The 112,288-nt window shown below is 40.1% G+C and overlaps 2 protein-coding genes and 1 pseudogene across 6 annotated transcripts; all 3 read right to left on the reverse strand.

Moving 5' to 3' along the window:
* Positions 1-26,792: 26,792 nt before the first annotated feature.
* On the reverse strand, positions 26,793-45,360 carry PRKAB2 (protein kinase AMP-activated non-catalytic subunit beta 2). 4 transcript variants are annotated; one of them, XM_043576013.1, is made up of 9 exons: positions 45,263-45,351; positions 44,706-44,886; positions 40,696-40,862; positions 39,760-39,853; positions 39,407-39,527; positions 34,634-34,767; positions 33,658-33,726; positions 32,487-32,523; positions 26,793-31,345 (listed from the first exon to the last, which is right to left on the reverse strand). In XM_043576013.1, exons 2-9 carry the CDS (start codon positions 44,859-44,861, stop codon positions 31,326-31,328), a joined length of 798 nt encoding a protein of 265 aa, XP_043431948.1. In that variant the 5' UTR covers positions 44,862-44,886; positions 45,263-45,351; the 3' UTR covers positions 26,793-31,325. The 4 variants fall into 4 exon arrangements, with proteins under 4 accessions (XP_043431948.1, XP_043431949.1, XP_043431947.1 ...); XM_043576014.1 differs by lacking the exon at positions 45,263-45,351 and adding an exon at positions 45,154-45,250; XM_043576012.1 differs by lacking the exon at positions 32,487-32,523 and having other exon boundaries at positions 45,263-45,360.
* Positions 45,361-55,632: 10,272 nt separating this feature from the next.
* Positions 55,633-56,677, reverse strand: LOC122481044 (annotated as a pseudogene).
* A 1,502-nt stretch (positions 56,678-58,179) lies between these two features.
* On the reverse strand, positions 58,180-93,245 carry FMO5 (flavin containing dimethylaniline monoxygenase 5). Of its 2 annotated transcripts, none has more exons than XM_043576017.1 (9): positions 93,148-93,245; positions 92,494-92,666; positions 76,937-77,125; positions 75,289-75,451; positions 74,100-74,242; positions 71,035-71,234; positions 65,173-65,525; positions 63,317-63,389; positions 58,180-60,666 (listed from the first exon to the last, which is right to left on the reverse strand). In XM_043576017.1, the coding sequence occupies exons 2-9, from the start codon at positions 92,626-92,628 to the stop codon at positions 60,321-60,323; spliced, it is 1,602 nt and encodes a 533-aa protein (XP_043431952.1). In that variant the 5' UTR covers positions 92,629-92,666; positions 93,148-93,245; the 3' UTR covers positions 58,180-60,320. The 2 variants fall into 2 exon arrangements, with proteins under 2 accessions (XP_043431952.1, XP_043431951.1); XM_043576016.1 differs by lacking the exon at positions 93,148-93,245 and adding an exon at positions 92,909-93,041.
* Positions 93,246-112,288: the final 19,043 nt, after the last annotated feature.

Below are 112,288 nucleotides of genomic sequence, written 5' to 3' on the forward strand. Positions count from 1 at the left end.
CGACTGCTTCTCGGCTCAGGACACTTTAGGGTCTTTGCCGGACACCCCGAGCAGTGGAGCGTCCCCAGCCAGCGCTCTAGGTCTGGGCAGCGTGGGCCTTCAGCCGGCTCGAGACCATCCCGGGGCTGGGGCGACTCCAAAGCAAAGAACCTGGGGTCCGGCGCAGCTCACGGCTGGCTGATCAAATCCCGCCAAGTTGAACCTGGAGCACGGGTTCTCTATGGCGCGGGCGGGGGAAAGCCATGGGTCGTCGTATCGCCCCCGTGTGGCCACAGAGCTTCACGCCGGGCCGGAAGCTGCAGGGGCCGGAGATGCCAGAAAATTCACAGAACGAGGCTACTCAGGACCTCGAAAATAAAAAGTCCGACAAACCACCGACTAAAATAGATGTATAGAGAAGAAAACAGGTATGCTTCTCTCTCCTGGCTACAAGCGGGTTTAAAAAAAAACAAAAACCACTTAGTGTTTAGGACCGGATAGTCCTCCCAGTTGGAACCCGGGGATCATTGCCAGGCAAAAGACTGAATCATAGAACCCCCAGCCTTCCGCAGCCAGCCCTCCACTTTTTAAATTTCCTGTGGCCCAGAGACTCGGCCAAAGCCCTCCTGCCACCATCTTTGCGCGACCTAACATCTGAGAACCCGGACATTCATCACCCTTGAGCGAGGGAGGGGAGGGTGGACGCTTTGTGTGAGAAAAGAGAAAAAAGGTTTCACCCCTTAGACTGAATGAAGTATGCTAGTCAGATTCAGTGGGGGAATTATAAATGAGCCAGAACTGTAGTGTGTATCCTGTTACCAGTAGTTATTCTTGGGGAAATTAGTGTGGAGGAGACGAATTGAATTTTTCCCCTGTGCATTCTTTTATCATGTCACTTAAAGATAATATATCAATGTGTTCCTTCGGTTTAAAAAAGAAAGGATGAAAATAAGAAAAAATGAAAGAAAGAAGCCTCAGATGCCCATGCAGAGGCAGTGTAATTGGGGAGGGAGAAATGAGAGCCTCTTTGGGGAGAGAACTCTGGTGCAGAGTTCTTAGAAGATCCCAAGGGATAAAGCTGGAGCCTCACCCAAGCCAGTTGGGGCAGAGGGCCTTAGACTGAGCAGCATTACCTATAGGCGTGTTGTCTGGGCTTTATCACCACCCTCTTACTTTCCTCTAAATGGTTCGCAAACCCACCTTCCCCCCCTAAGGCTTGTCTGTGTTTCTAAACATAATTTTCCAGGAATGTAAACTCCTTGTCTGATTTGAGGTTGGGAGAATCAAAGGACAAAGTGAGCCTGGAATATTTTGTGCTCAAAGATTAGTCGAGACAAGTCAAAAGAAGCCACCTTGAGGAGCTCCCCTGTCAAATTGAAGACCGTCACAAACTTAGAACAGCAAAAGGAATAATGACTATAATGGATTATAACATATTGAATAAGAAAGGAATCCATACAATATGCATGCAGTAATCACAGAGTATAATCCGTGTAGAATACTTGAAAGATGGAGGAAGGAAGGCTGTACTTTATAGAATAGCAGCTAGTAAATGTGAAAGTAATAATGAGGTTGTTTCCATTAGAGAGTCCAGGCTTATGAGAAATGTTTAACTTTTTTATCTTTTGGGGAGGATCAAAGCTAAATAGGATGACCCTGTTCTTTTGTGTTTACCTCGGGTTTTAGATGTGTTTATATTCTTGACTGAGGAGCATGGTGTAAGTTTTTATTCATAATGGTAAAAAGGCAAAATGTCAGTTGTACCTCACTTCCTCCCTGTAGACAAATTTTCCACCGTAAGTCATGGTTTCATTCTCCTGAGTGCTTAGAAATTTTCTGATTCCATACAATTGTTTTACATTTTTATCTTATTTGACAAGTTTTGTTTGCCTAGCTGTGAAAAAAAATGTTAACCAATGCTCAGAAACATTCTTATTAATATGTAGTAATATATAGTTAATATAACAAGATACTAGTTGTAAGTAAGCCTGGGAGTTAACTTCTTTCTGGAAGCTTTATAAAACCTCCGGGGTTGTAATTTATTTTTAGGGGTACACAAAGTCTTTTATTTTCTTAGCTTTAAGGAGATAAAGATTAATAATTATCCAAACCACGCCCACCAAGATTTACCTGCTACACCTAAAACTGTATGGTCCTCTTTCCAAGAGAGCCCCCTATTTGTCAGGGTTGCTGGCCTGTAGGAAGGGACGCCTTTCAGTATGTGTAAGTCTGGGATTCCATAAGCTATCCACCAGGTAAGAGGCCATTTTCCTGAGAGGACTTCATAGGCATCATTTCTATAGGTGAAGCATGGCTCTTATTCTGTAGAGTGGGGCTGCACACCAAATTTAACAAGATTTGTGGTAAGATCAAGGTTACAATATTATATATTTAATTATGTTCTGGTAGGAAGAGTAAAGATTCTAATTGAATATTTATAAGTAACTACAAGATCATGAAAGTAAAGGAACTTAATAAAGGCACTTCCCAGTATGTTTAACCCTTGTTACCTTATGCTGAGTAGTTTTATAGGCCATTCAATCTGTATTATTTTATGTAGAATCATTCTTAAACTTTTTTGGTGATGAATTCATTTATAATCTGTAGTGAGATTTCCACAGAATGTTTTTTCACTAATGCGAAGATTTAGTTGATGCAAAATGCCATTTAAACAATGTTTCATTCCAGTTTGTGTACATAGACTGTTAAATTGAGGAGGCAGGGTATAATAAAAATAAAAGGGGTTTTCTCATGTGGACACTAAAAAGAGAATATTAACGGCGATTTGACAGTTGTTTCGGTCCATTTGTGTTTTGTTGATTTGGGGGTACATAATCTACTTCTGCAAAGTCATCTGCTTCTGGGTAAGAGTTCTGAAAATCCTTGCAGGAATCTTACTACAAGTTGTAGTCACTTGTACAGCCTGACAAATGTCCACCTGAGGCACTGTGTTAACTTACACTGGGAAGTTGTACCCATGAGTCTGTTTCCTGTACTATTAATAGTTAAGAATACTAGATACAGTCTATTACTGAGGCTCTTGATGTTTCTTTCAGAAGTCTCAATTTCTGATTCATAGTTTGTAGAAAGGCATTGTGTAAGGAAAAGCAGAATCACTGTATAGGATAAGAGTAAAAGGCTCTGGATAATTCTCCATCATAACCAACAATCTCAGCATGGCCAAGAAACACACATAAAACAAATGGATGTGATCAGTGATTACCCTGAGACTTGTACCAGTTAAGCCATTATGTGTACGTCATCCTTGCTAACATAGGGAGTTTGAAAGCATTCATCCTTGGGGTCATACAGATAAAATGGCATTAAATCATTCATTCATTCCTTCTCTCTCTCTCACTCTCCCCCTCCCTTTTACCACCCCCCCCCCCACACACAACTGCCTCATTCACAGAGCATTAGGCAGTTAGTAAGTTATAGGCCAATAAACTCAACTAATTAGTTGTGAAATCTAATGTGCACTAGCTTTTGAAACCTTAAGAATGAGTGATCCACAATGTTTCCAACATGTCTTCCACTGGTTAAGGAGAGTAGAGTTGACCTTTGAACTGCATGGGTCTATGTATGTGTAATTTTTTCTGATACATGCAGTAAAGTACTATAAATGTATTTTCTCTTCCTTATGAGTTACTTAATACCATTTTATTTTCTCTAGCTTATTTTATTGTAAGAATATAGTATATAATACATTTAACATACAAAATATGTGTTGACTATTGATGTTACTGGTACGGCTTTCTTGCCAATAGTCGGCTTTTAGAGGTTAAGTTTTGGGGAGTCAAAGGTTATACACAGATTTTTGACTGTGTGTGTGGAGTCAGTGTTCCTAACCCCCTAGTTGTTCAAGGATCAGCTGTATTTGATTTCCTCCTTATTTCAGCCTTCAAACTAATAAACTCTGTTATTTGACTAGCTGACCAATGAACATATTTCAAGTCGTCTTTTTCCATTTTTATGCTTGCTTTGGGATCAGAAGGAACATGATTTGCATACACTTAAGCCCAGACAAAGCTTTCATGTTTCTGTTGAACAGTTTCAATTCCTGTGCAAAATACTCTCCCAAAAGGTCAAGATTTTTGACTCTGCCTTGGTTATATTTAACTTCAGCATCCTATTGACAGCATCCCTGGATCTGACAAGGTAAATGTGTGGATTTGTCACCATGAGCTCCTGTGAACAAAAGGCTTCTCTGCATAGTTGTGGTCACTGACATACAGTTCTGCAAATTCAGGCCATGCTCCTTGGTTCCCAACACACTGCTATACCTACTCATTCGTGGTAATCTTCAACAGCTTCTATATTTCTCCTAGGGCTTTAAAAATTTTTTTTTGTTATTAGTTTTCTTTATTTTTGAGAGGCAGAGAGAGACAGAGTGTGGTGGGGGAGGGGGAGGGCAGAGAGAGAGGGAGACACAGAATCTGAAGCAGGCTCCAGGCTCTGAGCTATCAGCACAGAGCCTGATGCAGGGCTTGAACTCACGAACCGTCAGATCATGACCTGAGCCGAAGTAGGTCACTCAAGAGACTGAGGCACCCGGGCGCCCCTCTCCTAGGTTTTTTTGAATGTCAATTTTACGTTTTCTTACAGTAGTTGAAACTTCTCATAAAATTGGGTTACATGGCTATAGTATAGCATTGTTATGTCTTTCCATGGCTTCAGATTTCACTTGTCTCTGTGACTTTCAGGACATTTCCAGGAAAATTCAACACCTGAAGGGCCAAACAATGCCAAGCCATACTGACCATAGCCTCGGGCTGCTATCATCTGACCTGTTCACACATTATCCAAACATCATCCCCAAGCTTAGAAGCATAGTCATGAATTAACTCTTCAAATTCTACCATTTGATCACTATTTCAAGATTTTTCTTCTTTCCTTTTTCTCATTTTACTCACATTTCTTCCCAAGCGACATTGTAAAGCTCTGAGACCTTTGCGGTTTTTCCAGAATCTAGAGGCAGCCAGGGGGGAGGATGAGGCAACTCATTTGTTTTTCAGTGCCAGGGACCAGATATTGAAAATTTAACAATTATGAAGATGACTTTTTGTTGGTACACAGCACTGGAGGTGCTCTAACCTCTACTTCTGTGCTCTGTTGTCTCACTGCCTGGCATGAATGGTTTAAACTTCATCAAACCACAGGATAATTCTGGGTTAAAAGAAACTTAGAGGTCATTTACTTACTATCCTCATTTTATAGCTGAGAAAATTGAGGTAAAGTGACTGATCCAACTTGCACAATGTCTATGGCAGAAATAATGCTAGAACCCTGGACTCTCAGTGCACAAAGCTGACATTGCTTTCCCCTGTAGCATGTGTTTTCTCTGGAGAGTTAAAAAAATTATAATTTTATGATCATTTTTTTTTCATGTCATAATTCCTAATGCTAGTCCTTTTATCCTGAATCATCACAAAATGGCTTGCCTGGCTTAAGCTCCTAACAAACTTAGGTGGGTGATACTTTGGGCAAGCCAAATGTAGCTTTGTTCTCACATTCAAACCTACAATTGAACCATATCAAGATATTATGATGGATTCTTTTCTCTATTTCCCAGAGTTACTGACCTGAAATGCCCATTTGTTTAATTTTTCCCATGGCCTTGACACTCTCTGATAATGCAAAAAATAGAACCTTCCCAATGCACAGCCTTCCCTGTCAAGGAGCTGTCATTGAACTTTTCTTTTCTATAGTCTGTGTCATGAAAGTAGTGAGGTTTTGTTAAACATAAAATTATAATAGTGAATATCCTTTCTCAAACAATACGTGTGCCTCTTTTTCTCCCTCCTCCAGCCCCTTGTTATTTCAACAGCTGTCGTTTCTTCTTTCTTATTAAGAAACCTTGTACTAGTTATTCTCTTCCCCATTCCCATGTTTCAAAGTATTTTTCCTTGATGTCAAGGAAGGGGCTGAGCCATCCACTGGTCATCTAAGAGGTGATTCTTCAGATTTTCAACTACCTATTTACTTTGCTTCTTCAGTGATTGTGTTAAGAGTGACCCAGGAAATTGTGGGGAAAGGGGGGATTCCTGTGCTTTATCCCTATGCCCTGAGATTCTTAACAAGTTCTCTGTGTGATCTTGGTGTAAGTGATTCCTATGTCTGCAACCAGTGCACAAAGGATTGGAGAACGAGGAATTCACATTAATTGAGTGACTTAGACATTGAGGTTACTCTCCCTCTCTCTCTTTCTGTCTCTCACACACATAATCATCCAAATGTGTAATGTTATATTCTCCATTTTGTAAAATGAGATAATGAGGCTTGAAAAGATTAAAGACATTATCTACTATTCCATATTTAGGTTAAAAATTTTTTTTTAATGTTTATTATTCATTTTTGAGAGAGAGAGAGAGAGACAGAGTGCGAGTGGGGAAGGGGCAAAGAGAGAGGGAGACGCAGAATCTGAAGCAGGCTCCAGGCTCCCAGCTGTCAGCAGCACAGAGCCCAAGGTGGGGCTCGAACCCACGAACCGCGAGATCATGATCTGAGCCAAAGTCGGACGCTCAGCCGAGTCACCCAGGCGCCCCTCCGTATTTAGTTAAGTGGTGGATCTGGTATTCAAATCCAATAATGTCTTTTCCCAATCCATGGTTTTATTGCTTTACTCCAGCTTCAGTAAAGGATTGGGTGAAGAATACACTTAGAACTAAGGAATATTGGTAAAAATTAGTTGTTTAATAATGTAAATAATGACTTTATTTATTCAACAAATATTTATTGACTATGTGGCAGGGGGACAAGACAAGTCCTGCTCACGTGAAGATTATCTCTAACAGCCAAACATTATACATATAATTACTAAAAACATTATAATTGCGATGAGTGTTAATTATTACTTAATGTATTCCTTGGTTCAATATCATCAGCTAAGGATTGAAAGTTCACCGAGCATAAAAAGTAGACCTATAGAGACCATGAGAATATATTGTTCCCGGGCAAGAATCTTCTGATTTATTTGTCTTAAAAGTGAGAAAACACTGTTTATTCTGCAGGCCCCTGACATTCTAATATGAGGTTGTGTGGCACCGCGTGAAGAGCACTGACTAGGGAGTCTCGAAGCTCCTGGATTTATAAAGGTAGCTCTCCCACCAACCACCTGTGGGAGCTCTAGCAAGTTCATCTTTGTTAACCTTTGCAAGTCTCAGTTTCTTCATCTATAAAATTAGGTTATTATCCTTAATTTTTCCAGGTTTCCAGGTTTCTTATAGAGGAACGGCTCCACCATGGTACCCTGGAGACCTTATATGTTTTCACATAGTCACATAGGCACAGGCTTGAATCAGTCCTGGTAGAATATCTTTTCATCCACTAGAGCATGAGAGGATGGGAGGCTTGTGAGAAGTTGCCCTGAAGATTTCACTCACCTCTCTATTTCTCCTTATAAGCTGTCATGCGATAGGCTATCAATACCTACCAAGTTTTGGTGAGATATGATGCTTTGCCTGCCCCTTCCCCACCTCAAGGTATGGCTGAGACCATAAAATCATTCAGCTGCAGTCCAGAACTGGCTCCTTAGCAATGGGTGTTCTGCAGCTCACACTGTGGTTATCAGCCGCCCCCCCCCCCTTTTATTGGTGTTGTATGTTTTGGTATATAGGACAGTGGCCCAGGAGGATGGCACATTTGGCTACTCTCTGTTTCACTGTCTATGAAAGTAATAAAGTGAAGCTAAAAGTGGCTCATTGTATTTTTCCCAGACAAATCAGGCAGGCCTTGGCCTTATCTTGTATACTAGACAGTTCCTTCCTGCTCCGGTGTTCTCTGTGTTTATGATGAACTGAGGTGTGTGTTAAAGGGGTCATTAGGAACTGCAACCAAGACCAGGTGATAGTCCCTGGTATGTGTGTTTGCTGAATAAACTTTGTGCTTAGCCTATGCCCTGAGAACACATAGATAAGAGAGAGTAGTTCGAAGAGTGTCTACAGGTTTAGAGAATGAGAACAGCATTCAGAAGGGTATGCTGATGGTGTCTTGATAGCCAAAGGGAATGAGAATGAAGTTCAGGCTAGCATCAGAAAGCTTGAGGGGAAACTGAGGAGTGCCTACAACAACATCCAACACCTTAAGGAAGAGCCTGGGCTGAGCAGTGAGGACTGGAAGAGTAACTCACCTGACAGTGAACTTGTGTACCTGGCCAAGAAGAGCTACAGGTGGACCCAGGGTTCTATACTGCTGGGCATAATCAACTCCGAGGGGAGGAGGATATAACTATTAGGCTCTGCTGCACATCCCAGCGCTTGACCTTAGAGCCGCCTTCACAGTGATGCCCACTACATAACTGTTGGATTAACAGGAATGAAATGCTTGAAGTGTTAGAGAATTTTATCTTAATGGCTCTCTTAGGAGGGGCTAAGGAAAAAGGACCATTGCACGTAAATAAATAGGAATAATTATATTTTTCTGTACTTTCAGTTTACAAAGGTTTTTATACACGTCATATCATGAATACTTAATTGAGTAACTAATTTTCCTGACACCATTCTAGGCACTGGAGGCATAGAGGTCAGCCGCCTTCTCTTTGAAGACTTTAAATTGGTAGGGAGTAAGTACTCAAAAACAGATGGTTTTGTCAGAATGTGGCAACTGTCCTAACCTTTGGATATTATAGCAGCATAGAGGAGGGGCATGTAGTTCAGGACAAGAACATCTCTTGCTAATGAAAAGGTAAAACAGTGAGAATTTTCAACGACAATCTAATTCTTATCAGAGCTCACCACAGGAGAATGTCCCAGAGAATGGATGGTATAAGGCAGGGTCTTCCCTAAAGAAAGATCTTTGCTGCATCTTTAGAGAGTGCCTAGAATCCCTCAGAGGATTCATGGAATAAGAATGCAAGTAGCTAAAAGACATCCAAATTGGAAAGGAAGAAGTAAAATTACCTCTGTTCACAGATGACGTGATCTTATATGTAGAAAATTCTATAAAGATTTTACACACAAAAAATCTGTTAGAACTAATAAATGAATTCAGCAAAGTAGCGGGATATAAGATCGATGTACAAAAATCATTTGTATTTCTATACCCTAACAATGAACAATTGAAAAAGGAAATTGGGATAACATTTCCATTTGCTTCAGAAAGAATAAAATACTTAGGAATTAACCAAGGAGGTAAAAAACTTGTACAATGAAAACCACAAAACACTGCTGAAAGAAATTAAAGAAGACATAAACAAATGAAAAGACAGCCTATGTTCATGGATTGGAAGATTTAATATTGCTAAGATGTCCACCCTGCTCAAAATGATCTACAGATCCAATGCAATCCCTGTCAAAATCCCAACAACGTTTTTTGCAAAAATAGAAAAACCCATCCTTAAATTCATATGCAATCTCAAGAGACCCCAATTAGCCAAAACAGTATTGAAAAAGAACAAAGCTGGAAGACTCCACACATTTTGTGCTTTCAAAACTTCTCACAAAGCTATAGTAGTCAAATACAGTGTGGTACTGACATAAAGACAGATAGATATATAGAGTAGTGGAATAGAATAGATAGCCCAGAAATAAACTCTCACATATATCATCAAATGATTTTCACTAAGGGTGCCAAGACCATTCAGTGGGTGAAAGGACAGTTTTTTCAACAAATGGTTCTAGGAAACATGGATATTCACCTGCAATAGAATGAAGTTGGACCCTTATTTAACACCATATAAAAAAGGTAGTTCAAAATGGATCAGAGACCTAAATGTAAGATGTAAAACTACAAACCTCTTAGGGGGAAAGCTTCATGATATTGGATTTGGCAGTGATTTCTTGACTATGACACTAAAGGCACAGGCAACAAAAGAAAAAAATAGATAAATTAGACTCCATCAACATGAAAAACTTTGTGAATCAAAGGACTTTATATCATAAACGTAAAAAAAAAGTGAAAAAAGTAGGAAGTATTTGTAAATCATATATCTAATAAGATTAGATATCCAAAAGATTAGAGAATTCCTAAAACTTGATAACAAAAAACAATCCATTTAAAAAATGGACTCAGGGGTTGAATAGACATTTCTCCGAAGAAGATATACAAATGGCCAATGAGCACATGAAAAGATGCTCAACATGACTAATCATTAGGGAAATACAAATCAAAACCACAATGAGACACCACTTCACACCCATTAGACTGGCTGTTATAAAAAAATTTAAACCACCAAAACAGAAAACCACGAGAAAATGACAAGTATTGATGAAGATGTGGAAACATTGGAACCTTTGTGCGCTATTGATGGGAATCTAAAACAGTGTAGTCACTATGAAAAATACTATGGAAGTTCCTCAAAAATAAAAATAGAATTACCAGGGGCGCCTGGGTGGCTCTGTTGGTTAAGGGTCTGGCTTTCGGCTCAAGTCATGATCTCATGATTCAGGATTTCAAGCCCCGTATCTGGCTCTGTGCTGACAGCTCAGAGCCTGGAGCCTGCTTCAGATTCTGTGTCTCCCTCTCTCTCTGCCCCTCCCTTGCTCATGCTCTGTCTCTCTCTCTCAAAAATAAAATTAACATTAAAAAAAATTTTTTTTAAATAGAATTACCGTATAATCCAGCAATTCCACTTCTGGGTATATACCCAAAAGAATTAAAAGCAGGGACACAAACAGATACTTGTACATCCATGTTTAGAGCAACAATATTCACAGTAGCCAAATGATGAAAGCAGCCCCAGTGTCCATTGATGGGTGAGTGGTTAAACAAATGTGGTGTTTACATACAATGGAACGTTGTTCAGCTTTAAAAAGGAAGGAAAGGATGACACATACTACAATGTGTGTGCATATTGAAGGCGTTATGCTAAGTGAAATAAGCTGATCACAAAAGGACGAATACTGTATGATTCCTTTTGTACTTAGAGTACTGAAATTCATAGAGACAGAGAATAGAATGGTGGTTGCAGGGGATTGGTGGTTAGGGAAGGGGGAAATGAAGCATTGTTTAATGGGAACAGAGCTTCAGTTTTGCAAGGTGAAAAAAGTTATGGAGGTGGATGGGGTGATGATTGCATTCAATGAATTCATAAATGAATGAATGGCATGAATGCCATTGAACTGCATCCTTAAAATTGTCAAAATAGTCAGTTTTATGTATAATCGAGTGATTTAAAAAGAGGGGGAAAGCGAGTTACACCTTTTGAAACAAAACAAAAGAAAAACCAGTGTTATCCCAGCTCTTGAGGAGCCCTTTTTCCTTGGAGCCATTATTTGCCAAACGGCATGAAGAGTGCTGTTACAGCAACATGGATAAAAAATGCAGAGTGTGAAAGGAGAAGTGCCCAGGGACCCTACTGATCTCCTAATCTCCATACCTGCTTCTTCTAATAGCTGAATGATTTGTCTCAAGCCAGTGACTGGGTCTCAGGAGGATTTCAGCCTCTGTAGATTCCCCCAGCACTTGAGCTCCTGGCTGGCTCAGTGTAGACAAGATTGACAAGATCTTCAGAAGCTGCTGATAATAAAACTAATGTACCTGTCCTAGCCCATCAGTTGAAGGGAAAAAGGCATATTTAGTGAGTCATGTAATTTGAGCATTCCCACAGTGATGAGTGATAATGTATCTCCTTTCTGAGAAGCTGCTTTCCAGATTTCATTCTCATATTCCCAATATCAAGTAATTGCAGTCTTCACCATTTTCCTAAGATAGATCTGTTTTCAGTTAAAAAAAAAAATAAGCCTAGAGTCACCTGAGTGGCTCAATTGGTTAAGCTGCCTACTCTTGATTTCAGCTCAAGTCGTGATCTCACGTTATGTGAGATAGAGCCCCACGTAGGGCTCGCGCTGACAGCATGGAGCCTGCTTAGGACTCTCTCTCTCTCTCTCTCTCTCTCTCTCTCTCCCCCCCTCCTTTCTCTGCCCCTCCCCCACTTGTGCACATGCGCTCTGTCTTGCTCTCTCTCTTTTTCTCTCTCAAAATAAGAAAACTTAAAAAAACCCTGAGTTTGTATGCAACAACGTGGATGGAACTAGTATAACGCTAAGCAAAATAAGTTAGAGAAAGACAAGTACAATATGATCTCACTAATATGTGGAATTTAAGAAATGAAACAGGGGCGCTTGGGTGGCTCAGTCGGTTAAGCGGTTGACTTCGGCTCAGGTCATGATTTCGCGGTCCGTGAGTTCGAGCCCCGTGGCAGGCTCTGTGCTGACAGCTCAGAGCCTGGAGCCTGCTGACAGCTCAGAGCCTGGAGCCTGTTTCAGATTCTGTGTCTCCCTCTCTCTGACCCTCCCCTGTTCATGCTCTGTCTCTCTCTGTCTCAAAAATAAATAAACGTTAAAAAAAAAATTAAAAAAAAAAAGAAATGAAACAAAAGAGCAAAGGAAAAAAAAAAAGACAAACCAAGAAACAGACTCTTAATTGTCAACAACAAACTGATGGTTACCAGAAGGGAGAGGGGTGGGGGGATGAGGGAAATAGGGGATAAGGATTAAAGAGTACACTTACTGATGAGGGAGCATAAGGCAAACTGATGGGCTGCAAACACCCCCGCCTCCAGGTGGGGGTGGGACATGTGTGATACTCCTGGGCACTCCTGGCTGCCCAAGAACAAAGGAACGGGGGAAAAGAAATGGTTAACTGATAGAGATCATAGTCCTGCAGGACCTAAGTCTCCATCACCCCTCCATAGAGATGGAAACAAAGGCAGAAGGAAATGACAGATAGAACTAAATTTCCTTATATCCTGCAGTCCACTGACAAATACTTGAGGCCAGCAGAGTAAGTTTCTCCAGGAACTCCCTGCTGTCTTAATGCTAATGCTTTGCTAGAGGGAAAACAACCCTAGCTTGACAATAGCCAGGCCTCCACTATCCTGTGAGTCCTTAGCATATGAAAATCTCACTGGAAACTTTCCCTGGACTTTACCTGCCCGCCACCTCCCCGCAACTCTATAGTATATAACAGGTCTCTCCTCATGGTCCCGGGCAGTTCTTCCTGCCCACGGGTCCTGCTTTAATAAAACCACCTCTTTTGCACCAAAGATGTCTTCAAGAATTCTTTCTTGGCCGTCGGCTCTGGATCCCGCTAACCCTGTCATCCCCCAAAACCTCATCACTTACCAGGATGAAAAATAAAAATAAAATGAAAAAAAAAAAGAATACAAGTTAAACAAGTGTTTAAAAGGCCTGAGATACAAAGGAATAAAGTACTGTAGGGTAGAAGTGGAGTCAAAATCCAAGGATACTGATTTCTACTACAGACGCTCAACCGCCTTCTAAGGAACGTGATAAACTCATCACCCGTCTTTCTGTTCTTCTATGTACTGCGTTTGATTCTGCAAACATAACATTTCTGATGGTCTAGATGTCTTAGGACTCTACCTTAGAACTCATTTCAGGCATTTACTGAGATCCAGTGGGTAAAGTACTGTTCTGGTTACATCGGGGGACACAGAGGTGACCTTATACAATGCATGACTTAAGGGATCTTAAAAGTGTTGTCAACTGTATTTGAGAACAGCAATGTCAGGCAGAGACCAGCTTATCCTGCTGGAGGGAAAATAAGATATCTGGAGAAAATTATCTCTTCTCTCACAAAAGTCAATCTAACATTCTCTGGGTCTGACACTCTCCTGTTTCTCATATGGATCAGGGTTTGTGCTTCTGAGCTTGCGAATGTTGCTGGGAAAATAAAATACTCTATAATAGCTTCTCTGTCTCTTCCTGAGCATGTATATGAAGTTATTTTCATATAGAATAGCCTTCAAACTAAACACAAATCCTTATGTTCTCAAGGACAGGGTTTTTGCTTAGCTAGTCTGCCAATCTTAATATTTTACTTGAAGATTTTAGTTCATTGAAATTTAATGTAATTACTATTATAGGTGGGTTTATATCTACCACGTTACTACTTGGTTTCTATGTATACCATCTATTTCTCCTCCTTCTTTGCTTTCTTTTGGATTAGACAAATATTTTATGTTATCACATTGTTCTATTAACCTGCTAACAATTACGATTCTTTAAGAGCTTACCTTAGAAATATCAACATGTATCCTTGATTTATTACATTTTTATACAAATGATCACTTTCACAGTACTGCTACAATCTTAGAAAACTGTAACTCCCTATACCCACTTCTACCTTTTGCATTGTTGTTGACAAGCTATTGTTGTAAAGTCCTGAAGTCATTAAACTTTTTATATCCATGTATCGACCTTTTCCAATATTCTTCATTCCATTCTGCATTGCTGTGTTTTCAACTAGGATTTCATCTTTTCATTCTTTCATAAAAATTGCTTAAATTTTTTTTTTAACATTTATTCATTTTTTGAGAGACAGAGAGAGACAGAGCATGAGCAGGAAAGGGGCAGAGAGAAGGAGACACAGAATCAGAAGCAGGCTCCAAGCTCTGAGCTGTCAGCACAGAGCCCTACGCGGGGCTCCAACTCACGAACTGTGAGATCATGACCTGAGACGAAGCTGGACACTCAACCAACTGAGCCACCCAGGCGCCCCCATAAAAATTACTTTTTATATATTTGTAACATCCTCTGCTGGTGTTGAATTTCCTTGATTTCTATTGGTCTAAAAACATTTATTTCACCATCTTTTTTTTACTTTTTAAGTTTTTTTCGGCTTTACTGAGGTATAATTGACATGTAATTAACTACATATACTTAAAGTACACACTTGATGTTTTGATGTATGTATATATGTGTGTGGAAACATCACCATAATCAAGATTGTGAACATAACTATCTTCGCCCAAGTTTCCTCTTGCTCTTTTGTAACCTCACCCTCTCTCCTGTCTCTACCATTCACACCTCCTTCCCCAGGTAGTCACCGGATCTGATTTCTGGATCATATGGTATATGCTCTTTTTCTGTCTGGCTTCTTTTGCTTAGCATAACATTGTTGAGTGTTAACCATGTTATTATGTTGTGATGGTTAATTTTATGTGTCAACTTGACCGAGCTAAGTAAGGGATGCCCAAATAGCTGGTAAAACATTATTTTTGTGCATGTCTGTGAGGGTGTTTATTAGCATTTAATTCGGTAGACTGAGTAGACATCTGCCCTCAACAGTGTGAGTGAGAATCATCCAATCTTGTAATGGTCCAAATGGATCAAAAAGGGCAAAAAGAAGGGAGAATTCACTCTGTTTTCTTGGTCTAGGATGTCTGTCTTTTCCTGTCCTTGAGCATTGGAGCTTCTGGTTCTTGGGCATTTGGACTTGGACTGAATTATATAACCGGCTTTCCTGGCTGGCTCTCCATTATCCAGAGGGCAGATTATGGTACTTCTTGGCCTCCATAATTACATGAGCCAAATCCCATTTTGTATATATGTGTGTGTCATAAACACACATATATTTATATTTCCTATTGGTTCTGTTTTTCTGGAGAATCCTCATTAATACTTGTATGTGTCAGAAGTTGTTTGTTTTTATTGCTGACTAGTATTTAATTGTATGGATACACCACAATTTTTAATCCATTTATTTGTTGGGGACATTTTTTGTTTCCCGTTTGTAGCTTTTACCAAAAAAGTTGCTCTGAATAAGTTTTTGTGTGAACATATGCTTTCAATTATTTGCTTTCCATGAATGGAATAGTTCATATAATAGAATATTATATTCTTATTTGTATTTTCCTATTATATGGAATAGCTCATATAATAGTTGAAATTTTAAAGAAATTACCAAACTGTTTTCCAAAGTATCTATACATTTTACATTCCCACTAGCAGTGTATAAGAGTTCTAGTTGCTTGACACCCTCTTCAATACTTGATGTGGTTAAGTTTTTAAAACTTCAGCCATTCTAGTGGGCATGTACTGGCGTGTCATTATCCATTTTCTTAATGACTAGTGATATTTTAGCATCTTTCCACATGCTTATTTCCCATTAGTATACTTTCTTTGGTGAAGCATTTGTTCAAATCTGTTGCCCTTTTTGTTTGTGTTACTTGTATTCTTATTATTTAGTTGCAAGAGCTCTTTATATGCTCTCTATATAAGAACTTTGTCAAATACATGTTTCGCAAATATTTTTTCCTAGTCTGTGACTTGTATTTTATTTTCATAAAAATATCCTTGTAAGGGGCGCCTGGGTGACTCAGTCAGTTAAGTATCTGACTCTTGGTGTCTGCTTAGGTCATGATCTCATTGTTCATGAGTTTGAGCCCCATGTCTCAAAATAAATAAATAAACATTTAAAAAAATATATCCTCTCAAGAGAAAAAGGTTTTAATTTTGTGAAATCTAACTTATTGACTTTTTTTCCTTTATGGTTTGTGTTTTTTAATGTCTTATTTAAGATATCTTTACCAAACCCAAAGTCATTAAGTTTTCTCCTCTGTATTTTTCTAGAAATATTGTAGTTTTAGCATAATTAAGTCTATGAAAAACTCTTGAGTTAATTTTTGTAATGTGAAGGGTTTTGGGGGGATTTGGTTTATTTAAATGTTCATTTATTTACTTTGAGAGAGACAGAGGAAAGAGTGTGAGTGGGGGAAGGGCAGAGAGAGAGGGAGAGAGAGAATCCTAAGCTGGCTCTGCTCTGTCAGCACAGAGCCCTACATGGGACTTGATCTCACGAACCGTGAGATCATAACCTGAGCTGAAATGAACAGTTGGACTCTTAACTGACTGAGCCACCCAGGTGCCCCTGAGGGGCTTGATTTTGCTTGTTTTTGTTTCATTTTGTTTTCCATATGGCTGCCTAATTGTTTCAGTACCATTTGTTGAATAAATTCTCCTTTTCCCCAATTAATTACCTTGGCACCTTTGTTGAAAAGCAACTGATGGTGGATGTGTGGGTCCATTTCTGAATAAATAGAATTATTCTATTTATCTATTTGTTTATTTTTAGACCAATACCACACTGTTTTCATAACTGAAGCTTAAGTCTTGAAATCAGGTAGTGTTAGTCTTCCAACTTTGTTCTTTTTCAAAGTTGATTCAGCCATTCTAGGTCCGTTGCATTTCCATATAAGCTTTAGAATCAGTTTATCAATTTCTCCAAAAGCCTGCTGTGTTTTTAAAAAATGATTAGAAACCCACTTTAAATATAAAGGCATAGGGGCGCCTGGGTGGCGCAGTCGGTTAAGCGTCCGACTTCAGCCAGGTCACGATCTCGCGGTCTGTGAGTTCGAGCCCCGCGTCGGGCTCTGGGCTGATGGCTCAGAGCCTGGAGCCTGTTTCCGACTCTGTGTCTCCCTCTCTCTCTGCCCCTCCCCCGTTCATGCTCTGTCTCTCTCTGTCCCAAAAATAAATAAACGTTGAAAAAAATATATAAAGGCATATATGATTAAAGGTGTAAGAAGCATCAGGGAGATGCAAATAAGAACCACAGTGAGATATCACCGTATACCTGTCAGAATGGCTAAAATAAAAACCATAAATAACAAATGTTGATAAGGATGTGGAGAAAAAGGAACACTCAGGTGAATATAAATTGGTACAATCACTGTGGAAAACAGTATGGAGTCTCCCCCAAAAAATTAAAAATAGAAATACCCTATGATACAATAATTAATTCCACTACTGGGTATTTACCTAAATAAAATGAAGACACCAATTCAAAACGATATATACACCCCTATGTTTGTTGCAGCATTATTCACAATAGCCAAGATATAGAAGCAACCTAAATATCTGTAGATATACATGAATGGATAAAGAATATGTGATGATGATGATGATGATGATGATGTGTGTGTGTGTGTGTAATGGAATACTTATGCAGTCATAAAAAAGGATGAGATCTTTCCATTTATGGCAACATGGATGGACCTAGGAGGTATTATGTTAAGTGAAATAAATCAGACATAGAGATACAAATACCATATAATTTCACTCTTATGTAGAATCTAAGAAATGAAACAAATGGGGGCACCTGTGTGGCTCAGTTGGTTAAGCGTCCGACTTTGGACCAGGTCATGATCCCATGGTTCATGGGTTCGAGCCCTGAATCTGGCTCTGTGCTGAGAGCTCAGAGCCTGGAGCCTGCTTCCAATTCTGTGTCTCCCTCTCTCTCTCTGCTCATTGCCTGCTCACACTGTCTCTCTCTCTCTCTTTCTCAAAAATAAATAAACATTAAAAAAATTTAGAAATGAATAAACAAGTGAATAAACAAAAAGCGGGATCAGACCTATAAATGTAGAGAACAAACTGATAGTTTCCAGAGGGAAGGGGTGGGGATGGGCAAAATGGGTGAAGGGGAGTAGAAGATACAGGCTTCTAGTTATGGAATGAATAAATCATGAGAATAAAAGGTACAGCATAGGGTATATAGTCCATGACATGGCCATAGTGTTGCATGGTAATAGATGGTAGTTACACTTGTGGTGAACATAGCATAAGGTATAGAGACGTTGAATCACTATGTAGTACATCTGAAACTGATGTCACATTGTTTCTCAGCTATATCCCCCCCCTCCAAAAATGAAAAAAAAAAGTATAAGGATGGAAAAAGATAAACTATGCTAACATTACTAAAAAGAAAGCTAGAGTGGCTATATTAAAATCTGACAAAGTAGATTTCAGACCAAAAAATATTACCAGGATTAAAGAGAGTCATTTAAAATTGGCAAGGGGGGGGGGCGCCTGGGTGGCTCCGTCGGTTAAGCGTCCGACTTCAGCTCAGGTCACGATCTCGCGGTCCGTGAGTTCGAGCCCCACGTCGGGCTCTGGGCTGACAGCTCAAAGCCTGGAGCCTGCTTCGGATTCTGTGTCCCCCTCTCTCTCTGTCCCTCCCCCTGCTCGTACTCTTTCTCTCTTTCTCTTAAAAATAAATAAAACATTTAAAAAATTTAAAAAAAGAAGAATAAAATTGGCAATGGGGTCAATTTATTAAGAGCCCATAAAGTTTATTTGAAATGTTTAGGCACTGAATGATAGAGCTTCAAAATACACAAAATTAAGTTGATAGAACTGCACAAAGAGATAGACAAATCTATAGCCATCATCAGAGATTTCCACAGCCCTCCCTCTGTAACTGGTAGAACAAGCAGACAGAGTATCAGTAGGGATAGAGAAGACTTGCACAAAACTATCAACTGAAATTCCTAATTGACATTTATAGAATATTCCACCCAAAAGAGCAAAGAACATATTATTTTATTTTATTTTATAAAGTTTATTTATTCATTTATTTAGGGAGAGAGAGAGAGTGCACAAGCAGGGGAGGGGCAGAGAGAGAGGGAAGAGAGAATCCCAAGCAGGCTACACACTGTCAGCGCTGAGCCTGATGCGGGGCTCAAACTCACCAACTGTGAGATCATGACCTGAGATGAAACCAAGAGCCAGAGGCTTAACCGACTGAGCCACCCAGGTGTCCAGAGAACATATTCTTTTAACGTACACATGGAACATTTACCAAGTTCAACCATATTTGGGGCCATGAAACAAGTCTCATTAAATCTAAAAGGATTCAATTCATACAAAGTACATTTTATCAAAGTAAATAAATAAAAATATGTCTTATCACTACAATCGACTTAAATTAGAAATCGATAACAGAAGACATATGACACATGGCAAATTCTCAAATATTTAGAAACTAATAAACAGCACTTTTAAGTATTCCATGGATCAAAGAAAAATTAGATGGAAAAGTAGAACTTTTTTGAAGTGAACGAAAATGAAAACATAAAATATAAAAGTTTGTGAAATGCAGTATTGTTTTCACTGGATATATGATTCTGGGTTGACAGTTCCTTTCCTTTAGCCCTTGAAAAATGTTGTGCTGCTTCCTCTGGACTCCATGGTTTTGATGAGAAGTCTTTTGTCATTCCAATTGTTTTCTTTCTCTAGGTAAGGTGTCATTTCTTTCACTGGTTTCAAGTGGTTTTTGATTTTTTTGTTTTTTGTTTTTTGTTTCCCTTTGGTGTTCAGAAGTTTGGTTATGATGAGTTTCGTGTATTTATTTGGATTTATCCTGTTTAGGGTTTGATCACATTCTGGAAGCTGCAGATTTATGTCTTTGGGAAGTTTTCAGTCTCTACTCCTCTGAGTACTTTTTATTTTTATTTTTATTTTTATTTTTTTTAATTTTTTTTTCAACGTTTATTTATCCTTGGGACAGAGAGAGACAGAGCATGAACAGGGGAGGGGCAGAGAGAGAGGGAGACACAGAATCGGAAACAGGCTCCAGGCTCCAAGCCATCAGCCCAGAGCCTGACGCGGGGCCCGAACTCACGGACCGTGAGATCGTGACCTGGCTGAAGTCGGACGCCCAACCGACTGCGCCACCCAGGCGCCCCCTCTGAGTACTTTTTAAACCCCACACACTTCTTTCCTGGGACTCCGATGATGGGCATGTTAAAATTTTTTTTGTTATAGACTCACAGTTCTCTGAGGCTGAATTCATTTCATTTTGGTTTATTTTCTCCCTGTTGTTCATTCTAAGTTCTGTTGTTCTATTTCCATTTCATTCTTTTGTTTCTTCTGTTCTGCTATTGAGTTAATCTACTGAGATTTTATCTTATTGTATTTCTCAGTTATAAAGTTTCCATTTGTTTCTTCGTTATATCTTTTATTCTTTACTGAGATTTTCTATTTCTTTGATGAGACTTTCTCCTTCATTTGTTTTGAGTGTGTTAGTAGTTGCTCTTTGAAGCATGTTTACGATGACTTTAAAACCCTCGTCAGGTAACTCTGACATCTGCGTCATTTTGTTATCGTGTACTAGTTGTCTTTTCTCATTAAGTTGAACTCTTCCTCATCTTGATATGATAGCTGATTTTTTATTGAAATCTGGACAGTTTGGGCATTATATCATGAGACTCTGGATCTTACTTAAATCTATTTTCACTAGCTTCCTCTGACAGTATTGACATGAGGGTGTTGGTGGGTAGATGTTCAGGTTCCCCACTCAGCCTTACTGATGCCCAAGAAGGGTGCTTGTTAATTTGGCAGGGATGGGAGTTCTACTCCACACTAGGTCCCCCTGATGTCCTCCACCCCAGGCTGGGAGGGGTAGGAGTGTCTCCTTACTGTTCTCTGCATGGCCTCTGTGTCTTTCTGGGCTGCCCCTTTGCTGGCCTAGAGAGATCAGGGAACTCATCACTGTCTCATTCCTTGCATCCTGAGGTCCCTAGTCAGTCTGCCTTTTCTACCTCTCAGTGTCTTCTTTTTTTTTTTTTTTTTTTTTTTTTTTAATTTTTTTTTTTCTCAACTTTTTAAATTTATTTTTGGGACAGAGAGAGACAGAGCATGAACGGGGGAGGGGCAGAGAGAGAGGGAGACACAGAATCGGAAACAGGCTCCAGGCTCTGAGCCATCAGCCCAGAGCCCGACGCGGGGCTCGAACTCACAGACCGCGAGATCGTGACCTGGCTGAAGTCGGACGCTTAACTGACTGCGCCACCCAGGCGCCCCTCTCAGTGTCTTCTTATGTTTGTTTTATATATAATGTCCAGGGCTTTGGTTGTTCCTAGGGGGAGGAATAGGAAACAGTATGTCTTAGCTGTCTGCCCAGAAGCAGAAGTCACTCTTTCTGCTTTTTAGTATAAGAAAAAGTCCTTATTTCACCTTCATTTTTTGAAACATATTTTCACTGGGTAAGTAGTTCAAGGTAGCAGGGTTTGTTTTTTTCCCCCCCCCTTCTTCTTTTTGGTACTTTAAAAATGTTTCCCCACTGTGTTCTAACTTCCATTATTTCTAATAACAAATCTGCTGCATCCTTATCTTTGTTGCTGTCTTCATAACATCCCCTCCCCCCCTCCCACAAGGTTCTTTTACACTTTTCTCTTTATAACAGGTTTTGAAAGATGTGGTTACTATTTGCCTTAGTTTAGTGTTTTGGGTTTTGTTGTTGTTTCTCGTGCTTGGGTTTACTGAGCTGTTCAGATCTGTACCTTTATGGTTTTCATCAAATTTGGGGAAAATTTGCCACATTTCTTCAAATATTTGTTCTGTTCCTCTTCCTGTTACCTCTTTTGGGTACTCTTAAGTTATTATGTCACTTGAAGTTTTTCCACAATTCACTGATGTATTATTCATTGTTATAAGTCTTTCTTCATCCTGTTTTATCTTGTGTAGTTTCTCTTTCTAGGTCTTCAAGTTTGATCTTTCTTTTGCGGTGTCTAATCTAATGCTTATTCCACCCAATGTGTTTTTTCTCTCACAATTTGTGGTTTTCATCTCTAAAGTTCAATATCATATCGGATATGTTCTCTACTTAAAATGTTTAGTCTTTTCTCTGCGTTTTTGAACATGTGGAATAAAGTTATAATAATTGTTCCAGTGTTCATTGTCTGCTATTTCTAACCTCTTGTGTAATTCTGAGTCAATTTGAGTTGATTTTTTTTCTCATTATGGTTTTGTCTTGTTTGGTACAGGTTGTTTTTTTTGTTTGTTTGTTTTTTGTTTTTTGTTTTTTGTTTTTTGTAAATACTCTTTAGCTTTGTTCTGGGATACAGCTAAATTACTTGGGAACAATTTGATCCTATGGCTCTTGCATTTGCGATGTTAGGTGAGACCATCACAGTGTTGTATTAGTTTCCTATTGATGCTGTGATGAATTACAACAAACTTAGCATCTTAAAACATCACAAATTTATTAGTTTACATTCTGTAGCCCAAAATGGACCTCACTGGCCTAAAATAAAGATGTCTCCATGGTTTTGTTTTGTTTTTTCTTTTTTTGTTTTATGGAGGCTCCATGGGAGAATCCATTTACTTGTCTTTTCTAACTCCAGAGGCTACCCACATTCTTTAGCTACAGTCTTATTTTTTCCATCTTCAAAACCAGCAACAGTAGGTCAAGTCCTTTTCACATTGCATCACTCTGACCTCCCTCTTGCACTTACTAGATTGGGTCCCTCCACCTTAATAACCCAGAGTTAATCCCCCATCTCAAGGTCAATTGATTAGCAACCTTAATTCCATCTGCAATCTTAGTTCCCCTCTGGCATGTATAATCCAACATACTTATAGATTCCAGGAATTATGACATAGACATCTTTGGAGGGCCATTATTCTGCCTACCACAAACATTTTGTTTGGGGCTAATTGTTCCCCACAACTAAAGCAAGCTCTTCTGAATACTGTACTCATTATTCCTCAGATTATGAGGTTTACCAGTCTGGCAGGAACAGGGGCTATTTCTGGCCCCGTGTGAGGTCTGGGCACTGTTCTTTTTATTCTGTCTGGTGGTTCTTTATCTAGACTCAGCAAGTTTCCTTTCTCACATGCGTTGGTCAGTATGTTGCTGAAGACCCAAGGGAACCTTCTGCTGATTTAGCTCTATCTGTGTGTAGCCCTCTCCTTAGTACTCTATGCTGTGCTTCTAGCAATGTTGAATTCTGAAGACTCTTAGCTCTGTGTCCTCAACTCAGGCAGTTCACCCCACTGGAAATTTTCAAGAAAGTCAGCTTAGGCAGTTAAAGGGCTTACTTCATTTGTTTCACATATTTCAGGGATCACTGTTCTTCAAACCATTGTTTCATATATTCTGTCTGGCTTGTTAGTTGTGCACCTGGGTGGCTTAGTCTGTTAAGCATCAAGAGTTTGGCTCAGGTCATGATCTTGTGGTTTGTGGATTCGAGCCCCGCATGGGGCGCTGTGCTGACAGCTCAGAGCCTGGAGTCTGCTTTGGATTCTGTGTCTCCCTCTCTCTCTCTGTCCCTCCCCTGCTCATGTTCTTTCTCTTTCTCTCTCTCAGAAAATAAAGACAAAAAAAAAAAAATAATCTAGTCCCTTTTATTTCATTTTGACCAGAAACAAGTCTCCTGGTAATTTTTGATTGGATATCAAACATTGTGACTGTTTACCTCGCTGAGTGCTGCTTGTTTTTTTTTTTTTTTTTAATTCTTTTAGGCATTCTTGAATTTTGTTTTTGTAAGCAGTTCTCTGGAAACCATTTATTTTTAATTAAAAATTAAAAAGAGGGGCGCCTGGGTGGCTCAGTCGGTTGGGCGTCCGACTTCAGCTCAGGTCATGATCTCACGGTCCATGAGTTCAAGCCCCGTGTCGGGCTCTGTGCTGTCAGTTCGGAGCCTGGAGCCTGCTTCGGATTCTGTGTCTCCCTCTCTCTCTGCCCCTCCCCCACTCACGCTCTGTCTCTATCAAAAAATGAATAAACATTAAAAAAATTTTTTTAAATTTAATTTTTCAAGAATTTTTGATATAGTTCTTTCGTGTCCTACCCCACACCACTCAATACTTGACAAATGTCTTGGGACCATGTTCTTCAGTCAAGCCCACTTGCCATAGTTTATCACCTCAGCACCATGGGACTTTGGGAGATTTCACTCTTTTATAAGCCTTTTGTCTTCACTTTTTTTTTTTTTAATGTTTATTTATTTTTGAGAGAGACAGAGACAGAACACACGTGGGAGAGGAACAGAGAGAGAGGGAGACACAGAATCTGAAGTAGGCTCCAGGCTCCAAGTTGTCAGCACAGTCTCGGTCATGGGGCTTGAACTCACGAATCGCGAGATCATGACCTGACGTTGGGTGCTTACCCGACTGAGCCCCCCAGGTGCCCCTATGCTAGCTCTTAAGCGTCCCATGCAGTTCAGCCTCAGTAAGTGTCCTTTGGGGAAAACCAGACACACGGCTGAAGCCCTTCAAGTTTTCAAGTCAATCCCTTTATGGCCACATGCCACTAAGAGCTTGGTTGGTTTTACTTTACCAACCAACTTCAGGTGCCCTCTGCCCAGGTAAAGCTAGGTCCTCAGCCCATGCCCAGAATCAGCAAATGGCTATAGAGAATAAGAGAACAAGTGATCTCAATTCACCTTGGACAGTTCTACCTTGTTTCATGAACTTGAGTTCATCTAGACCTAGTTGCTACTACAGTTCTCTAATAGCTAAAAGTTGCGAGCTCAGATTGGCTCCTTGTCTGGTAGATTCCCGGGATTGTCAAATTCTTCTACTCTGCCCCCACATATCCTAACTCTAGGTCACTCTCCTAGATGACCTTCTGAACCAGATCTGCTAATTGGGGGAGAAAAAGAAACACCATCTTCAGGGTGGCAGAATATTTCCATTTGTGGATAAAACAGAAGACCCCAAACATCCAAGATGTCCTCAGCCTGACCCCCAGAGATATTTTTCTGAGATCCAATTGGGTGTGCAACACCTCTCCCACTACCCAGTCCCAAAACCTAACTTCTACTTATGACCCAGAACTACTATAATCTCTAACAAAGAGAACTGAAAACAAGAACTGAGTTCTGAAAACAAGAACTAAGTTACAGTACAGGTCATAGTTTTGAGGAATTAGTTGGCCTGGGGTAAAGACTTCTCCCATGATCCAGGGGTGCTCTGTATTCTTGCCTGATGTTCTTATCATAAGCTATCACTAGCAGGTGCACTTTGGAAGCTATAGTGAAAAGAACACTAGTTCAGAAGAAGTTGAGAAGTTTGTGAAAACCTACTTTTGGTTATAAATACCATATAGTGTATGGACTTTAGGTCTTCTGACCTCTGACACAGAGCCCTGCCCTCCTCCCTAGAAGTCAGTGAAAAAGAGAACATTCATAAGACAGGAGTGTCCTTCAGTGCACAACTGAATGCCTGAGGATTTCTAACTGGTGGGAGAGAATGGGGAAATTCATCTTCAGCCGGTGTAAGTGCCCTGGATTCAAAGAATGGGTTTGGGAAAGGGGGGAGGGACTCACCTATGTGCGGCTGGATGACCACTGGCCACACAAGCCACGGGTGTAGGGGAGAGATTCATGATGTCTTTGAACAACCTGTGTTATGAGTAACTGTCGGTGCAGAGGAGGGGGGTGGGTATCGAAGGGATCCAACAAGACCCTTAGCCAAGTGAACCAGAGAAATGCTTTAGGAAGCACACACCGATGCAAGTCTGGGCCTTGATAGAATTCTGGTGCCATGCTGTTTTAGTGGCCAGAGGGCATGATGTTTAGGAGAGCATGCTGTCAGAGGCTGAGTCCACATCACATCTGACACTGTACCTTACCTGCAGGTAGTCTTGTGACCTGCTGTGGGGGGGCTGAGGTTGACTTTTGTTGTGTTGCCGCAATCCCGTCTTCATCACCTGCCCCACTTCACCCCTTCACATTCACTTCTGTCATCACCTCCCCTACTCTTCTCACCTTCCGGTCCCTCCCAGTGGCACTCTCTTCTCTCCCTCAAGGAAGTGTAACTCACTTTAGATGCTTTGGAGTGGCGTGTATAAGGGAGTCTGACTGTGTTGTTTCAAAGTCCAGGGGTCAGCTTTGTAAGAATTCTGTGAAATAAGGGATGGAAGACAAAAATTATCCTGCTACCACCATGACCCCGAACAAAGCCACTTGAGGAGAGTGATTTGCTGTCAGAATGAAGCACATAATCTGCTTCCATAGAAGTATCTAACAGTAAGAATAAGTAGAGAGGATCCTCATCCTTGGATGTGCATTAGACTCCTCTGGTAATGTGGTAATTTACTCACCTGGTAAAGTAAATCAAGACAAAGCCCACATTTGAATCCTAGAGGGATTACAGATACCTGGATTCCATACCAGAGATTTCTATTTAAATGGGGATGGAGGTAGTGGATGGGGCACCAATATTTTTATAGAATCTGCATAGGTGATAAATGTACAGACAGGGGTGAAAACCCATGGTCTAGGGTCTCAGCAAACCCAACGCAAGACAATAGCTAACTATGCAGTTTTAGAGTGCTGCATTTCAAACCACTGAGTCTGCATTCCTCTAGTTAATGACAGCATAGCCTGGAACGAAAAGAGGAAAAGTGGCAGATGGATGGATGACATCACTTCTGTCCTACACCTACACCTTCTCTCTTTATTCAAATGTGTTTGTGTGGCAGTTCACATTCTTTAGGTTCTGAGACTACTGAGGCAGATAGATTTTGATAAGATAATCAGTGACCAGCGAAAAACTCAAATATTATTGCTGTGTAATATTTTTTATTCAACAGTTTTATGGGAAAAAATGTCACATTTCTGTTACATCACATAATTTTCAGACATGTCAAAGTCCAATGACAAATTACATTTGGAGAAAAGCTTTAAAATCCATTCTCATATGCCATTCCTTTGTGGAATACAGCTCTGTACTTCAGCACTAAAGGTTACAAAAAGCACCATTTAAAGGAGGACTTGCTTATTTAATTCCCTTCCAAATTATAGTCTTATTCCCCCTTTATGACAGAGCTGCACTCATTCAAAATGCTTCAGTGAAATAACAACCAGCATCCTCCCATTTACCAAAATTCAAACAAGTCTCACATATGGGCCCAGTGTGGAGATTAGGACTAATGGACATCAGTGAGCTTTGGCTGTTCTAAAACCACAAGCTAGGTAAGGTAAGTGTTCTGTAAGTGGGAACAGAAAAGATGATCAAATACATAATACTTACGGTAGGTAGATACCCCTTGACCATTTAACCTGACTACAAAATCCACAGAGCGTTTGGTATTTCACAGCAATCTTACTGCAAAAGCACTGTGCTACACCCAATTAATTCAACTCCAAATAAGGATGGAACTAATACATTAATTTTTAATGAAATTTAATCACTTCAAAGCACAATCGAGAAAAGTAAATCAAGACAAAGCCCACATTTGAATCCTAGAGGGATTCCACTGCTAAGAATTGGATTTCATAAGTAATAGACTCTTAAGGTTTCTCTTTCTTTCCCTCTTTTCCTCCCTCCCTTCCTTCTTATAATTTAAAAAAATGAATTTGGCCCTTTTACTCCAAAAGTTTGGGTTCACTGAAGAAATGATAGGCCTTCTACCTTCTGCTGTGATGGGCACCTAGGGAGAGACAAATGCCTAGATCCGGAGTTGTGAAAGACCCTAACCCCACCCCTCCCAGGTGCTCTATCCCATACGTAGCTGGAGCGAGCTAGCAGTCCCTGGTAGAAGACAGCAAGGCCTTGGTTTTAAGGATGAGTCAGAATAATGTGTGAACAAATTGTGTATCTGCTCGTAGGCCTGTGCCCCAAATCACTAGAACGTGAGGACTTAGAAATCTCTGAGATAGAATATTTTTCAAACACATACAACATAGACTATTGCATATCATTTTTAGTTGAGGTCAAAATTTTAAAAGCCCTATTTCCCCAATTAGAAGCAGGGGATTCTATCATTATTATGTCTCCTTCATTTATACTCAGATTAATATAAGCCCAGCCTGGAGGTAATACTTCTTTCCAAACTTCATTTTAGCAGCACGCATGTAGTATTGACACTTTGAAAAGGCTTTTTTCAGATCCATTAGGTCTACAAGAGACAAGAAATAATTGGAGGCCGAGGTTTGTACAATCCTCTCAGAATCTTCTCTTGGATTCTTCTTTTACAGGGTTTCTCTACCATGTAAGCATTGTTTTTAAAAAAGCCAACACTGTAGAGGCCAGGTATGCCCCTAGGGGGTGTTACTTGCAGTGACCACATCCCATTCATTTCTAAGCTTAATGCAAGCTAATAACCATGACCATACCAGCAAGAGGACTAACATTTGTTTTAGGTACTGTTTGACCTGAGACTCTGGTAAAAGTCAGCTTGAAGGTAAAGCAGAATTCAGAAAAAAGGGTAGAGAACAGAACAAGAGACGAAGGGATGTTTTATATAGTAGGTTCTGTTCAGTGAGATCCAAGGATTCCAGTATGTCAGGTCTCATGTAATTAACAACAAAAAGGCTACTTTTAGTTCTGAGTTATGGAAGCCTTTAGTTTCCTAGTATCCTCCTTAGCTCAGTCACTCTTCCTTTTCCTCACAACCCCCAAACCACGATGCAGTTCTTAAAGGGTGAGCCCTCCTAAAGAGTGATTTTCTAACTCTTCTAACTTTGACTCTGTGAAACTCCTATAGGTTAAAAAGAAAAAAAAAAGCTAAAAATATGGGTTTTTTTTGCCTTTATTCATTTTCAAAATCTGCCAAGCTCTCTCTTGCAGAAAATAAACTATCCCTTTAACCAACATAAAAGAATGAGTGGGGTGTACTCTGGGCTACCTTCCTCCTTTCCTCTCTACCTTCTAGAACAGTTTCTTGGAGACAGACTGTGTGTGACAGGCTTCTCAGAGCCAGAGGTGTATGAGCAGTGCAGAGAAGGGACAGTGCTGAAGGGGGCATCGCCCAGCTCTCCTTGCCTGTCCTCTTCCATACCAGCTGGTGGGCTGTCATGTCACATTTGGCCAAGAGATTACCTCAGAACTTGGGAAACTGACAGTCTACATTTCCAGATCGGGAAGATCTCAAGGCCACCAGCACCAAAACCTAGCGTCACTGGAGTCAGAAGCCTCTGGCTTGAAATCAAAATTAAAGGGATCTCTTTTCCTGCCCCGCTCTACTGATACACCTGTGTAGAGTAAAAATTTTAATACACGAACACATAGGCAATCACATTTCAATACCGTTGACAAGAAAAAGGAGTGTAACAAAATCCTCCATTTAACAACCAGGATTTTGAATCCTCCTATGTGGCCCACTTATTTAATGGGTATTGGAAAAAACAGTACTCTAACTGAAGACAACGTAGATCCTGAGAGCAGGATTTGGCCTGGATTTTTTAAATGACACACCACTCAACAAGTGGTTGGGACCATAAAAGGTTTCCCACACAAGCCTTTTGCTGCAGAAGGCAGCCTTGAGTGGCTAAAGCGGTATTTACTCTCGGCAAGTAACCACCAAAGCACTTAACAATTTACATTCCCAGCAAAACCACCACCCCGATGCCCTACTGCCGCCCTCCCAGGATCTAACAGGTCTACATAACCCGAAGACAACTGTGTCATCAGCTTTGAATAGGAAAGACAGGAGGTAGCTAAACTGACCTATGGGTGTGCCCTTTCAGTGCGGCTGGACACATCTTAACAGTGAAGGTGTCTCTCAAGCAACAAGTTTGGCCTCCTTCAGAGTTGAATGTTTAACTTGCATTTATCTATAATGGAAGAGCCACAGATATTTGGGGAAAAAAAGTTTTATCTTTGAGCAACATTTCAAGAGTGGAATGAGTAGCTACTTTTCATTCCACAAATGAAAGTCACTGACCTCACTTCATCATCAAACACTTTTAAAAAAGAGAAAGACAAAGTGATTTTCCATTAGCACTTGGTACAGGGAAGCAATACTATTCACGGTGAGAACACCAGGGCTACTTTCCTGCTTCTTGGCGTCATGGATCTTAAAGGTAAAAGAAATTTTTAGGTGCACCCAGTGAACCTGAATCTGTATCTAGAACAGTGTTTAGTGTAATGATGTGCATGGGGTTGGTCACATTAATGTAAGACTGTAGAGGACTAGACTACTACTTTCTTGTTGAAGAAAATCTTGGGAACCATTTATCAAGGGCCTAAAATTCTCCTATGTAGTCTCTTAAGAACAATGAAAAGGCATTTTTTAATTAAAGAAAAATGCAGGCACATAAAAAATCTCCCAAGGATGAAAGACATTAAAGAATTCCCTGGTTCCACTCCCATCTTCAAAGGTGTCTGCTCTGTGAAAGAAAATATGGAAGCAGGGCCAGGCCAGGTGGGAAAACCGACGGGAACGTGCCAAGACAGCCTAAGCCGTGGCACTAAACTAACACAAGAAAGTAGACCTTCCGCGTTCCGCCTTCCTTACAACGCTGAGACCTATTTTCTTTAGTAGAAGTTAAAACAAGTGGTAACAAAGTGGCCTGGGCCTGTGCTGGGCTAAAAAAGGAGACTTTCTGGCAGCCCTAGTCTCTGAGGTGGGTCAGGTCTTACGTAGCCTTTGAAAGGGGTCACCTGCCAGTGAGTTTTGTTGTTAGGGAAGGGTCAGGTATAGGATCAGAAGGAGGTTATCAAAGCAAGAATGTGAAATGAGAAGAGAAAGGGTTCCTGTGGGGCATCTGGTTATCATAAAAAGCACAGACTGTGCCACACACTCTAGGAATACAGAGAACCCATGCAAGGAAAGCTGCCCCTGCCAAGGAGGCAGCTGGAAGTAGGGCAGAAGTCTGGCACAAGCCCATTCTTTGGAGAGCCAAGGTAGCAGTGACAGAATCTCTACCCAACAAGGATCCTGAGAGTTGGCTCTTCGTTCATTTTAGGAAACAAACTTCCTGTAACGGTCCTTCCTGCGGCTCCCCCAAACAGGTCTTGGGGAGTCCCCATAGGCAGAGAGAACACATCTAGCTAGGAGGCTTCCATTAACCTTCCTCTCATATATGTATATGTATATATATATAATTTTTTTTTCTTAAAATAAATTCCATGAACTCATAAAGCTCTCATCTGCAATCAGATGCAAAAGCAGAGCATCCTACTCAAAGGCTCTGAAACACACACATCAGCCTCAAAGCAAGTTAGCCTTCCAGTCTCCAGTGAAGACTGGTCCAGTCCAGAAAGGCAAGGGAGATGCTTCTCTTGAATCCCGGAGGCAGGAAGGGATCCCTTCAGATGGGCTTGTACAGCAGAGTAGTGACATACTTCTTCTTGTAGCGATGGGTTGCGCTAAGGACCATCACACTGTCCTGCAAGGGGAAGAAACATGCACCTAATTCATTAGTTTAGGCAACAGGCGGCTCTTCCCAGCCATCAGTGTTTCAGTCACTCACTTTTAACAGATAGTTGGAAATTATAGAAATAGGCTGGTTTTGGAGTCCGTTCAACTTAAGTTCCAATCCTGACTCCTCCTGTAACTCTGTTTGTGGCCTTGAGTAATCTACTTGATGCCTCTAAGCCTTTTCCCTCACTATTACAAAGGATAACACCTACCATTAAGGTGGCACTGATGATTATATGAGAATATCTAGCACGGTACCTGACACATAATAGGTGCTGAAGAAATATTAGTCTCCTACCTCACTCCTTTCCCTACCTCAGATTTGAATATTGGGCTTAATTAAAACTTGCATGGAAAAAGAAAAAAGAAAAAATATTTTGACATTCAGTTTTAGAAGAAAGTCTAAAATGCACTGAGAAGAAAGGGCAGTGATCCCCAACCCTGACCTTTCCAAGCCCCAAAGCAGGTCTAATTTCCATTTAATACCAGGAATGAACTTAAAAAGTTCATTCTAATCAAGAGGAAAACTCAGGAATCCCTCTCTCTGAACAAAGTGGACCCCAAAATCTTCTTTGGAAAGATATTCAATCCAGTGGCTCCAAACAGCCTAAACAATCTGACAGAACCAAGAATGAATGGGTCAAGGTCAAGCAGAACTACAGTAATCAAGACACTGACCTGAGTCAGAATCAATAAGAAGAGTAAGAGGTACTCTTTCCCCGGCTGTGTTGCAGCCTCAGGGCATGCCACAGGAGGAGAGGGCAGGCCTGTGAGCATCAATTGAGAGCCAAACAGCAGTTACAGGAGGCAAAATTCAGTCTAATCCCAGTGCATCTTCCTATTTTCCCGTATGCTGTAGTATCTACAATGAATACTTCTCAGATTAACATTCTGTGACCAGAGTGTGCTGATCACAGCCTAAATATGACAGAAGCGAGGCAGGTTAAAAAAATAAAATAAAATAAACCAAAACTCCGCTCCAGGAAGGGTCTGGTAAAAATAAGGAGCAGGTGACAGAAAGACCTACTTGGAAAGACCTGGTGCAGTGACCACTAGAAAAGAACATGGAATGAGGACGGGAGGACCTCAGTCCTCTCGCCGGTACTTACTGGCAATATGACCTTCTCTGAGCCTTAGTTTCTTTATCTATAAAACAGGGGTTAAAAATAATACTTACCTCACAAGGTTATTATAAAATTTAAATTCAATAATATATATATTTGAAAAGTATCACATAATCTGTTAAAGATAGCTGTATCAGTGATTTCCTTAATCTGGCTGCACATCTAGGAAATAAAAGCAGCTTAAAAAACAATTACCGGGGCTCTATCCTAGACATACTTATTCAGAATCTTTGGGGATGCAGGCTTTGAATCTGTATTTTTACAAACTTCCCCAGGTAATTCTGACAATGAGCCTAGTTTGGTAACTACAGAGCTACCTAAAACTTTACTCCAGTAGCCAAACCACAAAGATGTGATGGGACTGAATGGATAATTTTCAACCCAGACTCTGAGGCAGCAGAAAAACTAAGGAGAACGCTAAGAGTTGGAGGTGACAGAGCAAATCTGGTCACATTTCCCCTTTACCTAGTGTAGAGGAGAGATGCAATCAGTGGGTATATGTGACTGAAGCACCCGACAGCAGCTCCTATTCACCTTTAGAAAGCAAAAGGCTTAGTCATATTTGAGCATTCTCCAAACTGGAAAGATAAACTTGCTTTGTCTGCAATGAAATCCTAGTGCTATGAACTCTAATTTAATTAAGTAGGTGGTACAAAGGTTATAGCTATCCAAAAAGAAACCAGGAAGGAAAAAGGTTCATTAAGTCACAGGGCAATTCAGCTAGCCAGAACGTAGGATAGGGACTAAGATTTAAAATAAACAACCAGGGGCGCCTGGGTGGCGCAGTCGGTTAAGCGTCCGACTTCAGCCAGGTCACGATCTCGCGGTCCGTGAGTTCGAGCCCCGCGTCAGGCTCTGGGCTGATGGCTCAGAGCCTGGAGCCTGCTTCTGATTCTGTGTCTCCCTCTCTCTCTGCCCCTCCCCCGTTCATGCTCTGTCTCTCTCTGTCCCCAAGATAAATAAACGTTGAAAAAAAAAAAAAATTTAAAATAAACAACCAAACAAAAAAATCCATCTACTAGTTAAGAAACTTCTCCTACAATTTGACCATTACGGCCAGCTTTAGCTTCAGTGAGGTAGCAGGGCAAATTACCACTGGAGAACATGTGTTACCCCTTCCCTCTCATTTTGGGGAAGAGCCAGGCCCACTACTCACCTTAATGGATAATGCATAGAGATGGTTCAGCATAACATGGTTGGGCTCGGGAAGCAAGGCTGGGTCACACTAAGAAAGAAAAAAATCACTAAATGGGATTAAATGCACAGTTTTAAACCAGTTTACTCTTCCTCAGAGCTCTTTGGAAACTTCTGAGGGGCGGCTGGGTGGCTCAGTCGGTTTAGCGTCTGACTTTGGCTCAGGTCATGATCTCACGGTTCGTGAGTTCTGGCCTCATGTAGGGCTCTGTGCTGACCACTCAGAGCCTGGGGCCTGCTTTGGATTCTGTGTCTCCCCCTCTCTCTGCCCCTTCCCTGCTCATGCTTTCTCTCTCTCTCAAAAATAAATAAACATGAAAAAAATTAAAAAAAAAACTGTTGAGAAACTCTAAACTAGACTGTATATTTCTTTTAAATGATACTATATATCAATCATTTGTTCTCATTACAGAGAATTAGGAAAATTCTGAGTCCAGGGCAAACCCTAAGCCTTAGCATCTATTGATAAATGCATCCCTTAATAAGAGTGAAAACAAAAATCTTGCCCACAACACGTACAGAAGATTTGTGTTAGGAGACAAAAAACCTTAGTGGGAATCAAGTGAACTGACTAGAGGTATCAAGTATACGGGGAAAAAACGCAAACCCAAACCCCTTATACTCCTTTTGTATACTCCCAAATGATAAATATGCCTTATCTTCTGTTGGAATAGAAGTCCCAGTTTCTGGGACTTCTAACAATCTATGGTTCTGGGTCTAATTTATTACGATCAGAAGGTAACTATGAATTTTGATATCAATAGCTGGAAAAGTAACAATTCAGCCCTGGAAAAAAGGATCTGTAATGCTATTGATATACACATGATTTATATTCTCAACACAGCTTTGTAATAATCCTGACCTCTACGATTACTAACTTTGGATCAGATGGTTCTAGTAACCCCCAGATGCCCCAGCAATCCTTTCAGGATACTCACAGATATATTAGTGTCCTTGTTAAGAATAACTTGAAGAAGGTGAGGAGGTAGGATGGGTGGGGATTTGAATCTCTCCTCGGATCGAAACACGTACATTTCTTGACCATAAGGCCCTGGGGGAGAGCTGGAAAGGTCTGGAAGATATTTACCCAAATATAAGGGAAAATTGCAGAACTAGTAAAAGTGCGTGAAAAAAACTGTCAATACATGGCAGCTAATATTAAATATGGTAGAAATCATAGATCATAAACTTATAAGCTGCTGGCTCTACAACTGTAAGGCAAAGAGTCTGAGTCATCCTGAACATGAAATTCCTCAACATGGCAACATGATGGGGAGGACAGAAGAGGGGATGAGGAGTCAAAGTTGTAGGTTCAGAGAAAAGCTACTCTATTTATCAGTTGTATGACCTGGGACAAATCCTCCTACTACAGTCAGTTTCTTCATTCATCAAATGAAAGTAATATCTCTACCCTATTTCACAATGTCTTTATAGCAATCAAATGAGATAACAGATGTTTCAAATGAGAAACAGATTGTTTGTGAACTGTCAAACAATGTGAAAAAAATTAAGATTTCTTTTCTTTTTTTTTTTTTTTTAACACCCAAGCAACAGACAACAAGGATATACACTCTTAAGATTGCTAATGCTACAATGATTGCAACAGTGAGGACAAGATTACTAACACTGAAGTAGTTGTTAGGGAAATGTAAACCAAAAGCAGAATTAGATACCACTTAACACTCATTAAGATGGCTATGATAAAAAAGACACAATAATAATTGTTGGTGGGGCGCCTGGGTGGCTCAGTCTGTTAACTTCGGCTCAGGTCATGATCTCACGGTTCGTGAGTTCAAGCCCTGCACTGGGCTCTGTGCTGACAGCTCGGAGCCTGGAGCCTGCCTTGGATCCTGTGTGTGTGTGTCTCTCTCTGCCCCTCCCCAGCTTGTGCTCTCTTTCTCTCTCACTCTCAAAACTAAATAAACATTAAAAAAAATTAAAAAAAATTTTTTTTTCAACATTTATTTATTTTTGGGACAGAGAGACAGAGCATGAACGGGGGAGGGGCAGAGAGAGAGGGAGACACAGAATCGGAAACAGGCTCCAGGCTCTGAGCCATCAGCCCAGAGCCCGACGCGGGGCTCGAACTCACAGACTGTGAGATCGTGACCTGGCTGAAGTCGGACGCTTAACCGACTGCGCCACCCAGGCGCCCCTAAAAAAAAATTTTTAAATAATTATTGGTGAGGATGTGGAGAAATTGGAATCTTTGTACCATCCCGTTGCCGGAGGGAATAGTACAATAGCTTTGCAGAACAGGTGGCAAATTCCTTCAAAAGTTAAATGTAAAGTTATCCGATGGCCCAGCAATTACACTCTTAGGAAATGAAAACATGTTCACACAAAAACTTGAGCACAATGTCCAGAACAGCATTGTTTATAATTGACAAAAAGTGGAAATGATCCAAATGTCCATCAGCTAACAGGTAAACAGAATGATGTATCTATACAATGGAATTTTATTCAGTCACAAAAAGGAGTGAAGTATTGGAGCGCCTGGGCAGCTCAGCTGGTTAAGCATCCAACTCTTGATTTTGGCTCAGGTCATGATCCCAGGATTCGAGAGTTCAAGCCCTGCCTGCTTGGGATTCCCTCTCTCCCCTTCTCCCATTCTCTCTCTCTCAAAAATAAACTTAAAAAAAAAAAAGTTCTGATACATATTAAAACATGGATGAACGCTGAAAACCTGCTAAGTGAAAGAAGCCAAACATCAAAGACCACGTATTGTGTGATCCCGTTTATATGAAAGGTCCAGAGTAGGCAAATCCATACAGGCACAAAGGAGATCAGGAAACTGGAAACTGGGCTAAAGGAGGAAGAGAGAATATCAAAAGTATGCCAGTCCTCTTTCTGTATAATAATGGGTATATGTTCACTGGCTGCTTTGCCAGAATCCTCTAATGCAAAAGTGGAGGGCTGCAAGCAGTCTCATCATTTAATTCAGTATTACTAAACTCTGTTGGTCACTGCCTAACCAACCAGTAAAGAAAAATGTCCAACTTTATGTTCTGAGCTTATATAATAAAAACAATATTTGTATGATTTTCATAGACAATTATGATACCATTGATTGGTCTCTTAGAAGCTACATAAGCCACCCTTGTGCCCTGATATTCTAATATACTGCACTTACGGAAAAAGGTTGAAGGACCTGTCCATGAATTCAAAGCCAGTGAGTAGCAGGGGCAGGCTCTGAACTCACAAGGGAAAACTGCACTCACTGGGAACACAGTGCACCGTTCTTTAGACCGGTACAGCCTTTGTTGTAATGTAATAAAATGGTAACCGTGAGTGTGCTGAGCACATCACTCTTCTGATGCTATAGTCAATGTGATGAAATCCATGGAAAAAGTAGTATTAGGAGAAACAAAGAGATACAGGTCTTTTCCTCTACCAAGGAATTTTTTTAATTTTTTAAATGTTTGTTTATTTTTGAAGGAGAGAGTGAGAGAGAGAGCATGAGTGGGGGAGGGGCAGAGAGAGAGGGAGACACAGAATCTGAAGCAGGCTCCAGGCTCTGAGCTGTCAGCACAGACCCTGACGTGGGGCTCAAACTCAGAGTGTGAGATCATGAACTGAGCCGAAGTCAGACGCCCAACCGACTGAGCCACCCAGGTGCCCCTAAGGAATTTTTTTTTTTTAACCCAAAACTTATAATGCAGTTAATATACACACAAAAGAACTGTGTGGTTTTTGTAACCCTCTCCCCTTTACCCCCGCCTGAAGACTGCCATTCTTGGAGGACCCTATAAAACTGCCAGCTAAGCCATCAAACCGGCAGGATTAAGCTAATGCATCTAAACAAGGCAAACCAGACACAACTAGCCTCAGCTGGGTGATACTGCCAAAGGGTCAATGAAAACTTGAAATATTACTAGAAATAGGCTTTTATTTCATTATTTATTTTTTTCTGGAAAAAAAAAATTTTTTTTTAATCTTTATTTATTTTGAGAGAGAGACAGAGTATGAGCAGGGGAGGAGCAGAGAGAGGGAGGCACAGAATCCGAAGCAGTCTCCAGGACCTGAGCTGTCAGCATAGAGCCCAACTCGGGGCTCGAACCTGACCTGAGCTGAAGTCGGACGCTCAACTGACTGAGCCACCCAGGCGCCCCCAATATTGATTTTTTTCAAAGCCCATGCGAAAGTCTGTGAGCGAGGGAAAAGCAGAGGGAGAGGGAGAGGGAATCTGAAACGGGCTCCATGCTCAGTGTGGGTCCCAGTGAGGGGCTCGATCTTATGATCATGAAATCATGACCTGAGCCAAAATCAAGAGTCAGACACTTAACTTAGCCATGCACTTACTTAACCATGCACTTAGCTACCCATGTGTCCCTAGAAATAGCTTTTTAAACTATAGGCCTATGAAAGAAAGGATAAAACAGAAAATAGAGTACATTGCATGTAACAAAGGCACACATTCTGCTATGAGACTTGTGTTACAGGTGTGTATGTGTGAGCGAGTGAGCAAGAGAGAGAGAGAGAAGGAGGCGGAGAGAGAGAGAAAGAGAGAAAGAGAGAGAGGGAGGGAGGGAGGGAGGGAGGGAGAGAATTGGGTTACAATGTAAAACAAATGTCTTGCTGTAGATCCTCATTAAAAAATTTGAAATGAGGGCGCCTGGGTGGCTCAGTCAGTAAGTATCCAACTTTGGCTCAGGTCATGATCTCACGCCTCGTGAATTTGAGCCCTGCACTGGGCTCAGAGCCTGGAGCCTGCTTCAGATTAGGGGTCTTCTTCTCTCTTTGCCCCTCCCCTGCTCATGCACACGCGCTCTCTCTCTCAAAAAGTAAACTAACATTAAACATTAAAAAAAAAAGTTTGAAATGAAATTCACTAGACTGAGGTTTTTCTTGTCTCAGAGGAGACCTAAATGTTTACAGGACAAACATGTATATAGACAAAAATATATATATTAACAAATTTTACATATATACATATATAAAACATATATACGATTCATATATATGTTGTGTGTATGCATATATACACATATATACATGTGTATATGTATATATACATATGTATACACACATATATACATATATACGTAAATATATATACATATATACATACATAAATATATATACATATATACATATGTATATATACATATACATACATAAATATATATACATATATACATATGTATATATACATATATATACATAAATATATATACATATATACATATATATTTACGTATACATGTATATATACATATATATTTACGCATACACACACATATACTCATCTAGGACCAAAATGGACAAATGGCTTATGCTCAAAGGTTGCCCAAAAATTTATACAAATTATATATATATATATATAAAACATATATATGATTCAGAAGATTCTTGAGGATAAAAAAAAAAAAAAAGATTCCTAAGGAGAAAAGGAAAAAACAAACAAGGGGTGCTTGGTTGGCTCAGCTTGTTGAGCATCTGATTTTTGCTTTTTGGCTCGGGTCATGATCTCACAGTTCGTGGATCAAGCCCCACATCGGGCTCTGCACTGACAGCAAAAAGCCTGCTTGGAACTCACTCTCTCTCTCTCTCTCTCTCTCTCTCTCTCTCTCTCTCCCCCTCCCCCATTCATTCTCTCTCTCTCTCTCAAAATAAATAAACATTAAAGCAAAAGAACGAAAACTACCCTTGGGAAGGAACATGCGTTATAAGAAGAACACATCAAGAAAGAGCAAATACTACGAACTTACCTCGACAAGATGTCTCTGAGCTTTCCATTGAATCTAGCTTTAAAGCATCAAACACCTCAAAGTCAGATTTCTTGACATGGATCAAATTGTTAATCGTGCCAAGCTGACTGGTAACCACAGGCTGAAACAATGGATGGAAACAATTCATAAACCCGGTTTCAAATTCATCTCTTCCATCTAATTCTCCTATTTTAAAAATGATCACACTCAGCACTTCCATCTTTAATCGAGAGAGAAATCCTCCAGTGTAGGAGCCCATCAATCCTGACAGCAATGACATTTGACACCAAGGGGAATAATAGCCAAAAGGACACAGTTAAGTTAACGGTTACCCTTGGAAATCAAGGCCTTACCTCTGACGGATCATGAACCCATTGTCCATCCACAAAAAACTTGTACTGGTGCTCTCCCTCAGGGAGGTCTAAGATGGCAACAAAGTCATTATGGCTACAGAAGAAAACAGAAAGTTAAGCAGGCCAAGTTCCTATTAGAAGACAGAATGTTAATGTAAAAACCATGAGACTTTCACAACATCATACCAATGGTCTCCCACATTCCTAAGCAATTGTCCCCCGGAATAGAAAATAATTTATAGACCCATTCTCCTTTTCTGTATTATCACCTTGAAGACTTATTTACCAGCCCCTCCCAATAACTTTAGTTCTTAACTAATATCTGGAAAAGAAAGATAGAGATGTTAATCCCCAAAATGGTTTGCCTTAGCACAACTGATATGCTTCAGTAGGAACAGACCCCTCACAAGTATAAAGAAGATAGCAGGTAGCCTCAGGATACAGAAGTGCCTCAGGTACCCTTTCCACATTTTGGTGAGCATTTTCTGAAAAATGATCTACATGTAAAGGGCCATTCTGATCACCAAATAATTCATTACTGCTCTGCAAGCAACAACTCACATTAGTAACTAGATGTCATGTTGTATTTTGTTTTGATGCAGAAGTCAGAACAAGTGGACTCAGCCAATTACAAATGACTTCCCACAAGCATAGATAGGATTTGTGTTAACAGTCCTAAAGAATGTACCCACAAAGCTGTTACACTAAGTTCCTCTGAGGCAGTGATATTCTAATGGGTAAAATATCTCTGACTCACTACAAGGCTTAAAAAAAAAATGTCACAAATGTAGTCATTGGTCACAGAAAATGTTCTAGAGAGAGTCCCTAGCAGGTGGAGAGGAGCAGTACAGCCAGGTCTCTCTCCTGAGAAAGGAAATCAGGTCTCTGGTTTCCTTTGTAGACTCATGTAGACTCAACCAAGACACTTGTCTTCACCTCTTAATCAGTGGAATCTTGGTGCTCCAATTGTTGAAGGACCCAGAGATGAAGACCTCCTTGCCTCCTTCAGACCAGCGGATAACAGTGGGCCGGGCCTGCTGTGTATGCTTTACGGAGTCCTCCAAATCTTGTTGCCATGATACAAATTCTTTGTCCCCAGGGAGCTGTAAGAAGGATTAGGTCATCCCTAAATTGTGACCCAGGAATTCTTAAAAGGCCACTTTCACCCCTAGCTTACAGAGGGGCGCTAGGTTTCTACTAAGGATCAGTAAGCCTTGAAATTGGCAACTAAATCACATTTTGAATAAACTATAGACAACTCATCGAGGACCAAAATAGTCACATGGCTTATGCTCAAGGGTTGCCCAAATCACAGCCTAACTTTATAGGCTGCATACATCACCCACCCTTTCAGAGCCTTAGGATCTCCCTTTAAAAAAAAAAAAAGAAAGGGGGATTGGGGCACCTGGGTGGCTCAGTCAGTTAAGCATCCGGCTCCAGCTCAGCTCATGATCTCATGATTCGTGAGTTCGAGCCCCACATCTGGCTCTGTGCTGACAGCTCAGAGCCTGGAGCCTACTTCCAATTCTGTGTCTCCCTCTCTGTCCCTCCCCCATTCACGCTCTCTCTCTCTCTCTCTCTCAAAAATAAATAAACATTAAAAAAATTAAAAAAAAAAAGATGGGGGGAAGCTTACTGGCTGCTACCAGATTAACTCACAGGCAGGCAATTATGACATGCTTCTGAGTGCCTCTTAAGAGAAAAAATATGAAAAAAAAGTATGCTTCTATAAAAAGCAATAAAGTTAGCCATGTATTTTTCACATGTAAATAGGAACAGTTTTTCAATGATCAGTTGTAATGGAAGTTAGAAATACTGAAATTCATAAATAATTCACAAACTTCATTTTAGCAAACAGGTTACAAAAAGGACACTAAAAATATAAAAAATCATCATCATTGGTTTCTTAAATTTTGGGAAGTGTTATGAAATCTTAACTTGCTCACTTCTGCCAAGTTTATACTAATTATTTCAGGAGTAGGGATGAAAATTCTGGACTCTCAAGGAGTAACCCAACTGGTTAAAGTAACCCAGCTTCCTTTAACAAAAGTGGTTCTAATATCAAATGAGGTCTGTAGGATTCTAAAAACAAATGTCTCCTTACTTAGTTTCTTTTCATTACCATCCTTTAGAACAAGAGTTGGCAGATTATGGCCAGTGAGCCAGATGCTTTTATAAATAAGCTTTTATTGGAAAATAGCCACACACATTCATTTATATATTATCTACAGCTGCTTTCACGCTGTAGTAGCAGTATTGAATGTTGTGACAAAACCTATATGGCCACAAAGTCTAAAATATTTACTGTCTGGTCCCTTGCAGAAAAAGTTTGCTGATCCCCACTTTAGACCGGCTTTAAATGACTTTGTTAAATAGGTAAACAGGACTGTACTGTATCAAGTCAAAACATTTAGCAAATAAAATAATGTGGGTTAAAAAAAAGGATTAACTTATTCATTTGGGCTTTACTTTCAAAATGGCTAAAGTAGTCTACCTTTGCATATTGTCTCTCAATATTCCTCAAAACTACACTATGAGACACCAGTAGCAGCATAAACTGAAGTAAATTGAGAAACAGAATTGAAGGGACTTTCATATTACATAAGTGACTTAAGTGAAAACCTTGATCTCCATATTCTGAAAGCAATGCACTCTTGCCTAACTGACTGCATTAAAATCACAGAAGTTTTTACACATGCCTAAGAGTAACTCTCAGATTCTGATTTAGATACAGGGCCTAGGAATCTATTTTTAAAAAGGCTCACAGAGAATAATAACAATACTGTGATTAAGTTAAAATAAAGAATAAAACCTCATCTTTAGAGATACATCCTAAAATATTTACAGACAAAATAATATTTGCTAGGATGTCTGGAATTTGCTTCAAATAAATTGGGGGGGGGGGAGTGGATTGGGGTATAGATGATATAAATTTGTTCACAATTTGATCATGATTTAAACTGGGTGATGGGTATACAAGAGTTCATTACACTGTTCTCCCTACTTTGAAATGTGGAAAATGTTTCCAATTTTCCATATAGTGTTTAAACAAATCTCAAGTGATTCTAATGTGCAAATAGGATTGAGAACTACTGAACTGGTCCACCGAGAAGACTGGCATTTGAAGGAATGCAGGCCCCACTGCCACTGTTCCTATGAGTTACTTTCATGATTTAGTATTTTCAGTTTAGAGTTTGAAAGCTACAAACTATTAATATGTCTAGCTTTGGAAGAAAGCCCTCCCACATATGACATGACATTTCTGAGGCAGGCCTGAGTGCAGCTGACTAGCAGAAAGACCATTTACTCCAAGTTAAATAGTCAGCAAGATCATCAGGAAAAGAGGCAAAACAATGAGAATTATAGTTTGAAAATGTTTAAGTGAAACACTGAAGGAAGAAGTAAAGAGACTAGCTTGAGAACTATACAATTTTAGATGTAGAAGAGACCTGAGGAATTATCTGAACCGATTTTCTTATTCACAAATGGCAAGACTGAGGTAAAGGGACAGAATGACCCCAAAAAGGTTCCGTTTCAGATGGAGGAACCTGGCTTTTAATCAGGACACCGGTTACTGCAGTCACAGTTTGACAAACACACTCACTGTACTTAAGTCCTGAGTCATCGATGTAGGAAAGGGTAAAATTACGAGATGGACCACCTTGAAAAAGCTTTGAAGAAGTAAATTCAAGTGACTGGGTAGACAGCTCATGTGTTGAGGAAGTCCTGGAGTGGGAAAAGGAAGAAAGGAATGGAGAAGAAACACCAAGAAGTGGTCCTTTTAATCAACTTGACTTCTTTTTCTGTGGTTATGTTCTCAATTGGGATTCAAGAAAATAAACAGAATCCAAATTTCACGTGCCACCGACTGGGCAAATCATTCTTTACTCTGTAAAACTCCAGTTTGGTGAAAGGTTTGTAGTGATAAAGACAAAAAAAAAAAAAAAATCAAACACACCCCAATCTCCCCAATCCCTCCATTTTTCTACTTCACCCCACTCAGACCGTCTGGAGGAATTATTGTTTATCATGCTGACAGCTCTCAATGTGACTAGGAACATTCGGTTGGTAATCACATTGCTGTCAGCTCCATCTATCTCTACCGGTGAACACAAGTTGCCACTTTTCTCAAAGTCCTTGGATTTGAGTTCAAGGTCCCGGGGACAGCTGTGGGCTGTCTGTTTTCAGCGATGGTATCGTTATGAACTACTAACAGGAAGTGGAGAAATCCTGGAATCATCTGCTCTCCCACTTGAGGAGCAGCTGGGTGTGAAAGAAACACCACCTGAACTACCACAACTATAAAGTATGAGATGAACACTGAGCAGTCAACCAAAGAAGGTCCTTTATTGATCCCCAAGATTAGGAGATTGTATCAAATAAGCAAGTGGTTGCATGGCTCACAGCCATGCAAAGGGCAAGAGGATCAGAAATGCTGAGTTCTTAAAGCCAATACTACACTGTATGTTAACTAACTTGAATTTAAATAAATAAAAAAAAGAAGTGCTGAGTTCTTAGAAGGGCAAAATGATACTGATACATATAAGTTGTCAGGAAAAATAAAGTCACTTACCCACCTCCGGGCAAATTTGAGACACTGCTGCCTATGGTCAGCAACTCAGGCAACTTACAACCTATAAGTTCATCAATACTCTAAAAGAGGGCACCTGCCTGTTAGGAAAACCAGATATTGGGGGTGGGGGTGTCTACAGTCCCCATCGTAATCATGGCCAACAGATTAGTCGAAAAACAAAAACTCCGCCTCTATTCTATTTTGAGGCAGCACCGCAGGAGTAGTTACCATCCAACATCTCCGTGCCCGAAAAATCCCTTTAATTCAGAAAACCGTAAGCTAGGTCAGCGTGCTAAGAAAGAACCAAGAGAGGAGGAGCGCTGACACCCAGCCCGCTGCGGCAGCGCCCGCTGGGGGCGTGGGGAACGCTCACCTTGGAGTCCGGCAGGCTGAAGACGCTGGGATCGTCGGTACTCCCCACCATGATTTTGTGCTCCTTACCCGGCGCATGGCCGCCGGCGCCCTCGGAGCGTGCAGCCTTGGCGCCGTGGCGCTCCCCAGCCACCCGGTCGCTGGTGGTGTTTCCCATGGCTGCAGCTCGAGTCCGGGGCCACCTGCCGTGGGGAACAACACCGGACTAGGAACACCCCGGCGGCCGCGTCAGGGACGCCCCTGGCTCCGCCCCTGCGCCTGGGGACTCGGGCAAGGGAATCCCCGCCCCAGGGAAGCCAAGCCCGGGGACCCCTCCTTCCCCAGCCTCCAGGGGCGCCCGGAACCCCCCCACTCCAAACCCTCTGGATGCCTGCTGCTCAGGAAACCCACTTTGGGGAACTCCCCGCATCCCCGCGCGCACTGCCCAGGCGCGCCCCCACCCCAATCACCTCCCGCGATGCTCTCCCTCCTCCCCTAGCCACCAGTGCGATGGTTGTTCTGCGGATAAGGCCACCAATAAAGTTATTGAAATTGAAGCCGCGCCCCGGGCTAGCGAACCTGATTTCCTCCTAAAATGGCTACAAGGCCAGTGGCGCGAGGCCCGCCCCGCGCGTTCCCTGCGGCCGCGCGGCGACGGCACCGGGAGCTCGCCGGCCTCTCTAGCCGCCAGCGCCTCGGTGGTGGGCAGTCTCCTGCGCCAGGCGGGGGCGCCAGCTCCGCAGTTAGCCTCGCGCCGGGGCTGGGATGTCCGGTCGGGGGGCCCTGGACCAGGAATCATTGTCGCGGTCAGCCCCCGGGCTTTCCTTTATGGGCGCGGTCTCCAGGTGACACTTAGAACCGCCTCGCTGGGCTCGGGTGTTCTGTACCCGGAGAAGCGGCGCTGCTGTCTTCCCGGCCGCCTGACACAGCTTCAGGTTCGCCAAAACGTTTTCTGGGCAGGGTTTTTAGGATAGGCCCGAAGAGGTGGGTTCCGATGGGGAATTAAAAACCAGACTTCCTACTGGAGTCAGAAGGAAGTAGCGGCAATCGCTTGAGGTTCAAACTAACTGATGTGGGGAGCAGTCAGCCTCGACTGAGGCCCAGGGAATAACGGGTGATTAGGAGATAAACCTTGACAAATTAGTGAAACGTTAGTCTGAAGAGGCGGAGAAAGCTATTCTAAGCTAAGAGACAGCATATACAGTGAGCAACCCCGGAAGAAATAAAATTTGAGAAAGAGCAACAACAAAAACAAGGAACACGGAAGGCAGAAAAGGACAAAGATTGTTCTAGGATTGGGACAGATCTAGGTTTTTACTGATAATTAATGGAACTTCTATGGTATTTACTAATTCTTACCTTGTATAATTATGTGCATGCCTAATTCCCTACGAGAAACCCTTATCACTTAGTATGTGTGAACCCAGCCCAGCAACATTGGCATCACCTGGGCACTTGTTACAGGTGTAGAATCTGAGCCCTTAACTACACAATCAGAATCTGCCTTTTGGGGCGCCTGGGTGGCTCAGTCGGTTAAGCATCCGACTTCGGCTCAGGTCATGATCTCACAGTCTGTGGGTTCGAGCCCCGCATCAGGCTCTGTGCTGACAACTCAGAGCCTGGAGCTGCTTCTGATTCTGTGTCTCCCTCTCTCTCTGCCCGTCCCCTGCTCATGCTCTGTCTCTCTCTGTCGCAAAAATAAATAAGAACATTAAAAAAAATTAAAAAAAAAGAATCTGCCTTTTAACAAGATCCTCAGGGGAATGTGTATACATACTGGAGTGTAAGAAGCACTGCTTTGACAGCTGGCAGAGAGCAAATCTGGATGATTCCTCTTCATATTCTGCACGCACCTTGTACAGAGTAAGCTTTTAATACACATTTACCCAATGAGGGATACATGAATACTGTTTACTACATTTCTAACAAGATAATACCACTTAAACAACCAGTGATGGGGAATCCAAGTTGTACAAAGCCACCCTTTATTTTCTTTTTGAAATTTTTAATGTTTATTTATTTGGGGGGGGGAGGGGCAGAGAGGGAGGGAGACACGGAATCCGAAGCAGGCTTGAGGCTCTGAGCTGTCAGCAGAGCGGGACTGGGGACTGGAACTCACAAACTGCAAGATCATGACCAGAGCTGAGGTTAGAGGCTTAATGGGCTGAGCCACCCAGGTGCCCCAAGACCACCCTTTCTGAATGAGTAGCTCTGTTTGTTGAAAAGTTTATTTTAAATTGAAAACCCATCCACTTAAGTTCAACAAATCCACTTCTCTTCCTTTTATGTTTCCTCTGCCTCTAATGAACTCAGTTATTCTCTGGCTTTTAACCGAAGACAGTTTGCAGAAAAAAAGGTACATTTTTACAGCAACCTTTTGCTCATCCCTCCAAAATCTTGACTTCCTGGCTGTCTCCTCTTTGGTCCCTATCATTTCCCTCCCTGCCAGTTCATTTTATTCTTTCCATGGGATGTGAAGCAAGGCCCTTGAAGGAGTAATACATTCAACCTTAACTTGTGCACGATTCAGCTCTCTAACCCCAGGGTGGTTTCTCTATGCCAAATAATATGTCCCTGGTGTGTATTACTTTACAACAGTCAAATCAGCATAGGAGAAGGAAACCAAGTGTTATACTGGACAAGCGAAACTTATTAAGAAATAAACTTGTAAAACTAAATAGAAGTGATTTTTGGGTTTTCTCCTTTGGGGAATTAGTCCATGACACTGTTCTGCTCTAGTAGCATTTATAAATCAGGCGATGGTTAACATTAAGTCAACTCTGCATATTGCATATTTAGACACAGGATGGAATTGACACCATAGGAAGGATTAACTGCTTCTTTCTAGTCCCAAGTTTGTTTTCGTAGACTCGTGAATGACTAGGTAAAGAAACAAGATCTCTTAACCAATACGAGTATAATTTCTCCATTTAATTTTATTGTTGGTGTCCCAATGTTCTCTCTTTCTTTACAGAGGGAAGGAAAAGGAGGTAATAGGTAAAGTAGTTGGTGGGGGTTTGCTGGATGTTACTGTGTCTCAGACATCATTGCCACTGATCTCTTCAGATCAGCCATTCTGCCTGATAAACAGAGGAAAATAACAGCCTGGGACACCTCATAGCACAGTAAACTTTTATGTGCACTGCTAAAGGTGTCCTTCCTCTGAGAGGTGAGGACTTGGGAATGGGAGAAGAGTGTACTGATTTTACAGAACTTGATGGCAGGTTAGATGGAGCATCTGGAGGTTTATATCCCCATCTCCCCTCCCATTTGTGATCAGGGAGGGGTAGGACATGTCATCTTGGTGATTTCCATTTCAAAAAACAGCCTGATGTTTAAAAACATTTTTTAATGTTTATTTTTTTTTGAGAGAGAGATAGAGCACAAGCAGGGGAGGGGCAGAGAGAGAGGGAGACACAGAATCTGAAGCAGGCTCCAGGCTCTGAGCTGTCAGCACAGAGCCTGACGTGGGGCTCGAACCCACAAACCGTGAGATCATGACCTGAGCTGAAGTCTGGCGCTTAACCGACTGAGCCACCCAGGTGCCCCAACAGCCTGATTGATAGTTTTTATAAAGTTAAACATTCACTTAACAGTAGTTTAGTAATCCCACTCCTAAGTATTTATCCAGGTGAAATAAAGATAAGTTCACACAAAAGCCTGTATACAAATGTTTACTTGTACAAATATGTGTTGCTTTATTCTATTTATCCCCAAATGGAAACAACACAAATATCCTTCATCTGGTGAGTCAATAAACAAAATGTGGCAGAACTGTAAATGGAAAACTACTCAGCAATAAAAAGGATTAAACTCCATACACACATGGATGAATTGCACATGTGTTATGGAGTGTGAAAGAAGTCAGACTCCATTTACATGACATTCTGGAAAAAGCAGAGGATCAGAAACAGAACCCTGCCTTCTAGGAGTTGAAGATGGGAGAAGGGGTTGAGTACAAAGGAGCACAAAGGAATTTTAGGGGATAGAGAACAGTTCTAAATCCTGATTGTAGTGGTTGTGTGCATCTGCCAAAGCACAGTATGGTACACTTAAAAGGGTGAGTGTTATGGTATGAAAGTTATACCTCAATAAAAAATAAAAAAGTTTTTAAGTGTTTATTTTGGAGAGAGAGAGAGAGCAAGCTGGGAAGGGGCAGAGAGAAAGGACGACAGAGGATCCGAAGCTGGCTCCCTGCTGATACAGCCTGATGTGGGGCTCCAACTCAGAAACCTTAAGATCATGACCTGAGCCGAAGTTGGATGCTTAACGGACTGAGCCACCCAGGTGCCCCCAAAAACAAAAATTTAATACTATTTTAAAAATCGGCTTTAGCAAGAGGAAAGATACAAGTTTACACACATAAGAGAATACTCAATCATTGTGGAAATCAATTATTTTTAAAAACAAATACCATTGGTTTTTTTTTTTTTTTTAATTTTTTTTTTCAACGTTTATTTATTTTTGGGACAGAGAGAGACAGAGCATGAATGGGGGAGGGGCAGAGAGAGAGGGAGACACAGAATCGGAAACAGGCTCCAGGCTCTGAGCCGTCAGCCCAGAGCCTGACGCGGGGCTCGAACTCCCGGACCTCGAGATCGTGACCTGGCTGAAGTCGGACGCTTAACCGACTGCGCCACCCAGGCGCCCCAAATACCATTGGTTTTATTTAAAAAAAGTTTCCAGCTTTATTGAGGTATAATTGACAAGATTATATATACTTAAAGTGTCCAACATGACTTGGTATATATAAACACCGTGGAATGATTATCACAATCAAGTTAATTAACACACCCATTGATCCACAGTTAACTTTGTGTGTATGTGGTGATACTGCTTAGGATTTACAATTTTAGCAAATTTCCTAATAGTTATTATTTACTATAGACACTATGCTGTGCATTAGATATTCTTACTCATAACTGAAAGTTTATACCCTTATAGCAACATCTCACCCTTTTTTCCACCAATTAGTCCCTGGCAACTACTATTCTATCCCTGTTTCCCTGAGTTTGACTTTTTTGTTTTTGTTTTGTTTTTTTTTTAGATTCTGTGTAGAAGTGAGATCCTGTGGTATTCGTCTTTCTCTGTTTGACTTATTTCCTTTCTCTGACATTTCACTTAGCATAATGCCCTTAAGGTCTATCCATGATGTTGTAAATGGCAAGATTTTCTTTTTTCTCATGGCTGAATAATTTTCCACTTTATATAACACATTTTTTTTATCCCTTCATCCGTGAACACTTAGGTTGCTTCCGTATCTTGGCAATTGTAAATAACGCTGCAACAAATACGGGAGTGCAGGTACCTATTTAAGATCCTGGTTTCATTTCCTTTGGATATATACCCAGAAGTGGGATTGCTGGATCATATTGATGAGGGAGCCAAAAGCAATCTGAGGGCAAAGCACGAGCTAACACCCACAACCCCACCTGCCCACCTCCCTACTCCTGTGGTAGGACATGTGTGACATTCCTCAGGCACTCCTGGCTGCCCAAGAACAAAGGAAAGAAAACAAATGGTTAACTGATAGAGATCACAGTCATGCAGGACATGAGTCTTCATAAGTTTACAAATGTTTTAGTAAATTACCAGAGAAAGGAAATTTATCAATAGCTTAATCTCCAGTGGTGGCTGCCTGCAAGTCTGTAACCCAACCTTGACCTGGTTTAAGAAAACCTGAGGAACAGGGTTCTGTATGGTTTTGCTCCACTTGGGACTGGGGGCATGGGAGCTGATGCCCTTTTCCTCGTTTCCCAAGAGGGATCCTCCTTCCTTATCAAATTTAGATCGGCGTTGATTTGCCCAGTGTTTTCCTTTTCTACATCTGGGACTATATTGGGTAACTTACTGGTTTGTCCCCTGTTCGTTGGTGACGGTCCTTTTGCATGTGCCCTGGTTTTCCACATTTAAAGCAGGCATGAGAGGCTGGAGACGGCCTCATAATAGCTGCAAAAATTTGTGTGCTATGTGTCTCAGTTCCCACATTTTGGCACGCCCTAATGAATTCAGGGATACCTTTGGCTTGACTACGTATGCCAGAGAGAGCGGCCTGCCAGTCTGCATTAGCATTTTCATAGGCCAATTGCTGCAATAAAACTTGAGCAGTTTCTTCATTATCTATGTACCTGGAAATACTCTGTTGTAACCTATTCACGAAATCAACCTAAGGCTCAGTGGCTCCCTGCCATATGGTGGCAAAGAAACCTGTTTTTGTTTTTATGTCAGGGACTTGGGACCAGGCAGCAATTGCAATAGTAGAGCACTGTTGGAATAACCTATGATCGGCTTGGGCGTGATATAATGGCCTGGAGCATTTCCACTCCTATCAGAATACCTAAATCTTGATTATGAATTGCCTGTGTTGTGCAACCCACTTGATATTCTAAAGTCCATACAGCTGCCAAGTGGCTTTTGCACCACCTCCCGGTTCTACTATACTAGCCAAGGTTTTACTCAAAGACATACAAGGTGATAATTCATGGAAAGGACTTTATGAACTGATAACTTGGGGAAGGGGGTAGGCATGTGTTCTCCCATTAGGATCACGCTGGGCACCTGCCCGTCTGATTAAACCATACCATGAGTTGGAAGGATCAGCCCCTCAACCCTCCTCTCAGATGGCCAGAAAGCAGTGTAACACGTTCCCTATAATCTCCTTTACCAGGACATAGCTATTTGATTTCCCACATGTCCTGAGAATTGTTTGTTGGTATGCCAACGTTGGAATTGGTGACCAGAACCCTAAGGACCTTTGCATATATTTTAGTTGGATTGTTTTCTTGCTGTTAAATTGTCTGAATTCCTTATATATTTTGGATATTAATCCCTTATCAGATAGATTAGATATATCATTCAATATCAGATAAATATTTTCTCCTACTCCAAAGGTCACCTTTTCATATTGTTGATGGCTTCCTTTGCTGTGCAGAAACTTTATAGTTTGATGTAGTTCCTCTTGTTTATTTTTGCTTTTATTACCTTTGCTGTTGGTGTCCAGTCCAAAAAATATCACCAAGACCAAAGTCAGGGAGTCTACCCTCTATGTTTTCTTTGAGGAGTTTTATAGTTTCAGGTCTTAATTCAAATCTTTAATCCACTTTGAGTTAGTTTTTGTGAGTGGCATAAGGTTATAAGGTAGAGGTTTTTTGTTTTTGTTTTTGTTTTGTTTTTTGTATGTGGATATTCCGTTTTCCCAGTACCACTTATTAAAGAGACTCTCTCAGAATTTTGTGTTCTTTGTGCCCTTGTCAAAGATTAGTTGACTGTATATAGGTGGGTTTATTTCTGGACTCTATTCTCTTCCTTTTTTTTTTTTAATTAAAAATTTTTTCAATGTTTTTATTTATTTTTGAGAGAGAGCATAAGCCAGGGAGAGGCAGAGAGAGAGAGAGAGAGAGGGAGAGAGAGAGAGAGAGAGAATGAGAAGGGTGAGGGGCAGAGAGAGAGGGAAACATAGAATCCAAAGCAGGCTCCAGGCTCTGAGCTGTCAGCACAGAGCCTGATGCAGGGCTCTAACTCATGAACTGCAAGGTTATGACCTGAGCTGAAGTGGGAAGCCCAACCAACTGAGTCACCCAGGTGGCCCTATACTCTCTTCCTTTGATCTGTGTATCTATTTTTATATATGTACCATACTATTTTGATTATAGTAGTTTGAAATCAGGAATATACCTCCAGTTCTGTTCACCTTTCTCAAGATTCCTTTGCCTATTTGGGGTCTTTTGTGGTTTCTTATTTTTTATTTTAAAATAATTTTATTCTGCCCGGAAATGGTGGTGATGTTCTTACATTCTGTCCACCCAAAGGAAGAGGAACGAAATTAAAGGGTCCAGAATTTTCCTCACCATATTGTCATAATTCTTTCTTTCAGATTCCAAAGAATTTGCATATGAATTATATCATGTGATCTCAAAACTGCCCCATGAGGGTAAGCTGAATGAATAATTATATCTCATTTTATAAACAAGGCTCAGGTTAAATATTTAGCCAGTATTTCCAAAAATGATATGTGTACCTCATTCATTTTTTAGAACTTGACAAGGGCCTAGTACTAAGTGCCCCCTGCTCTTCAGTTGCTCACAACCTTGACATCTTCAAGGGAGTGACCATGACTCCAGCTAGGTATGACCCCAAACCTGGCACTTAAAGACACATAAATGTCTATAGTGATACTTATGACTAAACACTTGCTGAGAATTTCCTTTTCCAAAAGTATAAACTTAGATTATTTGAAGAATTAGTGTTTCGATTAGCATCTTAATTAATAAGCATATATATATACAGACACACACATACACACATGTATATAGTATCACCACATGAGTACTGATTTGGTACAAAGAGACTGCTAACTGTAAACTGTTTGACTTAGGATAAGTATCTTTATCTTTCTAGTTATAAATTTTCTCATCTGTACGATGAGAGGACTGTGCATGTCCATCTCTAAATCCTGGATTAGATTTGAAGACATCAATATGAATTCACGTTTACCTTACTAATAGATACAGATGGACAAATACAGAAATAATTATGAATATGTGTGTATTCATGTGTTAGTATATGCACATGTATTTCCAAGTTCTGGCCTCTGAAGGGCCTAGAAAAAACATCCCAGTAGTAATGAGCACACCTAGCACCTAGTTTTTGGGTTCTAATATAATTCTCGAATAAGAGGAACCAGGACTCTTGGGAGAAATGGCCCCTCCCTTGCTCATGCTCTGTCTCTCACTGTCTCTCAAAAATAACTAAATGTTAAAAAAAATTTTTTTTTAAGTGTCAAGGTACTGAAAGACATTTCAAAATGTTAAGCATCCTTAAGCTCCTCAATCACTTTTTAATGAAAGTATTATTTATTATTTTATTTTTATGTATGTGTGTATTGAGGTATATTCACAATTTTATTTAATCCTTTAAAAAATTTCTATTTTAAAAAATACGTTGAATTTATTCATTCAATTAATTAATTACTAATTTACTGAGGTCTTACTGTATTTTAAGCAGCCCTGGGAACATACAGAGTAATTACAAAGTCTCTTCCTCCAAAGAATTAGTAGTTCAAGGAGGAAACAGGGGAAAGAACCAATTGATATTACATAGGTGCCAAAAATATTCACCAAATAAAATGAAGCAACATACCGGGTACGATAAGGGCGCAAAAGGTCACCTGTTTCAAATTGGAGATCAGTGAGAGATTCCTGGAAGATAACAGATGAAGTGAATCTTGAGGGTAAAAGAAGTGCTAGCCATTAGGGCAAGTGGAGAATTTACCAAGAGGAGGGTACAGCAAAAGAATGTTTAGAGAAGCATGGAAAAACACAGCACTTCGGAAAATTCCAAGTAAGCAGTATGGAGGATGTTTATATCCTATTGTATATTATATTGCCATTGACAAAAGTAACAGGGCACAGACTCAGTAATAAGCAAAATCATCTCATTTATGAATGTACTTACCATTAATATACCATAAATCTTGCTAGTGGAGACTATTAGCTCAATCTGCTCAGCTACAGGAAAGAACTTATCTAAGTGATTTCAAGAGGTCTCTTTTGACCTTATTTCACTGTTTTCTCCTCTCTACAATTGTAGTCTATATTTATTCAGCAAAGAAAACAAAATTGCTAAAGTAAGTTATATTTAAAAAATTTTTTTTAACGTTTATTTATTTTTGAGACAGAGAGAGACAGAGCATGAATGGGGGAGGGTCAGAGAGAGGGAGACACAGAATCGGAAACAGGCTCCAGGCTCCGAGCTGTCAGCACAGAGCCCGACGCGGGGCTGGGCTCGAACTCACGGACCGTGAGATCATGACCTGAGCCGAAGTTGGCCGCTCAACCAACTGAGCCACCCAGGCGCCCCGCTAAAGTAAGTTATATTATGCTTTATTAGAACAACTTAATATATAATTAAGGGAAAACATAGTAATTTAAATGAATGATACTATCCAATATTCTTCCTCTCTCTGAGAAAGTTTCACTACAATGTGGCTCTGGGTCAAGCCCTGAACCAAAAAAAAAATGTATTTCTTTATTTTTTTAATAATTTTTAAACTTTAGAATCATTTTAGATTTAAGAAAAGTTGCAAAAATAGTAGAGTTCCTATATACCCCACAGCCAATTTCCTTTATTGTTAACATCTCCCATTACTATGGTATATTTGTCACAACTAATAAACCAATAATGGTACATTCTTATTAACCAAAATCCATACTTTATTAATATTTTTTTAGTTTTTTTGAAAATGTACTAAAATTTAATAATTCATAAAAGCTGTAATTTAATCTGATGGTAAAATACCAAAAGCAATATTAGAGTTGATTTATTATATATTTTAGCTTTGAAAACCATAGAAATCAGTTATCCCAGTTTTTTTCCTATAAAAGACTCATTTTTGCAAAGGATTATGCACAATTTTAATTAGAATATCATGACAAGGGTATTTCATAATTTAATTTTGAGAAAGAGACCGACCACGAGTGGGAGGAGGGGCAGAGAGAGAGAGGGAGACATAGAATCCAAAGCAGGCTGAGCTGTCAGCACAGAGCCCTATATGTGGCGCTCGAACTCACAAACTGTAAGATGATGACCTGAGCTGAAATCGAATGCTTAACGGACTGAGCCACCCAGGTGCCCCCATAATTTTTTAAATACAAAATGAAGCCAGTGACTCAAAAAGTTATCTGGTGCAATGGGTTTGAGGGGAAATTTCATAATATGTATCATTACAGATATGAAGTATAATGGTTCAACTTTTTTAGTGCTGGACAGGGAAGAATCATGATAAAGAGGTCAATATGAAATCATTTGATTACAGTAATACTATCTAACATTTGAAATGCATCCATGCTCTTTTTTTGTAATCATATTAGAGTCAAGTATATTTATTTTCACATCTGTTATAACTGCTATTACAAAGGAGACGTACTATTATTTTCCAAGTGATAATACAGAGAGCAATTTTTTTTTCTCCAGGGAAATTGTGCAAGCCGATACAAGATTTAAACTCTTCACCTAATATATAAAACAGGAGAAGCCTCTTCAGATTTAATTTCTGAAGTCTGGAATGCTCGTATTTCCCAGTTAGGCCACAGTTCATTCCTGTAATCTGGCCCAGAGCTGCTGCTTACTGTGGGTCTAAAGCGGCAGACAGGATTTCTTTTTGGGCTTCTTCTTTTCTACTGGTGTTTTTCTTTTTTCTTTAAAAAAAAATTTTTTTTTGATGTTTATTTTTTAGAGAAAGAGACAGAGAGAGACAGAGTGTGAGTTGGGGAGGGGCAGAGAGCGAGAGGGAGACACAGAATCCGAAGCAGGCTCCAGACTCCCAGCTGTCAGCACAGAGCCCGAAGCGGGGCTCGAACTCACAAGCTGTGAGATCATGACCTGAGCAGAAGTCAGACACTTAGCTGACTGGGCCACCCAGGCGCCTCTCCCCGCTGGTGTTTTTCTATTTGTCTGACCAGGTCATAAAAGATCTTATTAATGTTGATCTTTAACTTTGTAGTAGATTCTAAAAAGGCATGGTCATACCACCATCTTCCTAACCCTTTTTTCCTTTTTTTTTTTTTTTTTTTTTTTAACCATCTTGCTAAATTCTGACCCTGTTCTTTGCCAACTACTTGCTCATCTTCCAGGTCACATTATTGCCAGCTAAAATCATTGGACATCTTCTGCGTCCTTAACCCATACAATCAGTTCCTTCAGGTCCTATAAGTCATTAAACACGGACTGAGCTGTAATAGGATATGCTAGTGCAAACCCTTGGCTGTTGTTCATACACAAATCCCTCATTGCTATAAATTCCTCTGTCCTGCTGTGTCCAGGATTTCAAGCATACGCTGTTGGCAATCTACTTTAGCTTGCTTTCTGAAGAATTCTGGACAAATCTTCTATTGTTGGGTCATATTTTTCAACAAAAATTCTGGGAACAAACTGAACTGTGAGATCAGATTTCCCATGCCTCCTGAACCAAGGACCACTAGCTTATACTCACACATGACCTGGTCTGTTTGAATCCTGACAATCTACTCAATGCCACTGAAGTTACAGTGACACACACACTGTTATACACAGAGTAAACACCTTCTGATCCAGTCATCCCACTTCTGGGAATCTATCCCCCACTTGGGTCTGGGCCTCCTCCTCCCTCCCCTACACAGTGGCTGTGCTCTGGCTCTGCTCAGGCTCTGGGTGGTGGTGGTGCTGGCAGTGGTACCTCCAGAACACACTCACATGCCTAATATTTCTGTAATTTTTACTTGGTGTCCTTTTTATGTTCCAGGATCCTATCCAATGTTCTTATATGCAAATGATACAATGGGAAAGGGATATAATCTTTCAACATTATTACAAACGCAAAGGATGGTAAAGTGATGAATATTAGTACACATTCATCAGCAACGAGGGCTTTGTATCATGAGTTGTTTTTAGATACATTACATTTATTTATTTTTTATTTAAAAAAATTTTTTTTCAACATTTATTTATTTTTGGGACAGAGAGAGACAGAGCATGAACAGGGGAGGGGCAGAGAGAGAGGGAGGCACAGAATCGGAAACAGGCTCCAAGCCATCAGCCCAGAGCCTGACGCGGGGCTCGAACTCACAGACTGCGAGATCGTGACCTGGGTGAAGTCGGACGCTTAACCGACTGCGCCACCCAGGCGCCCCTAGATACATTACATTTAGATGTCAGGTCTCTTTAGGCTCCTCTGTACTATGACAATTTCTCAGACTTTCCTTGTTTTTGATGATCTTGATAGTTTCAACATGGTTAGCTATTTTGTAAGATATTCCTGAACTTGGGTTTGTCTGACGTTTCCTTATGATTAGACAGTGCTATCATTTTTGGGGAGGAAGACCACATGGATAAAGTACCCTTGTCATCACATATTAAGGCTGCATGACTATCAACATGACTCACTGGTTATGTTCATTTTGATCATGCACCTGAGGCAGTGTTTGTCAGATCTCTCCACTGTAATGTTATTTTTTCCCCCTTTCCATACTGTTCTCTTTGGAAGGAATATACTCTCTGTAGCCTATACTTAAGGAGTGGGGAGTTATGCCCCATTTCCTTGTTATAATCCAATATTAGGTCATCTGTTTTGTGGCTCAGATTGTTCTACCTTTGGCCATTGAGACCACTTTAGGTTGGCTTCTGTATCCCTTTGACATACCCCCATCAGTTTGTTTTTTGAGCACTTTCTTACTTTCTTGGCATAATAAGACTCTGTGTGTGTGTGTGTGTGTGTGTGTGTGTGTGTAATATGATGGGAAAGTGATATAATGGGAAAGTGATATAACCTTTCAACATAATTACAAAAGCAAAGCATGGTAAAGTGATGAATATTAGTACACATTCATCAGCAGTGAGGGCTTTGTATCTGGAGTTGTTTTTAGTTTGGTTTCCTATTCATATCTTACTTTTAGCTTGGTTTACAAGTTAACCAATGATTTTTTCTGTAACCTTGCATATTATAAATATAATGAGAGAGTCAATGAAGTTATAATTACATACTTTTATTTAAAGAGGAAATTGGGGTACTTATTGCTGATAACTGGTAATTACATTACTAAAGGGCTGTTCATTCAATAAGCTTACATGTTAAAAAAGGCAAATTTATATGTTAAAAGAAGGAAATGAAAAAGAAGTAAGCAACCTTTACTTTTGGACTAGAATAATCTGCAGATTGTAAGATATTGAGTCCGTTTTTAAAAGATGATAAATCACCAGTATCACAAGTTTTAGGGAAGGAAAAAGACCTAAGAAGTAATACCATTTCTTTGTTCTCTAATTTTCAAAAGGCATTTCTACCTGTAAATTAGGCCAATAGTTAAACAGCAAATAGTTAAATGAGCAAATAGTTAAATGATTAGGAGCAAGTTGTAGTTCTTACATTTCTGGTTCTCTTATGTGCATTTACATTGGGAAATAATAATTTCTAATGTTTCTTTAGCTGTTCAGATTTGTCCTTTGGTTATATGACAGGCAGCAATGTGAAAATGTATTGCATGACAGCTTATTTATGAATACAAACCTGGCTGGTACATCTAGTCCCATTGTTGATGAAATTTGGTGTGCCCACTAGCTAACGCTTGTTTAACTCTGTGAGACAAGAACAGAATAGAGCTTCTACAAATGAGAAAACAGGATCAACAGCAGTCCTGGGACATAAACGGGAGTCTCTGCTTTTCATTTGCTGTTTTTCAGAACTACATTGTATGCCATTAAGAGAACTGTTTTTTTTTTCAAGTTTTTTTTTTAATGTTTGTTTTATTTTTGAGAGACACAGAGACAGAATGCGAGTGGGTTAGGGCAGAGAGAGAGGGAGACACAGAAGCAGAAGCAGGCTCCAGGCTCTGAGCTGTCAGCACAGAGCCTGATGCGGGGCTCAAACTCACGAGCTGTGAGATCATGACCTGAGCCGAAGTCAGACACTCAACCGACTGAGCCACCCAGGCACCCCTAAGAGAACTGTTTTAAGCAGACTGCCCCTGTATTTAGTTAGTATCAATCATGTTTTAATACATAAATAACCTCTTTGAATATTGACTACTTAGACTCTGTGTGTGTGAGGGAGTGGAGAGGAGAAAGTAGGAGTGAGGGGAGACAAATGACATTTGTAGGCCATACCACAAAAGTTGGCAGCTATGGATCATATTTTCTAAGGCAAAGTCTTGTTGGATCCTAATATGGGAACTAAGAGATCAAAAGAAGATCAGACAGCTAACTTAAAATCCCAAGTTTTTCAGCCAAGTCAAATCTATTCACAGATGCTGGATTATTAGGATGACCCCTGAGCATAGAAAGTTGAAGGTAGTTTCTTCATTGAGAAAATAAAGACAGATTGCTTAGCGGAAAAGAGTAAAAAGGACGAGGGATCAGACACACTAGTGAATCACTAGTGAAATAAAATGTTTTAAGTGTTTATTTATCTTATCTTAGATGAATATAAGACCATTAATTCTCTGATCTCTCAGGAAACCTACATTTAGTTACAGTATTAAAAACAAAAGATTGAGCTATTTTTTTCCTTAGAGAGAGAGAGGGAGAGAGCAAGAGCACACTCAACAGAGGGGCACAGGGAGAGAGAGATCTTAAACAGGTTTCACGCTCAGCATGGAGCCTGACACTGGGCTAGATCTTACAACCCTGGGTTCATGACCTGAGCTGAAATCAAGAGTTGGGCACTGAACCGACCGAGCCACCCAGGTGCTCCAAGATTGAACTTCTAATAGAATATCAAATCCTATCAGAAGCAGAGTTCCATGCAGTCACCCAGTATACAGATATTGACTTCTCCCCACCATAACATTGACAACATTTATTAAGCACATACCACATGTCAAGAAGTCTGCTAAGGACTTACAAAGATGACTGAAAGGATACTTGAGCTCATAGTCCAGGGGTTATTGAAAGGAAAAAGTGGTGGGTCACAAGAGAACGGGAGGGAAATCAATATGAATGAAAAGCTAGAGTCTCACTGTAGGGAAAAGAGGGAAGAAGATTAATGCTTTGGCAAGAGAAAAGTAGATTCCTGAACAATGTGAAGCCGAGAGCTGTTCAATCTCATCAGATTCTGAAGGCATCTCTAGATGCAGCTTTCCAAAGAAAACTGGGGCAATGACAAATGGGACAGCTAAAAGTAGGTCACAATTATAGCAAAGAAAACAACAGCCAGCATACACTTGGCCATTGTTATTGTTGAAGTCGTGGAATTAGTGTGTTCGATAACTCTTGTCATCAGTGGCTTCCTGATACGATCTTCTGTGGTGAGGATAGCTTTTCGGGCTCCATCCCATTTTCCAGGGCCTTGTAGACGATACTGGATTGGAGTGCAGGGTCCCCAGATGATCTGTATTGCCAATTTGGGGTCAGTGAAGGCCAGAGACAGCAGACTGGGCCTGACACCCACCAGATCAGCCAGCTCTTCCATGGTATCTATATAGTCTCCCTGAATGGTATGGCGTTGGCTCTCCACATACCTGAAGCAGAGAAGACAGAAGCCATGGCCTGTCAATAATTCAGTCAATTAATCAGTGCTTTCTGATTGCCTGTTATTGGCTCTGTATTTGGCTAGGAGCTGTAGAAAACAAAGAAGAAAGGAAAGACATTGTCTTTACCCTTAAGGACCTTATAATCTACTGGAAGATAGAAGATAGATACACATAAAGCACAAGAGAATATAAGATTTTTGGTATATTGTGTGGTTTTAGATTGCTAAATAGAAATGTTAGAAGAGGGTAGTTAAAATAGAGCAGTATGTCCTTGAAAGATGTGGAAGACATATCTGCTAGCAAACAGCAAAGTGTTACAAGTCAGGGGAGCAGCAGAGTGAAGGAATAAAGCAGGAATGAGTGTGGAATATGAGCATAGAATATCTGTGGGTGCTACCTACAGTAGAAGAGGCATGTTGTGGAAAACAGAGATGGATAGAGAGAGGCAAATATAGCAGATTCAGAGAAGACTCTGATGTTATGAGAAAACTCACCACAAAAATTCTCAAATTTGGGATCCTCAATTGTTTTATGAGGCAGTGGTAGTGGGGTCCACAGAGCAGGACTTCCCCGGGCCAGTGCTAATTTGGAATCCTGAAAGGAGTGGGGGGATGACTTATCCCACAAGAGGTAGTGGCCGTCCAAACAGAGCCAGGTGGAGGCATTACACCAAGTGCAGATTTGAAGAGCTAGAACTTTTTAGAGGGAAAATGTGGTAACAGATACTTGTGGCAGGAGTGGGATTTAGAGAGCTCACTGGTAACTTTTCTTCCTATAATGAAAATAAAACAAAGAAGAGTAGGACAGAAAGGAAGGAAGAGAAAAACCAAGTCAAACTAATTGAGATTAGATGGGATTGCTTGAGGAATCCAAAAGCAGGGACAGGAAAAAAATGATAGAAAATAAATTTGAGGTAGAATTAGTGAGATAGAATTTCAGAGGAACTGACAGATGATCAAATAGCAATTTCCTGAAATGGGACTAGTTTCAAAGAGAAGTGAAGACAGGAAAGAATTTGAGAGCTTCCCCTTATGGATGTTATGTTGGCTGAAGGGTCTGTAGGCATACATTTATCCTTCAGTGGTGGGTCAAGAGCTGAGTATTCATAAAGGTTTATCAAAAGGGATTCACTTGTACCAGCCTTGTAGGGTTGTTGGGAGGATTAAATGAAGCCATGCATATAAAACACGTAGTGTGCGTACACAGTTGACCCTCGATAAAGGTTAAATTGTATCTTTGGGGACTGCTCACAGTCAAAAGGTAGTTAGACAAAAATAAGTCAGGGGAAAGAGAGGCGGGAAGTTGAAATAGGATATTTACTGCCAGAAAAGCAAGGAAAGAAAGCACTCCAAGAAGGAAGAGACATTTACAAGCACCAAACTCACCAGTGAGAAGAAAAATGGAATTGGTCATAGATGACCATCAAGAGAACAGTTGCAGAAGGATAGAAGTTACAATACAGGAGGCTTAGGAGGAAGAAAAGAATGAGAATTTAGAGCATATAATGTAGAATATTTATTGTAGAAATCTGGCAGTGAAAGGAGAAAAACAGCAGAATACCTGGAAAGGATATCAGGGTTAATTAAAAACTTTCTCCTCTTCCCAGACAGGGGAGAGTTATGCTAGTAAAATCAATGAAAGAAAACCACCTCTTTGGGTCTGGAATGATTATACCCCTAACTTTTGCACAAAAATTTAGGAACTTACCATCAACTTCCACTTTGTCCAAATAAAAATCACCTAGTGTATAAACTCAAGTTCCGAAATGCAGATTGCTAAATTACCATGTTGACCCAAGCACTAAGCAACTAGCTGATGTTACCACCTTCCCAAATCACAAAGACTGTTCACACCATGAGCTGCTGTGACCTGAGGGTGCTGTTACATGATGACAGCTGACAAAGTAGCCTATGCTGGTTTGTTTTTTTGTTTTTCTTTAAGGAGTCTCTATGCCCAGTGTGGGGCTTGAACTCATGACCCAGAGATCAAGAGTCTGATATTCTACCAACTGAGCCAGCCCCGTGCTCACCTGTGCTGATTTGTAGATATACCTACAGGTTTGTGACTGGGCCATATCTTCTTCCCATTAAATCATTGACCCTCTTCCTTTGTCTGGCAGCTCCACTAGCATTTCAAGTAATCCTGCCAAAATTAATATACCTGATTTTCCCTCCATGTGCTTTTTCCTATCTTTCTTTCAGGTTCTAATCATAGGATTTTAAATGCCTTTCTGTTCTTTTCCATGCATATTCAAACCATTTGGTGCTATTTCCCCATTTTATTGTCACACAAACTATCATTTCCCTTCCCTTCAAAATATAATCTAAATCCTGGACCACCTGGATGGTTCAGTCAGTTAAGCATCTGACTTCGGCTCAGGTCATGATTTCACAGTTCGTGAGTTTGAGCCCCACATCAGGCTCTGTGCTGACAGCTCGGAGCCTGGAGCCTGTTTCAGATTGTGTCTCCCTCTCTCTCTGTCCCTCCCCCACTCGTGCTCTGTCTCTCAAAAATTAATAAACATTAAAAAAATAAAAAAAATAGAATCTAAATCCTTAAAATAACACGGGGAAGATAAACATAGTCCAATGTTGCTCTAATTAAGAACTAAGAAGGAAATTACCACACACTCTCTTACCTTTTTGCCATTTGCTCTTGAGCCTTAGCTATCTCTGCTTTCATTTTGCTTTGTGAGGGCAATGTCTTTAGCCCTAAAGAGAAAAATCAAAATTTTAAGTGTAAGATTACCTCACTGACAACAATAATCCTATTAACAATTACTATGCCATGGAGAGTTCAAAGAAATACAAAATAATTTTTTGTACTCGAGTAGGTTACAATTCACTGGATCACCTTCCTCTATCACCACCACAATATGATGCCATTAAGGACGGTAACTTACTCTATTCTACTATCTCTTTGGGAGAGATTTCTCTGATTCTGTCTTCCAATCAATATCTTCCTCCTCCATCTTCCAATTGGGAAATGAAATATGGACATAAGGAAATGATAAATGGCCCCAAACGTATGTGAAAAATAAAGAGCAAAATAAAGGGCAGGGTACATTTGTACTCTTAGTAACAAACAGGCTTTACCACAGAGAGAAGGAAGTAAAAATGAACTCTTGATCCCATTTTATGACTAAAGTCCTATGAAAGATAAGGCTTTCCTCTTCTGTTTGGATTTTTCACAATTTCAGAGGCAGCCCATTTCATCTTGAAATGACAACAGCTGACAAAAAACAGTTGGTGTGGTTGTTTTTAATTTTACACTGATTTTGCACAACCCTCAAAGTTTCAGTCCTTGGTTCTGGTCAACCCTTTGAAGTGATACTGAGCAAATCAAATCCTTCTGCCACGGGACATTCTTTTTTTTTTTTAATGTTTATTTTGAGAGAGAGGGAGAGAGAGAGCATGGGGTGGTGCAGAGAGAGAGAGAGAGAGAGAGAGAGAGAGAGAGAAAATCCCTCTGTGCTGATAGCACAGAGCCCGATGCAGGGCTCGAACCCACAAACTATGAGATCATGACCTGAGCTGAAACCAAGAGTTGGATGCTTAACCTACTGAGCCACCCAGCTGCCCCTGGCAGGGGACATTCTTGAAATATTTGAAGGGAACTCTTCTATCTCCTCTGAATCTTATCTTCTGTAGGTAAACCTCTCCAGCTCCTTCAGTTGTACTTCAAATGGTAGGTACATTTTCAAATCCCTGAACCATTCTTGTCTCTCTCCTTTTCATGCACTCCAGTTTCACTTGTAAAATATGTCTTTGGGTATGGGCTGACCAGTTTAGAGAAGAACAGTTGTAAATTCTAGGATATTACAGTTCTTTAATGATGCTAGATATAATTAGGCCGTTTAGAAGCCATATCATTCTCCTGATTCATGTTGAGCCTACTATCCCAAATCCTAAAGTTTTTTCTCATGTTCTCCTAGCCAAAACCGAAATAGGGGATGTTAAAGGGGGAAAGTAAGAATTTGAGAGGTTGAATCTTATACATTCTGGACTAGTCTTTAACCAGGTCTTAATTTTTGGCTGAAATCAATCACACCATTTCTATATTTGCTTTTTCTCTATAATGACTTTTGCTTCACAAATATATATATATTATATATATTTTGTATATATATATAATATATATAATATATATATATCAGTTGTCTAAAATATAGATGAGTGGATTCTAGTCTGGAGTGCACATTGGAATCAACTGAGGAACACTTTCTTAGCGATCTATGTCTGGCCTACCCCAGACTTTTAAAATAAACATCACGAGGCAAAGCATGCCTATTTGGGGCAAGATTTTCCAGGAGATTCCAATATATGTCTATGGTTATAAATTATTACTTTATATTCATTCAAGAATAATTTTTGAGCACTAATTTTATGCCAGGCACTATTACAGTCATACATACTTTCTACCTATTTAAAAGCAAGAACATAAACATAATTAAACATACCATTAAGTAATTAGTCAACTTGTCTGGTCACTTACCTTTAAATACTTGAGTGACCCAGCGTCCTTGGAGCTCTGAAATCGGCATAATGGCACCCAAAGGCTGGATCAAGCCTATGATTGCAAGAGTTGGCTTTTCCAGGTTAGGAGGGAAGATATTTTTATATAGGGATATCTTGTTTTTGACTACTTGAACAGAATCTTCAAGAAAAGGAAAGGCAAAAGTATAGCCTGTGGCAAAGATAACAGCATCAATGTCATCCTCCCTGGAGCCATCTTCAAATAGGGCGGCTGTCTCTGTGAACTCCTTCACATTTCCTTTCACCTTCACCAAGCCAGAAATTATACGATTTGGCAGTTCATCATTCACCGTTGGATGCTGACTCAGAGCTCTGTGAGTGGTGATACAGATCAAAAGGAGAAATGAGAGTGAGATAGAATGTTAGTAACATGTAAGTAAAATTCTACTTTGATGGAAGTAGTTAAACAATATGTCAATGGTCTCTCTCTTGGTCTATCCATGAAATGTGGGAAAGGTCTAACATATACCAGCTTGGAACAGATCTGGATCTCAGAGCAGAAGTTGGGCCCTAGATGGCACTGAAAGAGAAGACGTTGGAGAAGTAAAAGAAAAATGGTCTTATTTGAAGAGTGTATCTATGGTTTCTCAAGGAATAGTAATATTTTCAGTGATATGAAATGGCCACAGGCCTATAGTTTCTATCCATATATCAATAGGTCTATAAGACTGGACTATCAGCGTTCTTTTGAGTCTCTTTTCCACTTTCAAACCACCACGAGCTAGAATTGGACCATCATTTTGCAAGCTGTATAATAAATTACATGTATTTAGCAATTTGTAAATGGATTCTATATACACTCATTTATTTGAGTCTTACATAAACTCAGTGAAAGACCCAGCACAGGTGTCATTATCTAGGTTATAGAGATGAGGAAATTGAGGCCTAAAGAAGTTAAGTGACTTGCCCAAGGTTACATACAGTCTAGGATTTGAAATTTTATATCAAAATGTTTTTTTTTTAATGAATTCTCTTGGGATCCCCTGGGCCTGCCTGTTAAGTAATATTTCCTAGAAATAGCATTTATCTTTCTCTCCAAACTTATTCCTTTTCACAAATAGTACCACAATCCACATAGTTTTCCAAGCCACAAAACTGTGAGTTTTCTATCTGTTCACATGGGCTTTCCCTTTCTCCTCTTAATATCCTCAGAATAGTTTTATCTATTCTCTGTGTTACCTGGACTGTTACAAGGGCCTCCTTCTCCATTCCCCTTCAGTTATCTTCTACATCATTTTCGGAGTAGTTGTTCCAAAATGTATTTATTATTAGGTTACTCACTTGTTTAAAATCTTCCAATGGCTCTGGACTGTCTTCGCTTCAAAAGTTTTATTTAGCAGAGGATACACAGGTTTTAATGTACCTGTTCAGTGAGGCTGGAGAGGTACTCAATCACTCTTTGATCTTTGCCATTTTATTATAGTCCAGCCAAACCAGGCTACGTGCAAGTCCAAGAGCAAGATGTATTTTTCATTATTCTAAGACCTTGTACTTAGAATGCTACTTCCTTACCCTATTTGCTTGACTATCTCTTATTGTTCTAAAACCCCAATTCATTTTGTAATCACTGAAGTCGTGGATGCTACAGTTTCCATAATTGGGTGAAATAAATGAGTGAAAAGTTGTTGAAGAACATAGTCTTAAACTATCACCCGACTGATTAATTTCAACCTTGTAGGTGCCACTTTATTCAAGGGATCAAATCTAACATCATTAATACGGGATAAACTGATGTCATGTGGCTCCTGATGTGATCTACCAAGAAGGCAAAACCTGTAAATATTTGTAGCAAAAATATTTCACCTGAATATAGTAAAGGTAGAACAACTATGCAAGTCCGAATTTTGAGATTTTTTTATAAAACAAGTGGCTCGATTCTTTTAAAAAAATCTATGTCAAAAAATGGTGAATTATTTTAATTGAAGAGATTAAAGAGATATGACAATAAAATGCAATGGGTAATGGGAATGCAAGCTGGTGCAGCTACTCTGGAAAACAGTATGGAGGTTCCTCAAAAAAGTAAAAATGGAACTACAACCCAGCAATTGCACTATTAGGCCTTTATCCACGGGATAGAGGTGTGCTGTTTTGAAGGGACACATGCACCCCCATGTTTATAGCAGCACTATCAACAATAGCCAAAGTATGGAAAGAGCCCAAATGTCCATCGACGGATGAATGGATAAAGAAGATGTGGTATATATATATACAATGGAGTATTACTCGGCAATCAAAAAGAACGAAATCTTGCCATTTGCAACTATGTGGATGGAACTGGACGGTTTTATGCTAAGTGGAATTAGTCAGAGAAAGACAAAAATCATATGACTTCACACATATAAGGACTTTAAGACACAGAACAGATGAACACAAGGAAAGGGAAGCAAAAATAATATAAAAACAGGGAGGGGGCAAAACATAAGAGATTCTTAAACATGGAGAACAAACCGGGTTACTGGAGGGGCTGTGGGGGGGGATAAATGGGTAAGGGACACTAAGGAATCTACTCCTGAAATTATTGTTGCACTATATGCTAACTAATTTGGATGTAAATTTTAAAAAACAAAATTAAAAAAATAACCCCACACTTACATGATCAATTAATCTGTAACAAAGGAGGCAAGAATCTGAAATGGGGAAGAGACAGTCTCTTCAACAAATGGTACTGGGAAATTTGGACAACTACATGCAAAAGAATGAAACTGCACCACTTTCTTATATCATAAACATAAATAAACTTAAAGACCTAAATGTGAGACCTGAAACCATAAATGTCATAGTAGAAAACATGGACAGTAATCTCTTTGACAGTCTTAGCAACATTTTTCTAGATAGGTTTCACAGGCAAGGAAACAAAAGCAAAAATAAAGTTTTGGGACTACACCAAAATAAGAAACTTTTGCGCAGTGAAAGAAATCATCAACAAAATTAAAAAGCAACCTACTGAATGGGAAGATATACTCATAAATGACATATCCAATAAAAGAATAAAATCTAAAATATGGAAAGGACGTCTATGACTCAACATTAAAACAAAAACAAAAAAATTTTAATTAAAATTAAATTAAAAATTATTTAAAAAGGCAGGAACCTGAAACAATTGTTTTACACAATGTATAAGCAGGAAGAATTTCAGGAGCAGCATGGTATGATCAATTGCTATTTAAAATATAATTTGATGTTTAATGTTTTATTTTAATATAATTTAATGTTATAATTTATTTTAATGTTAATATAATGTTGCACAAATATATATGCAATGCTGTATATTTAGACATGAATGGGGTTGGGGAGGAGCCTGGGAATCTAATGTCAACGTGTGGGGTGTAATAAATAAATAAAACTTGAAAGTTAAAAAAAAAATGCAGTGGGGTAATACCTGAAAGGATCCTGGATTTAAAAATAAAAGAGCTATAAATAGTATTATTGGGACAATTTAAGAAATTTGAATGTGATACATTAGATAATAGTATTTTATTAATGCTGAACTTCCCATGTGATCATTGTATTATGTTTATGTAGGAGAATGCCCTATTTCTTAGGCAATATATGCTAAAGAATGTACGGTAAAGTGTGTTAGAGTGGCTGTAACGTACTCTCAAATGGTTCAGGAAAGAATATGTAGTATTCATCTATGGATGGATGGATGGATGTGATATAATCAGATGGATAGATGGGATTTACCTATCTTCAGAGAAAGGGAGAGAGAGAAAGCAAATATAGCAAACTAACAGGTGAATCTAAGTGAAAGGTGTACGGGTGCTCATTGTACTTACTATTTTGTAGGAAGTAAATCTGAGCATTTAAAAGGATAAAAAATTGGAGGGAATATATCAAACTCAACACCCAAAAAACAAATAATCCAGTGAAGAAATGGGCAAAAGACATGAATAGACGCTTCTTCAAAGAAGACATCCAGATGGCCAACCGACACATGAAAAAATGCTCAACATCACTTATCATGAGGGAAATACAAATAAAAACTATGAGATACCACCTCACACCTGTCAGAATGGCTAGCATTAACAACTCAGGCAACAACAGATGTTGGCGAGGATGCAGAGAAAGAGGATCTCTTTTGCACTGCTGGTGGGAATGCAAACTGGTGCAGCCACTCTGGAAAACAGTATGGAGGTTCCTCAAAAAGCTAAAAATAGAACTACCCTAAGACCCAGAAATTGCACTACAAGGTATTTATCCAAAGGATATGGGTATGCTGTTTCAAAGGGACACATGCACCCCAATATTTGTAGCAGCACTATCAACAATAGCCAAAGTATGGAAAGAGCCCAAATGTCCATTGATGGATGAATGGCTAAAGAAGATGTGGTATATATATACAATGGAGTATTACTTGGCAATCAAAAAGAATGAAATCTTGCCATTTGCAACTACGTGGATGGAACTAGAGGGTATTATGCTAAGTAAAATTAGTCAGAGAAAGACAAATATCATATGACTTCACTCATATGAGGACTTTAAGATACAAAACAGATGAACATGAGGGAAGGGAAGCAAAAATAATATAAAAACAGGGAGGGGGACAAAACATAAGAGACTCTTAAATATGGAGAACAGAGGGTTACTGGAGGGGTGGTGGGAGGGGTTGTGGGAGGGGAATGGGTTAAATGGGTGAGGGGCTTAAGGAATCTACTCCTGAAATCATTGTTGCACTATATGCTAACTAACTTGGATAAAAATTTAAAAAAATAAATTAAAAAAATTGGAGGGAATAAAGCATTCAAAATCAGCTTCTAGAAATGCTTTCATAGTCTACCTCCTTGACTGTGTGGACTCCCATCCTTCATACCCCCATAGCACTCCATGCATTCATCATATTCTATTGTCTGTCTCCTCCTTAGAGTATTTAAGGTAAAATCCATTTTTAGAGTCTGACATTTATTGTGTGACCTCAGACAAATTAGTTTCTCTAAGTGTCAATTTTTATAACTGCAAAATGGAAATGGAAAATAGTACTAACCTTTAGGGTTGTAATGAGGATTAAATGAGATAATGTATTTAACTCCAGTCTAGCACTGTGCTTGTCTTATATTAAGTCCTCAAAAATAAAGTGTTGTTATTTGTATTAGCATTACTAACAGGTCTTTAGTCTCTGTGTTCTCATGCCCAGTATAATGCTTGGCTCATTACGTGTGTTCAGTATTTGTTGGATAAATGAATGAACACTGCCCTCTGCTCCCATTTTGTTGTTTTTACTGGGCATCATGTAAAAAGAACTTGTGGGGTGCCTGGGTGGCTCAGTGGGTTAAGCATCCACCTTCAGCTCAAGTCATGATCTCATGGTTCGTGAGTTCATGCCCTGCATTTGGCTCTGTGCTGACAGTTCAGAGCCTGGCACCTGCTTTGGATTCTGGGTCTCCCTCTCTCTCTGCCACTCCCCTGCGCGCTCTCTCTCTCTCTCTCTCTCTCAAAAATAAAATAAAACCTTAAAAAAATTAAAAAGAAGTTGTATCTGAGGAAATAATAAAATGGTTAAGGTCAAGGAGAGTCATAGCTTGAAGATTACAGATGAGTAGATCTTGGACTCCTATGAGGGCAAAATAGAAATCTGATCTCAGATCTGTGGATTTTCTTTCTTTTTCTTTTTCTTCTTTTTAGGAATCTTTGCACTCAACATGGGCCTCAAACGCACAACCCTGAAATTAAGAGTTGCATGCTCTTCCAACTGAGCCAGCCAGGTGCTCCACAGATCTGTGGGTTTTCTTAATGTATGGGTAGGGGTAGTTCTGTTAACCTGTGCCAACAGTCCTTGTTCTTGTGCCTTGGCTATTATTGCCCCACCCCCATCCTGGTAACATACCTGTGTTTAGGCTTTAGGCCAAACATTTCATGGTCAAACCTTTGGTTCATCTTTTTCTCCAAAAAATTGTTTGCTAATGATTGACCATAGATCTTCAAAAGAAAATGTTTAAATCGAGAAGAGACTAACACATCAAGGGGATATCCATAGTCTGCTACACGATTCAGGATCCAAGACCCTCTCCTGGTGCTGAGGAAAACCTGGGGCATGGAAAAAAAAATGGTTTGCTTTTGCCATGCTCTGGCTCATAATCCTTTGATAGCACCTGCTCTCTTCAAGATTAAGTCAGACTCATTCATCTCTCTTTTTAGTCCCTGCACGATCTTTGTTTTATTCTCTGCAGTTTTCCTTCTCAAACACTATGTGTACAATTAGATTAGGGCATTTACTAAGAATGTGTCTTGCTCTGAACCACCACTGCATTTCTGCTTAATGGCATTATGCCTCCTTGAAAAGTCGCCTATCCTCTTAATTCTCCAAAGTCTATTTATTGTTAAGATCCAGATCAAGTCTTCCTCCTCCATAAGACACTACTGACCATTCTGGCTGACAATTTTCTCTCCATCCTCTGAGCTACTCTAGCACTTACCACCTGTCCAACTCTTTTAAAATTATGGAGCAGTTGAGCTGAAAGCAATTGCACATCATTTAATCCAAAACCTTCAGCCTTTTTTGCCTTTGACATTGTTAGCACTATTACCAACACAAAACAAAACACCCCCAAAAACCCCAAAACAAACCCACACCTGTTATTTATCATTTATATCCATATTAAACTTTTTACACTCATTTCTGTCTCTCCAAATGTGTTTCCTCCACGGTGGGGGGTCTAGCATACACATCTTCTAGTCTCCCCAACACATCATCCTCATTGTTTCCATTTATTGAGAATTATGACCTGTAAGTGATTGTGCCAGGGCCTTTATCTATATTTTATTTAATCAATACAACAGTCCCTTGAGGTAGTTCTTCTTATCCTCATTTTATGCATGAGAAGATGAATAACTTGCCTGAGATCATACAGCTAGTAAATGGAAGGGCTGAATATCCAACTCAGGTCTGAGTCACCCCAAATCCTGTGCTGCTGAAGAATTGTTTCACTGACTGCTTAAAGGACAAACTGTAGATCGCTAGTCAAACAACAGGAAGCTGATAAAGTATTGATATTCAGTTACTTGGCAAAAGTACCTCCTTCTCTACAAGACTTTCTGGGGATGTAATTACCTGCTTTATGGTCTTTTGTCTAAGCTCTTCCATAAAACGGTGACCTGTCTACAGAGGGATGATAATGTACTTTACACATACCTTCTCACTGATGGTAACCGCATGGGCTCTCATTATTGAGCACTTTGACATATCATAGTCTAAAGAGTATGCATGGTCCTAGGAATCACACAGCTTTATGTGCAGTCTGTATAACTTTTGTTATAAAAGTATATGAGTCCTATAAATGCTCAGAGTCTCAATTAAAAAGCTCCCTACATACAAAATTGTGACAATAATACATCGCAAGGCTGTTGTCAGAATTAGTGTTTTTGCAAAGGGTGTGGCATATGGTAAACATTCAATAAATGCTTAATGGTTATCATCATACTTCTTATTTCAGTTTTCTATCTATACCTTGTTTTAACACCATATTTATAAGAAAAAATGGATTTATAAGAAAAAATGTGAGGAAAGTTGTTTTATAAGAAACAGATATGTTCTCTTCACAAAAGCATTATACCACAAGAATTATTATACCAAAACTTCCTTGATATACTGAAACTTACAGATCCACTTAAATTTTTTGATTTACAAACAAATTCTAATAAATACAATTTAATACATAAAGCAAAAAGTTAGAACCTGGCAAGTGAGTGTCTTTGGCTTGCTTTGTGGGATGTCGGCACTGCCCCTGCCACGCAGACATGGTTTTTGCTGTGCATTGTCCCGGCCATTCTCAGACACAGCCACCTTATCTCCACCCGCTCTAGATGCTTTGTTCTTTGGCAATCTACAGTTCCTCAGTGCATGGAAGTCTCAGCGCCCTTATAACTGACCATTCAACGTGTTTGGATCCCTACCATATACCTTGCACAATCTTTCATCATTACACCTACACACATTTTTACCCTTTTTTTAATACCAATTTCCTGATAAAGCTTGTTGAATTGATGCATGGAATAACATATGAAATTACTTTTGTGGTGATGGATGGGGATAATACTGAGAAGTGTTATTGAATGGAGTTTCTGAGTAAAGGTCATTTAACAAAGTTGCAGCATTAAACTTCTATTGAAAAATAGTAATTTAAAACATATTTGTGGAGAAACACAGCTTAATTAAAGTTACTAGAAAACAACCAGACATTCCCCTATTGCCAATAAAGTTATGATTCAATAAAGACACGAATAACAAAATGTAACAACGACACATCTTTTTCTAGGAATTTACAATGAAGGCACTCTCTTCCTAGTTCAAAATCTATGATAAAAAACAAAAAAGACCTCTAGGACATAGAAATTGCTTTAGGGTGAATGTCCTTCTATTACTGAACTGTATGCAGAGGCTGAGGCGAACTTGCATGTACCGCAGTGTGGATGCTTTCCATACTGATATCCACGTTATCTTCGGAAAGATTAGACTGCTTCTTTTTTTCCATTTGGGGAGAGAAGAGGAAAATTCCCCCACCATCCTATGAGCACAAAGCCTTCAGCTAAACCAGTGTGCTTTCCTTCACGTAAGACTGTGGCACTTCTGCTGTCCTAAACAAGAGCCACACTCTGAAGGCTGCATTCGACCAAACTCCCCAAGGAACTGCATGGTCTTTAAAGTCAGAAGCACATTCAGAAGAGAGAGCTGATTGGGATCACTGGGATTCTTTAGTGTGAGGTCAACTGAATGATGGGAATCTAACAGGGAATGTTGGCTCCTTCATATCATCAACATAGTGTTGCCAACTGAGGTCACAGAGCCAAGCCCTGTGTTTGCTGCTATATGGGCTATATGAAGAGGTATTTATACTCTATGTTGGGTCCACATACAGCTTCTTTGGTGAAGCAAAGTAATTTACTGATTCAAACCTGCTTGGCTGTGTGGGAAATTTCCACAGCCAGATCCCCTCCAGAATTTCCAATGCCAATTACAATGACTCTCTTTCCAGTGAAACTCTCTGGATTCTTATAGTCCCGGCTGTGGAAGTACTGTCCTTTGAACTTCTCAATTCCTGCAAGGGAAGGGAAAAGAATTATCCGATGAGGTTTATCTGCTATCATTTGTCAAATCATTCATTCTGTTAGCGGTGTGTAGAGTTTAAGCACACATTTCCATATAGTCTCCCTTTACACAGCTGCACTCTTGCCTTCTGAATATATTTGCCTATTTTCTTTTCTCACAGTCTCAGAGCAGAATCTTGTGATTTCCTTATCATGAATAGTCGGCTTAACTCAGGATCTGTTTATATTTTGGACTTGTGGACTCCCAAATCCAAACTCCTTCAGAAAATCTCTATTATCTTTTGTCTTTTCATCCTCTTTAAATACCTACTTTTGGGGTGCCTGGGTGGCTCAGTTGGTTAAGCCAACTGACTTGATTTCCCTCAGGTCATAATCTCACGGTTTGCAGATCAAGCCCTGAGTCAGGCTGCTCCATGCCGAGGGTGAGGAACCTGCTTGGGGTTCTCTCTCTCCCTCTCCCTCTCCCTCTGCCTCTCCCCTGTTCCTGTGTGCACACACACATGCTCGTGTGCATTCTCTCTCTCTCTTTCTGTCTCAAAAGAAATAAACTTAAAATTAAATTAAATACTTCCATTTCAATTGGAGTTTATATGTTTTCATATACTCTAGAATATAATAAATAGAGTGCTTTGTTTTTTTCAAAATGAAAATCCAGGTCAAAGACTATAATTAACTTCTTTCTTGAAGTTTTAATTTCTTCCTTAGAAACTCAATATTCATTTGTTTCCTCAATTGCTGAAAAATCCTTCAACCTTCAAGTTCATGTTCTTTCTTTTGATCCTTAGAAAAACTAAGGTTGTTGTGAAACCAAAGATAGAGCCTTCTAATTTTTCTCTAGTCCCTGAAAATAATGTTATTTCTGCCTCCCAAATGGCAATAATCAAAGTCACCCCAACATCTTTCAGGGGAACATGTAGAATTATTATAAGCCCTTTTTTCATCCCAAGGTAGGAATCACTTAGACCACCATTTTCCCATTCCTCAGAGATCAATCACGGGCATGGCACACAGGCTTCCCTCCTTGTAGACTACTCACCAGGGAAGCTTTCCAAGGGTAAGTGAGCATTGGTGTGATGGCCGGTGCAAACCATGACTCCATCAAAGACATTTACCTCCTTTTCCCCTTCAGATTCTGTAACTACCTCCCATTGGCCTGAAGTGGAGAAATCAGGCTGCTTCTTCACACTGCACACAGTGGTCTGAAAGAAAAGTGATAGCTACGGGAGACTGTAACCATAGCCTGTACAGTGGACATCTTCCCTGACATGTCTCTCTTTGCAGGGTATTAACACATATGATATCACATATGATATCACATAATACAGCTAATGCAGGAATATTTAATTTTCATATTTCACAAATAAGAACTTTTTTGTTTGGGGCTGGGGTCAGAGTGAGAAAACTCCCATGAGGCAGGCTAAATAAAATGGCAGGATAATGTCGCACTCTCCCCTGCTTCTAGAAAAGTGCAAATTACTAGTTCTCTTAGACCAGTACCTGAGATGTCATGCGACACTCGAATAGAACTTCGGCTTCTCCAGTGCTTCTGAGACACCCCATGCATTAAGTGCCTATTCCTCCCCTGACCTCCAGACAAGTCCTATTTGAAAGTTGTTGAGGGGTGCCTGGGTAGCTCTGGGGCACCTGGGTGGCTCAGTCAGTTAAGTGTCTGATTTCTGTGCAGGTCATGATCTTGCGGTTCGTGAGTTCGAGCCCTGCGTCAGGCTCTGTGCTGACAGCTCAGAGCCTGGAGCCTGCTTCAGATTCTGTGTCTCCCTCTGTCTCTGCCCCTCCCCTGCTCATGCTCAGTCTCTCTCTGTCTCAAAAATAAATAAAACACTAAAAAAAAATTAAAAAAAAAAGTTGTTGAGAGAGTAGATCCAAATAGTTCTCATCACAGGGGGAAACAAAAAGGTAGAAGATTTAGGCTTTTTGCCAGTTGTCAGAAATATCTGTGTTGTTGTTGTTTTGTTTTGTTTTTTATGGGCATGGTTAAAGATGACAGAAAAATCATGGAAGACTTAACAGTAAGGAACCATTGGAGTGATCTAGTACAACCATCTTGTTTTACAAACAAGAAAATTTTTACAAACAAGAGACATCAAAGTTTAGGAACTTACTTGCCTGAGGTCACAAGTTGATTAGTGGTAGAGCAAAGACTAGGACTCAAATTTTCATTCCCCATTTCAGTGTTCTTTCTTCTACACCAGAGTTAACTTCTTGGCTTCCTCAATAAGTTCCCAATAACTGCTTCACTGGGTTGTTGTGATCACATAAAACTAATGCATTGGCAAGTACTTCAGAAAGTATAAAAGGCTAAGCAGTAGCAGGTAAGTTGTGGCAGACTGAGAAGGTTTTAAGTTCCCATATCTGTCAGTTCCCCTCTCTAACTGGGAAAACATTTCCTCTCATTTGTTTTATTGCAATTAAATAGTATAAAATGAAGGAATGGAACCATTCTGGCAGGTGGCTTCCAAGATCTGAAGCCCAAAATATACAGAAAAAGGACCTTTCCATGGATATATTTCAGGCACAGAGAAGACATAAGAATAGAGTTGTTGTCTGGATAGGATAGATATATGGGCATATTAAGCCAGTCTTTACTTGTAAACACTGGTAAATGAAACCACACTATTCATTTATTTGACAACTTCAAACACAAAGACACTCACAAAATCTCCTACCTTCAATCGAATATATTTTAGAAGATCAAATTCTTTGGCATACATCCTGAAATACTCCAGGACCTGGGAGTTGTGCATGAAGTTAGGATAATCATCTGGGATGGGATAGTCACTGAAGCACATCATCTCCTTAGAAGTGTTGATGATCACTGATTTGTAAATGCTGGCCCTTCCTTCTTCAGGATTTTCCTACAGTAAATAAGCATTCATAGCAACTTGAGAATTAACTTTATGGTTTATAAACAGTCACTAAACATTTGAAAAAGTTTTCTGAAAGAAATGGCAATGAAAAAGTTATACAGACACACACATCCCTTCACATCGCCAGGTATTTGTGCCCTTGGGTAGTCTCTTCCCCTTGAATCTGAGTGGTCTCTATTACTTGCTTTTGACCAACAGCATGAAGTTGGAATGATACCCAATAGCTTCCAAGACAGTCCTAAGGAGTCTTGCAGCTTTTGCCCTCTGTCTCTTAGAAAGCTTGATCTGGCAGGAGTCAGCAGTTATGTAAGAAGTCCAACTACCTTAAGCCACCATTCTGTGAGTAAGCCCAGGTCAGCCACATGAAGAGAATGTTTGGGAAACAGAGATATGCAGCTAGCCCTTGGAAATTCCATTTATCCCAGCTGAAGTTCTAAATATGTGAGTGAAGAGACCATAGCAGAAAACGAATTTGGAGACATCTGAACTATAATTTTCTTTAAAAAAATTTTTTTAGGGGCGCCTGGGTGGCGCAGTCGGTTAAGCGTCCGACTTCAGCCAGGTCACGATCTCGCGGTCCGTGAGTTCGAGCCCCGCGTCGGGCTCTGGGCTGATGGCTCAGAGCCTGGAGCCTGCTTCCGATTCTGTGTCTCCCTCTCTCTCTGCCCCTCCCCCGTTCATGCTGTCTCTCTCTGTCTTAAAAATAAATAAACGTTGAAAAAAAAAATTAAAAAAAAAATTTTTTTAATGTTTATTTATATTTGAGAGAGACAGAGAGAGAGAAAGAGAAAGAATGTGAGCAGGGGAGAAGCAGAGAGAGACGGAGACAGAACCTGAAGCAGGTTCCAGGCTCTAAGCTGTCAGCACAGAGCCTGACGTGGGGCTTGGACCCATGAGCCATAAGATCATGACCTGAGTTGAAGTCGCACACTTAACCAACTGAGCCACCCAGATGCCCCTAAACTATAATTTTCAAATCTGTGTAGGAACACTGAAAATGGCCTATGATACAATTTTTAGTTAAAAAGGTAACATTACAAAATTAAATTCATATTCTCACCACCAAATGCATAAAACTATGTATGCATAGGGCAATTGTATACCTATGTCTACCCACATTTATATAATTATACATTGTATAAGTTCTCTCCTGTTAGGTAGTTCTCTCTGAATATATTTCACTTATTTATTTATTTTTAATTTTTTTAATGTTTATTAATTTTTGATACAGAGACAGCACAAGCAGGGGAGGGGCAGAGAGAGAGGGAGACACAGAATCGGAAGCAGGCTCCAGGCTCTGCTGTCAGCACAGACAGGGCTGTGCTGCCCAGCACGACGCAGGGCTCTAACTCATTGACCGCGAGCTCATGACCTGAGCTGAAGTCAGACACTCAAATGACTGAGCCCCCCAGTGCCCCTATTTCATTTATTTTTAAGTCAGTATAGCCTGAAAATAGGAAAAACAAGTTGATTTATGAAGGAGGTAGTATTTTTTTCTTCTGTTTTTGTGAAATGTTGTTTATATAACACCCGTACATGACTTAAAAAAAAAAAAAAGCCTTCAGCAAACTAAGAAAAGGGAAAATTTCCTCAATTTGATAAAAACAACTGACAAAACACCTACAGCTAACTTCATAACTTAATAGTGAGAAAATGGACAATTTCCCTCTACAATTGGGAACAAGGCAAAGATGTCCTCTCTCACCACTCATGTTCAACACTATACTAGAAATCCTAGTTGGTGCAATAAGACAGGAAAAGGAAATAGTGGCTGTACCAGATTGCATTCCCACTAACAATGCAAGAAGGTTCCCCTTTGTCCACATCTTCACCAGCACCTGTTGTTTCTTGTGTTGTTGATTTTAGCCATTCTGACAAGTGTGACGTGATATCTCGTGTAGTCTTCATTTGTGTTTCTCTGATTATAAGTGATGTTGAGCATCTTTTCATGTGTCTGTTGGCTATCTGTATGTCTTCCTTGGAAAATGTCTATTCATGTCTTTTGTCCATTTTGAAATTGGATTGTTTTTTGGATGTTGAATTTTATAAATTCTTTATATATTTTGGATACTAGCCCTTTATCAGATATGTCATCTGCAGATATCTTCTTCCATTCTGAAGGTTGCCTTTTAGTTTTCTTGATTGTTTCCTTTGCTGTGCAGAAGCTTTTTATTTTCATGAGGTCCCCAGAGTTTATTTTTGCTTTTGTTTCCCTTGCCTTAGAAGACATATCTAGAAAGAAGTTTCTATGGCTGATGTCAAAGAGGTTACTGCTCATGTTCTCCTCTAGGATTTTTATGGTTTTATGTCTCACATTTAGGTCTTTAATTCATTTTGAATTTTTTTCTTTAAAAAAATTTTTCTTAAACATTTATTCATTTTTTAGAGTGAGAGAGACAGAGCATGAGCCGGGGAGGGGCAGAGAGAGAGGGAGACACAGAATCCGAAGCAGGCTCCAGGCTCCGAGCTGTCAGCACAGGGCCTGACGCAAGGCTCGAACTCACGAACTGTGAGATCATGACCTGAGCTGAAGTCGGACGCTCAACTGACTGAGCCACCCAGGCACCCCTTGAATTTATTTGTCTGTGTGGTGTAAGAAAGTGGTCCATTTTAATTCTTTTGCACGTTGCTGCCCAGTTTTCCCAGCACCATTTTTGAAGAGACTTTTTCCTGTTGGATATTCTTTCCTGCTTTGTCAAACATTAACTGACCATATAGTTGTGGGTTCCTTTCTGGTTTTTCTATTTTGTTATATTGATCCATATGTCTGTTTTTGTAGCAGTACCATACTATTTGGATCACTATATATATAATATATATATATAATATATATATATATTATATTCAATATAACTTGAAGTCTGGAATTGTGATGCCTCCATTTTTGCTTTTCTTTTTCAAGATTGCTTTAGCTATTTGGGGAAAATAGTATGGAGGTTCCAATAAAGTTCCAATAATAGTTAAATAGAACTATCCTATGATACAGCAATTGCACTACTGGGTACTTATCCAAAGAATACAAAAATACTAATTCAAAGATATACATGCACCCCAATGTTTACAGGAATGTTATCTACAGTAGCCAAACTATGGAAATAGCCCAAGTGTTCATAGACTGATGAATGGATAAAGAAAGTATGGTATGTATGTGTGTATACACACACACACACACATTGGAATAATAACCATAAAAAGAATGAAATCTTGCCATTTGCAACAATGTGGATGGAGATAGAGAGTATTATGCTAAGTCATAATGACATAATCAAAGAAGTCAGAGAAAGACAAATGCCATATGATTTAACTCATATGTGGAATCTAAGAAAGAAAACAAACAAGCAAAGGGGAAAAAAAGAGAGGTAAACCAAGAAACAGATTCTTAACTACAGAGAACAAACTGATGGTTACCAGAGAAAAGGTGGGTAGGGTGATGGGTTAAATAGGTGATGGGGATTAAGGAGTGTACTTGTCGTGATGAGCAATGGGTGTTTTATGGACGTGTTGAATCACTATATTGTTTACCTGAAAGTAATATTACACTGTATGTTAACTGGAATATAAATAAAAACATAATAAATAAACAAAAATAAATAAAGTGGCATTAAAGCAAAAAAAAAAAAAAGGAAAGGAAATAAAAGTATACAGATTGGGATGAAGAAATAAAACTATTTTTATCCATAGGTGACATCACTGTTTATGTAGAAAATCCCAATGGATTAAAAAAACAGAAAGAAACCACAACAACCTGGAACTAATAAGCAAGTATAGCAGGGTTGGAGGATATAAGGTTAATATACAAAGCCAATTACTTTCTTATATGCCAGAAATGAGTGATTGGATTTAAATTTACAAAAAAAAAATACTATTTACAATTGGACCCACAAAATTAAATACTTAGTCATGAATCTAATAAAATATGTGTAAGACTTATATGCAGAAACTATAAAACACAGATGAAAAAAATCAAAGTTCTAAATAAGTAGAAAGATCTTCGGTGCTTGTAGATTGAAGGACTCAACATTGTTAACATATCAGTTCTTCTCAAGGTGATCTATAGGTTCAGTGCAATCCCAACCGACATCCCAGCAAGCTATTTTGTAGACAGTGACAACTTGATACTAAAGTTTATATTGAAAGACAAAAGGCCTAGAAAAGCCAACTTTGTCCTTAAGTGTATACTGTGCATAGTGACTTTCTTTCAAAGAGTAGAGTATGGGAAGGAGTGTATAGTATGGCAAGGGAGAAAAAAAGACGAGGGACTTTACAGTGGCAAAATCTGACAAACACAAGGTCATCAAGGTTAACATCAATAGTAGTAAGTCATATTGAGAGTACATACTACTGATGTGATACGATGAGAATGTTACTTTACCTTTATGGTCTTCTTCCCCCAAATCCATAGCCGCAGTCTAACGGTGACAAAAACATCAGGCAAATCCTGACTGAGGGACATTCTATAAAATAACTAATAATCCTCAAAACTGTCAAGGTCATCAAAACAAGGGAAGCCTGATAGGGTGCCTAGGTGGCTCAGTGGGTTAAGCGTCCGACTTCAGCTCAGGTCATGCTCTCATGGTTTGTGAGTTGAAGCCTCGTGTAGAGCTCTGTGCTGACAGTGTGGAGCCTGCTTGAGATTCCCTCTCTCCCTCTCTCTGTGTGCCTGCCCTGCTCATGGGAACCCATGTGCATGCACTCTCTCTCTCTGTCTTTCAAAATAAATAAATAAACATTTAAAAAAAGGTACAATGTCATCCTCATTTATCACCTGAGAAAGCTGGGGTAAAAACTATAGGGAAAAGGTCTCCACATCAATTGCAATGAGAAATAAGTAATGGAGACCTTTATTGAGACCACAGACCAATAAAAGAAGAATCTCTGGATGCACTGACATCAGTATTTGTTAAAGTTTCCCAGGTAACTCTTCACAGTACAGCCACTGCTGAGCACCACTGCTCTATACCCTCTTTGAAGTTCTTCTGTATTCATTCGTCTTTTTTTTTTTTTTTTTTTTTTGGTGGGAAGAGAGTTAATAAATTTAAGAATTATTTATTTATTTTTTAATATTTATTTTTGCGAGAGAGAGAGACAGAGCGCAAGCAAGGTAGGGGCAGAGAGAGAGGGAGACACAGAATCTGAAGCAGCCTTCAGGCTCTGAGCTGTCAGCACAGAGCCTGATACAGGGCTTGAACTCATGAACTGTGAATTCGTGACCTGAGCCGATGTCATGGGCTTAACTGAGCCACCCAGGTGCCCCTAAGAGTTTTTTTAAAAGCTACTCATATAACGGTATTTATTACTTAACTTTATATTTTAGGTATGCCTGGGTGGCTCAGTCAGTTAAACACCCGACTCTTGATTTTGGCTAGCGTCATGATCTCACAGTTCATGGGATTGAGCCCTTCATAAGGCTGTTCACTAACAGTGTGGAACCTGCTTGGGATTCTCTCTACCTCCCTCTCTCTCTGCCCTTCCCCTGCTTGTGCTCTCTCTCTCTCTCTGTCAAAAATAAATAGGGGAGCCTGGGTGGCTCAGTCAGTTGAGCGTCTAACTTCAGCTCAGGTCATGATCTCACGGTTCGTGGTTTGAGCCCCACGTTGGGCTCTGCACTGACAGCTCAGAGCCTGGAGTCTGCTTCAGATTCTGTGTCTCGCTGTCTCTCTGGCCCTCCCCTGCTCATGCTGTGTCTCACTCTTTCTCAAAAATAAATAAACATTAAAAAATTTTTTTTAATTAAAAATAAATAAAGAATGTTTTTATATTTTAAATTAACATTTATCAATACACCACATTTTACATTATATTGTATACACATGGTATCTTTCTTTATATTACATATATATATATGCTCTGTTTTTTAAGATACTATTTTTAAGTAATCACTACACCCAACCTGGGGCTCAAACTTACAACCCTGAGATCAAGAATCACATGCTCTACTGACTGAGCCAGTCACGCACCCCTACATATGCTGTTTAGAGCTTTACAACTGGAAATGTAGTTCTCAGATTAGCAGCATCTATATAACCTAGGGGCTTATCAGATATGCAGAATCTTTGAAGGAGCACATGCACCCTAATGTTTATAGCAGCACTATCAGCGATAGCCCAAGTATGGAAAGAACCCAAACTGATTCATCGACTGATGAATGGATAAAGATGTGGTATATATGTACAAGGGAATATTACTCGGCCATCAAAAAGAATGAAATCTTGCCATTTGCAATGACATGGATGGAGCTAGAGGGTATTATGCTAAGCAAAATTGGTCACAGAAAGACAAATATCATATTATTTCACTCATATATGGAATTTAAGAAACAAATGACGAACATTTGTTTCTTAAAAGGGGAAGGGAAGGAAAAATGAAATAAGATATAAAAACAGAGAGGGAAGCAAACCCTAAGAGATTCTTAACTATGGAGAACAAAGTGACAGTAGCTGGAGGGGAGGTGGGTGGGGGGATGGGCTAAATGGGTGATGGGCATTAAGGAGGGCACTTGTGATGAGCACTGGGTGTTATATGTAAGTGATGAGTCACTAAATTCTACCCCTGGAACCAGTACTACACTATATGTACACAACTAACTTGAATCTAAATAAAATTTTGGAAGAAAAAATTTAAGAAAGAAATGCAGAATTTTGGCAGCACTCCAGATTAATGAATCAGAATGCATTTTGGCAAAATCTCCAGTGATTCATATGCACATTAAAGTTCGAAAGCACTGCTTTGGTATGCTTTAAGGATTTAGAAAACTCAGATTGACTAAAGACTCTTTTTTTTTTAATTTTTTTAATGTTTATTTATTTTTGAGACAGAGAGACAGAGCATGAATGGGGGAGGGGCAGAGAGAGAGGGAGACACAGAATCAGAAGCAGGATCCAGGCTCTGAGCCATCAGCCCAGAGCCCGACGCGGGGCTCGAACTCGCAGACCATGAGATCGTGACCTGAGCTGAAGTCGGACGCTTAACCAACTGAGCCACCCAGGCTCTCCTAAAGACTCTTAAAAAAGTATTTTCCAGCATTAAATACGTATTAAATCCTCAGCATTCATAAGGAGTTTATCATTTTAAAGCTATTTCACTCCTAAAGTAATATTAAAGTGTGAAGAATCAAAAAGATACATTTCCCATTAGCACCTACTTTCCACTATCAGTCTGATCTAATGTTAATGAGGAGACCAAGAAATGACTGAAATTAATGTCTTGAGAACTTATAAGTAATTATTACTGCAAAGTATTCAGCAATAACAAGAAGAAGGCAAGTGGAGACTGAATCCTACTCCTGTTTTGCAAGTGGAATGGAGACATAGGAAAAGAGATGGGAGAGTGCAAGCGACAGTGTCGGAGAAGAAAAACATGTATGCTGAATCTCTAAGACCTATCACAAGAAAAAGAAAATGGCAGCCCTGAGTGCCCGATGTCTTACTGGACACGTGGCAGCAATGGTAGAATTCCAAAGTGCTTGGGATGATCCTATGTGTGAAACCCCCAGTGAATCACAGAAAGGTTGTGGGGGCGAGGAAGCAGGACTCCAAATAATAAGGGGGTGGTAGAAACAGATCTCAGAGGAAATTCTTGACCAAACAACATTGGCATGTAAGAGATGTTTATTTCCAAATTAATGGATGTTTATAATACCTCAGGACCCACAACTGTATAACTGTGGAATATATGAGAATGAAAGTCTCTATTTCCATAAGCATTCTTTTTTTTTTAATGTTTATTTTGAGAGAGAGAGAGAGAGAGAGAGAGAGAGAGTCTGCACGCTCGTGAGTGGGGTGGGAGCAGAGACAGAGGGAGACACGGAAAATCCCAATCAGCTCCATGCTATCAAGCGCAGAGCCTGACACGGGGCTCGAACCCACAAATGGTGAGATCACAACCTGAATTGAAATCAGTTCACCACCCAGGTGTCCCTCCACAAGCATTGTAAGCAGCCAATCAAGACATTGTGCTTCTCAAGGGATTAAACAAAAAAATTCTTAATGTTTATTTATTTTTGAGAGAGAGAGAGACAGAGCCAAGCAGGGAAGAGAGAGGGAGACAGAATTCGAAGCAGGCTCCAGTCTCCGAGCTGTAAGCACAGAGCCTGATGCGGGGCTCGAATTACAGACTGCGAGGTCATGAGCCGAAGTCAGAAGCTTAACTGACTGAGCCACCCAGGTGCCCCAAGGATTTATTTATAAAGCATAAATATATTTGACACTTAACATGTGGCAGGCATTACACTTGGCTCTAGAAATATAGTGTGTGTGTGTGTGTGTGTGTGTACATGTATGTATATGTGTAAGTATATTACATACAATATAATAATAGGCACAGATGTAGTCTGTCTTAACAGAGGTTAGAGAGTTATGATGACATATAGCTTATTTATTTTTAAGGAAGCAAAGCCCGATGCAGGACTTGAACTCATGATCCATGAGATCATGACCTGAGCCAAAAGTTGGACGCTTAACTGACTGAGCCATCTAGTCGCCCCTCAAGTTAAGTTTTTAACAGAGAACAAGTTTAAACCACTTTGGAATTAAAAGCCAGAAACCTGATAATCAGGTAGAATGGGGTCCTGAAGTGATTTCATGCCTGATCAGTCATTGCCAAACCTGGCTGTGATGCTTACCAAAGACACCAAAAGCTTGGGCCCCACTCCAGGGTCTCTGAATAATAATAATTATAATAGGGGCACCTGGGTGCCTCAGACATTTAAACTTCTGACTCTTGATTTTTTTCTGCTAGTAGGTACAGACACAGGATTTGAACCCAGGCTGTGATTTTAACCTCTATACTAAGTTCTGGCTGGATTTCAAAAGTATGATTTTCTACTAATTACCAAACACTAATTAATAGCCTTTTCAGCTTGTGCCCAAAACTAAGGCATGGGGGTTCTGCCAAGGAGTATTCACTCTAGGTCTGAATAAGGACTATTGTCAAATAGAGTTTGTTCCTCAAGACAGAGTCAAGATGCTATAAAGCCATTTTTAAGCAGTTGGTCAACATTGTCTTCTTTTATGAAATCTGAAACACATCTGGACACCTTAATGCCATTCATTGGTTTAGAAAGTGATTTTATTTTATTTTTTAATGTTTGTTTATCTTTGAGAGACAGAGACTGAGTGTGAGCAGGGAAGGGGCAGAGACAGAGGGACGCAGGCTCCAGGCTCTGAGCTGTCGGCACAGAGCCCACCGAATGCAGGGCTCAAACTCACAAACCATGAGATCATGACCTGAGCTGAAGTCAGACGCTTAACCAACTGAGCCACCCAGGTGCCCCTAAAAAGTGATTTGAAAAGCAAACCCAAATGCATGCCACTTTGAAGATCCGTAAAGGAGGTTGGTATTCTTTGGCATATAATTATTTTAACTATCTTTTAAGTAGATGATACCTAAACTTAGTAACAAGTTGTAGGACTGGATGTAAATATTAATAACTCAATTTTAAAACTGAATATATGCAAGGACAAGAAATCCCAGTTGCAGGCACCCTCTGCCCTCTTAAGACAGGCCGTGAGTTTGAGCCCCGTATTGGGCTCTGTGCTGACTTGGAGCACACAGCAAATATATTTATGCTTTATAAATAAATCCTTGGGGCGCCTGGATGGCTCATTCGGTTAAGCTTCTGACTTCGGCTCATGACCTAGCAGTCCGTGATTCGAGCATCGGGCTCTGTAACATCGGGCTCCGTGACATCGGACTCTGTGCTGACAGCTCAGAGCCTGCTTCGGACTCTGTCTCCCTCTCTCTCTCTGCCTCTCCCACCGCTCATGCTCTGTCTCTCTCTCTCAAAAATAAGTTATAAAAACATAAAAAAAGTTTTTTACATTGAACCAGAACTGAAAGAAGGAGAGGGGACGAGAGGGGAGTGGAAGGATCATAAAGTTAGAGGACTGAAAAGGGGATCCCCGGAAGGAGTTGTAAGCAGGTATTTCAAGATCACTTACTTATTAATGCAGACCAGGAGCAACCACTCTAAATTTTCTAACTACTTTACATTTTCTTTTCTTTTCTTTTTTAAAAATGTTTATTTATATGAAACAGAAAGACGGAGAGGAAGTGCAGCGGAGGGGCAGAGAAAGGGAGACACAGAATCTGAAGCAGGCTCCAGGCTCCGAGCTGTCAGCACAGAGCCTGATGTAGGGCTTGAACTCAAGAACCGTGGGATCATGTGAATGACCCTTCACCAACTGAGCCACCCAGGCACCCCACCACTTTACATTTTCTAATATTTGTTATTTTTTTACACTCCACCCTCACACTGCCCACCTGCAAGATTGTTACTCTCTTTCAGATAGCAGCAAAACTCATTAAATGAAAATGATCTCTGGGGCATTTTCATAGACATCAGTAAAGAAACCTGTGTCCTATTTTGCTGCCAGCATAGGGAAAGAAGAACCTGAATAGCACCTGAGGTGGTAGCAGCTGAGAAGAGGTCAGCAGGTTGAATTCTTCCAAGTTTAATCATTATTAAACCCATCATACATTTCCTGATGAAAGATAAAATATCTTGTTGTTGGAGGAGGTCATCAAGAGGTAATGATCACTGGTTGACTAAAAGGCTAGGCTTAGGCAGTTGGAGGCTCCTCACCCCTTCTCCTATCTTTGGGCAAATCTCCATTGAATTCTGGGTAAATCAAACAAGTGCTGAGGGGAAGCCTCAACTGGCAACCAGTAAGCCTGTCATCCTTGCAGACTGGTAACTGTGAAACAATATAAATTGCCTGTGGGGCACAAGGAACTAGGAGAAGCAATCCAAAACTGCAGTAAGTGACCGTAGTGCTTTCAACAGCCCAACATTGCCAGTGAAAGAGTCAGATGGCTCATGGTGAATGACCGCACACTACCTAGAATTGAACAAGGTAGTGCGTCCCCATCCAGACAGCTGTGCCCAACGTTGCCACCATCTTAGATACCTTGGCCAGAGTCCTAGGAGTGCACTGTGCTGCACTGGACTTAGCAAATGCCTTTTTTCAGTATACCCCTGACCACTGAGTCACAAGACCAATTGGCGTTTACATGGGAGAGGCAACAATGGGCCTTCCAAGTGCTTCTCCAGGGTTACCTGCACAGCCCTACCCTATGTCATGGGATGGGAGCCTGAGACCCATCCTGGTCTCCTCCATATCACTAAAATGGGCCCATTACATTGATAATACAATGTTAACATGGGAAGACTTGCTTCTGCTGCAGGACACCCTGGAAGCTTTATTGGAGAGAGAGAGGATGGGCAGTGAACCCACAAAAAATTCAAGGCCAAGACATCACTGTAAAGTTTTTGGGAGCTGTCTGGTCGTATAAGACTTCTGTTGTCCCAGATAGGTGTAAGCCTATCCAACCCCTAATAATGTGAATGAGATGCCAGTCTTTGTAGGGATTTAGGGGCTTTGGAGGACTTTTATTCCCCAGCTGATACAGTGTCCCCTTGCCTTATATCACCTGGTAAAGAACAGTAAGACACCCCCCCCCCAACTGGGGATCAGAGCAGTAAGCTGTCTTTGAAAGGCCAAAATGCTAGAAGGCAGGTTAGTTCTGAGCATCGCTCAAGCAAGACTGCCATTTGAATTAGATGGGTCTGTGACTCCGGAATATATGAGCTGGACACTGGCAGAAACAAGAGAAGAGGAGAGTACTCCTAGGAATTTGGGTTAGCTCTGGAAGTAGGTAACAACCTGACATACCACCATAGAGCAACAGCTCCTATCAGTGTACCAAGGTCCCCTTCAGGTTAAGCCTCTCACTAAGGAACAGCACATTGTGGTAAGAGCTTCCCTACCTATGAAGGGATGGGTTGAAAATACGTTCCATTGACCCACCTCTGCTATGGCTCAAACTCCCACTGTGATTGAGTGGCATGCCTGTTTGCAGCAGAGGAGCACCCTGTCCAGCAGCCTACTAGAAATGCAGGTACAGTTAGGACCTGTGGGGTATATCGATCCTCCAAGTGCCCCTGCCCCTATACCTGTTGTGTCCCTGTAGCCTGTGGGGAGGTAGTGGGGAAATTTTGGCTGATGTCTGGTACACAGATGGGTCTAGTCCAGGAAATCCCTCTGTGAGGACTGCAGTTACTACTTAACCCAATAATGACACCATCTGGATGGAAACAAGAACAAAGAACAAAGTTCAGCAGCCAGTGGGCTGAACTCAGAACAGCTTGGCTGGCGATCAATCGCTCGTAAGTTCTAGCTGTTAATCCTTTGTTAACCCTTTGCACTGACAATTGGATTGTTTTAAAGGGATGAGACCCATGGCTTGGACATTGGGAAGCTGAGGGGTGGATGATCATGAATAAGCCCTTGTGGGGATCAAGATATGTAAAAAGACATTTGGGTCTACCTACAAGGGGCTGTGGTACAGGCTGTCTTCTACATTCCTGCTTATAAAGTATGACATCCCCTGGCAATCAGGAAGCTGATACCTTAGCCCGTATTGCCCTTGAACTACAGTGACTCATGTTTTGTGTGTTCTAAACAATGCCAAAGGTAAATACCAAAGGAATCTTGAGTCACCCACCAGCGTTCTCAACCAGTATGGGACTGGCAAATTGATTATATCATCTCCATCCCTCTGTGTGAAGGTTGTACATATGTCCTGGTTTGTGTGGACACTGGCGTCTGGCCTAGTCCAAGCTTTCCCCTGGCACTATGCAAACCAGGCTGCCACCATTAGGGGATTATAGAAACTGAATATCATGTATGGATACCTTCATCAGTAGATGTGATGGTGGGGGGGAGGGTCCCATTTCAAGGGTCATGATGTGCAAGACTGGTCAAAGTCATGACAGTGAGGAGTGCCTGGGTGGCTCAGTCAGTTAAGCATCTGACTCTTGATTTTGGCTCATGGTTTGTGAGATCAAGTCCCACATCGGGCTCTGTGCTGACAGCGTGGAGCCTGCTTGGGATTCTCTCTCCCTCTCAAAATAAATAAACATTAAAAAAAGAGTCTTGAAAGTAAAAAGAGGTTCCTGCTTCCAAGCAGCAGGGTTGGTAGAAAGGAAAAATGGAATATTAAAGGAGCAGATGACATTACTAACAGGTAAAACCACCTTGGCCAAGTAGACTAAGGTACGATTCCAGGCATTAACACATTTTCATGATCAACCAGTAAGACCTGTTGCCCCAACTCATACCAAGGATCAACAAGTTATGCTGCTGAAAACACCAAATCCCATCACACCTGGGAAAGTCATTATCTACTGGAATTTGCAGTGGGAAGTTCTGCTGGGATTGGTGGTTATTTTGCACTCCTGGGTGAGGAGGAACTAGTCAGTCTCTTCTGGGATCCCATTGTTCTGCTATAAGCTTAACCTGTTGTTGAAACATACTATACCTGCAATGGAACAGGTACCATTAAAAGAGGGGGAGAAGATGGGGGTCTTGCTCTGGCATAACCCACCCCTAATCCATCTCACGCCTGACAGTGCCGCCTCCCCTGGCCAACATGGATGGTATACATGACTTGGTCAAAGTCCTAAAACTGTAGCCACACTAACATCTAAAGATGAGGCCTTGGCATTCTTGTAGCAGGGAAATACCTCCCCATACAATTTCCTACTAAACATCTGTTTGACCTTAGACTCTGCTGCTCCTTTGGTGTCCAGTTGCAGGATGGGCACCTGATGGAAATACCTTTCAGTGGGCCCACTCTTATGTCCAACAAAGAAGTCAATCCAACCGATGGGTATGTGGGCAGCTGCCCCCCTCTTGCTCCTCAGGCTTGCCACGGTGGGTATCGCCCTTCCAGGAAAGGGACTAAAAGGCCCTAACACAGTACATTAAGAAGGATGAGCTAGGACTAGCACTCTTGATTTCATCTGATGTTACCAGTACTAATCTGGAAACCTGGCCCATGGCACACACGATCAATAACACTGGGCATGGGTCTTCTTTTTCTATCAATTAAACTACACATTTATTAGACTGCTGAATGGATTGGTTCTAGAAATACCACCACTGAGCCAGATCTGGGATGAGTTTATGGACATTCGAACACCTGGGCACCCCTTTATTAGGAAGAGAAAAGTCATTCTAAACAGAACCAACCCAGCTGTAACAAGAATATGAGATAGACATCATGGGAACTGTGTAATCATCCTGTCATATTAAGGGAAAGTGACTGGTTTGGCACTGACTGGTCACATCACCCGGGTATTTATTGGGTAGCCACCCAAAGGGGCTCAGTGGTTGTGTGGCACAAATCTTTGGCTATGGCTCCCACCTGGGTGGTGGGACCACTGCACCATGGGTTTTCCCTTGGCACAGGGGAGAATCGCCCCCCTCCCCACCACCATGGTAACAATAGTTGCCAATTTCTCTCTTCTCAAGACTAGGTAGGTACACCGTGTCTTTCACTGACGGATTATTTGGCTGTGGCTGTTGTCTTTGTTTCCTCCATTGGTTTGGCGGACGTTATAGCACATATAGATGCCCTTACTAAATTCATCCAGGAAATATTAAATGATAACCAACAAAACTTGTCCTTACTGAATACTGAAATATCTCTAGTGAGAAGAACTGCCCTCCAAAATAGAATGGCTTCGGGCATTATTTTTGTCTCAAAAGGAGGCACCCGTGCCATTATCCGAACAGGTATGCTGTGTGTTCATACCTGATGAGTCTGCTAATGTATCGCCTTTACTAAATCACATGAGAACATAAGTGAATCCCTGAAGGAGCCACCCCCAAACTAGGGAACTTAATAAATCAGTTGTTGGAATCATGCAGCTCTTGGTGGAAAAAATAATTGTTTTGAGAATCATTATCTTAATCTGTGTTTTCTTTTGCATGTAACCACACTGTTGCTATGGTATCTGCCCCCCAGTGCAGACAGACACCAAATGAACCACCTCCGTGATACTGAAACCCCTTGCTGACTGCTTAGGGGACACTATGGAAGAGGGGGTTGTGTGACACTCCCCCCCCCCCCCCCCGTAAAAGCTGGTCAGGAGAAGTGGCATGTTGGGAGGAGGTCATCGAGAGGATGTGACCACAGGTTGACCCAGGAATTGGACCCTCAGAGACTTCTTGGAATGTGCATTCTGCTTGCCTTCCTAGTGATGTGGTGTTGAGACCATGTGCATGGTACTGATGGAAGCCAGTTGACGCCTCTATATGAATTTTTAACATGTGGTGGGTGCAGAGATCTACGTGTATTACTGCTGCCCAGGACAAGCCTCATATTTAAGGTCCCTTGCTTATTTAAACCTGCCATCTACCAACCTGGAGTGGCCTGCCACTTTTTTGGGTCTTTCTGTGCGCTCAAGTTTCAAATTACACCTGGGGAGCTCCTGAGGTTGCAAACTAACACTCCTGTGGGGCCCTTAGTGGCAGAGAGGTTTACAAGTATTAAAGAACCAGGAGACTTACCTGGAACCTCCAGAGTCCTCCGATGTCATGAGTCCTTTCAAAACAGACTGGTTCCAAGCCTTCTTCCAGGCAGCACTTGATAGAAGAGAGCCCGCTTGCACCTCCTCCAATCACAGCAATTCTTTTCTTGGTCATGGTCTCCAGATGTCTTCCCCAGGCTGGATCGATGTAACCTGTCCAAAAAAAAAAAAAAAAAAAAAAGGGACAAAAGACAGAAAGCACACATCAGTTAACACATTTCGAGGAAGAGAGACCTTGGTCTCCGCATCCAAATAAATGCTGCCTCAACAGGTGCTTTGGGGGAAGCCAGATTCTGCCTTCCCTTTGGCTGTAGGGAATGGCTGCGCAAAGGATATGGGAGCCCTGCGTTTGCAAGACCCAGAGCTGAGAGCCCCACTGCGGTAACCCATCTCACTGTCTTTTGCAGCACTTGGCCAATCTTTCAGCTGTCATGCAGGGGCTACTCTGCCCTTCAGCTGTTATCAAAGACATATAAAGGAACTGAGTGCAAACAGCAACAGCCAATGGGGAGGAGCCATTCCTCTCCACCTCCTTCCAGCCAAAGCCCAGCCACTCAGCGGCACCCACTCCCTCCTGCAGCGAAAATATAACGTGGGCCAACCCTGCTTTGGGCAGAAAAAAAAATCCTACAACCTTTATTTTTCAGTTGTGGCCGCCCAGACACGCAACTACCCTCCCTGGAGACAGAGTGGCCCTGTGTCTCTATCCCTCCCCGCCCTTCCACATCCACTTTTAACTTCCTGGTATCTGTCTTAAAGTGACAAACTCCTCCTGGTGAAGGGAAACCAGCGACAACCCCAAAGCAAGTCTCGCTCTAAAGGCTTGAGTGGAGAACGCCTTTCAGGAGATCTGTTAAAACAGACCCCAGCATCCTCCTTCCCCCTCCCACCCCACTCTCACCTCACAGAGTGGCTCTTTAGTTCCCCGCTGGTGGTAGAAATTTACTTACAATACCTGTGCACTGAGCTTGCTGCTGGCGTTCAGTGAGAAAGGGATTGTTTCCTCCTTAGAGGAGCTTATAGTTTAGCAGAGAAGTCCAAACATAAACAGAATTTCGATAAAATAGAAAAACTTTTTAAAAGTGGTTTCTCTCACACAGTTACATATGTGATTAAAAACATAAATATCCACTTTGAAAATAGAACTTGAGGGGCGCCTGGGTGGCCAAGAATCTGACTTTGGGTCAGGTCATGATCTTACAGATCGGGCCAGTGAGTTCTAGCCCCTCCTGCACGCGCATCCAGCTCTGTGCTGACAGCTTGGAGCCTGGAGCTGCTTTGGATTCTGTCTGTCTCTCTCTCTCTACCTCTCCCCTGCTCATGCTTTGTCTCTCTGTCAAAAATAAACATTAAAAAAAAAATTAAAAACAATAAAACAATTTTTTTCAAATATAAAATCATGCAGAGGAGGCCAGTGTAAGGGATGTAGGATTTCACACACCGAGTCAGAATCAGCGCCTGTCCAACCCAGGAGTCTGCTCTGGCAGATGTGAGGGGTTGTTGGAGATAAGCAGTGGCTGATGCCATCCATCTGTTTACCTTCTACTTACTCTCTCAGTCAACTTGGCTTAAGATGGTTTGATGTCAATAATGTCAGCCCTGGGTTTTGACTTGATGGCCTCCCCCAAAAGCATCCTCCATGGACCGATAATTATCATTTCTCAAGGACTCACCTTGTGTGTTTCAAAAAGCCTGACGGGAATGAACCCATGTAATTTCTCAGCAACCCCATGAGGCAAGCATATCATCACCCTCATCTTCCCAGTAAGTGGAAAGGCAAGGATGCAAACCACGCAGTTTAATTTACAAACGAGTTACTCATAAATTGGATAATTTTGAATGTACTAGAGATGCCTAGGTTCAGGAAAACAGTGAATACTTTTACAAACTGCATATTAATCCCTCCCTTATTGATTTACTTTTACAATTTCAGAACAATGCAAGAATTACTTTTAAAACTTAATATTTTAAAATGTAATATTACTTTAGTTCTTTACTACTTAGTGTTTTGCAATTACAAATAATTAAGTCAATTACTCAAAAACTTTTTTTTTTTTTAGGAGCACCTGGATGACTCAGTTGGTTAAGTGGTTAAGCATCCGACTTCAGCTCAGGTCATGATCTCATAGTTTGTGAGTTCAAGGCCTGCCTTGGGCTCTGTGCTGACAGCTGAGAGCGTGGAGCCTGCTTCAGATTCTGTGTCTCCCTCTTTCTCTGCTCCTCCCCTGCTTGTGCTCTTTCTCTCTCAAAAATAAATAAACATTTAAAAACAATTTTTTTAGTTTATTTATTTATTTAGAGACAGAGACAGCATGAGCGGAGGAGGGGCAGAAAGAGGGAGAAGAGAGAGAATCCCGAGACTCTGCTCTGTCAGCACAGAGCCCCACACAGGCCTCAAACTCAGGAAACTGTGAGATCATGACCTGAGCCAAAACCGAGAGTTGGATGCTTAGCCAACTGAGCCACCCAATTACTTTTAAATTTGGAAAATACGTTTTGTATTATTTTTAAATTACTTGTAAAATGTTTTAAGCCTTGACTCAAATTCTGTTTGGTCTAACTGCCAGTTTGCAAATGAGAGGATTTCTTCACCGGGCTGTAACAATACGTACAAACTAAAATACGGGTAGGTTCTACCCAGTTACTCATGCTATTGGGAAAGAACAGTAACACAAATAACAGGATAGATGACAGTGACTAATTCCAAGGTAATATATATGAGGCTTTTGAAGGAGTGTGTGTACATGCATGTATGCATGTGTGTGTGCATACATGTGGAATTGTCCAGAGGAGTTTCTGCAAAGGTCTAACCCAGGAGGGGCTTTTGAACAACATAGCCTTACCTCTAGTCAGAGGTTCTCCCATGTCCTAATTCTTTCTGTTAAGTCTGCATTTTACATTCATTCAATATATATTGCACTTTGGAGGCCACTTCTTTTAAGATGGCAGCCGTAAAAGAAGGAGCTTAGCTTAGATCTTGTTTGAAGAACTTCCTGATCAGCACCGGACTGTGACATGAGTGAGAAATATACATTTGTTGAATTAACACTTGGAGATTTGTTATGGTAGTAACGCCTGCATCAATTAACCCCGGCTACTACAGGAGTCACTTACAGCATAGCAGCAGCTATGCTACACCTGCTGTGGGCTAGGTTTTTTGTTAGGCACAGAGGAGGGAGGGAAAAATCATACCGAAAGGACCTGAGGAGATAAAGCACAGGCATTGTGGTAGACTGAAAACATGGTCCCAAAGAGATCCATGTTCTAATCCAAAGAACCTGTGGATGTTACCTTATATGACAAAAGAGACTTTGCAGATGCGGTTAAGGTAAGGATCTTTCAGATGAGGAGATTATCCTGGATTATCCAGGGAGGCTAATGTAATCAGAGGTGTCGCCATAAAAGGGAAAGTGAGGAAGGTTTGATTTTTGAGACAGAAGGCCACGTGGATGGTTGAAGGCGGATGGTATGCTGCTGACTTTGAAGACGGAGGAAGGGCCCAGGAACCACAGAATGCAACTCTAGAAGCTGGAAAAAGTAAGGACACAGATTCTCCCCTAGAACCTCTGGAGGGAGCACAGCTGTACAGACACTATGATTTGGGGCCCAAAGATACCATTTTGGGTTTCTGGTCTCCAGAAATGTAAGAGAATAAATGTGTATTGTTTCAAGCCACTAAACTTGTGGCAGCTAGAGCTGCTCTAAGAAACAAATACAGATGTGGTAAACCCTTGCACAAGATGTGGATACAGAGATTCGTTCAAGCGTAATCTGAAGGACACATTCTGTGAATCAGCTCACTTGAGATGAAACGTGGGGCAAGCATCCATGCTGTGTTTCCCGTGGCTCCTGGCTGCACGCCATACTGTTATAGAACGAGCAGTGGAAGACTCTGCCCTTCGTGATTTTCAAAGATGGTTAGAAACACAGACTATAAATCCATTTAAAAGATTTAAAGATACTTTAAAATACTATTAATGGGGCACTTGGGTGGCTCAGTTGGTTGAGTGTCCAACTCTTTTTTCTTTTTTAGAGACAGAGTGGGGGAGGGGTGCAGAGAGAGAGAGAGAGAGAGAGAGAGAGAAAGAGAGGGAGGGAAGGAAAATCCAAGTAGGATCTGCACTGTCAGCATGGAACCCTATGCATAGCTCGATCCCAGGAACTGTGATATCATGACCTGACCCAAAATCAAGAGCTGGATGCTTAACCAACTGAGCTACCCAGGCATCGGACTTTTGATTTTGGCTCAGGTCCTGATTCCAGGGTTGTGGGATGGAGCCCCGCATCAGGCTCCACACTGAGTTTGGAGTCTGCTTAGGATTCTCTCTCTCTCCCTCTGTCCCTCTCCCCTGCTCACTCTCTCTCGAATAAAAAAAAAAAAAACTATTAAAACAAAACAAAACAAAAAAAACAAGGGACAACTCCCCAATGAGGGAATGATTGGGTTCTAAAAAGTTTTCTAAACAATTGTTGAAAATCAAAATGCATTTTCCCATAGAAACAATGTTACATTCTATGGTTAAGGCTCCAGAAGAGTCATAAAATCTTAAAGTAGCACAAAAGACAATCAGGTTAAGTTAAAATCCTGAATCAATAGGGAATGAAAGTTTTGTGGTAATGGCTCCAACTCATTCACATAGAGAACACCACTCTTACCTAATGAGTCCTCTCATTTACTCCTCAGGCAGAAGGGTCCTTTTTCTGGCATGTACATCAGAGACAGTTGAGACTTGGACTAGGGTGGGACCAGTGGAGATCAGGAGAATTAGAGGATCCTGGGTATGGTTCAGAGATAGAATGTGATGACGGATGTGGAACAGAGGTGTCATATAGAGCATTTTCTTGTGCATGTTTCCAGCCAACACCCACCTCCAGATGTAAGAGATATTCTTATTTCCATTACCATAGTCTTTTTAAAAATTGAGGTAGAATTGACATGTATTAGTTTCAGGTATGCAGCAGAGTGACTTGATGTTTATATATTGTGAAATGATCACAGTAAGTTCAGTTAACATCCAGTAGTCTTATTTGTTCTTGAACTTTATTTAAATAGAATTATACAGTATGTACTCTTTGTGCTTGGTATTGTTATACAACTTAATATTTTTAAGATTTATCCAAGTGGTTTGCATGTAACAGTAGTTTGCTCTTTTTTTTCTATGCATATACAATTTGTTTATTCATTCTCTTATTAATGAGCATTTGGATTAATTCACTTTTTGGTATTATGAAGAAGGCTTTTTATTTTTCTGTAAGTCTCTGTGTGTGTGCATGAGTACACGCGTGTGTTTGTGTGTGTGTGAACATGTGTTCTCATTTTTCTCGTGTGCCTGAGTGGAATTGCTAGGTCATCACGTAGGCATATGTTTGATTTTTTTTTTTTTTTTTTGAGAGAGCGTGCAAGCAGGGGAGGGGTAGGGGGAGAAGGAGAGAGAGAGAAGCTCAAGCAGGCTCCATGCCGAGCCCAGAGCCAGATGCTGGGCTCTATCTCACAACCTTGAGATTATGACCTGAGCAGAAATCAAGAGTCAGACGCTTAACCGACAGAGCCACTCAGGCGCCCCAGTATATGTTTAATTTTAGCTGAAAATGCGAAAAATTTTCAAAAGAAGTTGTACTATTATACACACCTACCAGCAGTATATGAAAGTTCCAGTAGCTACATAGCCTCTCAGCCCTTGGCAGTATTACCATTGATGTGGGTGTGTGATACTATCTCATGGTGTTTGAATTTCCCTAATGACTAAAGATGTTGAAATTCTTTCCATTTAATTTTTTGGCCATTTGTGTGTATGTGTGTGTGTGTGTCTTTTTATTTGTAATGTTTATTTATTTTTTAGAGAGAGACACAGGTGAGAGTGGGGGAGGGGCAGAGAGAGAGAGAGAGAGGGAGACACAGATTCCCAAGCAGGCTCCAGGCTCCAAGATGTCAGCACAGAGCCCGATGCGGGGCTTGAATTCATGAACTGTGAGATCATGACCTGAGCCGAAGACGGACGCTTAACAGACTGAGCCACCCAGGGACCCCAGTATATATATATTTTTGCCAAGTGTTTGTGAAAATCTTTTGCTCATTATTTAAAAGCTGGGTTGCCTTATTATTGATTTGAAAGACGCAGTCTGCTTACAAACCCTTCACATAACTATGCATTTCAAATATTTTCTCCCAGTCTGTGACATAACTTTTCACTTTGTGTCTTTTGATGAGCAGAAGTTTTAAATTTTGATGAAATTTATTTAACAGTTTTTCTTTTACAGTTAGTACTTTTTACTCCTATTTAAGAAATTTTTGACACCCGAAGCTCATATAGTGTCTTGTGTTTCCAGCTAGAAGATTCATAATTTTAGATTTCAAATTTAGATCTATGATCTGTTTTATTTCTTTTTTGAGAGCGGTAGAGGCAGAGGGAGAGGGAGAGAATCTTAAGCAGGCTCCACGCCCAGCATGGACCCTGACATGGGCCTCGATCTCATGACCTTGAGATCATGACTTGAGCTTAAATCAAGAGTTGGATGCTAACCATCTAAGCCACCCAGATGCCCCTATGATGCATTTTAAATTAATATGAATGGTGTAAGTGTAAGGATCAAAGTGAATTTTTTTTCCATCTGGATATTGCATTCTTCCAACAGTATTATTCTATGAATTTTCTTTCCCCTTAAATTGTATTGGTGTCTTTGTCATTGGTCATATATGTATGAACCTACATCTGGACTCTGTTCTGTTCCATTGATCTATTTGTTTATCCTAAACCTATACCATATTGTATTAATTACTTACCTTTAATCTAAAATTTGAAGACTAGTTATATATATCTTCCATCTTTGTGCTTATTTAATTATATATATATATATATATATATATATATTAATGTCTATTTGTGAGAGACATAGAGAGACAGAACATGAGCAGGAGAGGGGCAGAGAGAGAGAGAGAGAGAGAGAGAATCCAAAACAGGATCCAGGCTCTGAGCTGCCAACACAGAGCCCGATGTGGGGCTCAAACTCACAAGCCATGAGATTATGACCTGAGCTGAAGTCAAACACTTAACCAACTGAGCCACCCAGGTGCCCCATATTTTATTTTATTTTTTAATGTTTATTTATTTTTGAGAGAGAGAGAGTGCATGAGAAGAGGAGGGGCAGAGAGAGAAGGAGAGAGAGAGAATCCCAAGCAGCCTCTGTGCTGTCTGCACAAGCCCGATGTGGGGCTGGAACTCATGAACTGTGAGATCATGACCTAAGCCGAAATCAAGAGTTGGATGTTTAACTGACTAAGCCACCTAGGCGCCCCTGTGCTGATTTTAAATATGACTTTGACTCTCCTAGGTTTTTTTCAATTCCACATAAATTTTAAATTTAACCTATTAATTTCTGCCAAAAAAAGTCTCCTGGCTTTTGATTAGGATTACATTGATTGTGTAGACCAGCCTGGGGACAACTGACATCCTAACAAATAAGTCTTCTAATCTGTAAAATAGACTCTTTCCTATTATTAGGTCTTCTTTTATTTTTCCCCATGTTGTTTTCAGTGTGGAATCTTGCATGCTTTATTTAGTCCTGTGTATTTTATTTTTAAAATCCTATTGTAAATGGTATTGTTTTTACATTTTCATCTTCCAATTGTTTCTTGCAAGTATGAAGAAATACAATTGATATTTGCATATTGACTTTATTTCACATGGCTTTGCTAAATTCACCTATTACTTCCAGTACTTTGTAGATTTCTTGTATAGTCTATGTACACAATCATGTCATTTATGAATAAAATGCTACTGTTTTCTTTCCAATTTTTTATTAAAAATTTTTTTTCTCTCCTTATTGCACTGGTTAGGACCACTAATACAGTATCGAATAGAAGTGGTGATAATAGACATTCTTGTCTTGTTAGGAGGATGTGATTTGTATATTTTAGGTAAATAATCTTATCAAATTGAGGAAGTTTCTCTCTATGCTTAGTTAACTAAGGCTTTTTATTATGAATGGGGGTTGAATTTTATAAAATGCTTTTTCTGTGTCTGATAAGATGATCCTGTTGTTAAAATTATATTGAATGATTTTTTTAAAAAATTTTTTTAACGTTTATTTACTTTTGAGACAGAGAGAGACAGAGCATGAACGGGGGAGAGTCAGAGAGAGAGGGAGACACAGAATCTGGAACAGGCTCCAGGCTCTGAGCAGTCAGCACAGAGCCCAACGCGGGGCTCGAACTCACAGACCGCGAGATCATGACCTGAGCCAAAGTCCGCCTCTTAACCGATTGAGCCACCCAGGCGCCCCTTGAATGATTTTTTTAATGTTAAGCCACCTATGTCTTTCTAGAATAAACTCACATAACCATAATGTGTATAGTTCTTATATAACATTGTATTTTATTTGTTAAATTTTCACTTTGAGTTTTTTTCTGTCTATATTCTAAAGGAATATTGCTCTATTTTTTTTTCCTTGTAATATCCCTGATAGGTTTTGGTATCAAGGTTATGCTGGCCTATCTGAAAGATTTTGTATAGAATTGTTGATCTTTTTCCTTAAAAGTTTGGTAGCATTTACCAGTGTAGCCATCTGGATCTAGCATTTTGTTGTTGGAATGTTTTAAATTATGGATTTAATTTCATTGAAAGATACGGGATTGTTCCAATTTTCTCTCTTCTTGTGCCAATTTCTGTAAGTTATGTTTTTCTAGGAAGTTGCCCATTTCATCTAGTCTGTCAAACTTATTGGCATAAAATTAGTCATGACATCCCCATATTATTCTCTTAAAGTGTATGGCATCTAGAGTGATGTTGTCCCTGCCTTTCCTAATATTAGGTATTTCTGTTTTTTTCACTCTTCCTTTTCCTTGATCAATTTTGTCAATTTTATTAATCTTTTTAAAGAACCATCTTTTGGCTCCATTGATAATCTCTGTTTTATATCTATTTTCTATTTCATTAATTTCTGATTTTATGTTTATTATTTCTTTCATTCTACATTCACTCTTTCTTAAGCTTGTAGAGATATTTACTTAATCAAATCTCCATCTGAGAACTACTATAGCTGCATCCCACAAATTTTCATATGTTGTATTTTCATTACTATTACTTTCAACTATTTTCTAATTTCCACTGCAATTTCATTTTTGATGAATGGATTATCTTCTTTGTTTTTATTAAAAAGTTTTTAATGTTTATTTAGTTTTGAGAGAGAGAGAGAGAGAGAGCCAGCAGGGAAGGGACAGAGAGAGAGGGGGAGAGGATCCCAAGCTGGCTCTGTGATGACAGCAGTGAGCCCGATGCAGGGCTTGAACTCATGAACCACGAGATCATGACCTGAGCCAAAGTCACTCAGCCCACTGAGCCACCCAGGTGCCCCTAGAAGTTACTTAATTTTCAAATAATTGGGGATTTTCTAGATACTGTATCATCAATGATTTCCAACTTAATTTTGTTGCCTTAAAGAATGTAATTTGTATGATTTTAATCCTTTGAAATTGATTACTAGTTTAATGGCTTAGCATATGTTATATCGTGTTCAGTGTTTCATATACATTTGAAGAGACTGTGTAACCTTCCGCAACTGTGGCTTAGGTTAGTTGTTTGATATTGTTGCTCAAATGTCCTATAACCTTAGTGATGTTTTGTCTGCTTGCTGTATTGATTATCAAGGAGGTATGTTAAATTTCAATATGTAATTCTAAATTTGTCTTTCCCATATAGTTCTGTTAATTGTTTGCTTCATAAATTTTGAAGTCATATTACTAAGTACATACACACTCAGGATTATGGCTTCTTTCTATGGAATGTATCTTCTAATTATAAATTTCCTTCTTTTTTCTTTCACCTCTTCCTTCAAACTTACTTTGACATTTATTAATATAACCATATCAATTTTCATGTGGTTTCTATTTGCATGGAATATTTTTTCTCATTTTATTTCCAGTTACTCATATTTAAATCAACTGCTTATATTTAAAGTGTGTTTTTTTGTAGGCAGGATATTGTTGGGTCTTTTTTTTTTAAATAGTCTGACAATCTTCTTTTCTTTTTTTAAGATTTATTATTATATTATAAGTAGGCTCTACACCCAAGGTGGGGCTTGAACTCATGGCCCTGAGATCAAGAGCCACATGCTCTACCAACTGATCCAGCCCGGCACCCTGACAGTCTTTTTTTAAAGAGTAATTAGTGCTGTGGTGCCTGGATGACTCAGTCAGTTAAGTGACTCTTGATTTCCACTCAGGTCATGATCACATGGTTCTTGAGATTAACTCCTGTGTCGGGGTCTGCACAGACAGTGAGGAGCCTGCTGGTGATTCTCTCTCCCTCTCTCTCTGCCTGTCCCCTGCTCACACAAGTGCTCTCTCTCAAATAGATAAATAAACTTTAAAGACTAATTAGTCCTTTTAAATTTGTTGTGATTACTGATACAGTTACTGGAAATTGATTTATTTTTATTTTTAATTTATTATTATTATTTTTTAAATGTTTGTTTATTTTTGAGAGAGGGAGAGAGACAGAATGTGAGTGGGGGAGTGGCAGAGAGAGAAAGAGACACAGAATCTGAAACAGGCTCCAGGCTCTGAGCTGTCAGCACAGAGCCCAACAGGGGCCTCGAACCCACGAACCATGACCTGAGCCGAAGTCAGACGCTTAACCGACTGAGCCACCAGGCACCCAAAACTGATTTATTTTTAAAATTTTACATCTCTTCTTTGTTTGTTCCTCCTTTCCTTTCGCTTAACCAAGTGTGTTTTAGTTCTTAGGGATACCTGGGTGGCCCAGCTGGTTAAGCATCTGACTCTTGATTTTGGCTCAGGTCATGATCTCATGGTCATGAGATGAATTCCCATGCTGGGCTCTGTGCTGAGCATGGAGCCTGCTTAAGATTCTCTTCTACCCTCTTACTGACCCTTCCCTGCTTGCTCTCTCTCTTTCTCAAAGAATAACAAGTTAAAAAAAAAAAGTATGTTTTAGTTCTTCATTTTTCCTCTTTTATTATCTTTTTAAATCATTTTTTTTACATTTTTAGTGGTTATTCTAATGATTACAATAAGCATCCTTAATTTATTACTGTCTACCTTGAATTATTCTTTAACTGTTCCACAACATAAGAGTATTACAACAGTATGCTCAAAATTTTATTTCCCCCGAATTTCATTATTATTGTCATATATTTCACTTCAACATGTTATGAAACCTACAATACATTGACAGTCTTCTTGTTTTACATGGCAGGCAGTCTTTTAAAAGAATTTGAAATGAAAATTTAAAAAATGCCATTTGTCTCATATCAAAATATTACATTCCTGGGGATAAACCCCCAAAGATGTGCAAGTTCTCTAGGCAGAATGTGGAGAAAAATATTGGAAAAAATGTTAAAAACCTACATTGATGGATGAGACACCATGTTTGTGAGTTGTAGGAGTCAATATTGTAAAGGTGTCAGGTCACTGCAACTTAGTCTTCAAATTCAATGCAATGCCAATCGAACCTCAACATGTAGGAGAGTGCATGTGCACATGCACATGTGTGTGAGGCTGATTTTAAAATCTTGGCCAAGACATCCAAAAAAGAACAAGACTCACTAAAGAAGATGAATAGGTGGCAAAGAAGCATATGGAAAGATGTTCCACATCATGTGTCATCAGGTAAATGCAGATTAAACTGGCAATGAGATAATGCCAGACATCTATTAGAATGGCCAAAATCTACACCACTGACAACACCGAATGCTGACAAGGCTGTGGCGTGACAGGAACTCTGATTCATTGCTGGTGGGAATGCATAACAGCACAGCCACTTTGGAAGACAGTTTGGTGGCTTCTCACAAACTATATATGCTCTAACCATACATGCAGCAATCATGACCCTTGGTATTTACCGAAAAGAATGGAAAACTTATGTCCATGGGCACCTGGTTGGCTCAGTCAATTAAGCATCTGACTGTTGGCTTTGGCTCAAGTCATGAACTCATGGTTCATGAGTTAGAGCCCCACATTGGGCTCTGCGCTGACAGCATGAAGCCTGCTTGGGATTCTCTCTCTCTCCCTCTTTCTCTACCCCTCCCCTGCTTGCACCTTCTTTCTCTCTCAAAATAAATAAATAAACATTTAAAAAAAGATTAATAAAAAGAAAACTTCTGTTCACACAAAAACTTGCCCATGGATATTTCCAAGTTTAATTGAGGAAATTATTGACAAAGTAAAGTATACATATTTAAAGTGTACCAATGATTATTTGCTATATATATATATACACACACACACACACACACACACACATTGTGAAATGATTACCACAATTAAGTTAATTAACACATCCACAAGCTCATGTAATTACCTTTTGTGTGTCTCTGTGTGTGGTGGAAATGCTTAAGATTTACTCCACTAGCAAATTTCAAGTATATAATACAGTATTATTAACTATAGTCATCATGCTGTACATTAGTTCCTTAGAACTTAGTCATCTTATAACTGAAATTTCATATTCTTTGACCAACATCTCCTCATTTTTCTCTACCTCGTGGGCCCTGATAACCCCTATTCTACTCTGTTTCTATGAGTTCAACATTTTTTTTTCAAGATTCCACATATAAATGGTACCATACAGTCTTTGTCTTTCTCTGTTTGGTTTATTTCACTTAGCATAATACCTTCTAGGTTCATCCATGTTGTAAAGAATGACAAGGTTTCCTTCTTTTTTAATGGCTGAATAATATTCTATTGTGTCACAGTTTCTTTTTTTAATTAATTTGTTTAACGTTTATTTATTTTTGAGAGACACAGCACAAGCAGAGGAGGGGCAGAGGTGGGGGAGGGGGAAACACAGAATCCAAAGCAGGCTCCAGGCTCCAAGCTGTCAGCACAGAGCCCGTCGTGGGGCTGGCACTCACGAACCATGAGACCATGATGTGAACTAAAGTTGGACGCTCAACTGACTGAGCCACCCGGGCATCCCTGTATACCACAGTTTCTTTATCCATTTACCTGTTGATGGATATTTAGATTCTCTATCTTAATTATTGTGAATAATGCTGCAATAAACATGGGAGTGCAGATATCTTTTTGAGATACTGATTTTGCTTCCTTTGGATATATGCACAGAAGTGCAATATTTCGATCATAATGTAGTTCTATTAATTTCTTGAGGAACATTCATACCGTTTCATATAATGGCTATACCAATCTACCAATAACATCAAGAGTTCCCCTTTACTGGGGCACCTGGGTGGCTCAGTCGGTTGAGTGTCCGACTTCGGCTCTGGTTATGATCTCATGGTTCGTGAGTTTGAGTCCCCTGTAGGGCTCTGTGCTGACAGCTCAGAGCCTGGAGCCTGCCTCAAATTTTGTGTCTCCCTCTATCCTTGCCCCTCCCCGCCTCATGCTCTGCCTCTGTCTCTCAAAAATAAATAATAAAATATTTAAAAAAAAAAGAGTTCCCTTTTTGTTACATCCTTACCAACATTTGTTAACTCTTTTTGATAACAGTTATCTCTTTTTGATATCTCTTTTTGATCTCTCTTTTTTAACTGGTGTGAGATGATATATCATTGTGGTATTGATTTGAATTTCCCTGATGATTATTGATGTAGAGTACCTTTTCATGTACCTGTTGCAGAGAACACATTTATCCACATAAATGTGGATTCCAAGGAATGTACACAAAAAACTACTAGAACTAATAAGTGACTTAACAAGGTCATAGAGTACAAAGTCAACATAAAAAAATCAACATGTGCTTTTCAGTCCGTGGATATCACTGAGTAAGCATTGTTAAAGTCTCCCTGCCTGGTGCACCTGGGTGGCCCAGTTAGTTAAGCGTCCAACTCTTGATTTTGACTCAGGTCATGATCTCATTGTTTGTGGGTTTGAGTGCTTCATCGGGCTCCAGGCTGACAGTGCAGAGTCTGCTTTGCTGGAAGCCGAGCTATCCCAGCCTGAGTGGCAAAGCCGGGGCTGTGGACACTGATGACTGCAGGGCGGCCCGCTGACATTGAAGCTTCTTGTACTCCCGCTTTTAGGTAATTTGGCCTTAAAACTACCTGAGGTATTGTCTGTTGGGGAATTGCCCTTGGCAGGCCCCCTGGGAAAAGAACCATTAGGGAAGAAAATAAGGTTCCGCAAGAACGTTTAGCCCTTGCCATCCCCTATGAGGACTCCTCTACTTGCAGGAAGGATAGCCTCGTGCATTTGCCAGCAAAGGCGGCCAATGAAGGAGAGACATATGGATCCGAGAGCTCCACTCTGGTAACTAAGGAGTGTATCTATGGACACAGGTCACTCTGACCCCTGGGCCCACCTGGCCCCCAGTGGCCAAATCTGGAGGCATTCCAGATGATGATTGAACCTAGTCGGTTAAAGTACAGAATGGGTTCATTGGTTCCTAGGTGCATTTTCTCTCTGAGAATGTATAAGGTGTGGATTTCTAAGGCCCTCTTGGCCCCCTTCCTGGCACCTTGGACCCAAGCGAACACTTTTGTTCTTCAAAAACACGAATGGTTCAGGGAAACAACTAAGAGGTCATGTCCCTGTAACTGTTCCACTTGAGGTGTTGAGAGATAAATGGCCTTTCATGAAAACAGCAAAGCAAATACTTTGTGAATTATAAATAAACATAGATACATAATAAAAACAATAAAAGAAATTAATCAATAAGCAAAGGGCAGGAGGGAACATTATGACAAAACAATCATGTTATTCATTGTTGGGTGATTATACAAAGGAACAATTTTAAAATTGGGTAATGTTAGAAAAACATAGATGACGTATGTTACAAGAAAATCACTAGCATATATAATGCCACGTTTACTGCAATAAATCGGCCAGTTCAACACACTGTTGTCTGTGTCCGTTTTATTTTAGTTTTAGTTTTTTATTTTAGTTTTTTTTTTTCCAGTTTTTTATTTTAGTTTTATTTTATTTTCACTGACGCCGTTCTTCCTTCGGGAACCCCTGGTTGCTGGAGCTGGTCTCTGGCACTGCTTGGGATTTTCTGTCTTTCTCTGTCTTTCAAAATAAATAAACTTAAAAAAAGAAAAAAGTCTCCCCTCCCACTGCCATTGTGAACAGCTGCTCCTTGAAGAGCTTGAACATCTGTGGGAGCTCTTCTTTGGAGGTTTGAGTTTTGAAACAACTAATGGGCATTTTGAGCAATGGAGAATGCTTACAGACTGTGTGGTAATGACAGATCCAAACACCTCACACTCCAGAGGCTTAGGTTTGTCACATATGCCACTATGGAGGAGGTGGATGGAAGAGTTGCGGAACCAAAGAGGGCGGTCTCAAGAGAGGATTCTCGAAGACCTGGTGCCCACTTAACTGTGACAAAGATTTTTGTTGGTGGCATTAGAACATCATCTAAGAGATTATTTTGAACGGTATGGGAAAATTGAAGTGATTGAAATCATAACTGACTGAGGCAGTGGCAAAAGAGAGGCTTTGCTTTTGTAACGTTTGATGACCATGACTCTGTAGACAAGATTATTATTCAAAAAGCCATTCTGTGAATGGCCAGAGCTGTGAAGTAAAGAAATCTCTAAGCAAGAGACGGCTAGTGCTTCATCCAGCCAAAAGGTCGAAGTGGTTCTGGAAACTTTGTTGGCAGTCATGGAGGTGGTCTTGGTGGGAATGACAACTCTGGTTATGGAAGAAACTTCAGTGGGGTGAGGTAGCTTTTGTGGCAGTCAAGGTGGTGGTGGATATGGTGGAAGTAGGGATGGCTATAATGGATTTGGTAACAATGGCAGCAACTTGGAAATGGCGGAACCTATAATAATTTTGGCAATTACAACAATCACACTTCAGATTTTGGATCCATGAAAGGAGGAAATTTTTGAAAGCTCTGGCCCCTAAGGTGGTGGAGCCCAAAACTTTGCCAAACCATGAAACTAAGGTTGGTATGGTGGTTCCAGCAGCAGTGGTAGCAATGGTGGTGGCAGAAGGTTTTAATTACTGCCAGAAGACCAAACTTAGCAGGAGAGGAGAGCCAGAGAAGTGACAGGGAAGCTACAGGTTACAGAAGATTTGTGAACTCAGCCACGCAGGGTTGGCTTTAGTTGTGGTGGCAGGGCCTAACTGCTACAAAGAAGACATGTTTTAGACAATTCTCATGTGTATGGGCAAAAAAACTCAAGGATTGTATTTGTAACTAATTGTATAATAGGTTATTTTAGTTTCTGTTCTGTGGAAAGTATAAAGCATTCCAACAAGGGGTTTTAATGTAAATTTTTTTTTTTTTTTGCACCCATGCTGTTGATTGCTAAATGTAATAGTCTGACACTGAATAAATGTCTTTTCTTTCTTTTTTTTTTTTTAATTTTTTTTCAACGTTTTTATTTTATTTTTGGAACAGAGAGAGACAGAGCATGAACGGGGGAGGGGCAGAGAGAGAGGGAGACACAGAATCGGAAACAGGCTCCAGGCTCCGAGCCATCAGCCCAGAGCCTGACGCGGGGCTCGAACTCATGGACCGCGAGATCGTGACCTGGCTGAAGTCGGACGCTCAACCGACTGCGCCACCCAGGCGCCCCAATAAATGTCTTTTCTTAAATCAACTTGCATTTCTATATACCAGCAGTAAAAAATTAGAATCCAAAAGTTAAAAACAGTACCATTTATAACAGCTCTTCATAAATGAAATAATAGGTATAATAATAGTAGGATATGCAGGATCTATATTTTGAAAATTAAAAAATCCAAATGAAAGAAATTAGAGAAAACCTAAATAAATGGTGAGACATATCCTTTTCATGGACTGGAAGATTCAACATTGTTGAGATGTCACTTTTCCCTAAATTGATATAAAGACTTAATGCAATACCAATTAAAATTCTAGCAGAATTCTTTGCAGATATAGACAAGCTAATTCTGAAATTCTTATGGAAATGCAAATAAGCTAAAGTAGCCAAAACAACTTTGTAAAACAAGAACAAAGTTGAAGGAACACATTACATGCTTTTAAGACCTACCATCAAGCTACAGAAGAGAAGACCATGTGTTATTGGTGAAAGAAAAGACACTTGTATCAGTGGGACAGAACAGACTGCAGATATAGACCTTAATAAATTTAATCATTTTAAAAAATGAAAGTACAAGGGCAATTCAATGGAGAAAAGACAGTCTTTTTAACCAATGGCCCTGGAAAAAGTAGACATCTAGACACAAAAAGTGAACACTGACCTATATCTGACACCATACGCAAAATTAATTCAAAATGGACGGTAGACCTAAGTGTAAAATATAAAACCATAAAACTCTTAGAAGAAAATATAGGAGAAAATCTTCATGACCTTGAGTAGGGCAAAGATTTCTTGGCTATAAAACCAAAAGCATGATCCATAAAAGAACAAATTAATAAATCCAACTTTGTCAAAATTTAAAGCTTCTCCTCAAAAAACATTAAGAGAATTAAAAGACAAGCTATGGGTCAGATAAAAAGTTTACTAATCATATATCTCACAAAGAACTTCTACCTAGAATATATAAAAAAACTCTTAAAATGGAAAAAAAAAACACCCCAATTTAAAAAAAAAGTAGGCAAAAGATTTGGACAGATACGTCACCCAAGAAGACATATGGATAGCAAAAACCACGAATGAACTCATTAGTCATTGGGGGAAATGAAAATTAAAACCAAACGGGAAACAATTACATGCCTATTAGAATGGCGAAAATGAAAAATACTGACAATATCCAGTGCAGGTAAGGATCTAGAACAACTGGATGTCTCATGCATTGCTGGTGAGAATGCAAAATGGAGCAGTCATTCTGGGAATCAATTTGGTAGGTTTATATTATATAAAGTTAAACACCAACCACATGACCCAGAAATCCTGCTTCTACATACTTAGTCTAGAAAAATGAAAACAGGTCCATACAAAAACTTGTACATGAAGGTTCATAGTTGTATTACTCATAACTGCTCAAAACTAAAAATAACCCAAAATACTCTTTCACATTTGAATGGGTAAACAGTGTGATGTATCCACACAAGGGAATGCTACTCAGCAGTAAGAATGAATGAACTATTAATACGTAAACAACACGGATGAACCTGAAATGCATTATACTAAGTGAAAGAAGCCAGGTTCAAAAGCCAGTATATTTCCATTTATGTGACATTCTGGAAAAGATGAAACTATAGGGATGATGAACAGATCAATTGTGTCTAAGGGTTAGAGATGGAGTGAGAGACTGACGAAGGAGTGTTAGAGTTGTTCTCTATCCCGTTTGTAGTGGTGGTTATAACAATCTATGCAGTAAGACTCATAGAACAGTAAACCAAAAAAAAAAAAAAAAAAAAACCCAAACAAACAAACAAACAAAAAAACCCAACCCACATGAATTTGCCATATGTAAATTTTAAAACAATAAATTAGTTGAAATATATTAGAGGTTGGACTCATCTTGGGTCAAAGTGAAGGTCCACACAGCCCACAATTCTATGTCTCTTAGTGCCATAAAATAGGATGGTTGCTATTTATCCTTTCTGGTCTTATATATACAAGCATTTTTTAATGGTTATCTGTCATTCTATTAGGTATAATGGACTCATTCTTGTGCTGAAAACACATTTATCTTATCTTTTTAAACCACACACTAAAGGTCACAGTAACTAACATTTAGTAACATTTTCTTATAAGGGGAAATTTCAAAAGTCCAAAAGAATCAACTGAGTAACTATTTGTACTAAAAACAGAGTTCAATAAAGAAGCAAAATATAAGATTAACATACACAAATCAATGTCTTTCCTATATGCCAGTTAAAAAAAGTAATAGAATACAGGAGCCCATTAACAATAGCACGAAAAACTAAACATTTCCTAAATAAGAAAGTAATATGCAAGACTTATATGAGGAAAACAATAAAACCTGACTGAAAGACCTAAAATATGACTTGGATAAATACCTTGTTCCCAGATAGAGTACCTTAGTGTTGTAAAGATTATTAAGTTTCCCAGCCTTCCAACATTAATTGGTAATGTCAAGGCAATTTAAATAACTCCAGTTGCATTTTTTATGGACCTTGACAAGTTGATTCTCAAATTTATTTTCAATACTGGAAAAGAAAATGTATAAAAAATTAAAAGGAACACAAAAATTGAAAAGAAATAAAGCAAACTAAAACATTGTAATGACTGAAATGGTGTGATATTGCTGTAGACAGAGATGGCCTCATATTATATAAAGGAATTTAGTTTGTAGTAAAGATGATATTTGAAATCCTTGGAGAAAAGGATGAATTATCAATTATTACCTATTTAGGGAAAAAGTTAAAGTTAGGTCCTGACTTTCTAACGTGTTGAAAAATAAATTCCAGAGATAAATGTAAAAACAAACTAGAGAAATACTAGGAGAAAATACAGGGAAATATAATCTGAGAGAAAAGGGAGGCCTTTTAACTAAGAACAGTAAGGGAAAAGTTTTACACATGGAAATTCAAAACTTCTGTACACAAATAATACTAAATGAGGGATATAGAAAAGCTACAAGCAGGAAAACATATTGCAATGTTTTAGACAAAAGATTAAAATTAAAAAAAAAATTTTTTTTAATGTTTATTTTTGAGAGACAGAGCATGAGTGGGGGAGGGGCAGAGAGAGAAGGAGACATGGAATCCGAAGCAGGCTCCAGGCTCCGAGCTGTCAGCACTAACTGTGAGATCATGAAGTTGAGCTGAAGTTGGACACTTAACCGGCTGAGCCACCCAGGTGCCCCTTCACAAGATTAAAATTTAAAATGTGGGAAGAGCTTCCACACAACTGTAAGAAAAAAGGCCAGTGTGCCTGAGTGGCTCAGT

Source organism: Prionailurus bengalensis, chromosome C1 (genome assembly GCF_016509475.1).
Source record: "Prionailurus bengalensis isolate Pbe53 chromosome C1, Fcat_Pben_1.1_paternal_pri, whole genome shotgun sequence".
Classification (NCBI taxonomy): Eukaryota; Metazoa; Chordata; class Mammalia; order Carnivora; family Felidae; genus Prionailurus; species Prionailurus bengalensis.

Excerpts from the sequence above, each read along its gene's own strand:
- PRKAB2 (XM_043576012.1), bottom strand. The coding sequence starts at position 44,861 with ATGGGAAACACCACCAGCGACCGGGTGGCTGGGGAGCGCCACGGCGCC. Across the intron at positions 40,863-44,705 it reads TCAGCCTGCCGGACTCCAAG|CTCCCTGGGGACAAAGAATT; the intron begins GTGAGCGTTCCC and ends TCCTTCTTACAG. Across the intron at positions 39,528-39,759 it reads GGGTTCATGATCCGTCAGAG|CCTGTGGTTACCAGTCAGCT; the intron begins GTAAGGCCTTGA and ends CCATTGTTTCAG.
- FMO5 (XM_043576017.1), bottom strand. The coding sequence starts at position 92,628 with ATGACCAAGAAAAGAATTGCTGTGATTGGAGGAGGTGCAAGCGGGCTC. Across the intron at positions 75,452-76,936 it reads TAAAATATATTCGATTGAAG|ACCACTGTGTGCAGTGTGAA; the intron begins GTAGGAGATTTT and ends CTTTTCTTTCAG. Across the intron at positions 63,390-65,172 it reads GGTCACTCAAGTATTTAAAG|GGCTAAAGACATTGCCCTCA; the intron begins GTAAGTGACCAG and ends TTTTCTCTTTAG.